The sequence below is a fragment of the Bos taurus genome, chromosome 1, assembly GCF_002263795.3.
Source record: "Bos taurus isolate L1 Dominette 01449 registration number 42190680 breed Hereford chromosome 1, ARS-UCD2.0, whole genome shotgun sequence".
Lineage (NCBI taxonomy): Eukaryota > Metazoa > Chordata > Mammalia > Artiodactyla > Bovidae > Bos > Bos taurus.
This window is the reverse complement of record NC_037328.1, coordinates 72871239-72976870: the sequence shown is the minus strand read 5'-3', so window position 1 is coordinate 72976870 and position 105632 is coordinate 72871239. Positions and strand designations below refer to the sequence as shown.

The window sequence follows — 105632 nt, the reverse complement described above, 5'->3', positions numbered from 1 at the left end:
GAATTAGGCAGCTGTGTCTCAAGCTCCAGGAGTGCAGTCTTTGTCACAGAGTAGCAACTGACCTGAGAGATTTGAGTTCTGGACCAGAGGTTTGTTGAGTCCTCAATTCTGGTTGCTGCTGTGGACAGGGCAGAAGCAGTTTTGCAAGCTGATTGGGAAGTCAGCCAAGGTCAGATGGTTTCCAGTCACTGACAACTCCTGGAGTCCTTTCCCTGGAGTATGGTAGCTTCTCCAGCAAACCAGAGGCTTCTTTAAACTCTCTTTCCCAGTGGAGAATATAGAGCCCTCCTTCCACCCACTCACATTCCAGGGAGCCTTAGCCCTGCAATCACCCTCATCACCACTTTGTAGCAGCAAGTTTCTTTTAGTTTTCAGAGATGATATACACCCTTCCAAGGGTGACCGAGATGACCTCTTTCCCTGAAGCAGGAAATAATCCCCCATATTAGTAAGAAAACTGAGAACAACTAATCCATCAGTCAGCATCTGACTCACCACATTAAGGTGTATCATACAGCCATTAAAATGAAGATGCAGATCTATACAGAGAGAAGAATGTGACAAAACTGTCACTTAAAATCAGTCCCAACTTTACAAAAATATAGATGTGCAAGTGGAAACATATGTTTGTGGAGAAATAATTAAATGATATCAAAATGCTAACCATGGTTATCTCTGAGTGGTGAGATTTCTGGTAAGCTTTTTTCCTTCTTACTTTGTTTTATACTTCTCTGTACTATTTGAAATTTTACAAAAAGTATGTTTATTTTATTAGGGGGAAGAAACTATTATCAGTTTGGAAGAAAAAACTTTCATTCAGTTTTGTGTACTCCAGCAAAATGCTAGAGTAGTTGCTGGTACAAGGTACCACGAGACATAAAGCTGAGAGCAGCGTGAACCCTGCCCATTATTTGCAGGACCAGTGTGCCCTGGATTAGAGGACCTCTTCGTAGGTCTTCCTATTTCAAGAACCTATGATTTGAAGACGCCAAACAGTATCTCCAGATCAAAACTATTTATAAGAATCATTTCCTTCATAATGAGTTGGAACTTCCGCTAACTGCTAGTGAGTTTGGATGACATCATCTCTGAGATTTATGTGAAATGACTCCTTTTCCTTGATGTTATCAAGGAGTTTCAGCAGTTGGGTTCCTTATATTTCTTTGTGTTTAAATGACATCTGAAGAAGCTGTCATTTGTCAAGGTTTAATTGTTTCCAATTTTTTTTTTCCTGGCAAGTTTCCAGATATTGCTGGGCAGATTTGATAATGAGACCAGCAAAGATGTTGAGAGATGAAACACACTGAAAGTTCTAGTCCAGATCATCCACTTTTTAGCTATGTGACCCTGAACTTGTCACTTGTCTCTGGGCCTTACTTTTTTTCCATTTAGATAAAATGTGAAGAGTTGGATAAGATGATTTTAAAGATCCTGTCCATCTCTGATTCTCTGTGATGAGTTTTAACTCTGGGATTATTAAAAACAAAACAAAACAAAACAAAAAAACCTCCTTGTTCTGGTCTCAGATATTCTTAAAGTTATCTCAGTATCTGCATCATTCAATAACGATAGAATTATACTGTTAAATATAATCCAGCAGAGTTCTCTTCCACACCACCCATATTAGGTGGTCATCTGTATCTACTAATACCTATAGAAGCAAGAAACTCACTTCCTGCCAAGGCAGACCATTTCCCTTTAGTCAGAAAGAGCACTTGAAAGGTATTTTTGGCAGAACTGAAATGTGTCGCCCTGTGCCTTCCACCCAGGGTTCTGTAAAGGGGAATGTGAAGGCACTATGCTTTTGCCCCCGTCACTGCCCCTTTGGCAGCCTCAGTGCAGGCGTTTCTAATTTCTGATGCTGATCTTGGAGGTGGGGGTGCAGGGTGGTTCTCTCGCTTCCTGTTTTAGACACCAGAATCTCAACAAAGGTGAGCAGTCGTGCAGTCCTTTACTCAAAGTTCCACTGATGGATGTAAACCATATTAAGTCGGGAGTTTGGAAAGTCTGGCATTGAATCTCTTTTCTCAAATGTTGTCCTTTTGCCTCAGACAGAAGTCTGGAGCTTCACTGCCTTGCCCTCAACCATATGGATGACCCTTCCTCTCCTAACATCAGCCTTCTCTCCCTTCTCATATTTCCTCTTTCCTTTTTAAAGCCCCGAGAGTCCCTGCATCTCCCAACCCCATTTTATTGAATTACCAACATTCAGTCAAACATCTGTGTTCAAGTCCCCTCTTATGTCTAAATTGCATAGTTCTTGCCTGGAGAATTCCAGGGACGGGGGAGCCTGGTGGGCTGCTGTCTATGGGGTCGCACAGAGTTGGACACGACTGAAGCGACTTAGCAGCAGCAGCAGCAGCAGCATATCTCTGTCTTCTCTCCACTTTCTGCCTCTGGGTATGGAGAAGAGGTGGCTCCAGCAATGGAAATGGAGGACATCCAGAACAAAGAGGGATCCCATTTCAGAGTGCAGTTCGCTTTCCTCCAAATATGTTAGGAAAACAAACGAAAAAATTAGAGGCGTCTTGCACCTCAAGGATTACAAATTTGCAACTAGTAGATAAATATGACCTGGAGATCTAATGCACAACATAGTAATTATAGTCAACAATGCTGTATTATAAACTTCAAAGTTGCTAAGAGACCAGATCTTCATTGTTCTCACTACAAAAAAAAAAAGTAATTATGTGACTTGATGGAGGTGTTAACTGATACCAAGGTGGTAGTCATACTGCAACATATCAATGCATCAAATCAACACCTGTACAACTCAACTCAAACTAACACAATGTTATGTGTCAATTGTATCTCAATTAAAAAAAAAAACCCAGAAACAAAAGGATCAGTTAAGCTTCAATGGGTCTACATTAGATTCCTTTGGTCAACATGATTTTAATCTTTCACTTTCTAGATGATCAGTTCAGCTTCAATGGGTGTACATTACATTCCTTTGGTCAACATAATTTTAATCTTTCACTTTCTAGAGGAACAAAGGTCCCTCTGCCTTCTTAGGTTTACATTTTCATTTTAATATCCTTTTCCATTAAGAGAAAATGAGCCCACGCTATCCTAATTCTTAGGTTTCTCCTGTGAATGGGAAGGTGGGGAATGGGAGGGGCTTTGGAGAGAGGGCTTTCTAATGTCTCTACCAGGATTCGAGTAGAGAAGAACAAGTAGGTGACATATATTAATATATTAAGAGATTCATTGCGAGGAATTGGCCTATGCAATTGTGGGGGCTGGCTGGGCAAAGCTGAAATCCATATTGCAGACAGTCTGGGAAGGTAGGCTGAACCCTCGGGCAGATTCTCTAAGGAAGAAGTTCTTATGACCTTTCAACTGATCAAACCACTTGATTACCTCGGTTAAACTCCCTTAAAGATTACTCCTTCAGTTGCGTCTGACTCTTTGTGACCCCATGGACTGTAGCTCACCAGGCTCCTCTGTCCATGGAATGGTCCAGGCAAGAATACTGGAGTGTGTATCCATTTCCTTCTCCAGGGGATCTTCCCAACCCAGGAATTGAACCTGGGTCTCCTGCATTGCAGGCAGACTCTACCATCTGAGCCATCAGGGAAACCCTTTTCTCCCTTACTTAAAGTCAACTGATTAAGGACTTTAAACATATCTGTAAATAACTTCACAGCAACATCAGTCAATGCTTGACTGAATAATTGGGGACTATAATTAGACAAGTTGATACATAATGAAGACCATCTTGTCTCTCAAATACCTATCTTGGAATCTTGGAAGTTCCAAGAAAAAGTGAAATACGCTCAAATCATTGCTGTGTTTCCTTCCTTTGGAACTAAGACCCCTTAGACCAGTAGAGCCTCAGGTCACAAGGGAAGACAACAGACATTTTGCTAGTGGATCATTAGGAGTCAGTAACTGGAGCCACTCCCGTTTCCACCCCCTGACTCCTGAACCCAGAAATCCTGGCTCTGGGAGAAACAGTACCATATATTGGATACTGATTTACAGAGTACACAGCCTGCTGGAGGACACTGGGCCAACCTCATGAGATACTGCCACCTGGCTGGTGCAATGGATAAGTCTTCAGAAGGCCATCCCACATTCTATCAACATGCAGAATGATGGGGAGCATGGAAAGGCTAATGAATTCCATGAGCAGAGGCTCACTGGTGTACTTCATGAGCTGTAAAGTAAACGTCCTGATCAGAAGCACAGTGGTGTGGGGTAATGAGATGGTGAGTAAATTATTCTGTACATCCCCATATGGTCATTTGGGCAGAAGCATTGTGTGTCGGGAAGGCATATCCATGTATAGATTAAGTGGCTATTGAATAAGAACAAAGTGCTGGCCTTTCCATGATGGAAACAGTCCAGTGTAATCAATTTGTCACCAAGTAGCTCTCTGATCTCTCCAGAATTATAACAGGATCTCAGTACTGGTCTCTGCTGCTGACAATCTGGGCACTTAGCAATGGTCATAGCCAGGTCAGTTTCGGTGAGGAGAAGCTGAGCCCATGCATAATCTCCATCCCTGCCACCATTCCCACTTTGTTTATGAGCCTGATAGGCAATGACAGGACTGATTGAAGAAAGAAGTTGACCGACGGCCACAGAATGTATTACCCCATCCACCTGATTCTTTACTGTCTGAGCCCTGGGGCTTCCATCCAACTCTCACCTCTGCAGAGGTTACCCTTTGGTGAGCATTCACATGGATTACAAATATCTTCACAGTTTTTGCCCATTCAGAGATGGCTATACACTGACTTCTTGCTGGGACCTCCTTGTCCCTACCTTTCCAATAATGTTCCTTTCTGGTTCTTGCCCATTCAGCCCAACCACTGCTCATAGCCTGTGGACCCACATAGACCCTTGCCTATGGATAAGCATAGCAATTCTACATTGAGTGAACAGTAGTATATCTTAGACCACCAAAACAGAGTCACTCAGAACATTCACTCAATTCCCAGACTTGAGCCAGTTTACAGGCCAAGGAACTCTTGGATGAAGTGGAGGCCAGGTCCCTTGAGAAGGGCTCTGGTGCACTGCCAAAGTTTTACACTGTTAATCTTTCTCTCACTCTTCCCCAAAAGAGACCATGATTTGCTAGCCAAATGTAGTTCTCTGTGACTCAGACTGCTGCGATGACTGCCTTGGCTCAGTTGTCCATTATGGTAACCACACCCATCTTCTGTGAGGAAGTACTATCACTTGGTATCTGCCGCTCTGGGGATCCTATCATTAGGATCACCAGTGTGCATTAGGGACACCAGTGTGGTGGCTGTAGCTCCTACTGCAGTGTTTGACCTACAGAGAAAAGTGCCCACAGAGCTCTTCAAGGATCTGAGGCTCCCCTCAACCTAAAACACGGAGTTCAGGATCTTTGCTGAGAGGGATTTTACAAATCACCCCCATACCTTCCTGTCAGAAAACAACAGTGATGACTTATTATTCCATTATTTTTGTGGGCCCGAAATTCAGACAGGACACAGCAGAGACAACTTATCTCTGTTGTCTGGGTTCTTTGCTGAAGACTCAAATGCTGAGAAGCTGGAATCATCTGAAGGTTTAACGGGAACTAAAGAATCTGCTTCCAGGCATTGTTCATTCAAGTGCCTGGCAAGTTCTTGCTGGAGATTTGTTCATCCCAACTTGGTCTTTCCATGTGTTGCTTGAAGGTCCTTAATGACGTGGCAGTTGGCTTCTTCAAGTGAGCAGGTCAAGGGCCCAAACTGGAAGCTGTAATGTTTATTAATAGTCTTGTTTGGGAACCCCCAGGGCTCAGACGGTAAAGAATCCACCTGTAATGCCAGAGACCCGCATTCAATCCTGGGTCAGGAAGATCCCCTGGAGAAGGGAATGGCTACCCACTCCAGTGTTCTTGCCTGGAGAATCCCATGGACAGAGGATCCAGATGGGCTACAGTCCATGGGGTCACAAAGAATTGGATACAACTCAACAACTAACACTTCACTTTGGGAAGTCTCAAACCATCAGGTCTGCAATATCTTATTGATCTCATAGATCAGCCCTCTTCATTATGTGAGGGGACTACACAGTTGTGAATACTAAGAGATGAAGATATTAGGGGTCATCTGGGAGGGTGGCTACCACACCTGGCTCGGTGAGGTCAGGTAAAGCCAGATAGGAGAAGTGCTGACAGAAAGCTAAAGGGCAGGTAACTGAGAGAGATGCGTCACTGTGTTGGCTACTGCAGCCCAGGCTTTGTGGATGGTGTTCTCGGTCTGTCCGATTTCCCATCAGCCCAAATAACCTTCCAAAGGTAGAGTTTAAAGTTTCCCAAAAGGGAAGCATCAGCTGGGAACATCAAAGCCAAGGTATACAAAGCCACTTTGCTGGGCTGCGCAGACTCTTTGTTGGCTACATGTCTGTGTTGCCCAGTTTCCTGAGGCACATTGTCTTCAGCTGCTAATGGATTTAGAGCCAAGTGGAAAGGGGTAGGGAAACAACAACAGGGCTTCGAAAATGATTCTCCACTGAGCAAAGCTAAAAAGAAATCTCATGGCATACTGGATTTGGATGACAACGGTCTTCTCACTCTTGGTCAACAGAACACCATGTCTGTATGTGTGGTGATGAGCGGGCAGCACTCTGCAGGAGCCAGCAGAGTTTCCACTTTGGCACAGCGTAGTTTCACACTGGAGCACCTCAGCAGTTGTTCTACTGACCACAGGAAAATTGAAAGTTTAACGTTTTTCCTTCTCATCACCTCGCCACCCCCTGATGGGTGCTTTCCTGTCATTTTGTCTTTCCGGATGGAATGATGCAGAGGGGACCTCTGGGGACAGCTGAGAGAGCTCGTGCCTGAACACAAGGGCGGGGAAAACCAGTGGACAAGATGTGAAAGGGCTTGATAAACATGTGAGAGATATCAAGGTGCCAAAACAGCCACAGAGCTGAGCTGCCAGCTTCACTGAAGCTGAAGCCCCAGCAAAGACTGGGGCATGCTTTCTCTTCTTTCTGGGACTTGAGAGGGTGGGAGCCCCTCAGGCAGGAGTGCTTCTGTTCTCCATGGAGCTGCCCAGCTAAGACCTGCTGCTTCTCAACAGCCAGGTCATGATGAAAAGGAAGAGATTTTCCTCCAGGACAACAAGAGCTTCTGTTTCCAGATGCAGCCCCTGCTGTTACTGTGCTGTGTGACCAGGGCAAATCTCAACTTTTCCCCGTGTAGTTTGGTCATCTGTGGGTAGTAACGAACTGCTTCTCTGGGGCTTGAACAGCTTTGTTTATCAAGTGCAGGAGGAATGAGGAAATACTCACTGAACTCCAAAACACCCTTAGGTGAAAGCCTTACGGGGGCAGGGAGAACTTTGCTTTCTCTCCAATAATCCCCCTGGCTTCTTCCAACGGTGTGTGGCAGTAATACAGGGCCACTGACTTGGAGGCTGGATGCCTGAACACCTGTGTGTTCACACACCTGTACACTCTGCCTTGCTGTGTACCTGGAACACAGGCCCCCCAGGGGGTCTCTGTAGAGTACTGCCTGCTCGGGTCTTTCATAGCCTTGAGTCTAAAGTTGGAACGCCGCCTGGTGCAATGCACTGTGGAAAGTCGACCAGATGGATACGCGAACTCGGGTTCTTGCCCAGCTCTTCCCAGCAGCTCAGAAATTAACATATTCTATTTCTTTACTGTCACTATGTGGTAGGTCACCTGAGGGAACTTGTGGAAAAAAAAAAAAACCAACACTTCCCTGTGTCACCAAACCAATTGAATCAGAATCTGAGGATGAGGCCCTGTTTAGCGTTTTGTTTTTTTTTTTTTAAAACTCCACAGGTGATTCCAATGTGTTTTGAAGGCTGAAGCATTTAACCCTTCATGATTTAGAGCTCTTAGAGGAAAGAGGCTCAGGTCCAGTGCTGACCCACTCTGTTAGTTGGCAGCAGAGTCAGGACTGGACCTCAAAGCTTGGAACCCCTAATCCTTGAAAAGTACCTAGTAGTGATTTACAAAAATTGCTGCCTTCCCCATGTATAGAAAGTCTTGGGTTTCCTCAATAAAAATCATCCCCAATTCTAAAAATATCCATGGAGGTGCATCCTTATCCACGTGGGAGGGCAGTTGGGCCCTGCACTGAGAGTGACCAACAGTCACCTTCCCCTGGATGGACTCACTGATCACAGGTGCTGCTACCAAGCTGGACAGAGGACCCCTCACTCCCAACTAGGTATGGCTTTGCTAAAATGTTGAGGGACAACTGATGGGAAGTAACCACAGAAAGTCACATCCACCAAGAAACTCTGTTCCCACTTCCACTCACATATCTTCTGAAAGTTTTACCAAACCAAACTTGGGTCCACTTGCCCACCACGCAGCAAAGCCAATTTATTGACATGGGGTTGTGGTGAAGGAACGTACAGCATTTATTCACAGGGCCCCAAGCAAGCAGCATGGGTGGCTCAGGCTCAAAAGACCCCAAATCTTTATTTTATTTTACCTTTATTTTATGGAAGTGTTTTTTAACTCCTTGCTTTTTTTTTCCCACACCATGCAGCACCTAGAATATCCCAACCAGGGATTGAACCCATGCTCCCTGCAGAGGAAGTAAGGGGTCTTATCCACTGGACCACCAGGGAAGTCTGGGGAGGGTTTTTAAAGACAGCATTTGGGCTGAGGGATACAGGGACCATGACGTGTTCTGATTGGTTGGTGGTGACAGTGTGGCTTGGGGAATCTTACTCATCAATCTTCTGGTTCCAACCAGGCTGGGGTCTATATTCGAAGCTTGTAGTCTACCATCCTTCGTCTGACAGGGTGGGGGCCATTAGAGCCTGTAGAACAGCTCAAAGATACACGTCAGACTGTTCTGTATATCCCTTGAGGAAGAGTTCAGATTCTGTTTTATGGAGGAACAATTGTCTTTACTTTTCTTATTTGACTCCTTTTCCTTTGTTTCCGCATTCCGCTACCCTAATTACTAACTGCCTGTGTCTGCTCGTCTGAATTCAGGGAAAGCCTAGGAGACTGAAGCCTTTTGCCACAGACAAGAAACAGGGGAAGTAGGGGGGCTTTTGTACCTAGAGGGGCCCTGAAGGGTTCCGCTTGGTTTCAAGAGGGACGCCTGTTGGTTGTCTCCCTGCCTGGGCCCATGTGGCTGAGGCCATTCTCTTTCCCAGCAGACCAGAAGGTTCCATCAGTGGTCTGTAAAGTTCCAATAGTGGTCTGTAAAGTTCAGAGCAAGGGAGAAAGTCTGGGGGGCAGTCTAAGGGCTGTCTTCTCTTCTGGTACTTGACACCCTCTAGCCTGAAGTCTCCCACAGGCCCATGGCCTTGAGACTTCACCTGGTCCCCTCCTCTCTTTCAGGAGATGCACTAAGCATTGCTCTCCTGCTCCATCTTTCCCTAGCTATGAGACCTGGAATCCCGTCACAATAAAAGGAATTTTGGGGCCTCTAGTCATCCGTCTGGATATGGGTATTGAGAGGTTCAAGTACTTGCCACAAGACCTTGGGTCGATCCTTTGATTCTTCTGAGCTTTTGGCCCCTCAACTTCAGAACAGCAATCTAGAAACAAACCCTGCTTACCCTTCAGAGTTGTGACACAGATCAATCTCATTAGTGTTATGTGAAAGACCTTTGTAAACTGTAAAGACGTTTGAATGAGGACCTTCATAATTAGGGAATTGAGGCTTGGATGGGCATACAAATACTCAAAAGGATTGATTTTTCAGTGAATTAGCCCACATCATTTTGGAGTTGGGAAAGAGCTTCAAGGGGTCCTTACCTAAGGGGTCTATTGCGGAGCGTCTCTGCATTTATGGGCTCCCTGAGGGCATACAGCGGGTGTCCTCTCCCTTACAGAGCGAGGTCTCAGCATAGACCCTGTCCTCTCCTGAGTGGCAGAAGCTGTCCCAGAGCCAGCACCTCTGTAAGGAAGGCTACAGCACCTGTGTTGTTGCAATCAGCTTCATGACAAGAATTTATTTACTGGCAGACGCCAGTAAATGCTGGTTAAGTGAATTGATTCCAACAGAAGGTAATGCCCCATGCTAATCCTATACTCTTTTAAGATCTGCAACTTTTCAGGGCAGAAGTGATGGATACTACTGAGGATCAAATTAATTCGGGGGGAAAAAAGAAATAACCAAATAAATCTCTCTAGTTAAAAGATAATACAGACTGTCTATTGTAGCTAAGGAATAAGTATTACAGGTATGTATTATGCATAGACAACAAAAAGAAATAAGAGCACAATTCAATTTCATAAAACTTTACTAATGACTGTTATCAATATGGGCCCCAAACCAGGCTGGGCACTGCAGTAGGCAGAAAGAAGTCACTCATAGTGTTATAACTGGGTGAAGGATTGAATGGTGATGGGGGCGGGGAAGTGTCAGGAAGGATTTAAGGAAGAGGTAGCATTTGATGTGGGCAAAAAAGGGGAACTGGGGGGATAATCCAAGCAGGGAATCATGTGATGAATGAAACTCTGGGCACATTATGATTAAGTCACAACAGTCACTGCATTTGCTATGTAGGCACTATGCGAAGTGTTTTATATACACTATCTTATTTGTTATTCATGGTAACTCTATGAGGTGGGTATTTTTAAAATATTTATTTATTTGGCTTCAGGGGACTTCCCAAGTGGCTCAGTGGTAAAGAATTTGCCTGCCAATGCAGGAGATGCAGGAGACATGGGTTTGATCCCTGCACGGGAAAGATCCCCTGGAAGAGGACATAGCAACCCACTCCAGTATGCTTATCTGGCAAACCCCATAGACAGAGGAGCCTGGAGGACTACAGTCCATGGGGTTGCAAAGAGTCAGACACTACTGAAGTGACTAAGCACACACACACACACACACACACTCACCGGGTGTTAGTTGCGGCACTCGAGATCTTTGAGCTTTTGTTGCAGCATGTGAACTATTAGTTTCGGAATGTGGAATCTAGTTTCCTGAGCAGGGATCAAACCCAGGCTCCCTACATTGGGAGCATGGGGTCTTAGACACTGAGCCACCAGCAAGCTCCTGAGGTAGGTATTTTTATTCCCATTTTACACATGAAGAAACTGGAGACTAGATGGTCACAAAATGGCAGGAATAATGACACCCCCATCTCCCAAGTCTTTGCTCTTATGGATTCCAGCATGGAAGGAATTAGCTGGCGTGCTGCGATTCATGGGGTCACGAAGGGTCGGACACGACTGAGCGACTGAACTGAACTGAACTGAGGATGATACAATGAGAGAAAGTATAGAATAAAGACAAATCATCAACATCTTGTTTATGGATTCTGAGGCGTTTTATTTAACAGAGATGGAGGGCACAGAGGCTTTCAGGAAGGGGAGGAACACGACTAGAAATGTGCTTCGAAAGAGAGGACGTATGTATTTGTAGAACTGAATCACTTTGTTGTACACCTGAAACAAACACAACATTGTTAAGCAACTACACTTCAATAAAAGCTAAAAAAGAAAAGACATGTGCATCAAGGTCACTCCTGTGGCCAGCGGGAGGGTACACAGGAGACCAGTTAGGAGGCCACAACCAAGACCCAGTCTTGGAAGAAGAATGATGGCTTGCCCCCAGGCTCTGCTCCAGGACCAGTAGCCTCTGCATCACCTGCTGCTGCTGCTGCTAAGTCGCTTACCTCATGTCCGACTCTGTGCGACCCCAGAGACGGCAGCCCACCAGGCTCCCCCGTCCCTGGGATTCTCCAGGCAAGAACACTGGAGTGGGTTGCCATTTCCTTCTCCAGTGCATGAAAGTGAAAAGTGAAAGTGAAGTCGCTCAGTCCTGTCTGACTCTTAGGGACCCCATGGACTGCAGCCTACTAGGCTCCTCCATCCATGGGATTTTCCAGGCAAGAGTACTGGAGTGGGGGCCATTGCCTTCTCTGCTGCATCACCTAGAGCTCGTCAACAATGCAGACTCTTGAGTCCCACCCAGACCTAAGGAATTTGAATTTACATGTTAACTTGATACCCAGGTCATTCTAATGCCCATGGAAATTTGACCACCACTGCCACAAAGAACTGGAGTTCTGCCTGAGGGTGGAGTGGGAGAGGGGGGGAATGCTCTGCCAAGAAAGATACACCATTTGGGGACAGCAGATCCCTCTGAGAATCAGAGGAAAGTCAAGGGTCCTTGTCCCAGGAAAAAGGGCCCATGGTGACCAACACCCCCACCTGCAACTTTAGGGCTTTCACAGAGCCCTGAAGAGCCTGAAGACCACTGGCTGGGTCTGTAAGGAATCCCCAAGTCTTAATTCATGAATAATTTAGTAGAGGAAAAGCAGCAAGGAGTTTATAATTTTAAAAAATATCCAAGTCTGAAGCCATGGGCTGCCATTCTAGAGACCTCTTCAGAGCCTGGACGAGGCTTCAGTCACGGTGACCAGGGCCAGGTCTGTTTCCATCCCACCCACCCACCCCTGCATTGTTCTCCAAATTCCCTGGTGACCTAAGCAGACACCCTGGAGCAGCCAACAAGGAGCAGCTTCCTCGAGCTGAACCAGGCCTGTTTGCCTGTCTGCCTGCTTTTCTTTAGTCCCAGAAAAGCCAAAATTAGCCTCACTTTTGTTTCTTTTCTCAGGAGCCTCTACATTGTATCTCAGGAAAGGATTATTGTGCTCTGGGGACCCTATCTTATCGTGGGGGAGGTGATGAGTGAAAGGAAAATGGTCTTTGACAAATTGGTTGAATTCGGGCAATCACATGACTTTCCAGTAATTGCCCACCACTGCTTCAGTGAGGCTATTGTTTCAGCTCCCAAATATTTAGCCAAGTAGGAGACTGGGGAGGGCTGGGGAGCCATCAGAGAGGTTTGAGAGCTTGATAATGTGGGGAAAGGACTTTTTTGGGGAGATCCTCTGGTATTTTGATGGAAATAGTGATACCCAGGAGGCTCTGGCCCCCTGACTTCTTTATCACTAACTGAGTTCTTTGGGGTTTAGGTGACACCTTGGGATCACTTACAGAATTTGGAGAGAGAGGGAAAGATTCCTTTGGAGGGGTGGAATCCAGAGGCCATGAGCATGTGAGCCTCATTTGATTGGGCAATCACTTACCTCACGGCTGGACAGGCTGCCTCCCTGATGCCTCTGGAGCAATTTTTCTTCTCACTATGAGCACTGCTCAGAAAAACAAAACCAGGCACAGTGAGCCAGGGGGCAAAAGTGACTCAAACTGTCAGAGCTAAAGTGTTCGCAGGAAAAATTCAAGGCACAACCAGGCATTTGCCCTTAGACAACTTTTCAAAAATTCCTGCATCTCCGGGGAGAGAGAGAGCTCCTGTTGACCTCAGCCAGGCTTGCTCAGCTTGACATCATGGGACGTTTGGGAGATGAGGCCAGTGGCGGCAGCAGCACGTGAGAATGTCGTGTTATCGACGGGAACACTTTTCCCCTGGGCTCATGCAGTCATCTGTCTGATATGCTAGTGGGTGGAGGTGGGCAGAGGGGAAGGGTGTGTCCAGTCACCGGCGACAGAAAAGAGCCATGAGGTCATCGGAGTTCGAGGCTTTCCTCACTGACCGGTGGCAGCAATTGTCTTCCCAGCTTGCGTTCCCAGGGGTTCACCTCCGCTCTCACGGAGTGTTCTGATACTGGGATTCCTGCTTTGGACATATATTTTCTTTCATTGGAAAAATATGCCCTGATAGCCAGATAGGGGCTATATTATTTGGCAAGAGATTTGAGTTTTAACGCTGAGAAGTGCACAGATGACAACTCCTCCTGTCTCAGCCCTCCTGAGAAGCCCCCTTGCCTCACATAAGCCCCTGCTTAGGCACCACTGTGTAGGCAGCCTTTTACCCTCTTTGCCCACACCCTCCCCACAGATCCCTACTTTGGCATCTCATGAGGATTTGAGACTCCTCCCCCCTCTCCCACCCCCAGATCTCCTGAATTTTAAAACTTGAGGATCTGTGTGATGGGCAGGCCCTGGTGATTCTGCTGCATTGAGTTTGGGAATCATTCAGCCAGCTGATCTCGGGGACAGATTTAACTCTGGCATTCTTGGATTGAAATGTTCTGTGGGATGGCAGGCTCCAGGGAGTAAGCCCCCAGCCTCCCACTGGCACAGGTGAGTTCTAATAATCATTAGGTCTCTGTCTTCTTACTTTAGTGATTCTTAACCCTGACAGCATATCAGAATCATGTGTGGAGTTTTAAAGCAATTACATATGATTTCTAAGCAGAGGGTAGATGGGGGTGCAGGGGTGCAGGGGAGATTCTCCTCTCTTCTCTAAAAAGCAAAAAAAAAGGGCTTTAGAAACCCTGGCAGTGGTTTCACCAGAAGGTTATGTGTTCGCACCTGCTAATCTCTTCGGGAATCTCCCTAATGAGGACCAGTCATTTGGGGCCACGGAGGACAGACAGCCTTCTGAGCAAAGAGGGGCATGGGAACCCCATGACTTGCTCAAATGACTTCTTTTAAAACAGTAGCCTTCTTAGGGAAAGGGATGTGCTCAGATGCTTTAGGTTCCAAGATTGTCAAAGAAGCCTCGAACCCTCGGGTAGATCGTTGCAGGGAAGGAGGTAGGGCGATTCTGGCTCTGCCAGCTGGTGGGGTGGAACCAGGTCTTGACTCAGCATTGTGGAGCCAGCTGGTGTCCTGGGAGGGGGCTGTGGAGGCGAACTGCTGTGTTGGGAGAGCACAGTTAGCGGGGTGGCAGGAGGCAGTGGTTCCTTCTCCAAGGGCTAGGGTTGGGCCTGAAAAGCTGCAGGGAGCATCGCGGGCACCAGCTGAAGAGGCGGCAGGACCGGTGCCCAATAGTGACACCATGAGGCTGCTAGCTGTCACAGCACAAGTCGTGATATATGCAATATTCCTTTGGTTAGACCAGCACCGATCTAAGTGCCAAACCCTTATTCATTCCTGTAATAACAGCTCTGTGAGGAAGTTACTATCACCCTTTTGTAAAGAAAAGGAAATTGAGGCACGGAGGTTATATGAGAGTAGCCAGCAGGCTGTGAACCGGACAGTCTGGCTCCAGAGCCCACATCCTTAACTGCCAGACAGGCCTCGCTGCCTCCATAACATTAGCCACTGTTTTCTGAGTGCTTACTACATGCTATTATGTTCTCTGTGTTCACCACTATCTTATGAGGTAGGAGCTGGTTTTATTCCCATTTCAGAGAAGATTTTTTAGTGGACTGCTCATCATTATTCTCGCCCATTCTGGAAATGAAGGCCAGACTAATCCCACCTAATCTCACCATGGTTCCTCTGTTTTTTGGAACTTCTGAGTCTTTAGGATTCTTAGAAAACTGCAGTTAAGTGAAACTCTTGATTAGGGGATCCTAGGCCTGGAAAATCCATGGATAGCAGAGCCTGGTAAGCTGCTGTCCATGGGGTCGCCAAGAGTCGGACACAACTGAGCGACTTCACTTTCACTTTTTACTTCCACGCATTGGAGAAGGAAATGGCAACCCACTCCAGTGTTCTTGCCTGGAGAATCCCAGGGACGGGGGAGCCTGGTGGGCTGCCATCTATGGGGTCACACAGAGTCGGACATGACTGAAGCGACTTAGCAGCAGCAGCAGCAGCCCCAGATTTACTGAATGAGAGTAGATGAAGGGTGGGGCCAGGAAATGTGAATTGAAAACAAAACCGAAAACAAACCACAGGTGATGCTGATGTGCAGTCAGGGCTGAGAATTACTGTCTTTATTTCACAGTAGTATTTTACACCCTCAATGACCCAGCAGCAGTGTTCCCAGGAACTGTTTCTAGTTTCCAAATCCTCCTGCTTAGAAGGAAGCTGCGGGTGGGAGCTGCCTAGAGGGAAGGAGCTAGCTAAAGACTGGGCGCAGAGAAGCCAAGCCCAGGGGACCCAAGGCTCACAACCACGTGCTCTGTGCTCATGCCCTCTGCTGTCCTTCTGTACTTGGAAACCAGTCTGTTAAAAGACAGTCTCAAATGTCTTATTCTTGGTGAACACTTCTCCTGTCCAGCTGGCCCTCCTGGCCTTGCTCCCACAAAGGCTTGCACCCTGGGAGCCCCAGCACAACCCTCCTTCTGTGTTCCCCCCACACCAGGCAAGACATGCTGGCAGGACTGGGTAATTTTCACATGCTCCCTGGCCCAGCAGGGTGTCTGAGACATAGTCCTCTCTCAGAAGCCTAGCTGACTGAGCAGAAGATAAAGGAGGAAGGGAAGGGTGACGACAGAGGGAGGGGGAAGCCAGAAAGGGCCAGGTGCTGAGCAAGGACGGAGGCTGGTCAGTGAAATTGTATTTAGTGCTGACCCCTTGAGCATTTGTGACCTCTCTTTGGACCCATGGAATATGCCAGTCCAGGCTGTCTCCTGGCCACCCAGGAACTGTGGGCAGAGGACCGAGAGAGCTGGGAAAAATTTTATGACTGCACCAAGAAGCATGACTTACTTGTGTGGATGCTTCTACTCTAGGAGGTAACTAGGGTAGATGTTAATAATCTAATTTTACATCTGAGGAAATGAAGGATCAGGAAACTAAAAAACAGGGATTTCCCCGAAGGTCCACTGGTTAGGATTTTGCACTTTCAATGCAGGGGACCAGAGTTCAATTCCTGGTTGGGGAACTGAGATCCTGCATGCCACATGGTGCAACAACAAAAACAGGAAAAGAAAGTTAATATGTTCAAGGTCACATGACCAATAAGCAGAGGATGGGATAATCCAAATTCCTTGCTAGTCAAAAGTAGCTTAGATTCTTAAAGTTGGAAGAGCCCTGGAATATCATCTGATCCATCTCTAGTCAGTAATGCCCCTTCCCCAAAACATTTCAGAGAAGGGGTGATGGAGCTGTGTGGGATAACTTTAGTACCAGGGAACTCCTGGCCTCCACTGCAGCTGGGACAGACGGAAGGCAAGTTCTTCCTTGCACCAGCTCAATCCTCTCCTCCTGAAGATCAGCCAAAGGCATGGCTCCCTTTCCACTCTGTCCACTCTGCTCTACTGCCCCTGAGACGCCAAGGCTGACATCTAGGACTGAGTGGAGGCCCTCCTGTATGGCACTCTGACAGAGGGCCACCCATGCTCGCTCAGCTGGGACAGCGACTCAGCCGGAACAGTGTGGATGAGTCACGGCTTGCCTGTGGGGATCTATTTCCCAGTTACGGTATATCAAAGGGGCAACATCCTCAGCCACTCTGCCCATTCAGGAGAAGTTAGAGCATCTCGAAGCATCTCCATCCTGCCTCCTCAGAAGTTTGAAAGGTTTTACTCATACAATCTCATAATAAAAATGTACTCTAGGGTGGGAGGGAGGCTCAGGAGCGAGGGGATATATGAATATGGCTGATTCACATTGTTGTACAGCAAAAACCAGCACAACACTGTAAAGTAATCATCTTCTAATTAAAGATAAAATTTTTTAAAATGTACTCAGGGTCTAAAAGACATCCAGGTGAGTCTGGCCTGAAGAGGAGGGAAAGCTACAAATCAAATTGCTTCATGCTTAGGGAGTCATGATAATGACTGACAGTTCGATGGCCTTTGGGAGTTGAAAAACCCTTTTATGGTTTGTTTTCGGGTTTTGCAACCTATCAGTAAGGCAGACGGGAGAAAAGGAAATATTTTTGTGTCTGTGTGTGCAAACAAGAATAAGAGAATCGTCCCTGAGCTGGTGAGTGGTGGAATCAGGACTTGCCCCCAGGCCTTCTGGGTCTGAGGTCACTGATTTCGCCCTGCCCCTTGTGCGGCAGGCCTGAGCAAGCCCTTGAGGGACCACCCAGGTGCTGAAAGCACCAGGCTCACACGTGCTGCCGCTCAGGCTCAGTGCCAGCCACTCCCACTGGGACTGGTGGCAGCACTTCTGAGTCTGGCGCTTTATTGCATACTATCTTATCTCAATAGGAAAAGGCAATTCAGGGGAAGAATTTCCTTGTCACTCTGCTCCCGGCTTTCCATTGTTCAGCTTTCTCAGCCCTGGTTCATCCCCTGGGTCTGACAATTACTCATATCCATGGAGGTGCCTTATCAGGGCTGTCTAAGATACAGGGCCTATTTTTCTCTCAGTACCAGATAAACTGGAATCTGTTCACCCTTTATGGCCTGATATCATCCCACAATCAGCCAGCTCAGAAGCCAGCTGCACAGGGAAGCTGCTTGAACAGCAGTCCCTAGTAATCCAGCAGTTTCCTTCACAAAGCCCTAGAATTTCAGGGTCCTCTACAGGCAAGCGTGATGGAGAACCACCTCTTGGTGAAGCTGACTGTACTTCTGCCCTCAAATTTTACTCTGAAAAACTTTCAACCTACAGAAAAGTTGCAAGAATGATACGATGCACATGCTTATACTATTCACCTGGATTCATCAGTTGACCCCATTTCATCACGTTTGTTTTAGTCTTCATGTATAGCTGAACAATACATACTTTTTCTTGTCTGACCATTTCAAAGTGGCCAAATCATGCTGCTTCTCTCCTAAATAGCTGGCATGTCTATCTGAAGAATAGGGGGTTCTCCTACACAACCATACTATTATCACTCTCAAGAAAATGAAATAATAATGTTAGCTAATATGCAGCACACGCTCCAATGTCCTTGATTTTGGTAATGTGAACGTCATATCCTGGTTAAGGTGATATCCTCACATCACCCCCACAGTAATATGCAGATTTCATCATTGTACAGGAATCTATTTCCATTTGTAATTAATAAAGTAATTAGCAGGGTGTGATGAAATAAAATCTATCTTTTAAGACAGGACAAGAAAACTTAAACATAAAATCCTCTCTCTGCATCCAGTTGCAACTCCTCCCTCTCCTTAATGTCCAGTGAGTATCTGCAATACACATACACCAGAACTTCTCGGTGATGGGGGCGCCTCTTAACTGTAACGTTCACTTTTACCCTTGTTTCCAACACTAGTCATGTAAATTCCCTGAAGATTAGCACTTTTCCCCAATTCTGTAGTGGGTCGTGCTGACTTTAAGCCCACTTTGCACACGTTTCCCTGGACTACATAACCTTGGTGAACTTTATGCAAAACATTAGTAGGTCATTTTGATGTATTTACTGTTCTTTGTCTTGTCCTTTGTCTTAAGAATGACTTCTAACAGAAAGAATAGCTCTCAGAGCTTTCTGAGAATCTGTTTCCTGGGTTATAATCTTCAGTTTGGTTCAAATAAAATTCCCTTTTTTTCTTCTTAGGTTGATTGTTAACTGAATTTTCATACACAAGAGGTACTTTGTGACCCTGTGAATGTCTTCTCATGAGTTTTTAGCAATTATTGAGGTCCTTGCCTGTCAAATATTATTATGATGGATCACTTTGTTTTAATCCCCCCAAAAAATGCTCATTATGAAAAAGGTATAAAATACTGAAAAGTATAATGAAAATATAATTTCTACATCCACACAGAGAGCAAGATGAAAATACATGCACAATACATAGTTACTTATAAGCTTCCCCTCTTCTAATGTTTCCATGAATGTTATTCGGGGGAGCATATAGGTATTCATAACTTTCTTCAGTTTATTTTGTATACTTATATGATAAACAATACTAATTTTAAAAGTTTATAATATTCTGTAACAACCTATGGGGAAAAAATCTGAAAAGGAATCTGAAAGTAAATCTGATTTACTTTGTTGTACAACTGAAACTAACACAACATTGTAAATCAACTATACTCCAATAAAAAAATTTTTAAATGTTAATGAAGCACCAAAAAGTATTTAAAAGCATAACATTTACAAATATATCCATGACAGTTACTTCTGTATATTAACATATATATATATTTTGATATGCCTCTTTTCTTATTCATACTAAAGAAAGTGAAAGTGTTAGTCACTCAGTCGTGTCTGACTCTTTGCAACCCCATATACTGTGGCCCACCAGGCTCCTCTGTCCATGGAATTCTCCAGGCAAGAATACTGGAGTGGGTTGCCATTCTCTTCTCCAGGGGATCTTCCCAACTCAGGGATCCAACCCACGTCTCCTGCATTGCAGGTAGATTCTTTACCATCTGAGCCACCAGGGGGCTCATACTACAGAACTCTCAAAAAAAAAAAAAAAAAATCTGTCCTTTTAGTCTTCCCACCTTGCTTTTAAACAACTAGGCTTTCATATTTTCTCAGGGGCTCTCTCCTGTCTGTTTTCCCTGGTTTGAGAATCACTGCTATCTGGTCTCCCTTTATTGTTCTTTAGTCTTGAGGGATGAGATCAGTAACGAGTTGGAACTACAGCAGCTGCTAGAGCCAAGGGGTTTCTCTTGGAACCAAAGGTTTATGCTGCAAACTTGAAAGGGAAGAGAATTTAGGGGGAAATATTTTTAAACTGGGGAATGTATTCAACTGCTTCTACAGTAAAGAAACCACTACTATAAGAATCCATATAATCCCCTTACTATAGAAAGTCTCATTGTCTTCTGCAGATTTTTCTTTCCATGTTGGAACTGGGAATTCAAGTTGTGAGAATGAGCAAGCCACTCAGGCACTGAACTAGATGATTTCAAGTAATTCAGATCTGTTCCTCTGTGATCTTCTAGGTCTAATACCCAAATAGCATTTGTTCATGAAAGTATAATGTTTAATCTTTCCAAACAAGTGGGGTTTTGAGGCTTTATCACTTTTGTGCCTGTTCTAAATACATTTATGAAAACATCTCACACAAATAGAAAGACTTTAAAAGTAATTTCCTTAGGGCAATGTTCTCAAAGGATCACTTGAGGAGCTTGTTAAAGATTCCCAGACCCTGGGACTTCCCTGGTGGTCCAGTGGTTAAGATTCTGCACTTCCATGCAGGGGGCTCCATGTCTGGTAGAACTAAGATCCTGCATACCTCAGTGCTGCAAACAAACAAACAAACAAAAACAAATGAACAAAAAGCAAACCCCCAAAGATTCCCAGGCCCTGTTCAGATCTAGGAAATCACTAGGGTGGAGCCTAAGAGCCTATTATTTGAACAGATATCACACACACCAGAGCTTTAAGAGCTTTAGGACATACATATTCCACAGTGCACTTGCTGGTCAGAAGGAAAGGCCTGTGGCATAGCTCTTCTCACACATGGTCAGGCTGTCCTTGGGAAAGACAGTGGCAGCTGCAGTGTAGAAGAGCCCTTTTCCGGTTGTGGGTTTAGAAAATCTCTGAGACTTGCACTGGTGATGCTCCAAGCACTAGGACACCTGCAGGAGAGATCAAAGGATGAAGGTCAAGGTCAAGTCCAGAGCAGAGGCAGGACTAGCTAGGCTGCTCTGAGGGCAGGTGCGACTTGTGGTGGGCAGGACTTAGAAGCTGGAAGCTAGATCAGGAAAAAGCAAGAGGAAAGGGCCCTGGCACGAAGGATTCCACAGCAACAAGCAGGATGTAAAGACAGTTTCGACAAACAGTTCTCAACACACCGTGGTGTCTCATTAGCTTGTACTTAATGGAAGTTGGAGAGAATCTAGCCAAGAAAAACAAAACAAAAACAGTATAATCTTGGAAACTTACGGCGGGAAAGCACGTCTGAAATCAAACCTAAAGGAGAAAACTGCTAGAACAAAGCAGTCTTTAAAAAAAAAAAAAGAGTGGGTGGGTGGACCTTTATGGGTAGAAGGGAGGAGCAGGGCGCTGATGTTTTCCTTTACAAGCTTTTTGTTACAGTCTGATTCTCTTTTTAAAAACCGTGTACCTGCGATATTAAAAACAAAAAACGTATTTTAAATATATTTAAAAACAGAGTCTGCTCTGCAGTACATCCTAAAGGATGCTGAAGGATCTCAAATACTTTGAGAAGGGTAATCTCGAGATTATCCCCTTACAAAACAAGCGGTGTGAAATGCACCCCAAGAGCCGTCCTCTGCAGTGCCCCCGAGGCCCGGGCGCGGTGGCGGTGAGGTAGGAACGCGCACACAGCGGGGACTGAGGGGCTGGCACATGCAGAATTCACGACTCGCGTGAGGCGGTGGCTGCACAGTGCGCACGCGCCGAGCCACACAGGCCCTCTCTTCCCGGAAGTCGGCGGGCGGTGGTTTGAATAGATCGCAGGCTGCTGGGGTTTGGCAGAATCACAGAGGGAAAGGTAGCAAGTAGCAGCTGGGATTCACTTCTCATGGTGCCACTAGGGGCCTCCCTCCCCGTCACAACTTGTGGAGGCCACTTACTGCCCCACTAAGGCAGTGTGGAGGGTGAGAAGGGGGCGAGCGCCCCTAACCCAGGATAGGGACTTAGCCCTGCTGCAATCACATAAGAAAAGCTTTTCTTTTTCTAAATGATTGATACAGAGTTCGTTTTCTGTCACTGTGGAAAATATTATTCATATCTCATATTTAAGACTTTTCAGTATTGGAAGGAAACTGCAGACATTTTTAATGTCATATGCTGTGATCTCTTGTTACAGCAAAACTTGGACTCTTCATAAAAGGGGGATTTTATCTTAAACGGATAGTAAAATTCAAACAGAGAGAAGTGCATATTATATAATGAAACCTGTTTTTAAAGTGTATCTAAAATTTCTCTTGATAATGCCTCTTTCTTGAGAGTTTATGAACATGTCAGTCTTCCGTAGGAAAGAATTCACTGGCATGTTCATAAAAGGGAAAAAGGGACAGAGATTTGCCCTTTCATTTTACAGATGAGGAAATTGTAAGGAGAAAGGGACATGACTTGACAAGTCTCTCACTGAAGCAGACCTAGGAACTGGAGCCCAGCCATGCTTCTTGCTCTCCTGGCTCTGGGGGAGCCATACCCCACTGTAACAATCACATGTGAGTGCATCGGGTGTTTGTTCATACGTCTCTTCACCATACTCAAGTACTGGGGGAGATAAGGGGGTTGGTTCTTCAGGGTCTAGACAGATTTTAAGAAAATTTTACTGATACAGTTCTCCCTAAATCACAGATTTCTTTCTTTGGGAGATTAAAATGGGTGATTTTTTTTTTTTTGAGTAGCTTAAGCAGGGGCCGGATGACCACTTAATCACTTATTGGAGTTGTCAGGCTCTTCACTCCTCTGAAGTTTCTTCCATCTGACGGTGTGATTCTTTGGTTACCAGCTGGCTTTCTGGACATATGTGGCCAGGAATTACAGGGAGGAAGGAAACTAATCCTTCTTCAATGTCTACTTTGAGTCATCTAGTGTTAGTAGCGGAGAAGGCAATGGCACCCCACTCCAGTACTCTTGCCTGGAAAATACCATGGACAGAGGAGCCTGGTAGGCTGCAGTCCATGGGGTCGCTAAGAGTCGGACACGACTGAGCGACTTCACTTTCACTTTTCACTTTCATGCATTGGAGAAGGAAATGGCAACCCACTCCAGTGTTCTTGCCTGGAGAATCCCAGGGACGGGGGAGCCTGGTGGGCTGCCGTCTATGGGGTCACACAGAGTCGGACACGACTGAAGTGACTTAGTAGTAGTAGTAGTAGTGTTAGTAGTGTTATGCATTCCATATATATTACTTACTCTTCACAACATGCTTTCTAGATAGCTATTATTCTCAGCCTACCCCAAGAGTTCACCACGTTTAAGTAACAAGCTCCAAGCCATGCAGATAATAGGCAGCACAACTACTATTACACCATCTCTTATGATCAGATGAATGGGCAGGAGAGGAGGATTACACAATTGGTTCCCAGCTTCTCCCTAGTGTAGGCAACCTCTTTGCACTGCTATGTGAGTCTTCAGGGCAATTAACTCCCATTATCATCCTGGTCTGACTGACAGTTAGGGATGGAGTTGCAACAGAGGCCCAGGGCAAGAATCCTCTTAGTAGGAGGAAGGCATTTTGGCTGGCACTTCTTCACAAAGGCTCCAGAGTTACAGAGCTTTGAATAACAGGTTCTTATTAAACAATGAGGCCAAACTTTGCTTCCAAAATTCTCAGTTTAAATGTTCACTCTGGATGAAGAGACTTGGGAGTCTGTTTTGAGACAAGCTCGGACAATGATAATAAGAAATGGTTTGTGAAGGAAGAGGCTGGGACAATGGGATCTAAAGAGATGGTCAACATCTACAGCTCAAGCAATTTGTGCTGGTCAAAGCCAGCAAGATCACTTGATGTTATTGAATGAGTGGACATTCCCATCAGGATCCAACCAACTTCTGGGAGCATAAGCCAGTCTTCCCTTGGAGGGAGGGGACATACTAAAGGCAAACTCCAAGGATGTCATCCTATTCCCATGCCTTTTACCTTTCCAAAGATAAACACTTTTTCTTCCCTGCTGTCACCAATCAGATTAAACACACTCCCCAAGTTGGTACTGTATCCATGACTGTACATTTCTGCTTCCTGAAAAGTTGTGGCTGTAGGGATGGAAAACTGACCAATCCAGCTGTGGTTGATCTGAGGCATGCCAGTCAGCTTCCTACTCTATTTTCCAGTAGCTACCAGTCAGCTATAGAATTAAGTACCAACTCCCAGTTCCTCTCCAGCCTCTTCACCCTTTCTCTATTTCCATTCTGGCTACATCAGAGTCTTCTTTCCTTGGCTAGATTCCCCCCTTCCCTGCTTCCAATTCTCTGTGTGGTTTCATCTTCTGGAATGTTCTCCTAACCCCTACCCCTGCCCCCAACTCAAAAGTTTCATCTTCCATCAAAGTACAGCTTCAGTGATTAAGATCACAAAGCAAAACCAACTTAGCAAACTCCGTTACCAGACAACCAGGGTCCAAAGCAACTGGATAAATAGGGTGGCTTTAGGTTCACTTCTAGTTCACATGTCACACAGGGAATTGATTAGAATCTATGCAGAGACCTGTGAAACCGAACTGCTTCCCAGAGGCACCCCCTCTTTCATGCTGGTGGGACTTGCACTACCCCTTAGGAGCCACTGGGCAGCTGCAGCTGAATCACACAGGCTGCCAGGGGCCAGCCAAGAGCAGAGCTGTGTTTCTTGGCATTTCTCCCAGATCCCCTCGTGGCTGACTTTGGAGGCTGTGCTGGGATTCAGATGTATCCCTGAGCTCCATGGTGAAATACTGTAGTTCTCTCAATCAGGATTTATTCATTCCAGTGTTTCTCCCACCTTAGCTCCAAAATAAACCTGCAAGGGGATCTCGGTGCTTGAATTTAACACCTCCGGCCATGCCTCTTACCCTTTGCGTGCTTTCAGCTACCCTCTAAAGCAGACAGTCCCCTTCACCTGCAGACCCTGCTCCAGCACACACTTTGCCAGATTGGAGCAAGTCCTCGTACCTAGAGCAATTTGCTCTGCTTGCCTTTGCAATACCAGTGATCTTGTAAACACTTGGTTCATCAAACAGTCCTCTCTCAACTTTCAGCAGAAAACTCTAGTGGGTTACTGGAAGGCAGTAGTCAGGTCCCATCAGAACTTGTCATTGTGTCCTAGACACCCAGAATGTGGGCCCACCACTTGCTAGGCTTAGCCAGGTCTTGCAGAATGGGGCTTTGCTGAGATCCAAATATATTAGCTGCTTGTTAGATGAACTCATTCACAGCAGATATTCAGAGTATGGTTGACTCCAAAGGGAAAAGGAAAAGAGGGCCCAAAGTCCTTTAGATTATATGTCAAAGCACGAGTGGTTTTTGACAAACTGCCGATCTTTAGAACAAACTTTGGGCATGTTCAAGTCTGTCCACTGGGCCCAAAGTCTTAGCTCCATTCTGAGCGGTAGTGGAGACCAGCCAAGTTCCATGACAGCTCCTGGTTCCTCACTTTCATGGGCAGCCTCGGTAGAAGCTTAATTCCTACTACGGCTGTCCCTGAAGGTTGATCCCTGCTCAGTTCCTGACAAATGTTTGACCCTGGGCTCTGAGCTGCTGAGTTGGCTCCAGAAAGTGTTACTCATCGGAGGGCAAGTCCACTGGCTTCACAGACCACCTGTGTGCCTGTGATCTGAGTGTCTCCATGCTGTCTTTGTTCCCTCCAAGGTTTACATCTTCAGGATCCCACTGTGGAAAAAAGACACAAGAGGTACCTTGGTGGACTAGACCCATCCTATCTCTTACAGTTCCCCCAACAACAGCTCCAGTCCTGATTCTCAAGGCCCAGGCACAGACAAGAACAAACAGATAAGGACAGGGGAACCAGGCCTGTGATTCTAGGACCTAATAGGGCAAGTGTAACTCTAAATCAAGGAATTAACGGACAGCTACCCTGAATAGATCAGTCCTACTTCCCCTCCTGTTCTCTGTTCCCCCTGCCTTCACCAAGTCCTTCTCTAGTGAGCCTGAGGCATGTTCCCTTTATCCTGAGAATTTCCATCTCTATGCCAGACTCAATCCTAGAAAAGACCAGGAAAACTCAACCTATTCCTTATGGCCTGGGTAAGACTCTCCTCCTCTAAGAAGCCTACCCTGACACCCACTGAGCTCTCACCCTCTTCTCTGTACTGCTTGTATCACTGGTTTGCGGCTGATCATGGGAGGTCCTGCCCTTTGCCTGAGTGTCTACCTTGTCCTCAGGTAGATAAGAGCCCCCTACGAGTAGGGCACTAGTGTAGATAACAGCCCCCTAAGAGTAGGGCACTAGTCTCCCCTTGACCCCCGTTCCCCATATGGTGCTTCTTCTGAACTTGAGGTCAGCTAACTCATCAAAAACAAACACTTAAAACCTAATCCAGAGTGGTGGTCACTGCCAGTGACTATTTCATCACTGACTCAGACAAGTATGGGAAACTGAAATTTGCAGGAGTAGGAATAAAAGGTTAAAAAAAAACAGGTGAGCACACAAGTACTGATGAAGCGGCATACAGTCTTCCTATTGTTCTAATAGTTTGGATAAGAGAGAGAGCTCTGTGTGTGGGCCAAAAGCAAGGGAATCCTTACTGATTCCAGCCACAGAGGTATGTGGGGTTCTTCTGTGGGTCTTCATTTCTCCATGTGTGAACTGGGAGTCTGAATCAGGAACTAGATAATACGAGCTCCCATTTCTGAGTTTCTATGACTGGTGATTCTGAGTCACAAGGCTGCATTTGAAGGTATCAAAAGACCCAGGAAGCAACAAGCAAAGGCCATGTAGGATGTGTCAGCCCAGGCCAGACAGTCTATTTGGGCAAGAAAATAGAGCCAGGCGTAGATGTGCACTCAAGAAAAATGCTCCTCCAGCTGCTCAAACACGAACCAAACAATCCAGTCCTTAGAAGGTCAGGACAAGGTCCTCAAGGCTCCCTGAGTCACTTGACAGACAAATGCCTGCAGCCTGCCAGTTATAAAACACAAATTGTAGCTCTGAACAGAGAGTCCAATTTAATTCGTGATTTACTGGTAATAACTGAACTGATTCTACTACTTGGTCATGAGAAACTGCATCACGTTAAAATGACCACCTCATCTCCCAGTCACTCTGCTGGTGAGGGCCCAAGCTGATCTGCTTGGTGCAGCTCAGTCCCTCGTCTGGGTCTGGGGCTGTGTCAGGCCCTTGTGGTGCTGGTTTCTCATCTATCTGTGTTTGCAGACTTGGAGGGATACCTCTAACCAAATCCCTTCCAGACGTTATCAGAGATGCCAAGTAAAAGAGCTCCCTGGCCCCTCAGCCTCCAAGACCCAGTTGCCTAGCAGTGGAAGCAGGGGCCTGCTCCATTCTCTGAGAATGGACAGTGTGTTTATGGGTGAATTCATTTTCAAGCGGAGACCCACGTGCTGGATCTGGTTTTGGACCAGCCTCACCAGGAGGGCCTAGGGTGCTTACCAAAAAGGCTCCCTTGACCCCATCTGTAGTTTGGGATCTAAGGCTTAGCATTTGAACAAACTCCTAGGGTGATTCTTAGCCACCCTGATGTATCAGAACCACTGCTCCAGCTCCTAAAATGTCTTCTTAAGAGTTATCCTTGCTATTCCCGAGCAGTTCAGCTGCCAGGAAACAGAAACTCTGATGAGGTGCACTCTTTAAACTGGGTTAAAACCTTCAAAAACATTTTAAATCTCTTCCTTCTGAATTCCCAGAATAATGTGTTTTTAAATGTCATTTTAAGTAATAAAAACATCGCTGGAATCCAGGCATTCAGAGAATTTGAGCAAAAGATAATCTACTCTCTGATCATAAAAACAAAAAAAAATCCTGGGAGGTGACAGGCACAGGTGGTTGTCATGAATCATGTGCTCATTTGTCACTTGGAGGCGAGGATGGCAGGGAGACAGGAGCCAGCTGCCCAAGGTCTCCAAGCGACAACAGGGGGGAATGTTGATCCATGCTCTCACAGTCACTCCCAGCACCATTGCCATTAGGGAGCTGCTGGGCCTCCTCCTGTTCAGAGACTTTTGTTCCAAGCACATTTCTTCCTTGGGTCATGTATCTTCTCTGAGTCCCCATTAGATGGTTCAGACAAAGCAGAAAGAACTCTGAATTGAAAAAGCCTGGAAAGAACCTCAACTTTCAGACTCTTCTCTTATTTTCAGATTTTTTTTCCCCTAGAGGAATTTGGCATGGGCCCAGCCATCTCAGAGGGGCTCACAAAAACAGGAACTGAAATCAAGCCACAGGAAGTCCCTTCTGGAATAAAGAGAGAGCACAATTGTCCATACCTGCTCCGAGATTAGGGCTTCCCAATACTTCTGCTGCAGAATAAAAAGAGATAAAGAAAAAAAGTGTTGAATAGAGTTTGCCACCATCACTGAGCAGAGCAGAGATCAGCGCCAGCCCGTCAGCTCCTTGAGCCAGAAGCCTGGCCCTCCACTGGGCTGGAGGCAAAGGAACAGCTGACTTCAGCAAGCAAGAAGGCAGCAGCTACTAGCGGCTCCAATTTAGTTAAATGGTCACTAGGATAATTGTGATAATTATGAAAAAGATTATTATCTATACAGATTTTTAAATTACTATTATTAGGACTTATATTATTAGACATAACAATGAATATTCCATTTATTAACCACATGGCTGAGATGAGTCAACTTGAAACCATAAAACTAAAAAAGAGAGATGCAAATAAAATCTTCACTTCAAAACTACGAGGTATTTGCTTCCACCCAAGATTCATTTTTAATCAGCCTTTACTGTACAGTTGGTTCCACCCCAAGCCTCAAATATATCTGATTCAGGTTCTTAAAGGGTATGTTGCCATCTGCTCTCATTCCTCCGGCATCTCCTGCAGTGCCTGGGACATGTGTGTTTGTGTGTGTGTGTAGCTGTGTTATCTGAATTAAGATTATAAAAACTTTACTGAACCCCTCTATTTGCTGATAACTGCTAGCTCAGAGACGGGGCTCAGCTATGTGTGTGTGGGGGGGGGTGGGGGGGAGTTCCACTCTGGGCCAGAGGTGGAGGAAGGGGCGGAGCAGGCAGAGAGCTGTCCCAGGCTGTGCTGGCAGAGCTCTGCCCCAAGCTCACACCCAGGGCACCTGGTAGGCCCGGAGCAAAGGGCAGAGACCCCACCTTGACCCTGAGGAGGGCAGGGAAGGGGCACCAAAGCTGGGTTCTTGGTCAGTGCCCCCACACAAGCTTCCTACCCCTCACTGGGCAGGATGTGGTGGCCCCAGCAGGAGAGAGGGCAAAATATGGGGGTAGGTGAGGCAAAAAGAAGCCTGACAGTCTTCTCCCCAGGTCCTCCCTCTTCCCCCGCCTTCCCATCCTCCCCCTTGAAGTCCTTCCCCTTTTTTGCAGGAGGACAGAATGTACTTCAAAAACTTGAGTCACCACTGACTTCAGCTGTACCACGCCTTTTTCTTTTGAACAACTCTTTAATTATAAGATTTTCAATCATACACAAAAGTAAAACAATAACACCCATGGACACACCCTCCTTCATTTGTTCTAGCTCCCCCAAGCTTTCATTTGCTGAAGTATTTTAAAGTAAATAATGTCATCTGTAAATACTTCAGTATGTATCTTATAGATAAGGACTTTAAAAAAATCCTAAGCACAATGCCATTATTATGCCTAACAAAATTGTTATAATTCCACAGCATGCATTTTTTAATGACATCCTGCTGGAGGGAACATAAACTGAAAAAAAAAAAAAAAGATTAATTGGGGAAGATACAAAATTACTAAAAATGATGGTTCCCCATACACTGCAAAAGACGGAAATGTTGATGACAACATAGGGATTGAAAAAGTTATATAACTTCTGCAAACGTAATGGAAATAAAAGGAGAGGTGAAAGAAAGAATGGTAACCTTCATCTTTCTTTAGAAAATACAGATGTTCATGTAAAGTATAATTGGTGATGTGTGATTACCACAGTGAGTTTTGTTGTTTGTTTTAAAAAAATTACTAAATTCAGTGGGATATACTGGATTATATTCTGGAACAGAATAAGAATTTTAATGGAAAAACTGGTGTAATTCAAATAAAGTCTGTACTTTAGTTAACAGTAATGTGCTACCGTAATAATGTTAATTTCTCAGTTCTGACACATGCAGCATGCTGCTGCAAGGTGGTAATCTTAGGAGGAGTTGAGTGAAGGTAAACAAGAGCTCTCTGGACTACCTTTGTAACTTTTCTGTAAATCTAAAATTATTCCCAAAGAAACAGTGTATTTAAAGACAAGCAAACAAATAAGCAAACAAGTAAAGAAGCTGGAGTCCTCCAACTAGGTTTGAAATGAAACCTTGAAACCTCCTTTCCAAAATCTTCAGCAACCTAAAATTTCAGAAGAGTGCCCTCTAGTGGAAGTAGTAGATGAGAATGTCCCTAAGGAGTATGATTAATCCAAATCTTTGTAAAGGAGGTCTCTCTCCACCCCTTACGAAAAAAGGTGAAAGTAACTAACATTTTTGTAGTCTTTTCCCTGTTTCAGGAGCAAAATTTGTTCATTTTTGTATAGAAACTTTTTAAAAAAACAAACTGAAGACTGCACGTAATTCTATCCCTGAGAGCCTTTATGATTTAATGAAGGAACAGCCCTCTGAAACACACACACACACACACACACAAATCAAATTATGCAAATTCCTTTTCTCTCTTAACACAGAATAAACATTTCTGTATACCCTTAAATTGTCTTTCAGTTCAGTTCAGTTCAGTTGCTCAGTTGTGTCCAACTCTTTGCGACCCCATGAATCACAGTACGCCAGGCCTCCCTGTCCATCACCAACTCCCGGAGTTCACTCAGACTCACGTCCATCGAGTCAGTGATGCCATCCAGCCATCTCATCCTCTGTTGTCCCCTTCTCCTCCTGCCCCCAATCCCTCCCAGCATCAGAGTCTTTTCCAATGAGTCAACTCTTCGCATGAGATGGCCAAAGTACTGGAGTTTCAGCTTTAGCATCATTCCTTCCAAAGAAATCCCAGGGCTCATCTCCTTCAGAATGGACTGGTTGGATCTCTTTGCAGTCCAAGGGACTCTCAAAAGTCTTCTCCAACATCACAGTTCAAAAGCATCAATTCTTCAGTGCTCAGCCTTCTTCATAGTCCAACTCTCACATCCATACATGACCACAGGAAAAACCATAACCTTGACTAGACGAACCTTTGTTGGCAAAGTAATGTCTCTGCTTTTGAATATGCAGTCTTTAGGACCACAATTCCATCACTTTCATGAACCACAGCACACAGTATTTCAATTCACCTCATTGCTGAAAGTACACATTTTTGTGTTCTGAAACCTGCTCCCAGGTCATGTGCTAACTTCTTTGTTCCTGAAGACTCTGAGGTGTATTTCCACCACCAAGGAAAGTCACTTTCCAGACTGGCAGCTGAATGGGCCCCCAGAGACCATCTGTACAACTTCCTCCTTACATTTAGGGAGAAGAGACTTCCCCAAGACTGGGGTGGTGAAATGCTGCTGGACTCAGGACCCGTTATAAAGGGTTTTTTTTTGTTTTTCTGATCATAAAGTTTTGAGAATGACCAGATACACATTAGCTACAGTTCGGTCTTAGATTTCATTAAGTAGATTTCCTTTTTTATTTTCCTCGCACCTCTCAGGCATTTAAACCTTCCACCTTACACTTCAGTATCTCATCCTTCCTATTTCTTCAGTTAATTAAGCAGTTCTGTAACACTTAACTTGGGATCAAACACGGTTTCACCTCTCATACATTCTTTCCACCTATCTACCAGCTCTCTACCTCTCTACCTTACGATTATACAGTGGAAGTGACAAATAGATTCAAGGGATTAGCTCTGATAGACAGACTGCCTGAGGAACTATGGACAGAGGTTTGTGACACTGTACAGTGATCAAGACCATCTCCAGGAAAAAAAAAATGCAAAAAGGCAAAAATGGTTGTCTGAGGAGGCCTTACAAATAGCTGAGAAAAGAAGAGAAACTAAAGGTAAAGGAGAAAAGGAAAGATATACTCATTTGAATGCAGAGTTCCAGAGAATAGCAAGGAGAGATAAGAAAGCCTTCCTCAGTGATCAATGCAAACAAATAGAGGAAAACAATAAAATGGGAAACACTAGAGATCTCTTCAAGAAAATTAGAGACACCAAGGGAACATTTCATGTAATGATGGGCACAAAAAAGGACAGATATGGTATGGACCTAACAGAAGCAGAAGATATTAAGAAGAGGTCCAAGAATACACAGAACTATACAAAAAAATATTCATGACCCAGATAACCACAATGGTGTGACCGCTCACCTAGAGCCAGACATCCTGGAATGCAATGTCAAGTGGGTCTTAGGAAGCATCACTACGAACAAAGCTAGTGGAGGTGATGGAATTCCAGTTGAGCTATTTCAAATCCTAAAAGATGATGCTGTGAAAGTGCCACACTCAATATGCCAGCAAATTTGGAAAACTCAGCAGTGGCCACAGGACTGGAAAAGGTCAGTTTTCATTCCAATCCCAAAGAAAGGCAACACCAAAGAATGCTCAAACTACCACACAATTGCACTCATCTCACACTCTAGTAAAGTAATGCTCAAATTTCTCCAAGCCAGGCTTCAACAGTACATGAACCATGAACTTCCAGATGTTCAAGCTGGATTTAGAAAAGGCAGAGAAACCAGAGATCAAATTGACAACATCTGTTGGATCATCAAAAAAGCAAGAGAGTTCCAGAAAAACATCTACTTCTGTTTTACTGACTATGCCAAAGCCTTTGACTGCGTGGATCACAACGAACTGTGGAAAATTCTTCAAGAGATGGGGAGACCAGACCACCTGACCTGCCTCCCGATAAGTCTGTATGCAGATCAGGAAGCAACATTTAGAACTAGACATGGAACAACAGATGGGTTCCAAACTGGGAAAGGAGTACATCAAGACTGTGTATTGTCACCCTGCTTATTTAACTTATATGCAGAGTACATCATGCAAAATGCCAGGTTGGATGAAGCACAAGCTGGAATCAAGATTGCTGGGAGAAATATCAATAACCTCAGGTATGCAGATGACACCACCCTTATGGCAAAAAGTGAAGAAGAATTAAAGAGCCTCTTGATGAAAGTGAAAGATGAGAGTGAAAAAGTTGGCTTAAAACTCAACATTCAGAAAACTAAGATCATGGCATCCAGTCCCATCACTTCATGGCAAATAGATGGGGAAACAATGGAAACGGTGACAGGCTTTATTTTGGGGGGCTCCAAAATCACTGCAAATGGTGACTCCAGCCATGAAATTAAAAGATGCTTGCTCCTTGGAAGAAAAGCTATGACCAACCTAGACAGCATATTAAAAAGCAGTGACATTACTTTGCCAACAAAGATCCGTCTAGTCAAAGCTATGGTTTTTCCAGTAGTCATGTATGGATGTGAGAGTTGGACTATAAAGAAAGCTGAGTAGCGAAGAGCTGATGCTTTTGAACTGTGGTGTTGGAGAAGACTCTTGAGAGTCCCTTGGATTGCAAGAAGATTCAACCAGTCCATCCTAAAGGAAATCAGTCCTGAATATCCATTGGAAGGACTGATGTTGAAGCTGAAACTCCAGTACTTTGGCCATCTGATGCAAAGAACTGACTCATTTGAAAAGACCCTGATACCGGGAAAGATTGAAGGCAGGAGGAGAAGGGGACGACAGAGGATGAAATGGTTGGATGGCATCACCGACTCAATGGACATGAGTTTTGAGTAAGCTCCGGGAGTAGGCGATGGACAGAGAAGCCTGGAGCTGCAGTCCGTGGGGTTGCAAAGAGTCGGACACAGCTGCGTGACTGAACTGACCAGCTCAAACTTCCTACTCAGCTCTTCCTTCCTGGTCTGTACTGAGTAAAATGGGATGTGAGATAGCAAAATGGGTCACAAGCCATGGAGTGCTATGTGCAAGGCCCCTGGTGACCTGGATCAGTGAGAGAGGAGTTCTGACCCACGGAGGGCTGGTTTCCTTAATAAAGATGACAGTTTCACTGCAGGGACATGCCAAGGTTGGCATGAAGGGTCGAGATGGATAAGCCATGTGTATCACAACGGTGGGCAGCAGGGGTTGGGAAAAAGGCCGTTTCTACTCCAGTCACAGGGATTTACAAATACTGTATTTAAGCCAAACTCTAGGACCACCAGGCAACCTTGGCCCTGGCAACCTTGGTTCCTATTCCTGATTCTTTAAAAATCTTTTTCACCCTTTAAAATATGAGATATAGCTAACATATAACATTGTATATTTGTGGGGGTTTTGGAAGAAATTTTGCTATTCATGTGCTGCTCAGACCCAAAGAACTGACTCAGTGTGACTAACCTCCACCTACCTCCCCCAGCTACACACCTTCACACCTAGAGTCACTGCTAAGTGGGACCTGAACGATGACCTGGTCCACAGCTGAGCATCTGCAGGAACGGTGCTTTGTCAGAGCCTCACCAGCTCCCTGAGCTCATTATCTTCACTTACAGAGCAAGTTCAGAAAGATGAACCACGCTGCCTGGCTCAGGGACTCAGGGCCAGCATGGGTGTCCAGCCACCCTGCTGTCCACCGCACCGCATCTAGAACCATCGACAGGCTTGCAGAGCCCCAGCAGCACCCCCATTTGATCCTCACAATCTCTGTAATGTAGGCAGGGGAGGTCTCCTGATTCCTGTTTACAAAGGGAGAAACTCAAACCCAAGGAGTCCAGTGCAGAAGCATGGCCACCAGGCAGGTGAGAGCCTAACAAGCCCCATCCCTGCTCAGCACCCTCTCTTCTCCTCAGCTCTGCTGCCCTCAGGGCCCAGTGGAGAGTCTCTCCTCACCCCAGGGGGAACCAGCTCACTCTCCACACACTTCCAGACATACCATCTCTCTTGGCCACAGGACACATAGGAGCACACAGATCTGGGCAGGGCAGATACCACACCCTGAACTTGATTTCTAGCCTTTGGGGCCTATTGGAATGTTCTGGCCTCTTTCTTCATACTTATATGTATTTTCTTTTAAAACTAGGACTTTTAGAGTCAGTGTATGTGGGCGTGTTAGTCTCTCGGTTGTATTTGACTCTTTGAGACCCCATGGACTGTAGCCTGCCAGGCTCCTCTGTCCATGGGATTCTCCAGGCAAGAATACTGCAGGGGGTTGTCACGCCCTCCTCCAGAGGATCTTCCCAACCCAGGGGTCGAACCCAGTCTCCCACATTGCAGCCAGATTCTTTACTGTCTGAGCCACCAGAGATGATGTGTGGTTCTTTTTATTAACTAATTGTTTTTTCCTTAAAAGAATGATGTGGCTTTAAGAAGGACAAACATCAGAGGCCTCTGTCCTGACCTGCGGGTGCTGGAAGCAGGGTCTGGAACAAGCAGTGCTTATTGTCAAGGTTGTCAAGAGCCTCAGGCACAGAATTAGCAAGACATGGGGGCTGGGACTGGAGCCTCTTCAGACAGCAATCAGATACCTGGTGTTTGGCTCTGTACACACACACACACACACACACACACACACACACACACACACACTCTGTGCCGGCTCCAGCCAGTCATTCTCAACATGCAGACTTTCTTTCATTGACAGAAACAGCCTCCCTGCAGAATTCCTACAAAGCTTCTTACACCAGGTCGACAGCATCGCTCAGAAGCACAGAAGGGAAAAAAATGACTAAGTGCTCCTTCCTCACCAAGAGGGACTCAGTCCTTTCTTGCATCCCAGAGGCTAGCAGGGGAAAACCTTTAAAGGCACAGGAGTAGTCTCAACACGAGGGCGACCCTGCACTCATGAAGCAGGGGATGGCCCCTGTCCTGGCAAGTGAGGAGGCTGGCTGGAAAGTCCTGCTCCCTGTGGGCCCAGCCCCCCACCCACAGACTGCGGCTGCTGACCCCTCCTCCACAGGTGCTCAGGATGCCCTCGGACAGCTGTGCTAGGAGTGGGGCTACCTCGTGTTTAATGGCCGAGGGAGTGAGTGGGCACGGTCCCTGTGGAATGTGCCCTCTCTTGTGGAGACATGCAGAAATCCATGCAGCCCACACAAATGACCTCTCCACAGAGTCACAGGTCACACTCAGGCTCTGGCGCCATTCATCCGGTGCCCTGACCAGCCCAGCTGGTGCACACTTCAAGGATCAGTGAAAATAACCCAATTCTCCCTTCAGGCAAGTTTCCACATCTTATCTGTCTGATCCCTCCCTTCTCTTGTGTGTTCTGCATCACTGAAATTCCTGGTAAATCCCAATGTTTTATCCTGTCTGTTAGACAGGGCCTTGCCTGAGAACAAAGGCAGGGCACAGGTGAGCGGAGGGAGTCCTATGGAGAGTTTTTCATCTGTATGATGAGAACGATAGATAATACCGCCCTGGGGAGTTCCTGCTGAGGCAGTGGGGTGTAGTGGGTAACGACAGGGTTTCTGAGCCAGACTTCTGAGCCAGGTTCAGATCCCCAGGTCTGCCAATTATAACTATGATAATGGTGATGATGTTTTCTTGGGCATGTTACTTAAACTCACTTAATCCCAGTTTTCTCTTCTGGGAAACAAATATTTAAAGGTCTTTGCCTCGGGCTGTTAGAAGGATTATACCAAACAGTGTTTGTGAGTATAGAACACACCATGTGTGGCTCATGACACAACCTCAACCACCGTGAGCAACGGTCTTAAAATGCTTAGTGAGCTGAGTGATGTGATACAGTGTATGTGGTATTGAGGGGCCGTTCTTCTCGCCACCTCCCCCAGCATGGCAGGAAGTGGGTCTTCAAATCCCTCAGTATGTGCCCCAAAGCCACAAAGCCACCCTCTGAGAGTTAAGTCACAAAACTGTAAAGGCCAAAGACCACACAGGAGGTAAACACATCACCTTAGCCACACAGGATGTCTCCAGGGCCTCACAGTGGGAATGCGTAAACGCTCCCTTCTGTACCCGAGGGTCAGGCGGAAGCCCAGCTGGTTGGCAATAGACACAGACAATAAGAGGAGGTCAAGGGCGAGGATGCCCACTGTGGCCAGAGAGTAGAGACAGATGCCCCGGCTGCTGCAGCCCAGCATTACAAAACATCTGAACTGTACAATGCTGGGAGCAAGAAAGGCTGCAAACCAGAGGAAGTGGCGACATGGGGCCCAGCATCTGACCGCAGGCCTCAGCCCCTTTGGTGTGTGGTCTGGAGGAGCAAGGTCACAGTCAGGCTGTGGCCAACCTACCAAGGGCCTCCCACCTGGTGAGGTGGGTCAGGACGGCTCACCTGTCCTCAGAAGGTTTGCTTTCAAATCCCGCCCCCCTCAGAACATGCTTGCTGAAAGAGCGAGTGACGGAACAGGTGGGTGAATGCGGCATCACACTCATCAAGTAAAATACCCTCTTGCTGCCCTTCAACCATCAAGGATCCAGAATCTTTAAGAAATACTGCTCTGAAAAGCCAGGGAGACCACCCCATCCCACCACCCTGAGCTGCTGCTGGTTGACTGACAGGCTTACAGCTTAATTTTCATCATTACACCTTCCAAATGTGGAAAACTCAGAAGTGGCCACAGGACTGGAAAAGGTCTGTTTTCATTCCAATCCCAAAGAAAGGTAATGCCAAAGAATGCTCAAACTACCACACAATTGCACTCATCTCACACGCTAGCAAAGTAATGCTCAAAATTCTCCAAGCCAGGCTTCAACAGTACATAAACCATGAACTTCCAGATGTTCAAGCTGGATTTAGAAAAGGGAGAGGAACTGGAGATCAAATTGACATCTGTTGGATCATCAAAAAAGCAAGACAGTTCCAGAAAAACATCTACTTCTGTTTTATTGACTATGCCAAAGCCTTTGACTGCGTGGATCACAACAAACTGTGGAAAATTCTTCAAGAGATGGGAATACCGGACCACCTGATCTGCCTCTTGAGAAATCTGTATGCAGGTCAGGAAGCAACAGTTAGAACTGGACATGGAACAACAGACTGGTTCCAAGTCGGGAAAGGAGTACATCAAGACTGTGTATTGTCACCCTGCTTATTTAACTTATATGCAGAGTACATCATGAGAAACGTTGGGCTGGAAGAAGCACAAACTGGAATCAAGATTGCCGGGAGAAATATCAATAACCTCAGGTATGCAGATGACACCACCGTTATGGCAGAAAGTGAAGAAGAACTAAAGAGCCTCTTGATGAAAGTGAAAGAGGAAAGTGAAAAAATTGGCTTAAAACTCAACATTCAGAAAACTAAGATCATGGCATCCAGTCCCATCACTTCATGGCAAATAGATGGGGAAACAATGGAAACAGTGACAGGCTTTATTTTGGGGGGCTCCAAAATCACTGCAAATGGTGACTCCAGCCATGAAATTAAAAGACACTTGCTCCTTGGAAGAAAAGCTATGACCAACTTAGATAGCATATTAAAAAGCAGAAACATTACTTTGTCAACAAAGGTCCATCTAGTCAAACCTATGGTTTTTCCAGTAGTCATGTATGGATGTGAGAGTTGGACCATAAAGAAAGCTGAGTGTCGAAGAACTGATGCTTTTGAACTGTGGTGTTGGAGAAGACTCTTGAGAGTCCCTTGGACTGCAAGGAGATTCAACCAGTCCATCCTAAAGGAAATCAGTCCTGAATATTCATTGGAAGGACTGATGCTGAAGCTGAAACTCCAATACTTTGGCCACCTGATGTGAAGAACTGACTCATTTGAAGAGACCCTGATGCCAGGAAAGATTGAAGGTGGGAGGAGAAGGGGATAACAGAGGATAAGATCGTTGGATGGCATCACTGACTCGATGGACGTGAGTTTGAATAAACTCCAGGAGTTGGTGATGGACAGGGAAGCCTGGAGTGCTGCAGTCCATGGGGTCGCAAATAATCAGACACGACTGAGTGCCTGAACTGAACTGAACATCTTCCAAAATTTCTACAATAAACACATCTTACTTTTAAGAAGAGCATAAACAGATTAGCAGAAGACCCGAAGGGTCACACATCCGACAAGCTACACTGTCCCCTGCTCGCATATTCAACAGTCTGAACTGGGAGGTTTATAATCCCATTTTAGCTGCAGTGTCTATGTCTAGTGAGCTTCTCAGTTATTCAGGACTCAGGGCTTTGCCACGTGTCGTGTACATGTGTTTCAGGTAATGAAGCAGGAGGACTGTGCTGGGGGAAGGCAGGGGTTCGGGGTGGGGGATGGGGGCAGCTGAGCTTCTAAAAATATATTTCTTATTTAACGAGTGCAAACGTACTCATTTCCACTTGCCTCACTTATGAGTGTGATCCCATCCCCTTGGAATTTACGTAGTTAAGCAAATAAATGTCTAAAAAGAGAGAGAATGGAGGAGAGGAAGGGAAAGGGCTGGAAAACACAGAAATGGCCCAGAACAGTCACAGAGACAAATTTCCAAACTTTCCAAGGTCACGGTCCAATCCTGACCTCAGTTAGGGTTTCCACAGAGTGAGAGTGAGTATAGCTTCCTACTCTCTCCCTCCCTCTTCCCCCTCCCCATCTCACCAACTCATCCCTTCCCCTCACTGAACACACTCTGTGCTCAGGCTCCCTCTCTCCCTGGAGCTTTGGACTCAGCCTGGACTGCTGGCTCCCAGTCGCCAAGCCATGCACCTTGGGTGTCTTGCCCACTCTGGATCAAACCCAAGAAACAAACAGCATCGAATGCAGGACTTGGGGATACATGGACCCTGAGTGGTCTCTGGTCTGAAATAGAATCTCTCCCTCAAAACCCAAGCTCTCAGGGACCAGCTGTGTTTGGTCCGGGACGGAGAGATAAAGATGAGGGCAGCCCAGGCCTCCAGACCTAGAAGCCTGTGCACAGCCTGGCAGGGGAGGCAGGTCCCTGCAGCCCTCCAGGCCACAGGGCACACAACAGAAGGGGTGTAAGAGATGTATGGGCTGTGGGCACCCCAGGGAGGGAGGCTCTAATCCCTGGGGTGTGTGTGGGGTGGGGGAGTAGGTGGTATCTGGGTATGATTCTGACATGTGGAAACTGGGCCAGAGAAGACCCAGGAAGAAAGGCCCAGAACCCTGGGGACAAGGGAGCAGTCCATGGCCAAGGGGGACATATAGGTCAGGGCAAGGAAGGGCACAAGGCCCGGGCAGGTGTGCATGGCCTGGAGCCTACGCCACAGGGTCTGGACTCTACCCCTGAAAATCACAGGCTCCAAGTCTTTCAGATTTCCAGGTTCACTATGAGTTCAACAAGTATGGGGGACTGACTCGGGACCTCTGGCTCATTACTTTGCCAAATAAGGCCACTACGACCAAAACCAAAACCTCAGCATCAACTAACCACTTCCTATTATCATCAAGTTATAAAAAGGTATTTAAACATCAAAAGAGTGGGAGAACCCAACCAACCCAGACCGAAGGTATCCCCCACTGACACCACCTGTCCATGATGCTCTCCTTGTTCTCACTGGCTGCAAAGGGAAACTTCCTTCTGTGGGGAGCTTGTGGGGCCGAGAGGGACAGGACCACAGGCCTGAGAATTATACCCATTTCTGTATCACAGAATGTGATGTGTCTTGTTCGCAGATCCAAAAATTCACAATGAGGCAAAGCTTATGAAAGTGCCAGGCAGGATGCCCTCCAAGGGCCTCCGTGTATCACCATGACAGCACCACAGGGAGCAGCTGGTGCTCCTTGAGGGGGAAGAAAGGCTTCCCTGGTCACATGGGTTTGGGAACCATGGAGCCTCTTTAAAAAGTTTGTCATTCAGCATTTATTTCTCTAAGACATGACTGTTTCCAGTGACTCAGTGTGCAGAGCTTCCCTGACTCATCTGACCACAGAAAGTCCTCCCCAGCGCGGACTGTGTCCGAAAGTCCTTGGAAGATGCTTATTCACTATTCAGCAGGCATGAGGTCGACGTGGAGGAGCAGAGAGATGCAGGTACCATGGAGGCACGGGCAAGCCCGGGTGAAGGAGGACACACACACCCACCAGCAGACCCCGCACGTACCTCGAGGTCGGAGTTGATGGAAGAGACCTGGGAGGAGCTGCTGGACGACACACGGGCCTGGATGACCTGGACCGGAGGGTAGGAGGGGGGCTCCTGCAGGGACGTGGCTCCTGTGTCTGTCTGTCCGTCGCCAGGCAGCCTGCTGGCACTGCAGCTCACCTGCAAGGTGTGTGGGGAAGGGCAGGCAGAGACTTAGTTTGCATCTTTATTTTTTGCACTGTCAGGGCGTTCGTGTCCTTCAGGGTTCCAAAGGTAGGAAAGGATGTAGCATGCGGCGGTCTCCACCATCCTCCCGAAGCCACCGAGCTCCCCCTAGAGGCAGCCAGCACTCGTTTGCGTGTCCTTCCAAACTTTCTGTGCACACACGAGCAAATGCGTGGACACGTTCCCCCCACTTCCACTAACAGTAGTACACTCTATAGTCTCTTATGCATCTTCCTTTCTTTTCCACTTAACAACATGCCTTAGAAATAGTACTACAGCAGATCTGTTTTTGTAGCATTGTATAGGTGTTCACAATCTGTTTAACCAGTCCCCTGCTGATGGATGTTTTAGGGTATTCCCAATCTCTTGCTTTTACAATCATTACTGAGTGTGGTAAATTATATTTTACATTCAAAATTTCTGGATATACAGGATAAATTCTTAGAAGTGGAATTGCTGAGTCAGAAGGTACGCACACTTGTCATTTGGATAGCTCTTGGCAAAAGTAGGGCTTCCCTTGTGGCTCAATGGTAAAGAATATGCCTGCAATACGTGAGACCTGGGTTTGATCCATGGGTTGGGAAGATCCCCTGGAGAAGGGAATGGCTACCCACTCCAGTATTCTGGCCTGGGGAATTCAATGGACTGTACAGTCGATGCAGTTGCAAAAAGCTGGAAATGACTGAGCGGCTTTCATTCTTACTTCCACTTGCCAAAAGTGCAGTCCATAGAGGCTTAACCAACACACCTGCCAGCAGCCTATGAGAGTGCCTTGGGAAGGGTTAAGGGAGGAAGAAACTTATGAGATTATCTATCTATCTAGACTTCCCAGGTGGCCCCACAAATGCAGGAGACATGAGACGCAGGCTCGATCCCTGGTTGGGGAAGATCCCCTGGAGGAGGAAACAGCAACCTACTCCAGTATTCTGGCCTGAAGAATCCCATGGACAGAGAAGCCTGGCAGGCTATAGTCCATAGATTCTCAAAGAGTTGGACACGACTGAGGCGACTTAGCAAGCACCCATATCTATCTATCTATCATCTATCTCTCTGTCCATCTCAGAAGAGAGCTTCCTCCCACAGGGCACACAGGTTTCCACAGGGATCCTCGAGGCTATGGGCTGGGGTTTCAGTTCAGCTCAGTCGCCCAGTTGTGTCCGACTCTTTGTGACCCCATGGACTGTATACAGCACCAGGCTTCCCTGTACGTCACCAACTCCCGGAGTTTACTCAAACTCACGTCCATCGAGTCGGTGATGCCATCCAACCATCTTATGTTATCCATCTTATGTTAACAACCATCTCTGTTATCCCCTTCTCCTCCCGCCTTCAATCTTTCCTGGCATCAGGGTCTCTTCAAATGAGTCAGTTCTTCACATCAGGTGGCCAAAGTATTGGAGTTTCAGCTTCAGCATCAGTCCTTCCAATGAATATTCAGGACTGATTTCCTTTAGGATGGACTGGCTGGATCTCCTTGCAGTCCAAGGGATTCTCAAGAGTCTTCTCCAACACCACAGTTTAAAAGCATCAATTCTTCGGTGCTCAGCTTTTTTTGCAGTCCAACTCTCACATCTATACATGACTACTGGAAAAACCATAGCTTTGACTAGATGGACCTTTGTTGGCAAAGTAATGTTTCTGCTTTTTAATATACTGTCTAGGTTGGTCATAACTTTTCTTCCAAGGAGTGTCTTTTAATTTCATGGCTGCAGTCATCATTTACAGCCCCCACCCCCCAAAATAAAGTATCTCACTGTTTCCCTTGCTTCCCCATCTATTTGCCATGAAGTGATGGGATCAGATGCCATGGTCCCATAGTTTTCTGAATGTTGAATTTTAAGCCAACTTTTTCACTCTCCTTCTTCATCAAGAGGCTCTTTAGTTCTTTCTTTGCTTTCTGCCATAAGAGTGGTGTCATCTGCATATCTGAGGTTATTGATATTTCTCCCAGCAATCTTGATTCCAGCTTGAGCTTCATCCAGCCCAGCATTTCTCATGATGTATTCTGTATATACGCTAAATACACAGTCTTGACGTATTCCTTTTCTGATTTGGAACCAGTCTGTTGTTCCATGTCCAGTTCTAAATGTTGCTTCCTCACATGCATACAGATTTCTCAGGAGGCAGGTCAGGTGGTCTGGTCTCCCATCTCTTGAAGAATTTTCCACAGTTTGTTGTGACCCACACAGTCAAAGGCTTTGGCATAGTCAATAAAACAGAAGTAGATTTTTTCTGGAACTCTCTTGCTTTTTCTGATGATATAACAGATGTTAGCAATTTGATCTCTGGTTCCTCTCCCTTTTCTAAATCCAGCATGAACATCTGGAAGTTCATGGTTCATGTACTGTTGAAGCCTGGCTTGGAGAATTTTGAGCATTACTTTGCTAGGGTGTGAGATGAGTGCAATTATGTGGTAGTTTGAGCATTCTTTGGCATTGCCTTTCTCTGGGATTGGAATGAAAACAGACCTTTTCCAGTCCTGTGGCCACTGCTGAGTTTTCCAAATTTGCTGGCATATTGAGTGCAGCACTTTCATAGCATCATCTTTTAGGATTTGAAATAGCTCAACTGGAATTCCATCACCTCCACCAGCTTTGTTTGTAGTGATGCTTCCTAAGACCCACTTGACTTCACATTCCAGCTGTCTGGCTCTAGGTGAGTGGTCACACCATCGTGATTATCTGGGTCGTGAAGATCTTTTTTGTACAGTTCTTCTGTGTATTCCTGCCACCTCTTCTTAATATCTTCTGCTTCTGTTAGGCCCCTACCATTTCTGTCCTTTATTGAGCCCATCTTTGCATGAAATGTTCCCTTGGCATCTCTAATTTTCTTGAAGAGATCTCTAGTCTTTCCCATTCTATTGTTTTCCTCTATTTCTTTGCATTGATCACTGAGGAAGGCTTTCTTATCTCTCCTTACTATTCTTTGGAACTCTGCATTCAAACTGGTATGTCTTTCCTTTTCTCCTTTGCTTTTTGCTTCTCTTCTTTTCACAGCTATTTGTAAGGCTTCCTCAGACAACCATTTGCCTTTTTGCATTTCTTTTTCTTGGGGATGGTCTTGATCACTATCTCCTGTACAACGTCATGAACCTCCGTCCATAGTTCTTCAGGAACTGTATAATCCCTGGAATCTATTTGTCATTTCCACTGTATAATTGTAAGGGATTTGATTTAGGTCATACCTGAATGGTCTAGGGGTTTTCCCTTCTTTCTTCAGTTTAAGTCTGAATTTGGCAATAGGGAGTTCATGATGTGAGCACAGTCAGCTCCCGGTCTTGTTTTTGCTGATTGTACAGAGCGTCTCCTGGAGAAGGCAATGGCATCCCACTCCAGTACTCTTGCCTGGAAAATCCCATGGATGGAGGAGCCTGGTGGGCTGCAGTCCCTGGGGTCAAACAGAGTCGGACACAACTGAAGCGACTTCACTTTCACTTTTCACTTTTATGCATTGGAGAAGGAAATGGCAACCCACTCCAGTGTTCTTGCCTGGAGAATCCCAGCGATGGTGGAGCCTGGTGGGCTGCCGTCTATGGGGTCGCACAGAGTCGGACACAACTGAAGCGACTTAGCAGCAGCAGCAGCAGCATAGAACGTCTCCATCTTTGGCTGCAACGAATATAATCAATCTGATTTCTGTATTGACCACCTGGTGATGACCGTGTGTAGAGTCTTCTTTTGTGTTGTTGGAAAAGGGTGTTTGCTATGACCTGTGCGTTCTCTCGGAGAAGGCAATGGCACCGCACTCCAGTACTCTTGCCTGGAAAATCCATGGATGGAAGAGCCTGGTAGGCTGTAGTCCAAGGGGTTGCTAAGAGTTGGACATGACTGAGCAACTTCACTTTCAATTTTTACTTTCATGCATTGGAGAAGGAAATGGCAACCCACTCCAGTGTTCTTGACTGGAGAATTCCAGGGACGGGGAAGCCTGGTGGGCTGCCATCTATGGGGTCGCACAGAGTCGGACACGACTGAAGCAACTTAGCAGCAGCAGCAGCAGCAATGCGTTCTCTTGGCAAAACTCTATTAGCCTTTGGTCTGCTTCATTCTATAGTCCAAGGCCAAATTTGTCTGTTACTCCAGGTATCTCTTGACTTCCTACTTTTGCATTCCAGTCCCCTATGATGAAAAGGACATCGTTTTGGGGTGTTAGTTCTAGAAGGTCTTGTAGGTCTTCATAGAACCGTTCAACTTCAGCTTCTTCAGCATTACTGGTTGGGGCATAGACTTGGATTACTGTGATATTGAGTGGTTTGCTTTGGAAATGAAGAGAGATTATTCTGTCATTTTTGAGATTGCAGCCAAGTACTGCATTTCAGACTCTTTTGTTGACCATGATGGCTACTCCATTTCTTCTAAGGAATTCCTGCCAACAGTAGTATATATAATGGTCACTGAGTTAAATTCACCCATTCCAGTCCACTTTAGTTCACTGATTCCTAAAATGTTGATGCCATCTCCTGTTTGACCACTTTCAGTTTGCCTTGATTCATGGACCTAACATTCCAGGTTCCTATACAATATTGCTCTTTACAACATCGAACTTTACTTCCATCAACAGTCACATCCACAACTGGATGTTGTTTTTGCTTTGGCGCCATCTCTTCATTCTTTCTGGAGTTATTTCTCCACTGATCTCCAGTAGCATATTGGGCACCTACCGACCTAGGGAGTTCCTCTTTCAGTATCCTATCCTTTCGCCTTTTCATACTGTTCATGCAGTTCTCAAGGCAAGAATTCTGAAGTGGTTTGCCATTCCCTTCTCTGATGGACCACATTTTGTCAGAACTCTCCACCATGACCCGTATGTCTTGGGTGGCCCCACATGGCATGGCTCATAGTTTCATTGAGTTAGACAAGGCTGTGGTCCATGTGATCAGATTGGATAGTTTTCTGTGACTGTGGTTTTCAGTCTGTCTGCCCTCTGATGGAGAAGCATAAGAGGCTTATGGAAGCTTCCTGAGAGACTGACTGAGGGAGAAACTGGGTCTTGTTCTGATGGGCGTGGGCATGCTCAGTAAATCTTTAACCCAATTTTTTGAAGATGGGTGGAGCTTGTTCCCTCCCTGTTATTTACCTGGGGCCAAACTAGAAGTGACTCATTTGAAAAGACCCTGATCCTGGGAAAGATTGAAGGTGGGAGGAGAAGGGGACGATAAAGGATGAGATGGCTGGATGGCATCACTGACTCGATGGACATGAGTTTGAGTAAACTCTGGGAGTTGGTGATGGACAGGGAGGCCTGGTGTGCTACAGTCCATGGGGTCGCAAATAGTCGGACAGGACTGAGCAGCCTTCACTTTCACTTTCAAACTACGGTGGAGGTAATGAAGACAATGGCGGCCTCCTTCAAAATGTCCCATGCATGCACTGCTATACTCACTGCCCCCAACCCTGCAGCAGGCCACTGCCGACCCACGCCTTGGCCAGAGAATCCTGGACACTCACGGGCAAGTCTGGGTCAGTCTCTTGTGGGGTCACTGCTCTTTCTCTTGGGTCCTGGTGCACACAAGGTTCTGTTTGTGCCCTCCAATAGTCTGTTTCCCCAGTCCTGTGTAAGTTCTGGCGGCTCTATGGTGGGTTAGTGGTATCCTCCTCCAAGAGGGCTTATGCTGCACCCAAAGCCCCTGCCCCTGCAGCAGGCCACTGCTGACCTGTACCTCTGCAGGGGACACTCAAACCCAGTTCTGTTTCAGTCTCTGTGGGGTCTCTGGGTCCTGGTGCGCACAAGGTTTGGAAACTGTGGAAAATTCTGAAAGAGATGGGAATACCAGACCACCTGACCTGCCTCTTGAGAAATCTGTATGCATGTCAGGAAGCAACAATTAGAACTGGACATGGAACAACAGACTGGTTCCAAATAGGAAAAGGAGTACGACAAGGCTGTATATTGTCACCCTGCTTATTTAACTTATATGCAGAGTACATCATGCAAAATGCCAGGCTGGATGAAGCTCAAGCTGGAATCAAGATTGCCAGGAGAAATATTGATAACCTCAGATATGCAGATGACACCACCCTTATGGCAGAAAGTGAAGAAGAACTAAAGAGCGTCTTGATGAAAGTGAAAGAGGAGAGTGAAAAAGTTGGCTTAAAACTCAATATTCAGAAAACTAAGATCATGGCATCCGGTCCCATCACTTCATGGCAAATAGATGGGGAAACAGTGAGAGACTTTATTTTTAGGGGCTCCAAAATCACTGTAAATGGTGACTGCAGCCATGAAATTAAAAGACACTTGCTCCTTGGAAGGAAAGTTATGACCAATCTAGACAGCATATTAAAAGGCAGAGACATTACTTTACCAAAAAAGGTCCGCCTAGTCAAGGCTATGGTTTTCCCAGTAGTCATGTATGGATGTGAGAGTTTGACTATAAATAAAGCTGAGTGGTGAAGAACTGATGCTTTTGAACTGTGGTGTTGGAGAAGACTCTTGAGAGTCTCTTGGACTGCAAGGAAATCCAACCAGTCCATCCTAAAGGAAATCAGTCCTGAATATCCATTGGAAGGACTGATGCTGAAGCTGAAACTCCAATACTTTGGCCATCTGATGCAAAGAACTGACTCACTGGAAAAGACCCTGATGCTGGGAAAGATTGAAGGCAGGAGGAGAAGGGGACGACAGAGAATGAGATGGTTGGATGGCATCACCGACTCAATGGACGTGAGTTTGAGTAAACTCTGGGATTTAGTGATGGACAGGGAGGCCTGGCGTGCTGCAGTCCATGGAGTTGGAAAGAGTTGGACATCACTGAGCAACTGAACTGAACTGAACTGATCTCTCTTCCGTCTTAGAAGACAGCTTCCCCTCACAGGGCACACAGATTTCCGCAAGATCCTCGAGGCTGTGGGCTGCGGTTTCAGGGCCAGGCAGTCATCACACTGACACAGCACAGGGGGAACAACCTGCCTTCCAGACCATGTGTCCACCGGCTAACTGTGTTACCTTGGCAAGAAACCTCGTCCTCCTGAGCGTCACTTTTCTAACCTATAGACAGGGCTGGTGGCCCCTGCCTGCCCTCCTCTTAAGTGGTGTCACGAGGGTAAGGTTTAGTAAACGCCCTGGACACATGAGAAGAACAGCTGCTCATACTGGTCCCCAAATCACGCAGGGCTGCAACCCTAGACAGGTCAAGGGCACAGATCCCTGTGAGAGTCAGCTGGAAGGGAGGAAAATCCACAAAGGAAACACAGGCAGAGACATAGGGAGGAGGGGAGCAGAGGCCTCCCAGCCACAACAACGAAAGAATCTATAAATTCCCCAGGCCTGATCACACCTGAGTCAACAGATAAAATGGAGTTTCAAATGCTGCGAGTTGTGGACTCCGAGGACCCCACGCCCTCGGCCCCTCAGGCCCAGCCCAGCCCCAGCTGCGCCTCTCGGGAAATCTCTCATTAGGCCAGTGTTCAGGAGGGGATGTTGGGAAGAGCAGGGACCTCACTGGCTCGTTTGCCTGTTTCAAAGGGTAGTCCAAACTGGATGTGTATTAAAGCACATGGCATCACGATACCAAACCACAACATGCCCATCAGGACATGCTCATTAAAAAAAAAAAAAAAATCTGCTAACATAGCAGGCATGAAATGGCGGCATAAAAATCATGTCCTTTCTATAAAAGCTCAGGGCCCGGAATCAGACATGCTTATCATGAAACCTATTTTTGAGATTTTTCTAACTATGGGATCTTGGGCAAGTGAGTTAACCCTCTCTGTGCCTCAGTCTAAAACAATAATAAAAGTATTAAATATAATAATTTACCATAATAATAATTCAACAATTTCTATAACAATAGAAATAACACTTGTATCTACTTCAAGTTGTTATAAGAATTTGTGTTGATGATAATTTTAAAAAACATTTATCAAGCATTTACTGGGTGTCAGCCATTATGCCAAGTAAGAAGCTGTATAACTGTAAGGAAAGGCACAGATCTGGGTAGAGACAGGTATGAATCCTGGTTCTAACACCAACAGATCATGTGACCTTGAGCAAGCTGCCTAACCTCAACTGGCCCCTTTTCCTTCTCTGTAAAATGAGCATGGTAACCTCAAGGGTTGGGTGTTTGGATTAAATGATGTAATCTATGTAAAGCACTTAGACCAGCACTCTAAGCACTATGACCAGTACAGTCATCACCAGAAGGGTTGGTTTTTATCAATTACTCAGAGCCTGACAGGTAGTTAGCCCTAATAAACAGACCACCACGGGAATGATGACTCTTCTGCCCAGGCTAGAGGCAGGGCTCCAGGCTCCCAGCTGGGAACTGTCATGAAGACAACGCTCGCCCTCTGGTGGACACAGAAGGAAGAGAACAAGAGAACACAGTCTTCTCCCAGAGTCTGTTTCCCAGCAGGCATCCTCTCAAGACTCAGGTACAGGGAGTCTTGCGTTTAAGTGAACACAACTTTTCCATTATTGTTCTTTATTTTGCATCACTTTTTTATTTTGCATTATTATTTTTCAGAAATTCCATGATTTCAAAATTTCTAATGTAAAGTGTTGGCCAGATGCTGCCAGGGTTCCCTGTGCTTTCCCCAGGGCTTCCAATCACCCACCTACCCACCCACCCTCCCGATGGAAGAAGAGTTTAATGGCCAAAACAGGCTCTTAATTGTGAAAACGTGCTCCGAATCTCCCTGAACTTCACTTACATCACATACAGGCTATTTGCACCCACTTCCCAAGGAACAACAATAAGTAAAACCTCTCTATCAGGACCAAACTCTGAGTGTCAGCATGTCCCAAGGTCAGCTCAGTGGGGCCCCTACTACTGAACTCTTCGTTCCAACACACCTGTGCTGAGAGCCTGTGACTCGATGCACCAGGGTTGACGCAGATGAGACAGAAGCAGACAAAGTTTATATCCAAGCAGGAGACAGAAAACAAAAGTAAAAGATCATGAAACGTGCTTTGCAGAGCATTTTAAAAGGTAATAAAGTAATACAGATGGCGACTGCAGCCATGAAATTAAAAGACGCTTACTCCTTGGAAGGAAAGTTATGACTAACCTAGACAACATATTCAAAAGCAGAGACATTACTTTACCAACAAAGGTCCGTCTAGTCAAGGCTATGGTTTTTCCAGTGGTCATGTATGGATGTGAGAGTTGGACTGTGAAGAAAGCTGAGTGCTGAAGAATTGATGCTTTTGAACTGTGGTGTTGGAGAAGACTCTTGAGAGTCCCTTGGACAAAAGGAGATCCAACCAGTCCATCCTAAAGGAAATCAGTCCTGGGTGTTCAAGGACTGATATGGAAGCTGAAACTCCAATACTTTGGCCACCTGATGCGAAGAGCTGACTCATTTGAAAAGACCCTGATGCTGGGAAAGATTGAGGGCAGGAGGAGAAGGGGACGACAGAGGATGAGATGGTTGGATGGCATCACCGACTCAACGGACATGGGTTTGGGTGGACTCTGGGAGTTGGTGATGGACAGGGAGGCCTGGCGTGCTGCAGTTCATGGGGTCGCAAAGAGTCGGACATGACTGAGTGACTGAACTGAACTGAAAGTAAAACAGCAGAAGAGGTAATACACCCATTTGACTGGGTGGTGGGGGAAGAAGGCCTTCGGAGAAAGTGACGTTTTTACTGAACAGAAAGATGAGAAAGAAGCAGACATGTAAAAAAATCAGGAGGAAGAGCATGTAGGCAGAGGAATGAAGAGATATTCTGTGTAGCCAGAGAGGAGTGAAGCGGGGTAAAAGTGGAGGCAGTCAGGGATGGGGCAAGCACGGGTCTCGGAGGGTCTAACAGGTCTGTGTTAGGAGATTAGATTCTATTCTGTGTGAAATGGGAAGCCAGAAGTGAAGTGAAGTCACTCAGTCATGTCCGACTCTGCAACCCCATGGACTATATACAGTCCATGGAATTCTCTAGGCCAGAATACTGGAATGGGTAGCCTTTCCCTTCTCCAGGGGATCTTCCCAACCCAGGGATTGAACCCAGGTCTCCTGCATTGCAGGCAGATTCTTTAGCAGCCGAGCCACAAGGGAAGCCAGAGGAGTGCTTTAAACCAAAGAGTAACAAGATGTAATTTACGTTTTAAACAGACCCTTAGGGTTACTGGTTGTAAGTGGAGGGGATAGGACAAAAATAGCAGTGAGGGGCAAACCAGTGACAAGTCTCCTGGATCTACTTGTTTCCCACTTTTTAAATTGAAGTACAGTTGATTTACAATGTTATGTTAGCTTTAGGTGTACAGCAAAGTGACTCAGTTATACATATTCACCTGTATATGCCTATATTCTTTTTTAAAATTCTTTCTCATTATACCTGCCAGACTCCTCTGTCCACGGGATTTCCCAGGCAAGAATACTGGAGTGGGTTGCCATTTCCTTCTCCATAGGATCTTCCTGACCCAGGGATCGAACCCAGGTCTCCCACATTGCATGTAGATTCTTTACCACCTGAGCCACCAGGGAAGCCCTATAGTTTATTACAAGATATTAAATATAGTTCCCTGTGCTATGTAGCAAAATCTTGTCATTTATCTATTTTATACATAGTTGTGTGCATCTGTTAATCCCATGCTCCCAATTTATCCCTTCCCCTACCCTTCCACTTTGGTAACCATAAGTTTGTTTTCTATATCTGTGAGTCTATTTCTGTTTTGTAAATAAGTTCATTTGTAGTATTTTTTAGATTCCACATAAAAGTGGCATCATATAATACTTGTCTTCCTTACTTCACTTATATGATAATCTCCAGGTTGGATCTACTTTATTTTTATTTATTCATTTTTTGGTTTTGTCCGTGCCATGTGGGATCTCAGTTCCCCAAACAGGGATCAATACCTATGTTCCCTGCATTGGAAGCGCAGAGTCTTAACCACTGGACCACCAGGGAAGTTCCTGGATCTACTTTAAATGAAGTATTTACAAGACTCGCCCACAGGTGAGATGGGCATAAGCATGTAGTGAGGAGAAGAGGAGGATCTGGGTTTGCCCCACTGCACTGACATGAGGAAGATAGGGAGAGGAGCGGGAGCCGGTCTGGGCATGGAAATCCAGAATTCCATATTATACACGGGGTGTGTGAGATGCCATGTGATGATAATGAAGAGGTAGCAGAGCAGCCAAGACTAGAAAGGATGGAGACACAGGCAGGGGAGATCGCAAGGGCTGGCAGGTGGGGCTATGGGATCAGAGAAGGGAGCCCTCCTGAGGTGGAACTGGGGCACTGCAACCTTGAAGTCAAGCTCACCGGGAGGAGCCGCCAGGAGTGGGGAGTCGGAAAAACTAGGACAAGGAGAGCCCCAGAAACTGGAAGAAGCGGGTGGCTGAACGAGTTGAATCTCAACTAGGACAGACATTATCCCAGGATTTAGCGGTAGGGAGGTCACTGTAGCCTTGACAGGAACATCCTAGTGGGGTGTGGGATGTGAAGTGGGTGTCTTACCACCTTTTTCAGTCTTTCCTCCAACTCTCCTCCTCCTGCTGCTGCTGCTGCTGCTAAGTCGCTTCAGTTGTGTCCGACTCTGTGCGACCCCATAGACGGCAGCCCACCAGGCTCCCCCGTCCCTGGGATTCTCCAGGCAAGAACACTGGAGTGGGTTGCCATTTCCTTCTCCAATGCATGAAAGTGAAAAGTGAAAGTGAAATCGCTCAGTCATGTCCGACTCTTGGCGACCTCATGGACTGCAGCCTACCAGGCTCCTCCGTCCACGGGATTTTCCAGGCAAGAGTACCGGAGTGGGGTGCCATTGCCTTCTCCGCTCCTCCTCCTGAGGACCCCACGAACAGGCCGGAACCCCGGGAGTCACCCCATACCCTCACTGCTCCCACTGCTCTACCCACTGACTCCACTGAAGCTCTGCGTCTCCATCAGCTCTGACCTTGGTTCAGGCCACACCACCTCTTTCTTGGACTTGCAGCCGTTCCTCACTGACCCGCTTATAGGCTCCTCTCTCTAATCTGCCCCCAGCACGGCCTGAGTGATGGCCCTAAAATGCATGACTGACCCTGAGTCTCTAGTCCTGAAGTCTCCTGGACTCCCGTCATCCTCAGGATGATGCTCAGCTTCCATACTGTGACCTTGCCTCTTCGCCACCTTTTCATCTTCCCAGCTCCACTTCATCTGACCACCTCCTCCCTACCGAGGCCTTCAAAAGCTCTTTTTTACATGCTTTCCTGACTCATCCTGCCCCTCCTGCAGTTAAAGTGTCACCTCTCCAAGAAGCCTCCCATGACTACCCCCCACCCTCTGGGCACCCAGCTGTGGCTCACGGCCACTTGCCTGCTGCACCGGTTCAATGGTCAGCTCCATGTAGCGACTGATGGCTGCCATCCTCTGGAGTGGCTTGCAGTGTGGGAGTGTGGTGAGCGGCACCCAATCCGAGTTCTTTCAAAAGGAGACAGGAAGACAAAAAGGAAGAAGGAGACACTTTCTAAAAACAGGATTCCATTTTCTTCAAAAGAATCCCTACAGTATTTTTTCTGTTCTTTTATGGCACAACTCACTTTCTACTTCCTATAAGATGTATCTTATCTGTCTCTTTGATGTCACAGAAGGTGGGTGGGTCCGAAACTTTGCTGCACAGTGGAACTACCTGGGCTTCTTAAAAAACAGCTAATGTTTAGCTTTTAACCCCAGACATTCCTATTTAACCAGTGTGGAACTGACCTGGAGAGTTTAAAAGCTCCCGGGATAATTATAAAGTTTGGCAAAGCTGGGAGACCATGTAGGTGGGTGCTAAACAAATGCTTTTAGAAGAAGTGGTTCTCGAACTTCACTGTGCATCAGAAGCACCAGGAGGACTTATTAAAACAATTGAGCTGTGTTTTGGTAGAGCTTGGTGGACCCTGGAATTTGCATTTCTAACAAGTTCTTGGGCGATGCTAGTCCAGGGACAACACTTTGAGAACCAGAGCTGTAAAGACTGCTGAAGAGATGGTGAAGGCTCTACTTACTCTCTTCAGAACACTAAACACATGGGGCTTTCCTGAAATATTTTAGCTCCCTTTTGGAATATAATTCACAACAGATTCTAGAATGGAATGAAAATAACATCCCATCAGAGCCTTCCTGGGAACTTGGATCTTTGGTCCAAGAACCTGTATCTCCCCTTTTAGCTTGGCCATACCTACACGCTATCTCCTGTTTCATTAGCTCAGTCAGATTATGCCGTTAAAGCTAGAGCATTTGGAGGAGTGGGCCTGGCTCACTCACAGGGAGTCTCATTTCCACTCTGAAAGAAATGAGAATAGTGAAGAGTCTTCATAGGACACTAGATTTTTTTTTTCCTGAAAAAATTATCTTAGAAAAGAGGGAGGTGCTTTCTGTTCAAGTCTTTACAAGCTGTCTTATCATGAGGCACTTGTTCGATTATTTGCAGTCAAGGACTTCTGACAAAGACAAACTCCCTCAGTTAGCATAGTTCTCCTTACTTACAGGGGTCACCTGATTAAATCAGTAAAGACAGAGACAGACACATTTACAGATATGACATAATTGCAAAGGGCGGATCTTACTGTAAACAACACTTTAAAAATCAGCTTTTTAGCAATATCAACTTTTTAAAAAATTGTGTTATTGGTGGTGATGCTGTGGGTGTCAAATGCATGCAAAAGTAGGAACATAAGTTTTTACCAAACGAGGGCAAAAGCACATTACTTCTAAACTCAAGTATTAATTTATATAGTAAGTGAATTTCAATATATGTGTAAATTACCAAATAGCATAAGTGGACATTTGACTGTTTTATCTACATTGCTAAAAAATGTTCAAGTTCATGCAGCAATCAAAGAAAAAACTTTAAAAATATTTTGTACTTGGAAAAACAGAGGATCCTATTTTCTCAGGGCACTCAGCATTGGGCATAACAGTAGTTCTTTAAAGTGACTGACTGGCCCACACCGAAGGGACCTCCAGATTCCCAGGCTGGGCCCTGGCAAGGCTCTCCACCTCTGCCCACGCTGGGCACAGACACTGGTTGGCCCCATCCAGCTGGGAGACCTTGCCTCGGTCATTGCCTCCTGGTTTTCTTCCTCCTTCTCTGCACCGGTCAGAAGGGCTTGGGTGTCGGGGTTCTCTCCCGCTTCAGAGGCAAATCCCAAGACCTGCCTCATCTTGCTCTTCATCACGCAGGAAAGGAAAATGATCTGAGAAGTGGAAGTTAAGGTTCAAGGAAGCAGAGAATTTCAGTTGCCTGATGCTGCCTTTACCTTGGCACCCCGAGGGCTCCACCCTGGAGTGACGCCCTCTCTCCCCAGAATCATCCTTCCAGGGTAGGCCTCAGAGCAGACACAAGACCATCTAAGGACAGAGCCAGGTCCAATTCTCTCTGTCCCCCCAGGGCCCACCACCCAGCCAGGTGCTCCAACAAGCACCTGGTGAATACTTGTTAAACCAAAGGATTGTGAAAACCATCTTCCTCGGCTTAGGAGGGACGGTACACGTAGTGGGTTGAACAGCGTCCTCTCCAGATTCATATCCACCCAGAACCTCAGAATGTGACTTTATTTGGAAACAGGGTCTTTGCTGATATCAAGAGTTAGTTAAGATGAGGTTGGCAGTGGCCTAGGGCGGATAAGGTAAGTCCCACAACAGGAACTTCAGAGGAAGAGAAGACAGGCAGAGATGCACAAAAGGAAAAGGGCCATGTGACGGTAGAGGCAGAAATGGGAATTATGCTGCCAGGAACCAAGGCACCCCAGGAGCCCACCTGAAGCCGGAAAAGGCAGGGCGAGACTCTCTCTCGGAACCTTTGGAGGGAGTGTGGCCCTGTCTGGACTTGGGGCTTCTGGTCTCCAAACCTGAGAGAATAAATTCCTTTGGCTTAAGCCATCGAGTTTGTGGCAATGTAGGTGAGAAAATCTTTTTCGTAACTTTTATGCTAAATCCACAGGGTTTTTTCACACACTCCCTCGCCAGCCGAGGCTTATCCACTGTCAGCATCTCCACCCGCCACTGTCTGAGCTTAGTGTGCCCTTGAGGCCCTCACAGCAAGGTCACCGGGGTGTCAGCACATCGGGCAACATCCCCCTGGGGACAAGAAAGGGGGACAGCTTTTCTCCCTGCTTCCCCACCCCAGGCTCCAGCACCAAATAGGACAGGACGTGCAGGATCAGCTGTGCAGGCCAAGTCAGCTCTCAAAGCCCTTTCCAGCCCATGAGAAAGACAAGGCAAAGGTGAGAAAACAGATTCACAGAGGGTTGTTGGGGCCAGAGCAGCGGGGAGCAGCATGGAGACAGGAGCTGGCTCTTCTCTGAGCTCAGGGCCAAGAAGTTCACATTCCCTCTCTGCAGTTTCACAGAGCTCCAGTCAAGAGATCCTTCTTCTTATTTAAAAAAAAGAAAAAAGAAAAAAACACATAATTGCACGCTGCAATTGTGTCTGCCTGCCCTAGGCTTCAAACCACCACCCTGGCCACTGAGAAAGAATTCTTTCTACCAAGCGGGTAGGAGGGCGTGGTGGGGCAGAGGGGAGAGGAGACACAGGCAGTCCAGCCCCGGGACCCGGGGTGGATACAGACAGGTCCAGCGCTGCACGGCCGAGCGAGGTCAGCAACCAGGGCGTGGCCCGCAGCAGGTACTCAGGCCGCCGGTCATGGGCCACGATGGCTGAGGCGTAGAGGAGACCAGCCAGGGCTGACAGGAGCCGGGTCCACAGGTGGATGCAGGGAAATGTCTTACCCTGGCACTGGGCAGAGAGAGGAAGGGGCTGGGCTGGGAGGAGCACTGCCGCCTCACCCAGCTCCCTTCGGTTGATTCTAAGACCCAGGCCCCTTGATGTGAGAGGTTGGAGGGCAAGCCCTCTGACCAACGCCAGCCCCCAAAGAGTTGTTTCCACTGGGCTTCAAGCTGCTTCCGGGAATTCCCTGGCAGTCTGGTGGACTGCACTCTTTCACGGCAGGGGACACAGGTTCGATCCCTGGTCAGGGACTTAGGAACCCACAAGCCATGAGCCAAGGCCAAAAAAACAGTTGCCCCCTTTGTCTGGTGAACTCCTATTCATCCCTCAGAACCTGGCTTAAAATCAACTCTGGGAAACCATCCCTTACCGCCTCCACCCTAAGGGGAGCAAGTAATTCCTACTTCTGGGTCCCTCACACCTGACACTCCCTCTACTGGAGTGCCTTTCACCCTGGTCACGACTCAGCTCCTTACACAGCTGTCTGCTCAGCAGACAGAGAGCTCCTCAGAGCAGGGCTGAGGGCCTCACCACCTGGGTGCCCTGGAACTCAGCACTGGGCAGGGGCCCATGCATTTCAGTGGGGAGAGCATGAGGGAGATAGACTTATGGAGAGCCAAGCCCTGACCCTTCTCTTCCTGGGCCACCAACTCTGAACCAGGCCAGATGGGAAAGTCAGGGAAATTAGAGATAACATTCTGGTAATTTTGAAGCCAAGGGGTTATTTTTGGAGAATGAGTAATGAATATTGGTTTTTTAAAAAGGAAACATATGCAATATCCATATGTAAGTACCATTTACAGGTATAAAGTCACTTTCTATACACATTAAGTATATAAACACTTATGTATTTCCAATTTATACAATTACATAGGTATTTAAATTAACACAGAATACATACATATACACGTGTGTTTACATATATACACACATGTTTATATGCACACACGTGTTTACATATATATACATGTGTGCTTACATATATACACGCGTGTCTACATATATACACACATGTGTTTACATATATATATATACATAAACTTAGTTTGTTCATTAGATGACTGTATTTGGAGACATGCAGTCCTTGCCTAAGGAATGGACAAAATTCAAGAGAAAAAGCATGTTTTGGTTGATCTTCCCCATTTTAATTTTAATCCTCAAAAGGACTGAATTCCCAGTGGTTGGAACTCTGTGCTTTCACTGCCAAGGGCCTGGGTTCAATCCCTGATCAGGGAATTAGGGTCTCACAAGCCATGCAGAGCAGCCAAGGAAAAGGAAACAAAAACAGATTCCTCAGGAGTGCTAGGTCTCCCTCTGCATCCCTTCTAACTTTGTTCCCGGGCCTCCCTGTCTCTGGCTCACTACCTGCTGGTGGCTCAATGTGAAAAATCCACCTGCCAGTGCAGGAGCCGCAGGAGATGTGGGTTCAATCCCCGGGTTGGGAAGATACGCTGGAGATGGAAATGGCAACTCATTCCAGTATTCTTGCCTGGGAAATCTCATGGACAGAGGAGCCTGGCGGGCTACAGTCTATGGGGTTGCAGAGTCAGACAGGACTTAAGAACTAAACCACCACCACAACACCCCTGAACAGACAGCACCTAGCTGGGGAGGGTGACCCCTGAACCGCTAGCCCCAGAGGCTGCAGGTGGAGTGACCGCCCTTCCCTTGGCCCTTCCTACCTCACACAACGCAGGCAGCACCACAGTAGCAAGAAACCTTTGGGGTCCTCCAGCCCACCCACCCCATTTTACAGGGGACATTGATGGCCAGAGGCGCAGTGACTTGCTGAGAGGGGCTCAGCCGGAGGAGCCCTCTGGTCTCACTCTGGTGCCAACCCACGCCCAGCACCATCTGACTCAGCACTCAAGCTCTTGTCAGTGTCGGTACTAGGGCTCTGGAGGGCTAGAGGGCTCTGTTTGCTTGTGGCACTGGGCACACAGCAGGTGCCTCAAGCATTGCTGCTTGAAGACTGGAACTGGCTTGGTGACTCAAGATGTGGCAGGAGCTTCTCCAGCACACTCAGGCCTGCCTAACAGTTCAGGACTGATGGTTGAGGGGACAACCCACCTGGTGGTTTCCTGGCAAATTTGTGCTGGGGGTTGGAAGTGGGCCATGCCTCAGCCGCTCCTGCAGCAGCAATGATTCCCCATGTCGTCAGCACAGTGCTCTGCTAATCAGAGCATGTTTCACACTCCTTGTCCCATTCAAGGACTTGCCCCTGGAAAAATGGGATCTTCTCCCATCAAAGCTACCCAGCTGGACTGCTCAGTGCCCCCACCAGGGGTAAGTTAGAAGCAGCTTCTGGGGGATCCAGGGTCTGAGGCCATGCTGGCTCAGCTTCCATTGCACCCCAGTCCTGCTGGCTTTCTTCCTAATGAGGGAACCCTAGCTCTGGGATTTTGTTCACTGGGCCAGACACACTCAGGGCTGGCAGTCCCCCCTAGATTACCCAGCTCAGTCCTTGCAATCTCCCTCTATCTTCCTGCCAAGGGGTCATCTGGCTTGAATGCCTCTAGTGATGAGGAGCTCACTACCTACTAAAGCAGGAATAACAATACCAATTGCTCTCAACATGCCAGCCACTGGGCAAAGTGTCTAACCCATGGAGTCTTTTTTCCCACTGAATGGGAAGTGGCCCTCCCAGTAACCTCCTGGTTATTGGTTTCGGTCTTGGTTCTGATCACTAAGACTGCAGAGAACAAGGCTACTCTTTCTGCCTCAAGACAGTCCTCCATTTCCGGTATCCATGAACTCCCTATTTTCTAGGCCAGATACAGTTGCTCAGTAAGAAATGTCTCCTGGCACTACCCTGGGCAGACCCCAAATGTCGGGCACACAGCAAGAAGTAAAACTGAAAGGGCCACTGCTCTCACGGTGCCCACCCTCTGCTGGGGAACCAGGCAGCCACTAGGCAAATAGCTAAAGGAGCTAATTTCAGGCTGTGATAAATGTGATCAAGAAAATGAAGCAGAGGGAGGGACCCAGAGGTGGGGCTGGCCTGAGGTATTTTAGGGGGGCTGGTGTTATGGGTTGGATTGAGTTTCCCCCAAAAGACATTGGAATCCAACTCCCAGAGCTAGTAAATGTAGCTTTATTTAGAAGTAGGGTCTTTGTAGATGATCAGGTTAAGCTGAGGTTGTTAGAATGAGCCTTAGTCCAAGATGACTATGTCCTTATGAAAAGGGGAAAGTCAGATACAGGAACATATGGAGGAAAGGCCACGTGAAGACTACATGCATTGGTGTGTGTGCGTGTGCATGCACACTCACACACACACACGGAGAACACCACACAAATCCTGGAGTTGTGCTGCCACCAATCAGGGAACTAGCAGAAGCTCAGGGAAGGGCCTGAAACAGATCCCTCTCTAGGACCTTCAGAGGGAGCGTGGCCCTGACACTTTGGGGTCAGGCCTCTGGCTGCTGAGACTTAAGACAATACATTTCTGTTGTTCCAAGTCTGTGACACTTTGTTACTGCAGGCGTAGGAAACTTTTACAATACAGGTGGTCAGGGCACTGCAGCAATTTCTTCAAAGGTTGTCACGTGACACAGCTTTCCAGCCCCCACACCACCCTGAAGACCCATCCCAGGGGGGCTGAACTGAGCACAGTACTCCGCACACTCTGGAGATCACACCTTTGCTGAGGAGGCCCGGTGCCCTGGGAGGTTTCACTGCTGCTCTCAGAGTGCTCAACTAAGCCCCCGCCATCCCCAAATCCTGTTCTCCTGGAACTGCTATTAAATCACAGCGCTGGGACTTCCCTGGTGGTCCAGTGGCTAAGGCTCTGCACTCCCAGTGCAGCGGGCCCCAGTTCGATCCCTGGTCAGGGAACTAGATCCCAAATGCTGCAACTAACAGTTTGCATGCCACAACTAAAGATCCCATGAGCCACAACAAAGGTCAAAGGTCCTGAGTGCTGTGGTTAAGACCCGGCCCCGCTGAATAAATAAATTAATATAAAGAAACACAGTGCTCTTGGGCAAGTGACTGTTTTAAGACTAAATGATGGGCTGGCACATTCCTGGGGTCACGTAATATGTGGCTCTCTTGCAGATGCCCTCTTGCCTTGGTGGCCTTTCCCGTGCTCTCCACTGCCCCTAGTGCCTCCCCTCACCTCTGCTTCCTCAGGCCCCACCCTGCCTTCCTGCCAGCCCAGGCACTCCAGCACCCAGTGGTGTCAACAGTTTCCACCCTCATTCATTTGCACAACGCAGAGGTTTCTCTCCCTCTTTTCCAAAACCCCAAACATTTGATTCTCTTTCTTAGAGCATTCGAACACCTTGTTTTCCATTTCTGTGTCTTCTTGAGACTGAGCTTGCCAAGGGCAAGCAGGACATCTCAAGTCATGTCTGTTTCCCCCAGAGGATTGGCCAACATAGGGTTTCCTTTACCCCAGACACTGGGAAAATATCTGCCAACAAGACACTCTTGAATATAAAGAGCCCAGGAGCTGAACAATCCTATCTTCCAAAACCTCAAACCTTTTCATTCCTAGGATGTTTGTTCATCCAAACCCAGGGGCTCCTTCCTGAGAACCTGCTTCTCATTTGCTACAAGAAATGGAGTGAACACAGAGCCCTCCCGCTGTGAGCCTCAGGATCCCTGGAGGCTGGGGCCAGCTGTCCTCTGCCCCGCACACACATATACACAAACATACCCACCCCATACATACACACACGGCTGGGCACATGGGGACACCACCTCTCCACCCCAGTGACCTGGAGCTGGGAGGATGGTCCCAGATACCCTAAGACCTGCAGGAGTGACCCCACAGTCCCAGCCCCAGGCTCACGATTCTGGAGAGTGGGGGGATCCGGGAAACCCAGGAGCCCAAGGCCGCGATGCCACCCAGCAGGAAGCCGAGGATTTCTGTATTGTCCTGTGGGAACAGTGATACACTCAGCACCCTGGGAAGACACCCAGGCACCCTTGGCCCACCCTTTTCTGCTTTTAGGTGGTTCTTCCCAGCAAGGCCTAGACCTGGCCCCACCCCCAGGACACTGGTTGGGACTGTGTGGAGGGGAGGCACCCGCATTCCCCGACATCATACCACTCTCCCCCAGCCCGAGCAGGCCTGGCCTCACCTGCACCAGGATGCCCAGCAGCCTCCTCTGCGGCCCTTGGTCACGGCCTGAAGCCCATGGGATGGCAGCCCACAGAGCCCAGCCCGGGCCCAGGCTCAGTGGCAGGACCAGGGCAAACATGCTGGCCTGGAGCCGCCGCCTCCTCTTCCTCGCCCGGGAGCCCCGTCCTGCAACAGACACCAAGATCCTGCTCGGGTGCCAGGATCTGGAACCTGACAGACAGCTGCGTGGGAAGAACTGGTGTTGACCCCGGCCACGAGGCCAGCACAGGCTCCCACGTTGTTCCACAGGCCAGACCTTGCCCACTCTTGAAGGGCCTGTGGTCGTGCCCCCTCATTCCTCCCATCCCCCATGCCTGGTGCTCTTCCCCTTCTCAGCCTTTCACGTCGTTTTGTTTCAAGGCAGGTCAGCGTTATCCTTTATCACATACATCTGCGTGCACACAGTGCTATTCATCCTAGACTGGAGCCCCCTAAGGGCAGGCACTGTGCCTAGGCAGCTCTAGAGTCTGCACAGAGCCTGGCACTGAGCAGAACCCGAACAAGCTTGGTGAATGCACCATGAGTGGGCGGAGTGGGGCCAAGGCATCAAAACTGTGAACAGGAGAAGCATTGACTTTGAAAGACTCCTTGAAATAGAAGACAGATCCTCCGCTGAACAATTCCAAAAACAGCATTCCTCCTCTGGGCAGCATTGAGCCCAAGGACATCTTACATTACGCCCTGGTACAAGCATTTCCTTTTCAGATAAGGGTCCGAGCGTGTTGCTGCCCCTTGTCAGGAATGTCTGATCCCACATATTCCCAGCCTACTCATCCCGTCTCAGCCACCTCCAGCCCCTGCTCTGCCTGAGGCCATGCAGGCCGGTCCCTGGACTCCATTTCCAGAAGTGGTGGGGCTTCACCTGAGCCCCCGGACTTGCACATTGAGTATCACCATCTGTCCCCTAAGCCCTGCCCCCTCCTTCTTCCCGACCTCTTCCCAGGCTGCTCTTTCATCTGGAAGGCCCTTTCCTGCAGTCCCAGTTCCAACGTCACCTTCTCCAGACACCTGCAGACCCTCCCCTCCTCTGCTGCCCACCATGCGCACACCCCTCACTAGCAGTGCTGACTACCTTTTAGGGCCCTGACTCCCTGCTCTGGCTGAGGCCGGGGAGCTCGCCCATTCATCTGTGCCTGGCAGGGGCCCAGCTCGGGCACGACAGGGAGAGGTACTGATGAATGAAATGAGTGGGTGATGAAGTCAGGAACAGGTGGCAGCACACTCACCCGAATTAGACTTGAATTTGGAGCCACAGACTGGGAAGAGAACGGACACAAAGTTCACCAGGTCGACAGCTGCTAGGTAGGTACCAGTGAAGACCTGCGAGCAAAGGAAAGGTCTTGGTGTTCAAACCTCTTTAAACAACTGTAGTACCTCTTGTTCTGGATCTCCTCCACCACATATGTTCCACTGAAATAGGGTTTCCAGGGATACTTCCCAACCCATAAAGGTTGGTTATCACCTCCATTTGAGGAAATGGGGTTTTGCTCAAGTGATCAAAGCCATTATGAAAACGTTCATCATAGAGATGGGACAGGATCCCAGCCCGCCACACTTTCCATAGTACGGCGTAGTCTTATGCAACTTTGGCCCAGCCACTGACCTTCCCAGGGCCTCTGTTTCCTCATCTGTAAAGCAGGGATAATAACAGCACTTCTCTCAGTGTGAAGTAGATGATATGAGCTGACATGTGGAAAGTTGCTTAGGCCAGTGATTGGAGGAAAGTAAGATGCACCTGGCCCACTCCAGTGTTCTTGCCTGGAGAATTCCAGGGACGGGGGAGCCTGGTGGGCTGCCGTCTATGGGGTCACACAGAGTCGGACATGAATGAAGCGACTTAGCAGCAGCAGCAGCAGCAGCAGCAGCAAGGTGCACCTGCCGAAACTTGCACTCGCTACTGACTACAGTTGACACTTGAACAGCTCAGGGGTTGGGGCGCCCACTTCCTTGCAGTGGAAATTCTGAGTGTCACTTTGCAGCAGGTCCTCTGTATCCTGTGTTCTGCATCCATAGATTCAACCACCCATGGACCGTGGGGTGCCATAGTGTGTATTATTTGAAAAAATCCACGTATAAGTGAATGCACACAGTTCAAACCCGTGTTGTTCAAGGGTCCACTGTATTTAGTGCTTAACAGCATGTGTTCTAGGGTTTGAATCCTGACACTGCTACTTACAAGAGAGCGACTTTAGCATGGTTATTTAACCTCTCTACACCTCTCCACACCTCTTTTACACCTCGTATGTAAAACAGGGATGATGCAAGCACCCATAATTTAAGGATTAAGTGATTTAATAGATGAAAAACCCTTACTATTTAATAAATATCAGCTATTATTATTGGACTTGAGCTGAACTTCATTATCTTTTATCAGCTAGTGAGAACTGCCTCCAAAACGAAAGGTGATTTGTTTCTGATAGAATGCTGCTCACAGCAGGGTCTAGAACTCTCCAAATCTGTGTGCGACCACCAGGCTGCCCTCCATCGCATCTCCCTGGGTGGCAAAAGGCCAGGACCAGCCTCCTGAAGTGGGGCCCACAGGTCCTTCTTCCTTGGGATATGTGTTTTGAGATAGGCCCCTTTCTACACAGATTTGTTTAAGGTCCCAGACTTTGGAAAAACTTGAAATGTTTCTCATTTGCTCCAAAGCCCACATCACCACCTGGGAAAGGATTCAGATACCCCTGCATGAGTGGGGACAGTGCCTGGGCTCTAAAAAACAGTAATAGCAACCATCCTTTTTTTTTTTTTTTTAATTGGACTATGTGCCATATAGTCCAATTATAGCTGCCACTATGTGCCAGCTCCTGTTTTAAGTGCTGGGGAGATGGCACTGAATTAAAGTTGTTGCCCTTATGAAGCTGACATGCTAGTAAGGGTTAACACGCAATAAAGAATAGACATAATGAATAAAGTAAGGCAGATGGTACATTAAGGGGGAAATGAGCAGGATAAGGGGTCTGGAGCAGCTGTGGGAGACGCAGGGCACAATTTTTAACAGATGGCTAGGAGGTCTTATTGAGAGGAGATTTTTGAGCAAAGACTTGAAGGAGGTAAGCAGTGAGTCACGTGGTTATTGGAGGAGCAGAAAGGCCAGCAGGGGCACAGACCCTAGGTCAAAGCTGCTTTGCGTGGGGAAGGAACAAAGCAGAGGCCACAGTCACCTGTGGGCCCAACCCACCTGAATGGTGAGCTGCTTGGCCAGAATCGCCCCAATGGTGTCACACAGACTAATCAGGAGGCAGCACGCAGCCCACAACGCTGACTGGTCCCGTCCAGATTTCCTCCCACATCTCAGATACAGAAGCCTGAGGAGACAGACAGGAGTGTGGACAGAATACAGAAATGTAAGGCTGGGCTCCCAGAGCAGGTGTCTGAAAAAGGCAGTTGTGACTTGGTGTCCTTATGAATCACTTTCTTCCCCAGATATTCACCAGGTGTTTTTGACCTTAGTTTATAGATGCAAAAAGTAAAGGATGGAAGGGACTCTGAGCCTCTGACCAACAAGCCCACAGCAAGAGCCAGGCCTCACAAAAGGAGGAGTTTCTTTCCCCCTATCAATCTGGCTGCCTCAAATTCAGACCCACCTCTCAGTGCTGACAAACGAGCTGTCAGCTTTTCTTTTTTTGAAAGGAAACAGGAGAGTTATAAAAGTAATCCAATCATTGCAGTTTTACTGCAGAGCAGAGTTAATTGCCTAAATTAAAAAGGCAACTTGTTTCTTTGCAATTAACATGAAATCCTTCTAATCCATCTGTGCAGTGAGATGGCTCAGTTTCTGCCAGCTGCATCTGAGTTGATTTCATTTTGGGTGCACGTTCTTCGCACACAAGGGAAGACTCCTCAAAGATGCTGTGGCACTTTGGATTGCCACTGCTGGCTTCTCTCTCCCTTACTGCTCACTTTCTACCCTCTCATTCCCCCAGGAATAAGTGCAGGAAGGCAGGACAAGCTGGAAGGGGCAGATGTCTCTTTGTCAGCATCATCAGTCGGATCTTGGAAATACTTTGTCTGAGATGTTTTCCTGCCAACATTTCTACAGGGAGACTGAGGCACAGTTGCAGCTCTGGTTTCATTTCCTTTAACCACAGGGTAGGACTTACTCCACATCATTAGGACCATTTGGCCAGTTCTGAGCATCAGCCCTTGGGACAAATTGATGTGGACAGAAGACAACTGGGCTCCCAAACATTCCTGACTGGCTAGACAAAGCCCAGAGCTCCCAGTGGGAATGTCAACTGTTAATTTTGAGTCCTGAAACTGAAGGACTGAGAGTGAAGACTCTACACTAGAGACTCTCCGAGTTGGACCCAAGTTAGAAATAATTCATTTCAACCCTCCTATTTGAGAGAGGAGAAAACTGAGGGCTATGGTGAAAGGTGAGTTAACGGCAGGCCTTCCACTTTACCTGTGGAGGCCCTGCGTGTGCCCTGCTGATCTCCAGTTCTCAGGGGTCAGGGACCCTGGGTTGGCCCTGATCCAGCCCCTACACAGCTGAGGCAGGGTGGAAAGGCAGAGGCTCTGCTCTCGGCCCAGCCAGTGGGCATTCTCACAGAAGCTCTGTAACAGAGGGTAAGCTGTCTGATAACACCCATCTCAGAGGGTGGCGGTGATGAACATGTGAGACAATGCAGGTAAACTGCCTCCTTAGTTCCCATCCTCTGGTCTGGGTAGTCACCTCACAAGCCTGCCCCTTCCAGTAGGTCCTGGGGTTTCAGTTCTACCCATTCACTCAGGCAAGTTAGTTAGCTTGTCAGAACCTCAGGCGTCCTCATCTAAACAGAGTCAGTGACAGTCCCTGCCTCACGGGGTGGTGGCAGCGATTGGTGAGTTAACGATGGCAGGACTAGGCCCTCAGCAAATGTTCCAAGTGTTTTCTTATTCATGGCCTGCAGACTCTCTCCAACAACGTCAGACCTGAAGTAAACGGGATTGTGTGCTAAAGGTGAGCAGGTGCCAGCCTCCCTGGTGGTGGTCCTTCTCTCCCTCCCCCTCCACCTAGGGAATACATGGTGGGGGGCACCATCCTTCAGAGCTTGGGACAGGGTGGCAGAAGACCTAGAGGCCACCTTTAGCCAGACATCACCCTTAGAACCCAGGTTACGGTGATCACTCAGCCAGATCACTTCCAGTGTTGGCAAAGTTTGTAGCCAGAGTTATATAATTACCTCTCCCCTTCTCAGCTAGGAGGGCCTTGGGTAAACTGAGTCCAGAAACATGGAGAGACAGGCTCATGTTCTCTGCCAAGGGTGGATGGCAGTGCGGGAGCAATAATAATGCTGTTTAATGAGCATTTAAGAAGAGCTCTACCAGCACTAACTCATTGGATCCTCCCATTCAGTCCTATGTGCTAACATCCCCATTTATGTGAGGATAAGTGAGTCCCAGGGACTTTACACCTCGCCCAGCTCACAGGGCCAGTCAGTGGGGAAAGGCTAACAAGAGAACCCAGGACTGGCGGCTTCCAGTCCACGGTCCCGCCCACCATACCACCCAGCCTTCTGTGGGCTCCCAGCCCAACCTCCTCGTTCGTGGAATCCGGAAAGAAGGATCTGATTTCAGTCTACAGCAAAATGTTCCTTTCAACCCTGGAATTGTCTTGCCTCTTGGATCCTCCCTTTCTGCCCTCCTCCTTCTAGGTGCCCAAGAGCGAGTCAGCAGGGCCAGCGCCCCGTTCCCCCCGCAGCCGCCCCGGCCCCCATTACAGCGCGTGGACGGCGATCCAGCAGGAAGAGGAGCAGATCCACAGGCCGAAGGAGATGCAGACACGGTGGCGGGCGAAGCAGCGGTCCAGGTAGTCCCAGTCCCAGAGCGCGAGCGCCGGTGCGCGGCTGGGAGCCTCCCCCATGGCAAGCTCCATTCCGCCCAGTCCGGTGCCCGCGCCTTCGCGTGGCCAGGGACCCGCGTGCAGCCTTCCTTGCTGCCCGCGGCCCCGGCGCTGCCGCCCCGCACGCCCCCTTCTGTGTTCTGTTCCGCCGCACCAGGCCAGCCCGAGCACACAGTTGGCCGGCCGGAGATGGGCGCGCCCAGCTCCGTGCTCCCGGGGGCGCGCGGCGGCGGTCAGGACTCCAGGGAAAAGTTTCCGGAACCGTGCTGCTCCCCACCCCTCCCGCTATTGTCGGGGGTCTGCGGGCGAAAGGCCGCCCCCCAGCGGCGGGAGCCCGGAGCAGCCTCGGCACAATGGCTGCGCTCCCTGCCCCGCAGACAGAAGGGGCGCGGCTCCGCGGACCCCTTTGCTGTCACCCATCCCCCAAACCGGAGGCCAGAGCGGAATACAGTGACCTGCCAGACCAGTGGGAGGCACCTTCATTACCCGACATTTCCTGAGCCAAACAATACACACTTCGCTCCCGGCGAGCCGCTTGGGCTCTGGTGATCCCGAGAGGTGTGAGATCGTTAAAATGGCACGATACAAAGGGTGCGGTGGGAGGCCAGGAAAGAGGAATCGCACGCGCTCCCCGTCATCCTCTCTCACCCTCTTTTCTGAGGCTGTGGCTGCACCCTGCGTCCCCACCATTTGCTCAAGCGGGGCTCTAGAAGTGAAGTCCTCCTAGGCGGCGACCCCCGCAGTCAGGGAGCCCCGTGATTTTTGCAATATGCCCCCTCCCATTCAGACACACGGCCACTCAAGTACATGGGACTATTTTTCTTGAAAATAAACTATTATAATTTAAAATTTTCCTTGTTGATTTTTAATAACTTAAAGAAGGACTTGTCTGTATCATTTCTTTTTTTATTTTTAAAGATAGCTCTATGGAGATCCCATTCATATACCATAGAAAATTCACCCTTTTAAAGTGTACAAGCCAGTGGTTTTTAACATATCCACCGAGTTGCTGCAGCCACCATCATTATCGAATTTTAGAACGTTTTCATTACCTGGCAAAAAACCTAGTACCCACTAGCGTTTAGTTACTCTCCGTCCCCCTCAAGCACTCCCAGCCCTCAGCAGCCTCTGTCTCTATGGATTTGTCTATGCTGGACATTCCTTATAAATGGAATCATCCAATAGATAACCTTTTTGTGACTGACTTCTTTCACTCAGTATGATGTTTTTAAGGTTCATCTACATTGTGGCATGTATCAGAGGGTCATTTCTTTGTTATTTATTTATTTGACTGCACCGGTGGTTGCGGTACTCAGGAACTTCCATCTTCATTGAGGCATGCAGGGATTTAGTTCTCTGACAGGGATTCAAGTGGGGTCCCCTACCTTGGGAGTTCGGAGTCTTAGGGCCTGGACCACCAGAGAAGTCCCCATTTTTTTTTCACAACTAAAAAATAATCCACTGTATGGGTGTACCACATTTTATTTATCTTTTCATCACTTGATGGACAATTGAGTTGTTTCCACTTTGGGGACATTATGAACGATGCTATTACGAACACTTGTGTACAAGTTTTTGTGTGGATACAGGTTTTCAGTCTCTTGGGCATATACCTGGGTGTGAAATTGCTGGGTCCCCGGGTGACTCTGTGTTTCAAGTTTTGAGGAACTACTGGACTGTTTACCAAAGTGGCTGTGCCATTTCATGGGTTCATTCATCTTTAAAAGTTAGGATCACTCACGGGAGAAATGAACACTGTCAGTCTTTGTGCTAAGAGCTGGGGACACACTGCTGAGAAAAACAGACATGGTTCCCACCTACCTTTACAGTTCAGTAGAAGAGAAAGATATTACGTAGGCAATTGAGCAAAGAGAGATTAAATATATTATTAAACAAAAGGGGCCAAAATTCAAATAAGTAAAATGATTAAGATGAAGTATAAAATTAATGCCAACTAAGACAGTTGGTTCAGTGGTAAAAAATTCACCTGTGAATGAAGGAGATGCAAGTTTGATCTCTGGGTCGGAAGATGCCTGGAGGAGGAAATGAAAATCCACTCCAGTACTCTTGCCTGGAGAATCCCATGGACAGAGGAGCCTGGCAGGCTACTGTCCGTGAGGTTGCAAAGTTGAATACAACTGAGCATGCATACATGCGAGACACGATTAGAGGGGTAAATTAAAAGGAAAAATATATACAACCCAAGTTTCTCATAGTCTATAAACAATAAATACCCTTAGTCTAATCTCTGCCTTCTGGTTCTTTTTTTTTTTTCCTTCTTTTTGTTTTTGTCTTCTGGGTTTTTGTGGGTTCTTCCGGTGTTCTCCTCTGTGCTTACGAATGGCCGTCTCTGCCTGGATCTAATCACGCATGGGTGCTGACTGGTGGCCACCTAGATCCTGGGTTCCTCTGGTGCCTACAGCTCCCAGAGGCAGGTCTATCCCCAAATCATCTATCCCACTAGTTGTCTTGCTAAAGTGAGCACTGTCCAGTTTGGTGTCGCCCTTTCACCAGGCCCAAGATCACCTGATACTATCAGTTTTGCTTAGATCTGAAATTACCACGGTTTAACTTGATTCAGTCTTTATTATGGTTTCCTTCTCCCTCAGCCTCAGCATAAATCCTGGGGAAGTGGACCTAATTTAAAAGTTGTTTCAGTAATTCTCTGGTGGTCCAGCGGTTAGCACTTAAGGGTTTAAGTCCTACAGTTGCCCTGCCTGAGCAGTTGAGGCGGTGTGGCCCATAGATTGTCAGTATCAGAATCGCTCTGGTTGCCCTTCAAAAAGCAGACCTACTAAATTTAACTCCCTGGGCATGTGTCCTTGGAATCCACATGGATTAGTGTCCTAGATCTGCTGAAACAAATCATCACAAATTTCGTGGTTTAAAGCAACAAAAATGCATTCCCTCACAGTCCTGGAGGCCCAAAGTCTGCAATCAGTGTCACAGGACTAAAATCAAGGTGTTTCCTGGGCTGCCTGCTTTATCCCCTTAGTGGTATCTGGTATCTGGTGCCTGCCCTACTCCCTGGCACTTTAAGGGAGAAGCTCTTTCTTGTCCCCTCTCTTCCAGCATCTGGTGGCTGCGAACATTCCCTGCCTTGCGGCTGCATCACTCTGATCAGTCTCTACCTCCTGTCTCCATGTCTGTATTGCCTTTTCCTCTTCTATGTTTAATCTCCCTCTGCCTCTCTCTTATTTGTGGCCTCCTCAAATAATCCACAATAATCTCCCTGTCTCAAGATCCTTAACTAAATCACACCTGCAAAGACCCTTTCTTCATACAAGGTAACATTTACAGGCTCCAAGGATCAGGACTTGATATCTTTGGGGGCCATTATCCAGCCAACTGTACTGTTTTATGCAAGCTTCCTGGGAGATGCTTATGAGAAACAAGGTTATGAGATGGCCCTCGCTTGGGGAGGAGAAACTGTGGGGAGCTGTTTCCAGTCACTGGATATCTGGGGACATCGGACAATGCAGTAGGAAAGTGTGGGTTTTCGATAATCTTGGACCGGATTCACATTCTGCCTCCTTGCAGCTATGACCGGGTAAAGCGCTGATCCTTTTTGCACAGGAGTATTCTTACCTGTAAGCTGATAACAAGAGTACCTACCATAGAGTTACTATGATTATTAGAAATCCTGCAGATAAAGCATCTGGCACATGCCAACTGTGGCAATTATTATTGTTACTGTCTTTCCCAGGAAGAGCCTCAGATATACTTAAAAACAAATGTGGTTCAGGGACTTCCCTGGTGGTCCAGTGGCTGGAGCTCCGTGCTCTGGTCTGGGAACTAGGTCCCACGTGCCGTAACTAAAGATCCCTTGCGACACAACTAAGACCCAACGCAGCTAAATACATACATACATACACATATGTATATTATATACAAATGTGGTTCACTGAAAATGTGAAAAGGAACGTCAACTAATGGAGACACAGCTCAGTTCTTAGTTCTGTTTTCTACCATGTGCCAGGAGCATCTGTCTTCTGCCCCTGGGTCTCTGGAGTGAATTATCCACAGCTGAGAACTCCCACAGTTCAGTCTCACATAGCAACTGCCTTTGTGACATGTCTTGCATATCTTAATTGAGCACATCTACAACGAAACTGGATGATTTTCCTTTCCAAAGCTGTTCCACCGGGGTGGTCTTCCCTCACAGGTGATCGGGGATCTTGGTCCTGAGGGGTCCAGTGCCCACTCTACTCCTCTGGTAGGGACTTTCAAGCATGCTAAGTGTTGTCTTTCTACCAGGCTGTGAGCGCCTTGCCATGGTTTTGTTCGTATCTGTCTCTGCAACTCAGTGCTTGGCACATAGTAAGGAAAATACATAGAATGAAAATATTGATTTTTAAACAGGCCAGAGAGTGATATGTACTTAAGAACATACTGGAAATGCTCTAACAATACCTAGTATTGTGTGAATACGCTAGGGAAGGCTCTCAAGAAAGGCATGAGCTGAGCTTTGGAGATCAGGTGCTCCTGATGGCAGGAAGGGCTGGCCTGTGGGCACAGGCAGCAGCAGATGCTGCAGCAGGTAGAGCCATGTGAGGGGCAGTTGGTCCAGTCCCAAGGGAGCCAGGACTCCGTCCTGTAGGGGACACTTAGGATGATGAATTCTAACCAACTCCCTCCCTCCCAAATTCTTCCAGTACCTTCCATAGGGCTCTCCACATGATCCACCCTCAGGAAGTGAGTCAGTTCCTTTACCAGGCTCCTCCCAGGCCCAAGAGTGAATGTCTTCTGGCCATGGTCCAGAGTTTAACAAAAAGGAAAACTTAACAAGGGAACCATAACACACGTCCTCCCCACACAGCTTGTAAGCACATCCTGTTGGCAGAGGCACTGCGGCCACTGGCATTGTCCTGAAGAAGGAAGGGCTGTGGCAGGCTGACTAGCCCTGCCGGAGCGGGCAGCCAATCGGACCATAAATCCCAGCTGCCTGTGAAGAGGGGTGGGGTTGGTGAGAGGGTGGGAGGTGGCTGTGGGCAGGTGAGCAGCTCAACAGCTTTCCTCTTCTGAGGACACACTGTCTCCTGTCAATGTTCTTATAAAATGCATTATTTAGAGAAAGGGCTTGTGGCTACTCCTTAAACAATAACATAAAAAAAAGTTCATCAATTTAATTTACCTGCTATATAGAGAGAAATTCTAAGATAATGCATTAAAAAAAAAAAATGTATGTTTATCTATCTACTTGGCTACCCCAGGTCTTAGTTGCAGCACACAAGACCTTTGATCTTTGTTGCAGTATGCAACATGCCTTTAGTTGAGGCATGTGGGATCTAGTTCCCTGATCCAGCATTGGGAGAGTGGAGTCTTAGCCACTGCATCACTCAGGAAGTCCCTAAAGAATGCATTTTGAAATACTGGCCATTCCAAATCTTAAGCAGTCCCATTGTGGACAAACTGGAGTCAAGACTGAAGTGATAGGATTGTTAAGGTCCTGAGTTCTATTTAGAACTTTGCCATCAACACACTGTACGATCTTGTTTTTAATAAAACATTTAAAATTTTTATTTAGGGTCTATTGAGTGGATCACAATAAACTGGAAAATTCTGAAAAAAATGGGAATACCAGACCACCTGACCTGCCTCTTGAGAAACCTATATGCAGGTCAGGAAGCAACAGTTAGAACTGGACATGGAACAACAGACTGGTTCCAAATAGGAAAAGGAGTACGTCAAGGGTGTATATTGTCACCCTGCTTATTTAACTTATATGCAGAGTACATCATGAGAAACGCCGGGCTGGAAGAAGCACAAGCTGGAATCAAGATTGCCTGAAGAAATATCAATAACCTCAGATATGCAAATGACACCACCCTCATGGCAGAAAGGGAAGAGGAACTAAAAAGCCTCTTGATGAAAGTGAAAGAGGAGAGTGAAAAAGTTGGCTTAAAGCTCAACATTCGGAAAACGAAGATCATGGCATCCAGTCCCATAACTTCATGGGAAATAGATGGGGAAACAGTGGAAACAGTGTCAGACTTTATTTTTTCGGGCTCCAAAAATCACTGCAGATGGTGACTGCAGCCATGAAATTAAAAGACGCTTACTCCTTGGAGGGAAAGTTATGATCAACCTGGATAGCATATTCAAAAGCAGAGACATTACTTTGCCAACAAACGTCTGTCTAGTCAAGGCTATGGTTTTTTCAGTGGTCTTGTATGGATGTGAGAGTTGGACTGTGAAGAAAGCTGAGCGCCAAAGAATTGATGCTTTAAAAAAAAAAAAAAAGAATTGATGCTTTTAAACTGTGGTGTTGGAGAAGACTCTTTAGAGTCCCTTGGACTGCAAGGAGATCCAACCAGTCCATTCTGGAGATCAGCCCTGGGATTTCTTTGGAAGGAATGATGCTAAAGCTGAAACTCCAGTACTTTGGCCACTTCATGCGAAGAGTTGACTCATTGGAAAAGACTCTGATGCTGGGAGGGATTGGGGACAGGAGGAGAAGGGGACGACAGAGGATGAGATGGCTGGATGGCATCACCGACTCAATGGACCTGAGTCTGAGTGAACTTCGGGAGTTGGTGATGAACAGGGAGGCCTGGCGTGCTGTGATTCATGGGGTTGCAAAGAGTTGGACATGACTGAGCGACTGAACTGAACTGAGTGAGCACTTTTTGCTAACATAATGCCTTAAAAAAAAAAAAAATCAATCATTTTGTTGTTGTTTTGGCCATGCCATGCATTATGTGAGATGTTGCCCCACAAAGGATAGAACTCATGGCCCCTGCAGTGGAATTGGAGTCTTAACCACAGGACCAGGTAAGTCTTCATTTTTAAATTGCTCAAAATGGTTGTTGTTAACCTTTTTATAACTGGAGACTTTTGAAAGCACTATCTTTCCTTTCTGTATGGCCTCTCACCCTCAACTAGTATACAGTACATTGAACACGACAACAAATGGCTGTAAATGGTGGAAATTCAAAAATTTTCCTCACTTCTCCACAAAGACTGAAGAGGGGAAAGGGCTAATAAAACAAGGTAGCACTTGGATTTCTGGCCTGCTATTAATTTTTTCCTGTGTATCCATGAAGAAAACATTGCTATTGGTTTCTTGACAAAAACTTTACTTCCTTCTAATTTCCTGAAAGTAAACAGATGACAGATGTACAGCAGGTTCTGCTTTAAAAGGATGGTATGTCCCCTGTAAGAAAAGACTTCAGAACAATAAAGTGATACTGACTGCCCTGCGAAAACCTCAAAATACTAACCTCTACAAGGGTGGGCATACTATTTACAAATTTCAAGTTTGCTTAACAAGACATATTCCAGGCAGAAGCGAAAGTGAAGACAGAAATTCCCTTTCAGGATGTCCTAGTTTGGGTTCCTCAGACTCTAAGCAAAGGTTCAGTTAGTTTATTTGGGAGGCAACTCCATGAAGCAGAAGTGAGGAAGCAGCAAAAGTAAGAAGGGTAGGGAGAAGAGCAAGGAAAGGCGAGTTAACAAGACAGTTTAACCACGGGCAAACAGGGCTCAGTTCCACTAAGGATCTTGTGAGAAACCAGAATGTGCGTGCTGCGTGACAGGAAGCTGGGGTACTTACCAGCCGGCCCCCGCTCCTTCCTGGTTGGGGGTTACTCTGCGGGGGTTCCACCTCCTGCCCTTCCAAGCTGCCCTTTGTGTAGGCTGAGCAAGCTCCTGGGGTGCAGGAAAAGTCCTCAGGTGGGAAAGCAGGGAACACAGGGCTTGTGGCAAGCTGTCAGCCTGTTCAGGAACTGGGCTGCAGGCAGGCGGACGCCATTTGACACTGAGGGATGTGGAGTGTGTGTGTGTGTGTGTGTGTGTGTGTGTGTGTGTGTGTGTGTGTGAAAGCAGGGAACACAGGGCTTGTGGCAAGCTGTCAGCCTGTTCAGGAACTGGGCTGCAGGCAGGCGGACGCCATTTGACACTGAGGGATGTGGAGTGTGTGTGTGTGTGTGTGTGTGTGTGTGTGTGTGTGTGTGTGTGTGTGAAAGCAGGGAACACAGGGCTTGTGGCAAGCTGTCAGCCTGTTCAGGAACTGGGCTGCAGGCAGGCGGACGCCATTTGACACTGAGGGATGTGGAGTGTGTGTGTGTGTGTGTGTGTGTGTGTGTGTGTGTGTGTCTGTGTGTGTGTGTGTGTGTGTGGAGAGCATCTGCATACACATCCATCTCTTACAAGCTGTACTTGCTAGAAAGCTGAGTCCGATACCATTGACAGTTGTTATCCACTCATGAACGTTTGACTTGTCAAAGGTACATCTCTAGAAATGCCCTCACATTTATGCTTGATTTTCCACACAGGTGCCCAAACAACTACATGGGAGAAGACTGACCTTTCTAATAAACGGTGCTGGGTCTACTGGATACACACATGTAAAAGAATTAAGCTGATCCATTTCCTGACTCACACTATGTACAAAAGTGAACTCTGGTCCAGAGACCTGAATTTAAGAGCTAGAACCCTAAAACTCTTCAGAAAAAAAATGAGTGTATCTTAGTAATCTTGCATTTGGCAATACTTTGATTCTAACACCAAAGCACATGCAACCAAAGAAAAAAGATAAATTTAGACTTCATCAAAATAGAAAAGTTGGTCAATGAGTATTTGTTAAATTGGTGAATAAAAAATTTTAAATTCCCCAGATAGAACACATTTTCAAGTATACCAGATATATTACAGTCAGTTAAAGGCAAGTCTTCTTAACTGCGAATTCATGAACTTTGGGGTCTATGAATCTCTGGATACATTTTGCACATTTGTGTAGGTGGTAATGCACATTTTTCTGGAGAAAGTGTCCATAACTTCCACTAAATTTCCAAAACCATCTATGACACAAAAAGCACATGCTCCCCTCTCTGGGGTGGACACTCAAATCTTCAGTAGGTCATGCTCTCCACAGGCTTTAAAACTCATCCATGTCAAACCCTGTTCTAAGATCTGATATGCCTTCTGCCATATCAGGGGCATAAGCTGGGTATGTGTGTGAGGTTAAGTATCACAAATTTAATCATGTACTAAAAAATCCATCCAGGTTTCAGCAAATTAAAATCATTTAAAGAATGTGAAATGTCCAAATAGCAATAAATCTATATGAGCCAATAAAAAACTCACAAGTAGCAACTGAACTTTAATATCTTTCCCCAAAATTCCCAATTTATAAATTACTCTGCATTTGTGTATATATTTACACAAATATACATCATAAATTCCCTCATCTTAAATTCAGCCTTTCACAGGAGCAGGGTTCTGGGAATCTGAGACAACTGCTAGTCTGAGCTGGTACTCTAAAGAGCCCCTTGGTCTTAACACCGGCTGCTGTGTGCGCATCAGAAGGGTCCACCCTGTAGCACCACAGATGCACAGCCAAGGTGCCAGTTCCGTTGCAGTCCAAGTTCACATATCCAGGTGCTTATAGAGTCTGCGGCTTTTCTCTTTTTTATTTCTGTTGCCATGTTTTTTCCAGGGCTTCCCAGCCCCCCTCTCAGAGCTCACAGCAGCTGCTGTCACCAAGCCACTCCCAGGCTTGTAGCCCATCACAGCCTGGACTCCTTTGGTCAGAGCTCTCACATTTTCCTAGGGAATAAGGGAAGATATTAATGGCGGTGTCAGCAGTCTCCTTCAGAGGATACACACAGAATTGTTTGTGGAGAACTCCAGGATAGTGGACTTCCGTCTCTCATTGCTCTTCTTTCTCTCCCCATTCCCGAAATAAGTTTCTCAGAGTTTTGTCTTCAATTCATTCTGCCTTCAACTTTTATTTAGTCCCATGGCTTCAAACACCATCTATATCAATACTCGTAATACCAGCTATTTTCTGGAAATCTCTCTTGATATCAAAATTCTACTTGTGTAACTCAGTTAGTTAGAAGCTGACTCTACATTCTTTATTTCAGCCAGTGGTATAAGAACCTGCTCAGCCCCCAAGATGACACACTCCGTCTTATCTGTCACAACAGTTAGGCACTGAGTTCCATGGACTCCAGTCTCTAGAACTTTATACATCCTCCCCTCTTATCCATCCCCACTGCTTTAACCCAGATGTTCATTGGCTTTTACTGGACCACTGCAAGACTCGTTGAGTCCAGAGTCCACACTTCTATTAGAGTTCTCTAATCTGTATCTCTCTAAGTCCTGTCCTCACAGATCTCTGAAGGCCCCTTGCAGACTGGGGAATCAAGTCCATATTCCTTCCAGTGGCACACAGGGTCACCTGCAACATGGGTTCGGTGCTGATAAAACCCACACTCCCGTATCTTTTTGCCTCTGTTCATTTACTCCTTCTGCCTGGAAATTTCATCACATCTTCCCACTGACACATTTTTATTTGTTTCTCAAAGCCTAGCTTAAATATCATTACCTTTCTGTAGTCTGGCAAGGATGTGGAGGTATTAGAACCCTCATACATTGCTGGTGGGAATGTATAATGGTGTAGCCACTTTGGAAGATAGTCTGGCAGCTACTCAGAAGGTTAAATATAGAGCAATTCCAATGACCCAGTAATCTTACTCCAAAGTATACACCCAAGAGAAATGAAATACATGTAAACAGAAAAACCTTCACGTGAATGTACACAGCAGCTGTATTTATAATATACAAAAAGTGGAAACAACCCAAATATCCATCAACTGACAAACGAATAAACAAAATGTGGTATATTCCATTTAATGGAATATTATTTGGCAATAAAAAGCAAAAGAAGTACGGATACGTGAATGAACCCTGAAGCTGTTAGGCTTTGCTAAAGAAGCCAGCCACAAATGATCATACAGTATATGATACCATTTATATCTAATGTCCAGAACAATCTATTTATAGAGAAAGTGGATGACTGGTTGGAAGTGGCTAGTGGAAGTGGGGAATGGGGAGTGAATGTTAATGGGTACAAGGTCTCCTTCTGGAGTGAAGGAGTTCTATAATAAAATGTTCTAAAATTAGATGGTGGTGATGGTTAACACAACTCTGTGAATATACCATAAACTATTAAATCATGTATTTTAATAGGGTGAATTCAATGATATGCGAATGACATTTCAATAAAGCTGTTACTAAATAAAGCTGTTTCAATAAAGTGTATTGGATCAGAAGTTAAAAAAAAAAAAACTTAAAACTCACCTGATGGAAAAAAGCTTTGTCCACTACATTTTCAATCTGATATACCTTTTTATTTCTAACCACCTGCAGTTTTATTTCCCCACCATTCACTTTTTTCTCCAGGAGTCGCTGGTGTTGGTACTGAAAGGTCACAGGATCTCTGCCAGGAGGAGGATGACAGTACAGGAGTTTACCCTGCAGAGATAACACGTGTGGTAACAGCACACCCTCAGAGCACCTGTGTGAAGTTCACAGAGGTGGCCTCTCCCCAGGGCACACTGATGGAACTTTCGTTCTTTTGACAGCCGAGATGGGTTCTGGTCACTGCAACCAGACAGTCCTAACACCCAGAAGACGATCCTTAGTGTTCTAGAGGCCTCACTCCTTCCATAGTCCTAACTCAGAATGTAACCTTTCTTCTCTGTGCCCCTCTTTATCTTCTTTAATGTACTCCTCAGTACAAGTACGTGATTATATTGGGTTGGCCAAAAAGTTGTTTGGGGTTTTTCTGTAACATCTTATGTAAAAACCTGAACAAACTTTTTGGCCAATCCAAAACTTAATGTGGTAGTTGGGGGTTTAGTCACTCCGTCGTGAACAACTCTCTGCATCCCCATGGACTGTAGCCCACCAGAATCCTCTGTCCAGGGGATTTCCTAGGCAAGAATACTGGAGTGGGTTGCCATTTCCTTCTCCAGGGCAATCTGCTGACCCAGGGATTGAACCACGTCTCCTGCTTTGCAGGCAGTCTCCTGCACCGTAGGTGGATTCTTCCCTGACTGAGTCATCAGGGAAGCCCTATACTTGATGTATTTTCCGAAACAAAAGCCAGGATGCAGTTGGACAGTGTGGCTGCACTAATGGGGACTCTGGGCCTAATGCTGTCGTTCGCTGGGCGCCAAGTTTCCTCTTCCTACCATGTGTTCTCTAAAGACTGTGCTGTGTTTTAACTCATTTCCCCCATCCTCTACCTAGACAGCATATTAAAAAGCAGACATCACTTTGCCAACAAAGGTCCATCTAGTCAAAGCTATGGTTTTTCCAGAAGTCAGGTTATGGGTGTGAGAGTTGGATCACAAAGAAGGCTGAGCTTTGAAGAACTGATACTTCCAAACTGTAATGCTAGAGAAGACTCTTGAAGAGTCCCTTGGACAGCAGGGAGATCAAATCAGTCAATCCTTAAGGAAACCAACCCTGAATATTCATTGGAAGGACTGTGCTGGAGTTGAAGCTCCAATACTTTGGTTACCTGATGTAAAGAACTGACTCATTGGAAAAGACCCTGATGCTGGGAAAGGGGGTGAAAGAGGATGAGATGGTTGGACAGCATCAGAGACTCAATGGACATGAGTTTGAGCAAACTCCAGGAGATGGTGAAGTACAGGGAAGCCTGGCACGCTGCAGTCCATGGCGTTGCAAAGAGTCAGACACAACTGAGCGACTGAACACAACCACCACCCATCCTTCACAGATTGACAGATGGCAAAGAATAATTAATAAATAATTCATCCATACAAGTGTTCTATTAACTATTTTCTTCCTAAATTAAGAAAAAAAAGAACACAGCTGTCCTCTTTCACTTCTGTGCCCCAAAGCCCCACTGATGACACACTGAGAAGAGGAGGGAATAAAGCGACATCCTCACAGCCAATTATTATGAGCCTCCTGGAATACTTTTTGTGGAAAGAAGTAGCTTACTACTACTGTTAATAAAAACTACCGGGGCTAACTTTACACGAGGCACTGAGCTAAGTGGTGTTTGTGTATATGGGGGTGTCTGTGTCCAACTCATATCACCATTCTCATTTATTTCCCATAATAATCTCATGAGATAGGTACTATGAACTCCTATTTTGCTGATGAGAAAAACCCAAAACTTACTATGTCCTCACTGTAACAGGAAAATAATAGCTCACAGACTTACATACTTTATCATCTTTACTGATAACAGATATTCAGAGATGTTCATCTATTTCATATCATGTCAGTCCTTTCTATGTTTTATATGATGCTGGCTCCCCTGGATCAAGAGTATAATTCCAGTTATAAAACAGTATCAACAAGAAAATATCTCTTTTATAACCCAGCTGGTTGCCATTACCCTAAACACAGGCAATGGAAGAAGACCTACTTACTTATTGGAGAGGAACAAGAGGCAGGGTTCACTTACATTGACATAATCCTTCAGGATGTAGCGTGCAGATCGAGGCTGGTCTGGCTGTCCATGTGCTGTCATGAATCCTCGCATACCTATGAGGGGAAATGAATTTTGTAAAACCTAAGTTAGAAGACACTGTAATAAAGAAACTTGAGGTTAATGGAAATCTAGCCTTTTCTATAACTACACTGCATTCTTATGCTACCTTAAAAAAAATCAATTAACAATGTAGAAAATATTTTGGTTAGCATTACAAATCTGACAATCCAGGACCGACTATACTGGTGCATCTGATCTTTTGACAAACGCCTAGCAACATGTTGTGACGGACACGTTCAGTCTCTCTCTACTCTAGTTATTTCTTTCATCTCTTTGATTTTAAACACTGATCCAAGGAGGCTACTTGTAGAATGCTACATTGTCATTATCAGCAAAACCAAAAGCAACAGATCAAGTTTTCTTATTTAATGACATACCTACACTTTTTTCAGTTTCCCAAACATACAACAAAGATCCCTTTAATACTAATCCAATTAGAAGGGAGCAACAGAGCAGAGCTGATAATAACACAGGCTTTAGCTGACAGGTTCAAAACCCAGCTCCTCCTACTAGCCCTATGTTGTTGGGTCCTTTAGTTTAGAAGAAAGCAGTTACACAACTATACACAAAGATACCTTTGAAGGAGGATGAAAATCTAAAAATTAAAAAAAAAATGATAGGAAAACAGCTTTTCCCAAGTAAAACACCAAACCCAACAAAACTAAAAACCGAACAAAACTGACTTCTATGGGGCTAAAGAAAATATACATCAAGAAAAACATTTGAAACATAGGTGGCAAAGAATTGCTACAAATCATTAAGACACAAATGATGCATAGAAAAAAGTGATGCTTAGAAGATAAAATGGTTAACAAATACATGGACAGATGATGGATTGTACTAGTATTTTAAGAATGTTTAGGCATGTGTTTTTACAAATTGGCTTTGTCCTCACTTTTTGATTTACCAGAGAGAATTAGATGAAAAATTTGAAAAGACTCATATTACTTTCAGTTTTATCTGGATATCAAACCAGATGGAAAGTCTGATACAAAGTCTACTTTTCCCCATCTTTCAGGCCAGCACAAGGGAGAGATGGATTAGGAAAGAAACCTAGGTTCTCACTGAGGCTATGCCACTGACCAGACACCACCTTAGGCAAGTCATTTCATGCTCAGAGTTCAGATTACTTGTTGTAAGGAAAGGGAGAGGAGAGATGGGGAAATCTTTAAGACCCCTTCTTGTCCTATGATTTTGTGACTATACTAGTCTTACCACAAGTGCTTAGTATCCATCCTCTTTAAAATATCTCAACTAAGGCAAAAATTCAAGGTCTGATTTAACTGTGGTTTATATCAAATCACCTTTCTCTGCCAGGAAACACTCAAATAACCTGAACTCTTTCCTGGCTGAGGGCAATTTCTTGAAAGGCAAGATACATATACATGGAAACTTTTTAACACTGGTATTTCTTTAGGTAGATACAGGTCTCTCCAGATTAAAGTTTGTGTTTAAGATAAGTAAATCACAGTCAATTGGAGAAATGACAAAGATAATTCTCACGTGTGTGTATGCTAAGTTGCTTCAGTCGTGTCTGACTCTGTGCAACTCTATGGACTACAACCTGCTGGGCTCCTCTGTCCATGAGATTCTCCAGGCAAGAATACTGGAGTGGGTTGCCATGCCTGCCTCCAGGGGATCTTCCCAACCGAGGGACTGAATCCTCATCTCTCATGTCTTTTGCACTGGCAGGCAGGTTCTTTACCACTACCACCACCTGGGAAGTTTCTACATGGAGCTCCCATGAAGAAAAGCCAACAGAGCCTCAGGTCAGAACCCCTACGTCTACACTTGGGTCCAAGGCCTCCTACCGGAAAGGGCCTGAAACCACCAAAGCCTGGGAAGACACGTCTCCCAGGCACTGATTTCTACGATTAAAGCCTGGGGAAGAGGCAAGGAATATAGCACACCTCCTTCTCTAACTCTAAAAAGCACCTAACATGGAATAAAATACCACTCAGGCAGCAGCTGGCTCCCACTCCTTTACTGCCAGACCCCCAAACCACTACCAAGTCAGCTACCTGGAGGCTACTCCGCAGGAAAGACCAACAGGACCACAGAAGTATCAACCCTGAAAGATGACAAAATGCTAAGGGAAAATTCTGAATTTGTATCTTTGCAGGGTACTTCTATCAGTAATTATATTGTTATTTTTTGTTCACATTTTAAAATAAACCACCACTCACATCCATAAGCTGTCAGCAGTTCTTCTGATGTTGGAGGTCGCCGGGGATCTTCATCCTCTCTAGGCTTTATGATGTCAATGCCATATGTAGCTTCTAAAACATGTCTTGGAATATTCTGGCAAACATAAGCTTGTCAAGGAATCTACTTCTCTGAACTGACCCTCCTCCTCCTCCCCATGGCATCTTCTAAGAACATGTATTTCAGCACCATGGTGACAAAAAACTTTCCACCTCTCCTAAGAAGTATGATTATTCTTAATTTTAAAAGACTTTCAGTCCTTCTTTTAAAAAAAGCCTTATGCACCAAATGTATGCACCTCCAAATGTATCCTTTAAAAATATTATCTCTGAAACAGACTTCAAGATGACAAATTTTTACCTAAATACATTACAGATTTGTGAGATAATCCTAATTCAGAGATAAGTCACACAATCTTTGTTTCTAATCCTTACAATTATGTAAGGAGGGATGATTTTTACCTCCCCTGTTTAATTACCCAGATTTTTCTGAAGCTCCAATATACACAGAACAACCACAATTTTGGCACAGCACCAAGGATATTAGTGATACAGGTGGGACATGGTCTCTCATCTGGTCAATCGGGAGGATTCCACTGCAAATCATCTCGGCTTTGGTAGAGACAAAGGAGGGCATCACCAGGCCTGGGCAGTCACACAGGCAGAGGCCGGGTTCTACATAGAGAGTCTGAAGGACAAGTAAGGGGGTTAGGCTGGGCACACGGCACAGGAAGGGGAAGAAGAGCAGCACACGAGCGGCAAAGAACTCCAGAAAATACTCAGAGGGAGGAACTGTCTGAGGAGTAAATGCAGAGGCTGATGCTGTGGAAATACCTGAAAATGCTTGGTGTGGCCGGGCGTAGCAGACACAGATACCTTCTTGTTGCCTAGGATGGTGTTGATTGTTGAACTCTTACCAACGTTTGGATAGCCCACCTAGAAGGGAGTCAGACAGAATGTCTACAGTAAAAGTTGGCAATCTTCACAGGATGCCAAAAGCCTACCCTATCTAAAAAGCCTGCATCACAGGATGCCAAAAGCCTACCCTACCTAAAGGAAAGAACACTGGATCAGAGGGCAGAAGACAACCTTAAAAGTTTGCATTCTGGTATATCTTGTAAGTCACGAATCCTGTAGGGATTAACTGGGAGACTGCAGAAGGTGACTAATACGAAGAGGGGTGTAACCAGTTTAAGCCTTGAGAAGTTCACTCTTGGAGCTGGGCTTCGTCTGTCACACATGGCCTGCTCCTACGGCTCCCACGGGCAACAAGAAGCCTTCAGTTCCCTGTGGCACCAGGGCCTGGCTGGTCTCTGGGGTTCCAGGGCAGTGGGAATACAGACCCTCATCAATCAATTTTATGACCTATCTCATCTTACCAGTCCAACAGTAAGTTGTCCATCCTTCACCTTCTTTCCAGAGTGCAGCTGCTTAAAGACCTCCAGCAATTCCTGCTTGGATACCAAGTGACTAAAATTGTGTATTTGCCTCTTTTGTGGGGTGTTCCTTCCTTGAGCCTCAGAATCCACAGTATGGCCCTCCTTGCAGTCCTGGCCACAGGCTTCCTCATCAGAGCTGCTGCTGTCTTCCAAACACGTCTGCCAGTCCTCCTCCTCCTCCTGACAGTCCTCATACTCGCTCTCATCTTCTTCACTACTGGCAGCTTCACCAAGTGAAAGATGTTCAGTCTCTTTGTGTAGAATTTCAGCTTCGTCGCAACTGGAGTTTTCAAACTCGGCTGTGATAGCTTCTCCAGTGTCTCCGTTTACGTCTTCCTGATGAAATAACAGAAACCACATAAGTTCAGAAGTGTGTAACAACTGCACTTTTCACTCCGGTGAAAACACTCAGAGTTGGTTATCTAAGATGAACAGAGGACAAAAAACATTGTGAAGAAGAGGGAAGGTGACAGATGGAGGAGACGAGATAACATGAGAATATAACTGAACTATCAACAGTGGTGCCCTCTAGAGGTGGACCTTCACATCACACATTTTTGTTACTTGAACTTTGAACAAATAACATCTATTATTTTTCTAATAGATAACTCTTGTCTAAGGCCATACTACCCTGAACACCTTGATCCTAATAGATAACTCTTTTATCTATTAAAAAGAGAGTAAGAATTTAGAAAAGTCTGTGTCAAGCTGATTTCCTTGGCAGTACTTTTGCAATGGACTGTAGAATAAAATAAAAGCATTCTCATTAACAGTAAAACAGTTAACATTCTCTTCTATGCACAAAGCAAGATGGGTATAATTTATAATATATATATATTTGCATTTTCAAAGACATGGATTTTCATAGTTAAGGAAACTTCTTTTATAACTGCCTTTAATAAATCATAGCACCATGGAGCACAGGTCCCTGTGTGTGAAACATGAGAGCAACAAAACAATGCTGTGCATGGAAATTATTCACCAAACAATGATTTTTTTTTTGGAAACAGAATGGTAAAAATCATTTACAATTCATGGGTATATTAATCCTTCTGGATGAATTGCAAGTTGGAATCAAGTTTGCCAGGAGAAATAACAACCTCAAATATGCATATGATACCACTTTAATCACAGAAAGTGAAGAGGAGCTGAAGAGCTTCTTGATGAGAAGAAGTAAAAGTAAAAGAAGTAAAAGAGAAGAGTGAAAAAACTGGCTTAAAACTCAACATTCAAAAACTAAGATCATGACATCTGGTCCCATCACTTCATGGCAAATAGATGGGGAAAAATATAAACAGCGACAGACTTTATTTTCTTGGGTTCCAAAATAACTGCGGACGGTGACTGCAGCCATAAAATTCAAAGATACTTGCTCCTTGAAAGAAAAGCTATGACTAACCTAGACAGCATATTAAAAAGAAGAGACATTACTTTGCCGACAAAGGTCTGTACAGTCAAAGCTATGGTTTTTTTTTCCAGTAGTCATGTATGGATGTGCGAGTTAAACCATAAAGAAGGCTGAACATCAAAGACTTGATGCTTTTTTGAACTGTGGTGTTGGAGAAGACTCTTGAGAGTCCCCTGGACAGCAAGGAGATCAAACCAGTCAATCCTCAAGGAAATCAGTCCTAAATATTCATTGGAAGGACTGATGCTGAAGCTGAAACTCCAATACCTTGGCCACCTGATATGAAGAACTGACACACTGGAAAAGGCCTTGATGCTGGGGAAGATAGAAGGCAGGAGAAGGGGACGACAGAGGATGAGATGGTTGGATGGCATTATCGACTCAATGGACATGAATTTGAGCAAACTCTGGGAGATAGTAAAGGACATGGAAGCCTGGTGTGGTGCAGTCCATGAGACCACAAAGAATTGGACATGACTTAGCAACTTAACAACAATCATTCTGAATTCTTATGGATAATAAAGCAGAAATACAACAGTTTACAGTATTACCAATTCTTATCAATAAGGATGAATTGATTTAGATTTAGAAATGATGCAAACCTATCATTTCCAAATAATCTACAGGAGAGGGCATGATCAACTCAGTTAAATAGGTATCCTACATTTTAGGGAAGAAACAAAGTCAGGGAGAAGAGGTATGATTTCACTGTCATTTCAGGTGACTCAAAAAGAAACTTGGAATTGGAAGCAATTTCTATAATGAATGTCAAGAAGTCACTGTGTACTATTCTGAATCATTTAAAAGTATGAAAGAGGCAGAACACAAGAATGTGGACTGAACATGGGTATGTACTAGGAAAACTAAGGCTTGAAGCAGTTTAGGTTCAGGAAAAATGATAAAGGCAACATAAGGACTTTGCAGTAGTTACATCAAAAATTTAAAGAAGAGACCAATTGAAAAAGTATATACAGGTCCCTTGCTAAGACTAGCCAGTGAGGCACTCTCCACCCCCTTCTGATGTCTATGTCAGAAGCTTTATCTGTCCCTTTTTCACTTTAATAAAACTCTGCTACACACACACCAAAAAAAAAAAAAGAAAGAAAGAAGGGAAAAGTCCATCTTTTGGGGAACACGGTGCAATTTAACAAATGGTCAAGAGAAAACAAAAGTACTCAATTAAAAAAAAAGTCTCATTAAAAAAAAAATAAGAATGGTTAAATCACCATGGCTGTTGCTGCTGCTAAGTCGCTTCAGTCGTGTCCGACTCTGTGCGACCCCAGAGACGGCAGCCCACCAGGCTCCTCTGTCCCTGGGATTCTCCAGGCAAGAATACTGGAGTGGGTTGCCATTTCCTTCTCCAATGTATGCATGCATGCTACGTCACTTCAGTCGTGTCTGACTCCATGTGATCCCATGGACAGCAGCCCACCAGGCTCCTCTGTCCACAGGATTCTCCAGCCAAGAATACTGGAGTGGGTTGCCATTTACTTCTCCAAAAAACCATGGAGAAAGAACCAAACTTCAGATAGGTGAAAAAATAGTGAATATCTATTTTTAGTAAGTTCATGCTTGATATTCAAATGACAGATGTGATTAGATACGATATCACAACAGTAGCTGGTAACAACCTGGAAAATCGTGAACAGAGATTTCAGAAGACTTAGGAAGAATAAATAGGGTTCAACTTTTAGAAAGGAAGAAAGAATATCTTCCATAAACCAAGCACTGGTAATCCAGTCTGACAGGGAAACAATTCCACAAGTTAGCTGACAGTCAGCAACAGGAGGCAGCAAAGATTCCCTGAGAACAGATCATGCAAACAAATTCCGTTTCCCTTGGGAATCTACTCCTCGATTGTCAGTTCAGGGAATACCACAGATGTAAAACTGATCCTTTTCCCATTTTTAACAGGGCCACTGGGTTGCTGTATCAGGGCTGAGTGATATATTGATAAATAATTATTCAGCACTGCAACTAGACACCAACTTCCAGGAAGGATTTGAAACAAGAGAAGCCATGGTGAAGAGGACAGCCTATGAAGCCAGATTGCCCAAGGATTACAAGCACTTACACTCTTTCTGGAGAAGATGAAATAAAACACAGAAAGTACTCAGAATAGCAGTGTCTGCTAAGAACAGGTTTTCTGTGGGTTAGCTTTTATTAACAACAGTAATAGCACAATAACTACTTTTATAGCCTTTCAAATACATCTTAAATGCTTGGTACACCTGTGCTTATTAAGTCCACGAAAGGTCACAGAACTGTCCTCGGCCCCAGACTACTCAACAGCGTTATCAATGAACATTAAGAATACACAGAAGGGCCAACACAAAATCTGCAGATGATTCAACGGTGGAAGAAGAGAAAAGCAAATGACACATCCAAAATGAATTCTACCTTGTCCGCAAACCACTAATATTTAGGAGTTACATGTCCTAAGCTGAGCTAAAAATAAAGTGAAAAACTTTCCCCACATGTAAAGATTGATGAGCTGTGCTTGGTAAAATCTTATCTTTTAAATACTGAGTTGGTCAAAAAGTTCATACAGATTTTTCCCTTAAGGTAGTACGGGAAAACCAGAACAAACTTTTTGGCCAACCCAATATTTGCGGGATATGGTTGTTCATAGGTTTAATGAGCCAAAAGCATAAGCTCCTTTGAAAGGAGGTGAATTAACAAAAACTCTGAATTCCTGGGAGTATCCTGATTACAAGAAATAAGAACACATGCCCTGGGCAAACCACATCTGAAAGACCATACTCATCAGTGGCCACCCATTGTAGGTGCTCTCCTGACTCAGGCAGAGAGGCCCTCAGCGTGAGGAGCGCGCTGGAGGACAGGTCTATAAGGAGCGGCAAAGCAGAAAAATGTATCTTCTGCAGAAGAGGGAACACCGGGAGAAAGTAAGAGGCCTTAGATCAAAGTTAGGAGAGCTGAGCCTCACTGGACTGGATGAAGAACTTTCACCCTGGAGAGAAAAAGAATGAGACATGTGGTATGTCTGGCTGCAGACAGTATGTGACTGTCTGCCAGGGAGGTGGACGGAAGAAGTCCTTCACAGAGGTAGAGCTCACTAATTTGTGAGCTCACCAACAAGAAGGCGTGTATTCAGAGCACCCAGCTCCGGCCACTAACTAGTCAGCAATGGCTGATAAATAGAGGTGAGACAAAAGGAGGTGGACAGGAAAAGATACGACTTTAAGTCTCTTTCAGCTCCAAGATGTTATTGCTAAGTTCTTTCCATAGCTGGTTATCATTAATTTTTATTAGAAAATAACTCAAACTGTTTCTATCAAAACTGGGTTAAAACACATGGTGTATCTTAATTTAGTATTAACTCATTTCTTTGTTTTCAAAATAAAATCAAAAGAGATTCTAGTTGAGTCCAGAGAAGTTACTACATTCAGCTGTATCTGGATTTTGGTTTTGACTGCTCTTAGAAGTAACTGTGAAGTCATTAGGAAACGTCCTACACAACTTTCTGCCTAACATTTAAAACAATTATGTGTCTTCAGAGAAAGCAACTTTGCGACTCACTTTTCTGTAAGTCATCATACTACCCTACTGCTGCTGCTGCTAAGTCGCTTCAGTAGTGTCCGACTCTGTGCGACCCCATAGATGGCAGCCCACCAGGCCTCTCCGTCCCTGGGATTCTCCAGGCAAGAACACTGGAGTGGGGTGCCATTTCCTTCTCCAATGCAGGAAAGTGAAAGTGAAAGTGAAGTCACTCAGTCATGTCTGACTATCCTACTATAAATAAAGCCCCACAAATCAACAATAAGAAAAAACAAACAAAGCGCACTTAACAGAAACCGAAATCTTCCTCCCTGAAGTCCAACCTGAAGAAGTCCCAGTTACCTTAGAGTTACCCATCAGCTTAATGGCTTCAGCCAAAGCTGACCAGAAGATGACCTTTACGTTTTCTTTTTTGAAAAATTCAGCCCAGGCACTCCGCTGCTCGGCAGTCAACAAGTCTGCCTTATTTATCAGAATAACATTCTCCTTGTTGTCATCAATGGTTTTCACATAACATTCCTAGGCAAGACAAAGATATTCAGATATTTCTCCAAATGGGGAAAAATTTGGCTAATTATACTGAAGACCCCCTTCCCCCAGAAGCTATTACTAAAAGGTCTTACTGTCCCCAGTTTTAAAACAGTCCTAATACAAAAGATTTTTAATCATGGTACATTCTATGGATCCTTTCAGCAGGCTTTGAAAAGAAGTTAGGTCACATACACTTACAAACTCTTCACATAAAAAACTAAAGGGTACATGCTGATATATGGCAAAACCAAAACAATATTGTAAAGTAATTAGCCTCTAATTAAAATAAATAAATTTAAATTAAAAACAAAACAAAAGGGTAAAAAAGAAATGCTTTCCTGCCCTGTTCTCATTTCTTTATACAGTTTCTTTTAAGCAAAAATAAAGAACTGCTGATTTGTCAGTCAGCAAGAACTATTTTCAAGCCAAATGATGACAGCCAATAATAATCTTACCTTTTATTACAAAAAATATTTTTGAAGTCTAAAAGGAAAATAAGACCCAGTGATTAAATTAACTCCCAACCATAGCTTTCCATTAGGAAATACCCTAAAAATATTGAAAGCTGAATTAATAAGATTTCCTTATTTTGAATTTTGCTAGTCACCAGTAGATTTTAAAATAATGGTTCTACTATGGTCCTCAAACAGAAGTAGGAATACTTCATGTGTGTTCAGTCTTATTAATTCAAAACCTGTATCACCTCATTTCTAGTGCTCCTCACACCTTAATGATGACCCCTGCAGTATTTACAAACTTAGATCATTTGTAGAATACCACAGAAGGTAGTAACTATGGTGTGAGAAGAGAAAGCTTAGTGGGATGAAGGGACTAGGCATACGCCAAACTCAGCAAAATGCTACTTCATTTACTGTCTCTTCAAAAATGAGAAACATTGGCAAATGCCTCTGAACAAAGTGGCTTCTAAACTAAAACCTAGGAAGTTCAAGTGTTTGTGCGTTCCTGCAGACGGAAACAACTGTCTGAAGAAAACATCTGTCTGAAGGGCACCACTATGCAAGCTCCTGGCCTTGGAAGGAGTGGGGGACCGGATAGGGTGCAAAGGCTGGCCCAGAGCCACTGCTGTCAGTGACACGGTTCTCCCACTGCTGCTCCAAGGACAAGTTTGAATCTTGTCACGTTTTACTTACCAAATCCTCACACCTAAACAGGAGCGGATTTCGAGCATCTACTATCTGGACCACGATATCACTGAAAAACAAACGGGAGACGCCAATCACTGTGAAGTGAAAGGAAACAGTATTGAGAGCAGACATTCTCCATGTCAGGCGCTGATAGAGTTAACTTTCAATGGGCACAATTATCCCCAGTTTATATGTAAAGAAGCTGAAGCTTGGAACAGCTAAGTGGTCTATTCAAAGTCACAAGGTACTAAGTGATGGAGCTTGAAAGGGAACTCAAGTACTCTGGACCAGAGATCATGCTGTAATCGTAACATTTTCCTGCTCTCAATATGCTAAAAATTTTAACTATACCTTCTTGTCATCTCTCCTGGAAAGATTAAAGAGTTATTTCAAAGATTTCAACCCAAGGTGAGGTTGACTGTATGCTCAGCACCCAGTCTACACTTGTGTTAAGCAAGGCCTCAAAAAGCCCTGATACATCACCTGATCACAGCTGCCACTATAAACCTCATTGAAACCCTTCTGACATGTAGCAAATCATCATTCACCAGTTTCAAGAATGTGCTTAAATGTAAAGATTCAAAATAGTGAAGTATCAACTGAAGTTGCCATGGTGAAGCAGGAAATGATGAATCCAACCCCTTTCATCACACAGAAGATGATGGAGCAATGTGAAAACTTTCCGTGCAGACAGCAAGTCCCTCGAATTCTCACAAAGGTAGCGGGGACCAGCAGGCCAGCACTGTACGACTTAATACTGCACTTCTCCGGTAGGATCCTCCCTGCCCTCAGCCTCTGCGGCTAGAACGCCGTGACCACAGCTGGGAGGGAACAAGCTGCGCATGTGCCAGCACCTTCTAATAGTCTTCCCAATCCATGTCCGGTTCACTCTTCCTCAAGTAACTCCTATGCAACTATGCTGAACACCAAGGAAATGTGTTAAATCAAGGCTACCATTCAGGGCAGAGCTTTTGACAAATCTGGGTTTGCATTTTCCTTCAGAATAAATTTCCAGCATAATCTTGTGAGTAAAGGAACTCATAGACTTGCTAATTTCTGACAAGATGCTTAAAAAGTTCTCTAGTTAAGTGGGTCCTAGTATTTCCTTCTTTAAGGTAATATCTACTGCTTTCCAACTGTAAGGATTTAACAGTAAATGCAAAAATGACTGCAAAAAACGGACAAAGTCTAATGAACCAAAGTCCATAAACATTACGTCTACCTGCCAAACAGGCAGAAAAAATAACCAGCTTAGACACACCAGTAAGAAGACAAGTTTAAGATGGCATGCTTTGTGTACTGAATTAAGATGCAGGGCAAAGTGCCAGTTATGTGCTGCAAAGGCTTGATGCAACGCAACGGAAACGCCCTGTCTGACCAGAAGCAGCATTCTGCCCTCCGTGCCTCAGCGGTTTCCTGCATTTCAATGAAATGTCATACACCAAATCCTTTCTGATAACTATTCTTGAACTTAAAGAAACAGATGACATAGCTAGCCTGTTATCAAACAGGAGACATCTGCCGCTTTACAGAACATATCAATAAATATTTCCTGTTAAGAGACACAGCAGGAGTCACTTTAATGATATTTTTATGTAATTCAGATCCACTTCCATGTGATACAGCAACAGAACAAGTGATGCCGTAATCCAATTGAAGCTACAAGTTTCAACAGGTCCAGGCTTACTCTGGGGAAACAAACAGCTTATTTAGGGGCATAAAAAATAAGGGCCTTCCCGTTAAACATGGAAAAATTCATATGGTTACCATTGTTCCCTCTCAAGACCTACAAAAATGAAAGTAAAGGCTGGAACTCATTAGGACAAAAAGAGCAACTCAGAAAGTTAGTCAATGAGAAGCAGGCCTGTTCACACTCCAGAGCTCTGAGAAAGCTCAGGATCAGAAGCATCAGATGCAGCTTTTGAGACAAGGGCAAGGTGTGGGGCTAAAATCACTCTGAACAGGGAGGGATTAGGTCCATTCCCTTGTTCCATTCAGCCAGGCGGCCACACTTCACCCCATAGCCCCTCAGCCCTCTATCCCAATGGCAGAAGCCAGGCTTTATTGTGGAGAAGATGAACCTGAGAGGCTCCAGAACTAAGACCTCAAGCATAGGAGAAGGTGGGAAAGAAATGCCATACTGAAGAGGAGGATTAACGTCAGTCGACATATACCCCAAATGGTGCAAAGGCCCAGTCCCCGTGTAGTATATCATCACCTTTACCCCGTTCCTGGCAGACGAAAGTGCTTCTCTTTAAGAAACTGACTGATCCTAGGGAAAACACCCTAGATACGAACATCTTAGGGTATCCCAACCAAATAAAATTGATCTCTGCTCAGTCACCACACAGAGAAGTTCACCTGGTGGCAAAATCACCCAAACAGAAGTTCGTCAATCAGCTTTGTAACACTTTGTTTTCTTAAATATGAACAGATGGCAAACATCACTTGATATCTGTGGAAAGCCTCTTACACAAGTCAGAAACCAGAATAAACAGGGAAAAAAAGAAATATGGAAAAAGACAGACAATATATGAAATAGGAGAAAATCTAGAATTAAAAAATAAACTAAGAGTGTGCAGATGGGGGCATTCCCTCAAGGTAGAAGTTTCAATATTTCACACTGTTATCAATCCTCTTTGGAAAAAAAAAAGCGCATTTTCAGCAATATACATCCTAACTGCATGAAGGAGACATCAGTCCACGTCAGTCCCCAAAAGAACCATAATGGGTCTTCCTAAGCCCCATTCAAACCTAGGTCAATCTAAGGTCTGCATGGAGCCTGGCAATTAGCAGCAACCTTCCCCTTCCTTCCGGAGAAGGCAATGGCACCCCACTCCAGTACTCTTGCCTGGAAAATCCCATGGATGGAGGAGCCTGGAAGGCTGCAGTCCATGGGGTCGCTGAAGGTCGGACATGACTGAGCGACTTCACTTTCTCTTTTCACTTTCATGCATTGGAGAAGGAAATGGCAACTCACTCCAGTGTTCTTGCCTGGAGAATCTCAGGAACGGGGAAGCCTGGTGGGCTGCCATCTATGGGGTCACACAGAGTCGGACACGACTGAAGTGACTTAGCATAGCATCCCCTTCCTTTAGGCTTGGAGATTTGCCTTAATATTTTCACCTCCTCACATCCCAGCCCAATGACCCTCTCTACCCAAGGGAGCAAGATGGGCTGGAGGCATGTAAATGACTTTTAAGAAAAAGAGATAATTTGTGTTATCATAAAATTCATCCTTTTAAAAGTATACAATTTAGTGGTTTTTAATACAGCCACAAAGTTGTATAACTATCACCACTAATTCCAGAGCATTTTCATCACCCTAAAAAGAAATGTAAGTGACTTTTACAAATTTAATCCAAGCCCTTCTTCTTCGTAATAATGCTAAATATGCTAATATTCTTTCCCAAGAATCCCAGTGAAAGCATCCTGTTTCCTAACGTTCTTACTGGGTATATTTTATAGATTAAACACACACACCCCTGCTCCCCGAAGGCTTATTGTTAAAAGCATCATTTCAAATATAAGGTTAATTTAAGGGGTCCTTATAAATAACTCATACACTCTTTTGACAAAAATAAAAACCCTTTAGCAGTAACAAAGAATGAGATTGAAGAAAGCTGATTCATCAATTTCTAACTATCAGGATATGGCAATGATCGAAAAATCTCCCATTCTCAACTTACCAAAGTCATTCTCTTATTTTCAAATCCCAGTTGAAACAAATCACTCCTAAATTCCCCCAATACTACTAACTGTTCCTTCAGCTCTGACTTGGCCCGTGATCCTTCATCTGTAACACAGCAGGACTCACACTTCATCTTGTATTTTACTAGTATTTCGTCAACTTAGTGCAAGGATTGCATTTCATCTATCTGTGTGTCCCTGGTGTTTGACCCCTCCCCAAAACACATTTGCTCTCTGCAAGCAGACACCAATCCTTTTTCACATCTGTATTTTCCATGTTACTAGTATGAATTCGTATACGTTTGCTGAAATAACTATAGGTGGTTCACAACTCATCTTACAGAAAACAATCATTAAGTTTATCGATGTGTTTTATTAATAACAACCCCCCCCCATATTTTAAAAGAAATGTAGGATCACAGTTTCAGTTTTTATAATAATTCTCAGTAGCCCTTTGTATAGCTTGATCCTGTTCCCTTAACCCCTCTCTGGGCTCACAAACATATATAACATGCAAATCTAACATAACACCATCACCACATCCTTCTTACACCAGAAGAAAACGGTAATCTACCTTCTCTCAATCACCCTCCACAGTTGGCGCCAAAAGTCCAAATTTCTTTCAAATGGTGTCAATATCAGGTTTTGTTCCTCTTCCAACCTGGTTTTAGAATGAGAAGTTTATCTTTCTGCTAGATTTTGATAGTTAGGTTTCAAGTGATATAAATACTCAAATTCATTGCATTAAAAAATAAGCATGCAAATATTAATTGTCAAATGATTTTTATATCCTTTCTGTTGAGTTAATATGTAAATCAAATTTAAATTTTCTACTCAAGCTTTTAAGTCCTAGAGGTTTATCCATCACACTGGAAGAAGGCTCCAGGGAGCAGTGATCAACTCCAGAGTGACAAATGGCGGGAGAAGGATATGAAAAGGAGAAAAGGCCAGGAATGCAGAGATGAACTCACAACCTTTGTGCAAGGAAACACATGCACAAAGCAATGTGGCTTGCACACACACACTAATTTGCACTTATAAGATGAAATCTACCATTTCTCTTTAAAAGAACAAAGCCTTAAAAATGCAAACAGCAATGCAAGGACACCAACATGCCTAACTTAAAATTTCAAGAAAATTCTTCATGGAGGTGAACACTCACCAGACAAGCTGACGTCTCCATTCTAGAAAGTTATCTTTCTCTGCTTGTTTGAGTTCTTCTGGGCTAGTTTTTTGGTCCCACTTTGGTCTGAAACAATCATAAAAAAAAAAAAAAATCCACATGAGTTACCAAAACAGAATAGGATAACTGGATTTAATAATGGCAGTTGAGAAAAGAAAGCAGAAAAAAGTGAACACCAAATAAAAAATTTTACATTTAGTGGATTTGTTATGCCTTTTGATATACATTTTTACTCAACTCACCTCCTTGGTATACACAGGAACTGTTTGTTTTCTTCATGGAGTTTCTTAATTCTCTGGTTCTCCTCAAAAGATAGTAGTCCAGTTCTAGCCTCAGGAGGCACAAATTTAATATTAAGCTTCTCTATCCATAGGGGGGAAAAAAAAGTACTGCTATTTAAGAGGCGGTGAATTCATTACTTAGAATACTAAAAATATGAGCACCTAAAACAGAATTTAAGCTTTCTTGATCTACATAGATTTCCCTAACCTAAAAAAAAGGAAAAGATCTTTACTAAATGTTTCAAAAGGTCAACCACTTTTTCCAGTACTGATTTTTATAAAACTCCATATGCTAAATGCATTTCTTGGAACCAGAAACAATAGAAATGGGAAGCAATTGAAAATATTCATTACAACCAATCTCCTCATTGTACCCATGGAGAATAATTATAAGCCAAAGGGACTGAGGGGAAAAGCAAAGTTCAGCAAGGAGACGCACTCCAGTCAAACTGGTGAGCTACTACAAAGCTAGAATTTACATAAAACATTTATTAACATTCACAATTAAGCTGTACAAGAATTTAAAGGAATAAAAAAACACCCAGTGTATGTATAAACCAGAGGCTTCTGCTCTAGGCTTTATCCCCTGAAGCTGCTCCAGGCCTCTCTACTGCACCTCTCCACACAGCCACCTAGTCTCTGAGGCAGGTGACTCCAGTGAGATAAGCACTTGGGAGCCAGCTACGCTTCTTACCCAAATGCTGAGAGGAGGTCCTATTCAAGGATAACAGGTCATCTTCAGCAATGGTTCTCTTGATCTTTAGGCAAAGACGGCAATCCACTACCCTCATGTGACCATCAATACTGGACGGTCCAGTCACCATTCTCATCATGTCATCCTCAACCACCAGTCAGAACACACACCCCTCTAACCCCATGCTTGATCATTTTTTAACATTAATTTCTCCTTCCAATGGTGACCTCCTACCCAATGTTCCCACTTAATATGGGAACTTACTCACCATGATGTTAACTGGTCTCTTCCCTGATGAGAGACTGAGTTTCTCGAATTTGACATGACAGATAACCACAGATACTTTTTAGAGCTTAATTTTAAAACCGTGGCACATTTTGAACTTCCCTGTTGAACTCAACTGACCCTTCCGCACTGCTCCTGGGATATCTGCCTTTGGGTTAAAAACAGCTCCCTATGACTTTAGGAAGATTGGCAAAACACCCCCAAGTAGACTTACTTGTATCTAGTCAGCAAAGACAGAAACGTGTTGGAGGCACTCAGCAACAACTTACCAGCTACAAACTCTGTTCCTGCAAGTTCTGCAGTGGCAAGGAAGTCATCCAGGGAACTCTGTTCAGTCACGGACTGAAGATTAAGTCGACCCCAATCATAGCCATCGTTGAGCTCACTTGTGTGTAGCTATGAGTAAAACATACAGCTGCTTTCTTCTGCTCTTCACATCCAAATAAACGCTATGTTCTCAAAAAACCATTCTATGGTCTTGAGGGTGGTGTTAGCTCTTTTAGTCAACACTAGTAACAGTTAACATTTAAATGGGTACTTTCTTACCTCGTAATAGTTATTTTCCTTTTACTTTCTTATTTAATTTTCAAAATCTTTTGAAATAAACTTCATATCTCCATCAGGATTAAACTGGAGAGAATAAATTGCCTATAGTCATAAGCTAATAAGTGGCAGAGCTAATATGTGGTTTATAAATCCATAAACCATATACTCTGGTTCTGGCAGCCACTGTTGGTCAACTTTTTTAGACAGACACCCACAGTAAGCAATACACTTCGGATAGTGACTTAAATGCTGTGAGATACTGTGAGATGCTGTGTACCATTCAGTATAGTGAAGTGAAAACAAAAGAATCCTGAAAGTTACCTTTATTACATTCCACACAACGTGGTATTTTCTTGAGTTTTATTCTGTGGGGTGAAAAGCTTGGCTAGTTGCCACTCACTGTTCTGATTCCAGACACACCTCAGTTTGATAAGATAAACATCATCCTAAGCTACATGCTCTGTACAGGTACAAATAAATGAAAAAAAACCTGAAGGTTAAAAGGCTATGTGGTTTGCCCAAAGGCCCCAGAATCAGCAAAAATCAGGGTAAGGATTAGAATCCAGTTCTTTGCTGAGAACTTTGTGAATTCTAACACTTCGAGGAATGAATGTCAAAATGACAATTACAAATCAATCAAACCACTTCATCCGCTCTTCAAGGATCCTAAAGCTATGACCGTTTCCAGGCCCAGGAAGCTACTAGGCCGGCCAAACTTTGGAGAAATGCTGTCCAGTTCTGAGTAATACCACTAGGGAATAAAAAAAAAGTGAAGCACGAATCTGAGTTATTTTGTACTTCTGCTACCAACCAGCGGCTCTTGGAGGATCAATTCTTTAGAAAAATGAATACAACAAGAAGTAGTTTTTGCGTCATTCCTGTGAGGAAACTTCCAAATGCTTCCACGGCCTACAGGATAAATATCAAACTTTTGCCCTGGTTTCTGCCCTGGTTTTCAAGATCTCACTCCGACCTCATCACATTAGCCTCCACCTATGGGCCCTGTGTCTTGCTAGGAGGGCCTGTTTATCCGTCTGGTCGATTCTAACGGTCTTGAGCATTTGCGCATTTCAGTATCCCAGAGGGGCTGGGGGTGGGCCTAGAACGGATCCCCGCCGTTACCGGGGCGCAACTGTATTCATCCCTAGAAACCCTATTTTGGCATCATTTCCTTTGAATATTTCCCTGAGAACCTTGACCGTAAATTTCGCAGCGTTCAGACTCACAACTAGGCAGAAAGGCTGAGAAAGACGTTTTTACCCAGGAGTCAGTGTGGCGGTGGCTACGGCTCCGTTGAACTTGCTGGCGGATAAGAGCCCGGCCAAGGGTTCCACCCTCTGGCGCTCTTCTCCGTCCCATGCTTGTCCAGAAGACGAACGAAAAGCAGCAAGTTAGAGTCACACCAGTTTGCTGGGTATTCAGGAGCGCGATCTCCGGAAGTGACGTGTAGACGAGCCGAAGTGGTTAAGGCCCGACATCGCAGGGAAACAGAATAATCTGCCTCAAATCTCCACTTATATATCTCACACTTGCCACTACGATAGAAAGTAAATGCAAAAAGTGGCCTCAGAGCTTAATTTTCAATATATATTCCTAAGAATATCTCAAAGTTGGATAGGGCGAGTAGATTACACGAATGGTACCTTCTAAATTTGTGCGTCGACTTTTAGTGTTCGGGGTACAACTAGGAGATTCGGAAAAAAATGGCCGGGCATATTTGCGGTAGCAGCCACGCCTCCGGTTAATTTCGTCAGGAGGAGGAGGAGGTGACGTGCGTGTAGAGTGTTCTGGAGCGCTAGGTGGCGTTGCTTCCTGGCGCTAATTTTCGGCCTAGTGTTGTAAGGTGTGGCTTTACTGCTGTCACGCCTGGCAACTAAACAGCTTTGTGTTTACTTGGTCTTCCTAAGCTGTGAATTGGTGAGAAGAGTTCCTGCGTGGATGGCCTTTTGGAATGGAAAGAGCTTGACAAGGTTGCAAGGAAAGCCAAAGGAATCTGACTTAAACGTGTTTTTTTTTTTTTTTCCAAATAGCTTTTAAAAAAGTGTTTAAAACTTCCAGCTAGAATTGTATTTAAATTTTCCTATAAATTAAAATAAAGTGAAAGCAGTGACCCCGCTCCACTCTTTGCGGCCTGACTTTTGCTCCTCACTTTATCTTTAGAGAAGTCAAATTAAAGTTATGAGGGTGTTGGGGGTTTTAACTCCATTCTCATTAATCAGAACACCTCATTGTTGTGATGCTCTGAGAGCAAGCAGCATGCCCAAATCATAGCTGAAATATATTCGGTCAGGCATCAAACCCAAGTCTCCTCAATATTTTATCAGTTCCTGGGGCGGATAAGAGGGGAGAATGAGGGTTGTTATCGTGTATTTTAGAACCCAGTTCTTCCCCAACTTTGATGTGCATGTGAACCCTCTAGGAATCTTGCTAACGTGCTGATTCTGACTGATAAGGTCTAGGGTCTGGCTGCACTGGGTTCTTCCAGGAGATGATGATGATGTTGGTCTGGCCCACAGGCCACTCTGAAGAGCAAGAGAAGTCCATTTCCTGCTGGTGCAGATGAAGATCCTGAAGAGCACTGGCTAGAAGTCAGTCACAGCAAGTCTGGGTCAGGAAGAGCTGGAACCATATCCCCCACCCATGTCTGCATTCCCTGGTAAGCCCTGCTGTGGGCTGTATCTCACTGCTGACTCTAACTGAATTGGAGTGCACTTTGGGAAACATGCTGACAAACCATGTAGTAGTCGGCAAGGCTTTGGGAAGGTGGTGCTCACAGATCAGTGAAGGAAAGCATTAGAACGTGGTTTCTTCCATCTGTCAACTTAGAGACAGCATATCTTTAAAAAACCTGAGAAATTTCCGTGGCAGTCTACCGATTAAGACTCCACCCTTCCACTGCAGGGGGCATGGGTTGGATCCCTGGTCAGGAATTAAGATCGTACATGCATTGAGGCATGACCACAATAACATACAATAAAATTGGGTTACTAAAACAAACAAACAACCCCCCCCCCAAAAAAAAAACCTGAACATCAACTCAGTTTCTGGCATTCTCTTAGAGCTGAGTGGATAAAGAAAGAAAGAAAGAAAGAAAATAAATGTGCTCAGTCACGTTTGACTCTTTGCGACTCTTTGCGACCCCATGGACTGTAGCCTACCAGGCCCCTCCGTCCATGGGATTTTCCAGGCAAGAGTACTGGGGTGGGCTGCCACTTCCTTCTCCAGGGGACCTTCCTGACCCAGGGGTCGAACCCAGATCTACTGTGTTTCAGGCAGGTGCTTTACCCTCTGAGCCACCAGGGCTCAGTGGAAAAAACTAACTCATAAAGCAAGATTCAGTGAACTTTATATTCTAGTGACAATAATAATGAAAGGATGTAAACAAACCTGCCACCTAGAGCTCAGTTAGAAACTTGGGACTTCACTTTCATTTCCTCTTCCAGATTTTGTCACCTTCAGTGATTTAAGGAAAACAAACACTTTTGGTTTCTATTGTTATTCTTCTCCTAGGCGTCAAAAAATCTGGATCAAATAAAGTGATAATTTAATCAAGATAGGGCATCAAAAAGACACTGACATCGTAAAATGTCAACAACTACTCTTAGCTGACAAATAAGTAAGGCATAAAAAAAATCTACTCCCCTCTGAGATATTCCTCAAATCTACCACTGACAAAGAACTAAATCTCAGCTTTCTTATCTGGTTAATGAGGATAATAATAATTCCTGTCCTGCAGAGGTAGTAAATGAGATAATGCTGCAAGATCATTGCCTAGTATTTTGTGTTCATTTTCACAACTGAAAAAATTTTTTCCCCAACAACTGGATAATGCCGGTGAGATTCCAGATGTATAATTGGTTCATACTGAAGGATTATGAGGCTAGTTCAGTGAGAGGGCAAGGAGGAAGGGGAATTGAGGATGCTGATGAGACACGATTGTGGGATCTAGATTCAGAGGAACAAAGTGAGATGGGGGTACAGGGAATGGTGATGGTGATGGTCAAGGGCGGAGAAGGTGTTGGTTGCTGCTCCTGAGTGAGGAAGTTGCAAAGATGAATCAGCCCAGCCCCTACACTCTAACTACAAAAGCCATTCCACCCACACACTTCAGGGAACAACACAACCCAGCCAAACTCCCTTCATCACTTTGTCACGACAGTGGAAATGTTTGTGTCTGGAAGACTAGTCAGATCTTCCTAATACCCCATATAGCTGAGACCTGTTGAGGCCAAGATTCCCTAAATAGCTGACTCCTGGGGAATGTTGCATTGATTTGGAGCTTGGAAACCTCCTATTCAGTTTCCAAATAGCAATATGGGGTGTTCCTCATTCTTGATTTACTGTGATTCAACAAATGCAATTCCAAGTCCCCCAAACCTACATGCAGGAATAAACCTTGGAGTAGCTTTCTGCTCTCCAGCTTCACACTCTTGTGCCTCTGAGCTCCACCTCTCTCTGGGGATGGAGAGGGGTGAGTGGGTGGGTTTCTGTTTTGGTTTTGTTTTCACCCCTCGGCCAACAATGTGTCAGTGGCAGAAAAATTATCCCAAGGCAAGCTTGCAACCCTGCCCTCCCTCTTTCCCATTCTCTACACCAACTTCTTCCACAAGGACATTAAAGCAGTTTGCATAAGCCTGAGAGTTGTGAAAATAGAAGTCTGGCAGTCCCCACAGAGTCACTGAATCAGTAGGAAACTCCCTTCGATTATCTATGATTCTCAATTTATCCCTGTCGAAAATGGGTGGATTCCTACACATAAGCAAGTTTCAATAGTTCAGCAGTGACTATACATGATAAATTTGAGTCACTTCAAACATTGCTTTCCTGCTTGTGCAAGTCACTGTGTGTTCAATGAAACATGTAAAAGACCTCTCGTTTTGGTGGGTAGGCGACAAGATCCTATGTGTTCTGTATTTGAACCCATGAATTTTTCCCAACTCTTGGAGTTGTATGTGGAATTTCTGGGTTTTTTTTATTCCCAGATGACTCTGCAAATTATTTTTTCCCTCACAACAGCAAATAAGAAAGGGCACTATCTGTTTTCTGAACTTTTGGCAGTAGGAATTGAGATCCAGTGAAGTTCAGTGAAGTAATACAAAATAAAGAAGGTTCCTAGTAGAATGAATAATCAGCAACTCTAAAATCTTCAGATGGAAAGTGCCAGGTTTCTTTCATTTGTTCATTAATTCATTCATTACTAGTCTCTGGGGTTCAGCAATGGACAAACTCCCTGCTCCCATGAGTTTATATTTTAGTGGTCATCAGTCCAACAGAGGGACTCATCCAAGGTTAAATAGCTCAAGTCAGTGGTGGGGTGATGAACTATACCACCAGTAACTAATCCACTAGGAGGGCCTTCTGACCATTGGGATTTCACTGTTTGTCTCTAACTGTGGTCCCTCCCCTAAATCATTTTATTAGATACATCGATAATGTTAGCAGGTACACTTGGATGGCAAGGAAATGAGAAAAAGTTGGAGGAAGTGTGAACAGAGTCAGGAGAAAGTATATAGGGCCGTTTCTGTTCATCTGAAGGACTGTCATAGGGACAGGAGAGGATTGTTTTGACAAAGAAAGTGGAACTAGAACAAATAGGGAGAAACTACAGAGTTGCCATTTCAACCTGTGTGAGCCTTCTTACAATTGAAGTGGTTCAAAGATGGAATGACAGCTTTGAAAGGGAGTGAGCTCTCTGTCACTGGAGGTGTTTAAGCAAAGGCTAAATAATCAAGCATCAGGATGTTCTCAAGTAGGCTCATGCTTCAAAGTGGGTGTTGGAATAGATAATCACTAAGGTGCTCAATTAGGTAAGGTTCTTAGCTAATAGACTCCTTGCCCCTCCTGCTTATGCCACCCTTTGTTTCACTCCAATCTCTGAAATAATAGTAGCACAATGATGATCTCAGAGAAGGTGCCTAGGCTGGCAATATCAGCATGGTACCTTCACTATATAACCCAGGAAGAAGAGTACATCCTGCCCTCTTTGTCATGTAAGGGTCAAGGGCATCATGAGCCAATGATCTAGCAAATGTGCTCATTATTATTTATAAGTACTACAAGCAGCCCTGGGATTTCTTTGGAAGGAATGATGCTAAAGCTGAAACTCCAGTACTTTGGCCACCTCATGCGAAGAGTTGACTCATTGGAAAAGACTCTGATGCTGGGAGGGATTGGGGGCAGGAGGAGAAGGGGACGACAGAGGATGAGATGGCTGGATGGCATCACTGACTCGATGGATGTGGGTCTGGGTGAACTCCGGGAGTTAGTGATGGACAGGGAGGCCTGGCGTGCTGCGATTCAGGGGGTCGCAAAGAGTTGGACATGACTGAGCAACTGATCTGATCTGATCTGATCTGACAAGCACTTATTCATTGGAAGGACTGATGATGAAGCTGAAACTCCAATATTTTGGCCACCTGATGCAAAGAGCTGACTCATTAGAAAAGACCCTGATGCTGGGAAAGATTGAAGGTAGGAGGAGAAGGGGACAACAGAGGGGAAATGGTTGAATGGCATCACCAACTTGATGGACGTGAGTTTGAGCAAGCTCTAGGAGTTGGTGATAGGGAGGCCTGGCATGCTGCTGTCCATGGGATTGCAAAGAGTCAGACACGACTGAGAGACTGAACTGAACTGACTAGCACAAATGAAAATGTGGATTGAAGGCTCCAGTTTTAAAGATAACCATGCAGGCAGAGCAGTTTCTCTGTCCTCTGCCTTTTGAGGGAACAAACTTGGCATTCATCCCTTGCCTCTGGTGGTGCTGATGAGAAAGGCTCACTTGCAAGGCTCAGAGTTTCACTTCTCTTGACTGCCTTCTTATGCCTTTGCATTTCTGCCAGGCCCTTCTCCAGGTGGTAAACATTCCAAGCAAGCAGTGCTTGAAAGGCAGGGCTTCAAGGCAAGCCAAGTCAAAAAAACGTGAGAACATTTTTGGGGCCTTAGGACACAGGACGACCTCCAAAGTTTATAGACATCTAATCTGTCTATTTTCTTCTCTTACCCTTGCAATTTCCTACTATGGCCTTTGCTTTGAGTTGAATGCTGTCTTTCAAAAATAGAGATTCCAGTCTTAACCTGATATTATTTGAAAATAGGATCTTTGCAGATGTACTAAAGTGAAGACAGGGTTACATGTGATTAGAGTGGGCCCTATTGCAATGACAGATGTCCCTATAAGAAGACACAGATTTGGGCACACACAGAAAAGATACAAAACCGGGGGAGAACATCATCAGAGGAGGAAGGCAGAGACGGGGTGATGTGTCTACAAGCCAAGGAATGCCAGGGATTGCAGAAGCTAGGAAGAGGCAAGGAAGGATGCTATCTTCTACTAGCCTCAGGAGCTAAGAGAGAAAAAAAATCTCTATTATTTTCAGCCATTCTATTCGTGGTAATTTGTTATGGCAGACTTAGAAAGCCAACATAGCTTCTTATGATCTTAGAACCAGAGGGGAATTTGCTCAGCTCACAAGCAGGAAGGAGAGGGGCCAGGAAGAGGCAGCATCTTGCTCTGGGACCCTCAATGAGTCAGAGCTGGGACATGGGCGTCTGAGCTCTGACTCTGATCACAGCACATCCCTACTCAAAGGCCTCCAGTGACTCACC

General features: G+C 45.5%; 2 protein-coding genes, 1 long non-coding RNA gene and 1 other non-coding gene across 12 annotated transcripts; 2 read left to right on the top strand and 2 right to left on the bottom strand.

The window, feature by feature from the left end:
* Positions 1-11224: 11224 nt before the first annotated feature.
* On the bottom strand, positions 11225-68619 carry TMEM44 (transmembrane protein 44). 8 transcript variants are annotated; one of them, XR_001500573.3, is made up of 13 exons: positions 67654-68619; positions 65130-65256; positions 63175-63268; positions 61908-62074; positions 61616-61702; positions 56656-56826; positions 55146-55286; positions 53422-53526; positions 40984-41142; positions 28340-28372; positions 24952-25768; positions 20885-21063; positions 11225-20724 (listed from the first exon to the last, which is right to left on the bottom strand). XR_001500573.3 is itself a non-coding variant. In NM_001099131.1 (11 exon segments), coding segments are annotated over 11 exon segments (1350 nt in total). In that variant the 5' UTR covers positions 67809-67952; the 3' UTR covers positions 24841-25657.
* MIR2287 (microRNA mir-2287) lies at positions 17677-17750 on the top strand. The gene has a single exon (NR_036330.1). It is a non-coding gene; the product is annotated as a microRNA mir-2287 (primary transcript).
* A 34-nt stretch (positions 68620-68653) lies between the features above and the next one.
* Positions 68654-77220, top strand: LOC112447381 (uncharacterized). The gene is made up of 2 exons (XR_003035547.2): positions 68654-74549; positions 76052-77220. It is a non-coding gene; the product is annotated as an uncharacterized lncRNA (long non-coding RNA).
* On the bottom strand, positions 76859-99465 carry LSG1 (large 60S subunit nuclear export GTPase 1). 2 transcript variants are annotated; one of them, NM_001045910.2, is given in 14 exon segments: positions 76859-77324; positions 78864-79037; positions 81013-81092; positions 83286-83409; positions 83848-83991; positions 84138-84239; positions 84683-85078; positions 90012-90188; positions 91352-91412; positions 95610-95696; positions 96198-96284; positions 96461-96581; positions 97748-97874; positions 99285-99435. In NM_001045910.2, coding segments are annotated over 14 exon segments (1959 nt in total). In that variant the 5' UTR covers positions 99384-99435; the 3' UTR covers positions 76859-77144.
* Between the last annotated feature and the right edge of the window lie 6167 nt (positions 99466-105632).

Coding starts and splice junctions, on each gene's coding strand:
- LSG1 (XM_059891004.1), bottom strand. CDS start 99,383: ATGGGACGGAGAAGAGCGCCAGAGGGTGGAACCCTTGGCCGGGCTCTT. Junction 96,582..97,747: donor AGGAACAGAGTTTGTAGCTG/GTAAGTTGTTGC, acceptor CCCTATGGATAG/AGAAGCTTAATATTAAATTT. Junction 84,240..84,682: donor GACAACTTACTGTTGGACTG/GTAAGATGAGAT, acceptor ACTCCCTTCTAG/GTGGGCTATCCAAACGTTGG.
- TMEM44 (XM_010801242.4), bottom strand. CDS start 67,808: ATGGAGCTTGCCATGGGGGAGGCTCCCAGCCGCGCACCGGCGCTCGCG. Junction 63,269..65,129: donor CCAAGCAGCTCACCATTCAG/GTGGGTTGGGCC, acceptor CTTTGCTCGCAG/GTCTTCACTGGTACCTACCT. Junction 62,075..63,174: donor CAAATTCAAGTCTAATTCGG/GTGAGTGTGCTG, acceptor TGTCTGTTGCAG/GACGGGGCTCCCGGGCGAGG.